Genomic DNA, 144,179 nt, shown 5'->3' on the forward strand with positions numbered 1-144,179 from the left:
CCTGTGAAGGACAGATGCTTCTTTCAGAACCTCAAAGGGTTCTATAGGTGTAGGAATTGTCAGGTGTGCTCCTACAATAAGAACAAAAACTCTAAAATCCTTGAATTCGTCTCCACCAGCACCCAGAGAAGGTATATAGTGGAGCCGTTCATCACATGCTCGTCAGAAGCAGTGGTTTATCTCATCCAATGTCCTTGTGGGCTTCAGTACGTGGGGAGAACTAAGAGAGCCCTCAAGGTCAGATTGAATGAGCATATCGCCAACATTAAACGGGGTTTTGACAAACATCCCCTTTCTAGACATTATGACGAGAAACATGGAAGGGATCCGTCTAACACCTTGTACATGGGGATTGATAAGTACAAACCCCACTGGAGGGGGGGAGCTCTGGTCAGAGAGATCTCACGGCTGGAGATGTTGTGGATCCATAGACTAAAAACTTACACCCCTTACGGTATGAACACAGATACAGACGTTAATGCGTTTATTAATAATGCTTAACGTGTTGTTCCTGCCAGTGTTCTAGGCACAGACGTAAAGCATTTATGACTTTTTCCATCAGACATTGTGGGATCTGGATATTTGTGGATTTTTCTACCTCAATGTAGCGTTTGATGGTTTTTCTTGTAAGCTCCCATTCTTTCCATTTTGAGAGAGAAATATCTTTTTTCTCATCTTTTTTCTCATAATGTATTGAGTTCTACATAATACAGTTGTGTATGCCCCTTTCACTTTTTGCTGTGGGTGAACTTTGTAGCTTAGTCAATACCGCTATCTTAATATTATGAAGTGTTTAATCACATATTGAGTTAGCCATGTATTACAAAGTGCCCTGTATGTTTTATCCATTTTTGATTAAGTGTTAGTTAATAATTTTTAATTTTGTGGTTGGACTTGTCCCCTCCTCCCTTTTTAATTTAATTTTAATTTAATTTTATTTGAGGTATATATATATATAATTCTTTATTCTTCCTCCTTCGTGATATGGAGGAAGATTTATTTGCTATGGAGGTCTGGAGCCACGACTACACTGTATTGAAAGTGAGACTTGGCACCAGATGAAACGCACACACTTCCCTGCAGGGGGTGATGTGCGCCGCCCATCCGCCCGCTACGTACGGTGTGTTGTCATCCGCTCGTTACGTACATTGTATTGAAAGCGAGACTTGGCATCAGATGGAGCGCACATACTTCCTTGTAGTGGGTGATGTGCGCCGTCCATCCGCTCGCTACGTACGACGTGTTGTCATCCGCTCGTGACGTACGATGTGGCGTCATCCGCTCGTTACGTACGGCGTGTTTTCACGCCGTTGTAAGGAGAGTCGTTTTACAGTCGTAAACAGGGAGGGGCGGGTGATTGCATGGATCATTTCCGCCGCCTTGGCTCTCTGACCTTGCACTCTATTGGATATGAGAGTGAGGCCTGGTTCTTTGATCCCGGAAGTGAAATAGGCTCGCACTCTATTGGATATGAGAGTGAGGCCTGGTCCTTTGATCCCGGAAGTGAAACAAGCTCTCACTCTATTGGATATGAGAGTGAGGCCTGGTCCTTTGATCCCGGAAGTGAAACAGGCTCTCACTCTATTGGATATGAGAGTGAGGCCTGGTCCTTTGACCCCGGAAGTGAAACAGGCTCTCACACAACGGAGGAGGTGGCTTGTTCCAACATTCACTATATAATGGAGGCAATATGGCGTGTCACCCATACCCCAGACGACGTGAATTTTTCACGAAACGCGTTGGGTGGCGTGACACGCTGACTTGCCTCATGTGAACTGGTACCAGAAGGGATATCGATTGGTGTTCGCGATCGGCCGACGCTTGCCCAGTTTGATGATATGCCCGATGTTCTTTCATGTTTGTAAGTGCATCTCTTGTTTTATATTTTTGTTTTAATAAATGATTTTACACTATTTGGAGCATCTTTTCCTCCCTATGGTGAACCTTCCTTGATCCTACAATGCTACACATCTGAGTCCCGCTTCAAACAGCGTTTTCCCCTGCTGGATGGTTTATGACTGGCGTATCTCCTAACCCGCCTTACGTAAAAGTGTTCCATTTGGAGGGCTCAAGTTTGATCCATCTTCAGACCCATTTTGTGATTAAGCGCTCCCTACCGGGACGTCTGGTAAGGGGCTATTATTACTTGTCTGGTGGAGGTGCACCTGGTTTTACTTCACGTTGATTGAAAAGTTTTACGATTGAATAGATCCCTTCTACACAGGGTGTTTCTCCAGTTGGACTTTTAATGGACTTTATGTTATCACATACATTTTCAGTACTGTTTGATTCTACTTTATATGTTTCTTGTTTTTGAATCGCTGACTTAGAATTGTACATTTTTTCCTTCTATCCTCATACCTTCTTTCATCATCATATCTTCTTAATTGATCAAACCTATTGTAAACCAGTACTGTATAATAATCTTTCTGGGGGGATCTTTCCCTTCTTCTGTTATTCTGATGATGGTAGTTGTAGGGGGATCTTTCTCTTCTATCATTATAATGGTAATGCCTATCTGATTTTTCTTCTCTCCTTCTTTGATCTGTATAATGAAATCTTCCATTCTTCTCCTCATTGTATCTTCTCTGAGGTGTAGGAGATCTTGTATCATATTGAGGTTGTCTATATGGTTGACCTTTAAAATTATTATTATACCTATTCTTTTTCCAGATGGGTTTTTTCCAGTTGTTATTATTACCATTCTACCTCGGTTTTTGATTCGGCGTATTCTGCATATTTTGATTAGATTGTATAATGGGAACTTCTCCTGTTTTTACTCCTTTTAAATTCAAATTAGTAGCCTCTTCCTTTACTGGGGAGCTACTATTTGAATTAATGACAGGATCTTCTATCTTTTTTCTGCCATTTGAACACCAGATCATCTTCGTAATCCTTTACATCTCTTTGGTATTTCTTCCTTTTTCTTGCAGCAGTTTCATTATCCTTCTGTTCCATATCCTTCGTCAATTGTTTTGATAATGATATAAATTCAGGAAGGTCTTTTGATGACTCCAGGGAAGTTTTCATTTCTCCCACCATTTTATCAATTATTCTAATCTTTTTTTGTTTACGTTTTACTAAAAAATCAAGTAACTCAAGGCCCTTCTCATTAAAAAAATGAAACCACTCATCTGTGGATTCTTTATCCAATAATCCATCATTGACAGGCACATCCCATCGTAATCTTCTTGGTACTAATTTATCTTTTATATATTTTTCATGTGTTATCATGTCCCACCATGCATTAATTCTTTTCTCCATTAGATGGCCAATTTTTCTAAATGAGTTTTCAATTGTTCCTATATTGTTAACTTCCGGATCCGGCTTCCATGGCGTGCAGCACTAGGAAACGAGATAAAAAACGAAATGTAAACAGAAATACTAATGCGCACAACCCTTACTAATATCCCTAATCTCACGCTTAAAGAAAGGTTTTAATAAAAAGTACTGAATATAGGAAGCTGCCAACATATACAGTGATCTCTACACTATCAGAAATCATTGTTTATAGTTATTATGTGGCGCTACCTAGGTAGAAACTATTAAAAAATTATGAAAAATTATATAAAGCTCTATCAATATCAATTATGTGCAATATAAGCAAATTCACAATGTGCAATAACCAACCTTACAATAAAGGTGCAACATTCATCAATAGTGCAAAGAAAAAAAAGAATAAAATCTCATAAGTGCAATAAACCACTCGATTAAACAACCAGCTGTGCAATAATCATAACTGTGAAAACCACTCAAAATAAATATAATAAAAAATTAGTAATAAAAAATGAATGTGTCCCAATAAATATCTGAATAAAAAAATGTGCAATCCAAAAAATAAATATACATAAACGTTCAAGTGATGAAAATTCAATCGATCTCCGTGCAGTGTGATTCAGGGTGTACAAGGCACCCAAAACTGTGACAGTCCACCAATATTCCACACTTCAGTGCTCAGTGCACCCCTTATTTTCCCCAGCCTCTCACCTCTGAATCAGACCACTAAAGGCCATACAGCGCTGAAGATATACTGATGTCAAACTTAGTCCTCCTTATTTTCTCCCATAATCAGCTCGCCATAATGGTCAGCATATATAAGATGAGAAAAGAGGAGAGGGGGCTCCGATAGTGTAGTATTTTTTAAAACCACTTTAATAAAAATAATAACCACACTTACAATGTAAATTCCAATCACGGGTATACAAACAAATGGAACTTCCTGTCTCGGCCGCGACTGGAAGTGACAATCGGGACACCTGGCTCCTCCCTGACGCGTTGCGTCACATCCACGTGACTTTATCAAAGGGTCAAGGAGTCAGGTGTCGGCAGAGTTTTTATACGATAAGCGCCTTTGTCATAGCAGCGGTAATCAACAGCGCAACTTTCTATCGAGAAAACATCTTCATATAACCACACATAAAAGGTCATTACAAATAATTAAAACTTATTCTAATAAAATGCCATCATGAGCCCCTATTAAGTATATTTATTACTGGAGTCCAATAAAGATTATGGCATTCTCTAATATATCCACTAGATGGCTATATGGAGTGTTTGTCTTTATCTAGTATAATTAGGGGTTATTGGTGGTCATAGGGATATAAGTATTTCAACCACTAGATGTCCCCAGTGATTAGTCTTCTAGTATGGATATGGATTAGATTGTTTATTTTGTTTTATTTTATTTATATATGAGTTGTAATTCACTATATGACCACCAGATGTCTCTATCCCCACAGGTGTTCATATTCATATATACATATATATAAAAATAAGTTAAATCTTTATAATCATGGTAATAAATATACTTAATAGGGGCTCATGATGGCATTTTATTAGAATAAGTTTTAATTATTTGTAATGACCCTTTATGTGTGGTTATATGAAGATGTTTTCTCGATAGAAAGTTGCGCTGTTGATTACCGCTGCTATGACAAAGGCGCTTATCGTACATACCTTCCCTGCCCGTGTTTGCTAGACCCCGTGGTCAGATGTATTTTGCCACCGACACTGTGTGCCAGAGATACATTCACTTGCCGCTGAACATGGCCATATAGCTCTGGGATGTCCTTCTGTGAGAAATCCCTTCCTGGAACCTTCCATTGTGGTGTTTCAATGGCCACAAATTTTCGAAAGGCCTCCGAGTCCACCAGTTTATATGGCAGTAGTTGGCGGGCTAACAGTTCTGACAAGCCAGCGGTCAACCGTTGGGCAAGAGGGTTATCCGGCATCATCATTTTGTTACGCTCGAACATTTGGCCCACGGAAGCCTGCCTTTTTCCAGAAAAACTTGAGGACGGCATGATGGAAGGTGGAGTGGAGGACAATTGTGAGGAGAGAGGAGAAGGAGAAGTAGAAGAGGCTGGACGGTGAGAGCCTGGAGTGTGGCTTTGTGGGTTCCGTTGCTCCCACTCGGCTCAGTGATGGCAGCTCATGTGCCTTCTTAAGGCGGTCGTCCCTAGGTGAGTGTTGGGCTTACCGTGACTTATGCGTTGACTGCAAAGGCTGCAGATGGCAACACTATTGTCAGCAGTGGACACGTTAAAAAAGCCCACACTGTGGAGCCATGTGCCATCGTCCTGTGAGCGACAGATGTGACCTACATGGTCGATGACTCGCTCCTGATACATTAGCAGTCTGGTTTGTCCCTCCTGTGAAATGTAAATTCCGCCTGCTTCTCCTCCCTATCTGCTGGTCCATATCTCCCTCTGAACTCCTCTCCTCTTCCTCTCTTGTGGGCACCCACCTGATATCACTAGACACATCATCATCGACGTCACCTTCCCCACCGCTATAATTAGAGATCTCGGAGTAGGCAGCAACACTGGGGACCAACTTCCTTGGGCTGATCTGGGTACTGTCATCAGACTGCTGAGTGGGGGTTGTTGCTACCTCCTCTTCCTGATCCAATGCCAAGAATGGCTGCGCATTGGCAATGTCTTGTGATGGATCGGAAAATAATTCCTGTGACTCAAGCGGAGGGTATATGGTGTTGGTGGTAGTGTCTTTGGGGGTGCACACAGCAGAGAGTGAAGAGGGTGCAGATCAAGAGGATGAGGAGGGTGCAGAAGAGTAAGGCTGAGTGAGCCACTTAACCAAGTCTGGTGCGTCCTTTGACGTAATCGAATGCACCTTCTGCAATTTCCCACTTTGGCTCAAGCCTGTTGCTCCTGCCCTACCCCTACCACCCCTGCAGAAGGGCCTGCCTCTTCCTCGCCTGTCATTTTTTAAATGACCCTGTGACAAAAGTCTCTAGAGAAGTGCAGTATATGTGGAAGAAGGTATATAACACCCCGCTTCAATCTGTCATTTTGGGGGGCCACTGGTCTATCACACCAGTTATAATACTTTTTTCTAATGACGTTTGTCACTCTTTGTAGTATTGCGGCAGAACCACTCAGCATTCACAATGCTGCACAGTAGAAATGCACTATACTATGCTTTCTATATTTGCAAGTATTTTATACGTGTATTACACCCCTATATACTGCACACCAAATAGTACACCTATACCAGTCCTTAAAAGGACCTTTGTGGACCTAATAGTAGCTAGCTAGTAGCTAGTGAATTGCAGACTGTCCCTGCTCCAAACACCAAACTGTCCCTCTATCAGGGCCGTCTTTAAGGCAGGGCAAAAGGGGCAGCTGCCCTGGGCCCTGTCATTGTTGTGGGGCCCAAAGCAGCTGCCTTATACTTACCAACTATCCCAGTTTAAATTCCCCTGTCCTTTGAAGTTTTAGTCCTGTGCTGGGTCCTGATATCTCAGTGGGAAGTGCTGGAATTAATGCTGCCCAGCTCTGCCTTATTATTGTGCACCGATGACTGAGCTGCTGACCTTGTGTTTACATGTAAATAACTGGCATTCATGTGTAAATAGCGGTGGCCAGTGGCATTGATATGTAAATAAAGGTGACATTCATATGTGTATTATGCCCCCCTGCAGTGAGGAGATGATGTGCTGTAACCTCTAGCAACCAATACTGTACAGTAATCTCTAGCAACCAATTAAAAAGCAGAAATCCTTTGCTGTAACCTCTAGTAACTAATCAGTGAACCGTAATGTGTGCTGTTACCACTAGCAACCAGTCAGTAAGCAGTAATGGTATGCTGTAACCGCTGGCAACCAATCGCAATTGCTGCCTGATCTGAAATAGTAAACTGATTTTAAGTCTAGCTGCTATTTATTGTATGTCTCAAAGCAGGCGGAGAGTGAAATTGAATGGGGGGGCCCCAAGAAAATTTTTGAACAGGGTCCAATCAATTTTAAAGACGGCCCTGCCCTCCCTACACTGAGAAACGACAGTTGCAGAATCGGTTACGGTCAGCACTGCAGTGCACTATAATATGCTTTCTATATTTGAAAGAAAATATATTATACGTGTATTACAACCCTATATACTGTACACCTATACCAGTCCTTAAAATGACCTTTGTGGACCTAATAATAGCTATCTGGTAGCTAGTGAATTGCAGACTGTCCCTGCTCCAAACACCAAACTGTCCCTCCCTACACTGAGAAACGACAGCTGCAGAATCAGTTAGCAGCACTGCAGTGCACTATAATATGCTTTCTATATTTGAAATAAAGTTTATTATAAGTGTATTACAACCCTATATACTGTACACCTATACCAGTCCTTAAAAGGACTTTTGTGGACCTAATAGTAATAGCTAGTGATTTATATATAAAAAGGTGCATACAAAAATAGTAGTAAACTTCCAAAAAACTAATAAGTTGCACGTGGCGCTATAACCTGTGTACCTTTCAGTGCACAAATCCTCACCTCCTCAGTGATCCTATCTCAAATCATAAATTGTCTAATCAATAACAAAATATATAAATATTAATCACTCAGTGAATACCCAAATTTACATTTAAATTACACATATAGTGAAAAATATATAATCAAATGTGAATATAGTCCATCCACCACACAATATTCGAAAAAGCATCCAGATTACAGAAAGTCTTTCTATAAATGCATAAGAAGTATATCCAGTGCTCAGATTCCTTTCTACAAGTGACTCCTTCACCACACCATCCGTGATTTATGCTCCCCCCTTCGTGAAAACACTCACCGACTGCTAAGCCTTACACTCTCGTGTGAGGCTCAAGGGCTTTCAAATGATCTCTCAAGATGAAATTCAGACCCCAGCACATCCGATTGGAACTTCTCCACTTACGCACTTCATTGTATAAATATATACCTCAAAGAGAAATCACAGAGGGAGACCCCAATAGTGTAATACTGCAAACACTCTTTAATGTATAAAAAATCTCACTCCTTATGCACTCACATGAACTTAAAAACGCAGAATCACTTCAAGAGAGTAAAAAGACTCGCTTCACAACTTCACTCCACAATATTATTCTGAATACGTCGGGGCATTGGTGGTCACGGCGGACTCATAAGATACGGTACTGTATCGCTTGATCTCACCCCTCCTCGTGCGTCCCGCCTGGTCCCACACAGCAGGTCTATTCGAAAAAGGGCGCCTTCAAGTCAGATGGAACAGTCCTCTTAGTCCTGTGCCTCCTTCCCAGCTCCGTGTATGTCAGCTCAATAGTCACCAGATAGCCACGCCCCCGACATGTTTCGTCACATCAGACTTAATCATGGGATTGGCTATCTGGTCCAGCATCCCTCCTTATATTCCCCCATCGTCGAATCAACGTCCTTAATTTTTCTTCTGTCACTCCCATATTAATGGAGTGTATACTAACGTCCATAACACGCGCCGACGCCAAATGCCCGATTTGCGCATGCCCAAATCACAGCATTCGATTTCTCCATTTCGAAAACTGGTGTATCATACCAGACATTCGATCTGAGAGTTCGCTACAGTTTCCTGCCCGTACGTCGATATTTGTCACGTGTGTCGAAACATTCGATCTTAGATATTGCATTCGATGCTTTATAGGTTCCGCTCCGGTCTCAATGCTTAACAAACTCTGCATGCTAATAGATCTCGCATGCGCCGGGATCGAGACTAAGTGTCCCCATCTCCACAATAATCAAGTATTGAGTTCCATGTCCCCACATTCCATCATTGAGAAAATGTGGAACCCTTAAAGTGCTACCTTTAGTGATGTTAATAACCATCAGTAGTATCTCTCCATATACGTGAACGGTGTCCCTCTGTATGACGCATTGTATTAAGTCAACTAGCACTGAGTAGCCATACCCCCACACAGCGTGCAAACCAGTGTATATAAACCTATAGACTGGTGCCATACTCTGTCGCCGTGTCATCAATGCGCCAACGTTTACAATAATGGTTACAATAATGGATATCATACATCTTTAACTGGCTGATAGGTACATATATTGCGGTATTACACATGCAGATCTAATTCAATTCAAGCGGAAATGAATATATCTCAAAGATACCATCTATATTGCGGGTGCACTTGACATATAAATACAACTCCAAATACAAAACATTCTTAAAAATCTAAAATCGCATAGAAGGAGATCCCAATGCTAATACCCTAAACAGAGATAAAATTGGCACTATCATAATAATTTCAGGGCTTCCCCATCAATAACTTATGTGAAGACTTATTTTAGAGATCAATGGTTGGTAACCTCCTATACATTTCCCTCTCGGGGTTGCAACCTTAGATGGTCGACATCATGTGCATTTCCATATCGGAACTGCTATCTACTGTCTGTAACACTTGAGAAATCACTGAACCCCATCATCTCATACAGGATGTTTCCACTAAGGGGACTAATTCCCCCTATTAGGACCACACTGTTGCTGTCCATACTTGCTTGCCTATAAATCACTAATGTAGCAATTAAGGTCCAGCTCTATGTTCATCCCTCTTGGGTAGAGACTCCTCAGCAAGAAGATCCACTTGGTCTCCCTCTGCGACAGATCCCTTACCCGATTTGAACCCCTCCAAGAGGGATGAACATGATCTATTCCACAAAACTGTAATAAATCGGGATTTTGTTGATGGTGTTCCTTGAAATGTAGTGACACGCTATGGTACTGGTAACCTTTTCGGATGTTGGTCAAATGTTCTGAGATACGTACTCTCAATAATCTCTTTGTACGTCCTACATATAGTAATTTACAGGGACACCATAGCAAATATACAATATAAGACATATTGCATGTCATGAATTCCTTGATTTCAAATGATTCACCCTCGCTGTTGGTTATTGAGGTGATCCCCCTGTTTATCTGGTGAACAGTTCTACAACATATACACCTCCTACAAGCATAGAAACCTTTCAGGTCACCCGAGATGGTAATTCGTTTAGGGGGGTCCAGAACCTTTTTTACAACCCTATCCCCTATATTGGGTGCCCGTCTGTAGATAAATCCCGGGGTTTTGGGTATCACCCCTCCCAAATATTTATCCCTACCCAGGATATGCCAGTGTGTTCTAAAAATTTGTTCTACCTCTCTAAATTGATGATGGAAATTAGACAAAAATCTTAGTTGATGTTGTGACCCCTCCCCTTCCTTTCTCCTCCCCTCCAGGCAGGTTTCCCTTGGAATATTTGCAACCGTCCCAATAGTTTCATCCAAGATGGTTTCTGAGTACCCTTTCTGTATAAACCTTTCCTTCAAGATTTGGGACTGGGCTGCGAAATCCTCTTTAGTTGAACAGTTCCTACGGACCCTTAGAAATTGCCCCTTAGGGATGTTTCTAATCCAGGATGGGTATAGATGGTATCTTTGAGATATATTCATTTCCGCTTGAATTGAATTAGATCTGCATGTGTAATACCGCAATATATGTACCTATCAGCCAGTTAAAGATGTATGATATCCATTATTGTAACCATTATTGTAAACGTTGGCGCATTGATGACACGGCGACAGAGTATGGCACCAGTCTATAGGTTTATATACACTGGTTTGCACGCTGTGTGGGGGTATGGCTACTCAGTGCTAGTTGACTTAATACAATGCGTCATACAGAGGGACACCGTTCACGTATATGGAGAGATACTACTGATGGTTATTAACATCACTAAAGGTAGCACTTTAAGGGTTCCACATTTTCTCAATGATGGAATGTGGGGACATGGAACTCAATACTTGATTATTGTGGAGATGGGGACACTTAGTCTCGATCCCGGCGCATGCGAGATCTATTAGCATGCAGAGTTTGTTAAGCATTGAGACCGGAGCGGAACCTATAAAGCATCGAATGCAATATCTAAGATCGAATGTTTCGACACACGTGACAAATATCGACGTACGGGCAGGAAACTGTAGCGAACTCTCAGATCGAATGTCTGGTATGATACACCAGTTTTCGAAATGGAGAAATCGAATGCTGTGATTTGGGCATGCGCAAATCGGGCATTTGGCGTCGGCGCGTGTTATGGACGTTAGTATACACTCCATTAATATGGGAGTGACAGAAGAAAAATTAAGGACGTTGATTCGACGATGGGGGAATATAAGGAGGGATGCTGGACCAGATAGCCAATCCCATGATTAAGTCTGATGTGACGAAACATGTCGGGGGCGTGGCTATCTGGTGACTATTGAGCTGACATACACGGAGCTGGGAAGGAGGCACAGGACTAAGAGGACTGTTCCATCTGACTTGAAGGCGCCCTTTTTCGAATAGACCTGCTGTGTGGGACCAGGCGGGACGCACGAGGAGGGGTGAGATCAAGCGATATAGTACCGTATCTTATGAGTCCGCCGTGACCACCAATGCCCCGACGTATTCAGAATAATATTGTGGAGTGAAGTTGTGAAGCGAGTCTTTTTACTCTCTTGAAGTGATTCTGCGTTTTTAAGTTCATGTGAGTGCATAAGGAGTGAGATTTTTTATACATTAAAGAGTGTTTGCAGTATTACACTATTGGGGTCTCCCTCTGTGATTTCTCTTTGAGGTATATATTTATACAATGAAGTGCGTAAGTGGAGAAGTTCCAATCGGATGTGCTGGGGTCTGAATTTCATCTTGAGAGATCATTTGAAAGCCCTTGAGCCTCACACGAGAGTGTAAGGCTTAGCAGTCGGTGAGTGTTTTCACGAAGGGGGGAGCATAAATCACGGATGGTGTGGTGAAGGAGTCACTTGTAGAAAGGAATCTGAGCACTGGATATTCTTCTTATGCATTTATAGAAAGACTTTCTGTAATCTGGATGCTTTTTCGAATATTGTGTGGTGGATGGACTATATTCACATTTGATTATATATTTTTCACTATATGTGTAATTTAAATGTAAATTTGGGTATTCACTGAGTGATTAATATTTATATATTTTGTTATTGATTAGACAATTTATGATTTGAGATAGGATCACTGAGGAGGTGAGGATTTGTGCACTGAAAGGTACACAGGTTATAGCGCCACGTGCAACTTATTAGTTTTTTGGAAGTTTACTACTATTTTTGTATGCACCTTTTTATATGTGACATTTTATGGTAAGTGGCAGCTAAGATATAAAATATTGAGTTATCCACAGCGCTGTGATGATACACTAGGTAAAGGGTTTGTGGAGTGTGTATCTTTAAATTAACATAACATTTAGATAATCACGAGCAGCTTGAGGTGGGCTATTGCCTTTTACACTCACGGGTGGAGGAATGGAGGCTATAAATTATCTAGCCTCACGACAGATTAATCCAGCTAATATTTTCTCCAACAACCATGTAATGATGGAGGAGGAGGAAGACATCACAGGTCTTTTGAAAACTTTAGATCATTTATTAGAGAAACAGGTTAAAACCTGGTGGGATGTACTCACATTTGAACAATACTTAAAAGAGGGTCTCATTTTCAGGAGTCTGAGATGGGAAGTATGCCCACAAGACGGTCTAAACGACCAATCTTTTATGGATGAATGGCTCACTTTTTTTAATAAAATGGGTATGGAGCTACAAGTTCTAGTTTTAAAAAGGAAAGAGATAAAATTGGCTAAATTAAAGGAACAGATTGAACAAATGAAAATTAAATTAGAACCTTTAGGAGACAGCAACCAAATGAGGGAGTTCAATGAGACAATGAAGAAGAAACTTGAGAAATGGGATAAAGATATTCAAAAAAAGAAAGTTAAGAAATATAATAGAGATGCGACTGATTTTAGAAACAATAAGATCTACGCCTGGCAGTCGAATGAAGGGCAGGCCATAAAGAACCAAGCATCTACTGGCACTAATGAACCTCCAATTAAAGAAAATAACAACTCCAAGCTGGGGAATAAAGGAGGGGTAGGGAAGGTGAAGACTAACAACAATAAAGCCCCCCTAATCCAGACACCCAATCGAGGGTATAATAACACTCAACAGGGTAGAGCTAGTTCCTATGGTAATTATCACTCACCTACACCATATTCGAGGGGAAGGGGAGACGATTATCACATGAACTATTACGATTATCCATCACCCTATGGGGAGAGGAGCCTTTACCCAGCACACTATGCACCCCAAAGTAACCAAAGATGGGGACAGGAATATGGGTATGATGGTAATCGAGGAAGGGGCAATTCGATACCATTACAGAATAGGTTTATGCCTTTGGCATACGATGATGGAAATGGAAGGATGAATGAACCTGGACTCCCACCTCGTACTCTTCCCCCTCCCCCTTTTTTAAATCAGAGGGGGAGAGGGGGAAGAGGGGGAGGGACAACCCCAAGGGGGCATATTCCAACCATGCCCAATGGACAGAGAAATGCACCTATCCAACAAGGAGGTCCAATGGGGAGAGGAGGAGGGGATGCAGGGCAGGATGGAGGAAACAATCCAAGAAAAAGACTGAGGGACACTTAGACAATGGCATCTTCAATTTGAGCAAGGTGACATTGGATAAGAAGGAAATGAATATTCTGAACATGGGACTTAAATGTGCTCCACGACAGAGTATGAATAAGTTTGATGTATACATAGATATACACAAATATATTCGCACTTTAAACATCAAGAAACATTTTTTGATGCACCCTAATACTCCGAAAGTAGGGATTAATAACCCTAATAGCCAAATGGATAGTGGACTGAGGAATCGGTCACTATTCAATCCGCAGCTGACTGCCAATCACTTTGTAGAGGTTTTTAAAAACTTGGTATTAAATGATTTAGAAAAACTCCCTGTAAGTAAGGGTGTGAACCCTAGATATATAAAGGAGGGGATTACATCCCTAGAAGAAAAGAATGATATCATTATACGCCCGGCAGATAAGGGAGGGGGGGTGGTAATCCTCGATAGATCATTCTATCACAACCAGTTGGAGGAGCTGTTAGGGGACACCACCACCTACAAAAAACTAAACGTAGACCCTACAGATGAATATAAGAGCCAATTAGAGATGTTGGTGGAGTGGGGGTATGGGAAGGGAGTACTTAATTTAAAAGAAAATAAATACTTGGTCCCTAGCTCCTGCAGGATACCGGTAATTTATACTTTGCCCAAAATTCATAAGGATGTGGCGGCTCCTCCACCTCGCCCTATTGTAAACGGGATAGGATCAGTCACGTCGAGACTGGGCGAATACTTAGATAGAGCACTCCAACCCAGTGTTAAAAACACAAGAGCGTATTTGAGGGATACAACAGATTTGTTAAAATCCCTCAACGAGATCTCTATCCCCTCGACCATGGAAGTGTATTTGGTTACGGCGGACGTGGCTAGCCTCTATACCATTATTCAACATCAAGATGCCCTACTGGCACTCAATTGGGCCATGAGCAGGAGGGAGGATATTCCACATTCCCGGAAGGTGTTTGTGGGCCAGGCATTAGATTTTTGCATGACCCACAGCTACTTCTGGTTTGATGGATCCTTCTTTGCCCAGAAGGTTGGCGTGGCAATGGGGGCTAAATATGCCCCCAGCCTCGCCAACTTATTCATGGCTGAGTGGGAGGATAGATATGTGTTTGGTATTGACTGTCCGCAATTAATCTTTTATCGTAGATTCATAGATGACCTGTTTTTTATATGGGGGGGAACAGAGGCTTCAGTTTTACATTTCTTGGAAAGATTGAACTCCAACACGAATGATATTAGGTTGGAGTTCAATATTAGTTCCACTACGGTAAACTTCCTTGATCTCCTGATAGAGAGAAAGGATGATAGATTGAGCACGACAGTGTATTTTAAGAACACAGATCGAAATAGCTATTTATCAACTAAGAGCGGACACCACCCATCCTGGATTAGAAACATCCCTAAGGGGCAATTTCTAAGGGTCCGTAGGAACTGTTCAACTAAAGAGGATTTCGCAGCCCAGTCCCAAATCTTGAAGGAAAGGTTTATACAGAAAGGGTACTCAGAAACCATCTTGGATGAAACTATTGGGACGGTTGCAAATATTCCAAGGGAAACCTGCCTGGAGGGGAGGAGAAAGGAAGGGGAGGGGTCACAACATCAACTAAGATTTTTGTCTAATTTCCATCATCAATTTAGAGAGGTAGAACAAATTTTTAGAACACACTGGCATATCCTGGGTAGGGATAAATATTTGGGAGGGGTGATACCCAAAACCCCGGGATTTATCTACAGACGGGCACCCAATATAGGGGATAGGGTTGTAAAAAAGGTTCTGGACCCCCCTAAACGAATTACCATCTCGGGTGACCTGAAAGGTTTCTATGCTTGTAGGAGGTGTATATGTTGTAGAACTGTTCACCAGATAAACAGGGGGATCACCTCAATAACCAACAGCGAGGGTGAATCATTTGAAATCAAGGAATTCATGACATGCAATATGTCTTATATTGTATATTTGCTATGGTGTCCCTGTAAATTACTATATGTAGGACGTACAAAGAGATTATTGAGAGTACGTATCTCAGAACATTTGACCAACATCCGAAAAGGTTACCAGTACCATAGCGTGTCACTACATTTCAAGGAACACCATCAACAAAATCCCGATTTATTACAGTTTTGTGGAATAGATCATGTTCATCCCTCTTGGAGGGGTTCAAATCGGGTAAGGGATCTGTCGCAGAGGGAGACCAAGTGGATCTTCTTGCTGAGGAGTCTCTACCCAAGAGGGATGAACATAGAGCTGGACCTTAATTGCTACATTAGTGATTTATAGGCAAGCAAGTATGGACAGCAACAGTGTGGTCCTAATAGGGGGAATTAGTCCCCTTAGTGGAAACATCCTGTATGAGATGATGGGGTTCAGTGATTTCTCAAGTGTTACAGACAGTAGATAGCAGTTCCGATATGGAAATGCACATGATGTCGACCATCTAAGGTTGCAACCCCGAGAGGGAAATGTATAGGAGGTTACCAACCATTGATCTCTAAAATAAGTCTTCACATAAGTTATTGATGGGGAAGCCCTGAAATTATTATGATAGTGCCAATTTTATCTCTGTTTAGGGTATTAGCATTGGGATCTCCTTCTATGCGATTTTAGATTTTTAAGAATGTTTTGTATTTGGAGTTGTATTTATATGTCAAGTGCACCCGCAATATAGATGGTATCTTTGAGATATATTCATTTCCGCTTGAATTGAATTAGATCTGCATGTGTAATACCGCAATATATGTACCTATCAGCCAGTTAAAGATGTATGATATCCATTATTGTAACCATTATTGTGAACGGTGGCGCATTGATGACACGGCGACAGAGTATGGCACCAGTCTATAGGTTTATATACACTGGTTTGCACGCTGTGTGGGGGTATGGCTACTCAGTGCTAGTTGACTTAATACAATGCGTCATACAGAGGGACACCGTTCACGTATATGGAGAGATACTACTGATGGTTATTAACATCACTAAAGGTAGCACTTTAAGGGTTCCACATTTTCTCAATGATGGAATGTGGGGACATGGAACTCAATACTTGATTATTGTGGAGATGGGGACACTTAGTCTCGATCCCGGCGCATGCGAGATCTATTAGCATGCAGAGTTTGTTAAGCATTGAGACCGGAGCGGAACCTATAAAGCATCGAATGCAATATCTAAGATCGAATGTTTCGACACACGTGACAAATATCGACGTACGGGCAGGAAACTGTAGCGAACTCTCAGATCGAATGTCTGGTATGATACACCAGTTTTCGAAATGGAGAAATCGAATGCTGTGATTTGGGCATGCGCAAATCGGGCATTTGGCGTCGGCGCGTGTTATGGACGTTAGTATACACTCCATTAATATGGGAGTGACAGAAGAAAAATTAAGGACGTTGATTCGACGATGGGGGAATATAAGGAGGGATGCTGGACCAGATAGCCAATCCCATGATTAAGTCTGATGTGACGAAACATGTCGGGGGCGTGGCTATCTGGTGACTATTGAGCTGACATACACGGAGCTGGGAAGGAGGCACAGGACTAAGAGGACTGTTCCATCTGACTTGAAGGCGCCCTTTTTCGAATAGACCTGCTGTGTGGGACCAGGCGGGACGCACGAGGAGGGGTGAGATCAAGCGATACAGTACCGTATCTTATGAGTCCGCCGTGACCACCAATGCCCCGACGTATTCAGAATAATATTGTGGAGTGAAGTTGTGAAGCGAGTCTTTTTACTCTCTTGAAGTGATTCTGCGTTTTTAAGTTCATGTGAGTGCATAAGGAGTGAGATTTTTTATACATTAAAGAGTGTTTGCAGTATTACACTATTGGGGTCTCCCTCTGTGATTTCTCTTTGAGGTATATATTTATACAATGAAGTGCGTAAGTGGAGAAGTTCCAATCGGATGTGCTGGGGTCTGAATTTCATCTTGAGAGATCATTTGAAAGCCCTTGAGCCTCACACGAGAGTGTAAGGCTTAGCAGTCGGTGAGTGTTTTCACGAAGGGGGGAGCATAAATCACGGATGGTGTGGTGAAGGAGTCACTTGTAGAAAGGAATCTGAGCACTGGATATTCTTCTTATGCATTTATAGAAAGACTTTCTGTAATCTGGATGCTTTTTCGAATATTGTGTGGTGGATGGACTATATTCACATTTGATTATATATTTTTCACTATATGTGTAATTTAAATGTAAATTTGGGTATTCACTGAGTGATTAATATTTATATATTTTGTTATTGATTAGACAATTTATGATTTGAGATAGGATCACTGAGGAGGTGAGGATTTGTGCACTGAAAGGTACACAGGTTATAGCGCCACGTGCAACTTATTAGTTTTTTGGAAGTTTACTACTATTTTTGTATGCACCTTTTTATATGTGACATTTTATGGTAAGTGGCAGCTAAGATATAAAATATTGAGTTATCCACAGCGCTGTGATGATACACTAGGTAAAGGGTTTGTGGAGTGTGTATCTTTAAATTAAAATAGCTAGTGATTACAGACAGACTGTCCCTGCTCCAAACAGCGTCCTTTGCCTACACTGAGAACAGACAGGCAGTTGCAGAATCGGTCTGTCAGCACTGCAGTGCACTATAATATGCTTTCTATATTTGAAAGAAAGTATATTATAAGTGTATACAACCCTATATACTGTACACCTATACCAGTCCTTAAAAGGACTTTTGTGGACCACCTAATAGTAATAGCTAGTGATTAGACTGACTGTCCCTGCTCCACACAGCGTCCTTTCCCTACACTGACAAAAGAGAATGTAAAATGGCCACCAGATTAGGTCTATTTAAAAGGTAGGGGGTATGTCCATGTGCTGAAATGTCTCAATTGGCTGTCCTGTACCCCATGATGGATGTGTCATGGGTCAAAGTTCTTCACAATGTAACCACTTCAGCCCCGGACCAATTTTCAGCCTAAGGACCAGAGGTCTTTTTACAATTTCGCACTGCACTGCTTTAACTGGTACCGTATATACTCGAGTATAGGCCGACCCGAATATAAGCCGAGGCCCCCAATTTACCCCCAAAAAAACTGGCAAACTTATTGACTCGTGTATAAGCCGAGGGTGAGACATGCCTGTCCATCCCTGTGTGTGTGTCCGTCCATCCCTGTGTGTCCGTCCATCCCTGTGTGTCCGTCCATCCCTGTGTGTCCGTCCATCCATCCCTGTGTGTGTGTGTGTCCATCCATCCATCCATCCCTGTGTGTGTGTGTCTCCATCCATCCATCCATCCATCCCTGTGTGTGTGTGTCTCCATCCATCCATCCCTGTGTGTGTGTGTCTCCATCCATCCATCCATCCCTGTGTGTGTGTGTATGTGTGTGTGTGTGTGTGTGTGTGTGTGTGTGTGTGTGTGTCCAGCCTACCTGTGTCCCGAGCCTTTGTCCCGAGCCTCCGTCCCGTGCCTTGCCTCCTTGCCTCCGTCCCGTGCCGTGCCTTGCCGCCGTGCCTTGCCTCCGTCCCGTCCCGTCCCGTCCCGTGCCGTGCCTTGCCTTGCCTCCGTCCCGTGCCCTCTTCGTCGGCGCCTCGGCGGCCATTGTAAAATTCAAAAGCTGCGCCGCCGCCTTCGCCTGTGATAGGCGGAACACTGAATTTCCCAGCAGCCTGTGTTCCGCCTATCACGGACATCGTATCATCCTCGTCCGTAGTACGAGGATGATACGATGTCCGTGATAGGCGGAACACAGGCTGCTGGGAAATTCAGTGTTCCGCCTATCACAGGCGGAGGCGGAGCCGGAGGCGCGGCTTTTGAAAGGTAGAATGGCCGCTGTCTGTCTGCTCGACACGCTGTTCGGGCAGTCAGACAGCGGTGACTCGAGTATAAGCCGAGGGGGGCACTTTCAGCCTCAAAAAAGAGGCTGAAAATCTCGGCTTATACTCGAGTATATACGGTAATTGCACGGTCATGCAATGTTGTACCCAAACTAAATTTGCGTACTTTTCTTCCCACAAATAGAGCTTTCTTTTGATGGTATTTGATTGCCTCTGCGATTTTTATTTTTTGCGATATAAATGGAAAAAAGACCGAAATTTTTGAGAAAAAAATATATTTTCTACTTTTTGTTATAAGAAAAATCGAATAAACTCAATTTTAGTCATACATTTAGGGCAAAATTTATTCAGCCACATGTCTTTAGTAAAAAAAATGTCAATAAGCATATATTTATTGGTTTGCGCAAAAGTTATAGCGTCTACAAACTAGAGTTCATTTTCTGGAATTTACACAGCTTTTAATTTACGACTGCCTATCTCATTTCTTGAGGTGCTAAAATGGCAGGGCAGTACAAACCCCCCCCCCCAATGACTCCATTTTGGAAAGTAGACACCCCAAGGAAATTGCTGAGGGGCATGTTGAACCCATTGAATATTTTTTTTTTCCCTAGTGATTGAATAATGACACAAAAAAAAAAGTTTACAAAAAGTTGTCACTAAATGATATATTGCTCACACATGCCATAGTTATATGTGGAATTGCACCCCAAAATATATTCTGCTGCTTCTCCTGAGTACGGGGATACCACATATGTGGGACTTTTTGGGAGTCTAGCCACGTACGGCACCCCGAAAACCAATCACTGCCTTCAGGATTTCTAAGGGTGCAAATTTTTGATTTCACTCCTCACTACCTATCACAGTTTCGAAGGCCATAAAATGCCAAAATAGCACAAAACCCCCCCAAATGACCCCATTTTGGAAAGTAGACACCCCAAGGAAATTTCTGAGGGGCATGTTGAGCCCATTGAATATTTTTTTTTGTCCCAAGTGATTGAATAATGACACAAAAAAAAAAAGTTTACAAAAAGTTGTCACTAAATGATATATTGCTCACACATGCCATAGTTATATGTGGAATTGCACCCCAAAATATATTCTGCTGCTTCTCCTGAGTACAGGGATACCACATATGTGGGACTTTTTGGGAGTCTAGCTGCGTACGGCACCCCGAAAACCAATCACTGCCTTCAGGATTTCTAAGGGTGCAAATTTTTGATTTCACTCCTCACTACCTATCACAGTTTGGAAGGCCATAAAATGCCAAAATAGCACAAACCCCCCCCCCCCCAAATGACCCCATTTTGGAAAGTAGACACCCCAAGCTATTTACTGAGAGGCATGTTGAGTCCATAAAATATTTTATATTTTGCCACAAGTTGCAGGAATATTACAATTTTTTATTTTTTTTGCACAAAGTTGTCACTAAATGATATATTGCTCACACATGCTATGGGCATAAGCCAAATTACACCCCAAAATAAATTCTGCTGCTTCTCCTGAGTACAGGGATACCACATGTGGGGGACTTTTTGGGAGCCTAGCCACGTACGGGACCCCGAAAACCAAGCACTGCCTTCCGGATTTAAATATAAAACGCTACCAAAAAAACTGTTAGCGATCGCAGGGATCAGGCCTGACTCTGCGATCGCTGCAGTTATGTGTTTAGTGTTTTGTAAGTGACAGTGATCGATCGATACTGCACTTGGGTGGGCTGGGCGGGGGGGCAAAACGCAGGTGCCAGCAGGTATCTGGTCTGATCCCGCTAACAATGCGTTTTTTTGGAACCCTAAACTGCTGGGGACGCTAGTATAGATCTGATCAGATCAGATATTGATCTGTTCAGATTCTATACCACTACGGGAGGTTTATGCTTTGCGCGTGGGTGTTAGCGATACTGGCACTAACCTAGCGCTGTCTGGGGCGACGCAGACCCTGACCCTAAAACCTAATTGATATCACCCGCTGGGTGATCAGGGGGTTAAACCTTTATTGGGTAATAAATGGTGGGTGCCCTGATGCTATAAAAAGCAAACTAACCAGAGTCACCCGTAACACTTATACGGTGATCAGTGGTGAAAGGGTTAACTATGGGCAATCAGGGGGTTCAAATTTTTATTAGGTAGTATATGGGGGTCCCTGGCGCTATATAAAAACCTGACGGGGAACCTAAATAACTAACTGGCTAACCAGCGTCACCAGTGACACTTATACTGTGATCGCTGGTGAAAGGGTTAACTAGGGGCAATCAGGGGGTTAAAACCATTATTGGGTAGTATATGGGGGTACCTAGCGCTATAAAAACCTGGCGGTGAACCTAAAAAAATAACTAGCTGCCTAGCGACACTAGTGACACTAATGCAGCGATCAGAAAAATGATCGCTTAGTGACACTGGCAAAAGGGGGTGAAAGAGTTAACTAGGGGCAATCAGGGGGTTAAAACCATTATTGGGTAGTATATCGGGGTACTTAGCGCTATAAAAACCTGGCGGTGAACCTAAAAAAATAACTAGCTACCTAGCGGCATCAGTGACACTAATGCAGCGATCAGAAAAACGATTGCTTAGTGATACTGGCAAAAGGGGGTGAAAGGGTTAACTAGGGGCAATCAGGGGGTTAAAACCATTATTGGGTAGTATATGGGGGTACCTAGCGCTATAAAAACCTGGCGGTGAACCTAAAAAAATAACTAGCTACTTAGCGGCACCAGTGACACTAATGCAGCGATCAGAAAAACGATCGCTTAGTGACACTGGCAAAAGGGGGTGAAAGGGTTAACTAGGGGCAATCAGGGGGTTAAAACCATTATTGGGTAGTATATTGGGGTACCTAGCGCTATAAAAACCTGCCGGTGAACCTAAAAAAAGAACTAGCTACCTAGCGACACTAGAGACACTAATGCAGCGATCAGAAAAACGATTGCTTAGTGACACTGGCAAAAGGGGGTGAAAGGGTTAACTAGGGGCAATCAGGGGGTTAAAACCATTATTGGGTAGTATATCAGGGTACCTAGCGCTATAAAAACCTGGCGGTGAACCTAAAAAAATAACTAGATACCTAGCGACACTAGCGACACTAATGCAGCGATCAGAAAACGATCGCTTAGTGACACTGGCAAAAGGGGGTGAAAGGGTTAACTAGGGGTAATCAGTGGGTTAAAACCATCATTGGTTAGTATATCAGGGTACCTAGCGCTATAAAAACCTGGCGGTGAACCTAAAAAATAACTAGCTACCTAGCGACACTAATGCAGCGATCAGAAAAATTATCGCTTAAGCCCCATACACACTATCAGTTTGTCTGCTGATTTTTTCCATCAGATTTACCAAAACCATATAATATGAGGTCAAACCTTAGGGGTTTCAATGTGTATGCAATCAGGCAGGCCCTTGCACTACATGGTTTTGGTAAACCTGAAGGAAAAAATCAGCAGACAATCTGATCGTGTGTATGGGGCTTTCGTGACACTGGCAAAAGGGTTAACTCTAGGGGCAATCAGGGGGTTAAACCTTTATTGGGGGGTGGTAGGGGGCTACCCTGGGCCTAACACTAACTGCCCTGGCAGTTTTTACTGTCACAACTCAGTAAATAAATGATCACTGCAATCAGTGACACTGTGACTGGGGGGGGGCGATCGGGGGGGGTTTTGTACCTATGTGTGCCTACATTTTAGTGTAGTGTTGGTGCACACTTACTATCACTTCTCCTCGTAGTCCGGTCAAAAAGACCGCCCCGAGGAGAATGACATCGCTTCCTCCCTGCCTGTGTTTACTATACACAGTGGGAGGAAGTTTCTCATTCGCCAGGAGCGTTCAAGAGGGGGTGGCCAGAAACCAACGGCCATCCCCTCATCCCGGATCACTCCTGCAGCGAAACAGACCGCCGCACCCAGCGGGAGGGGGTCCGATCGGACCCCCCACCCGCTGGAAGGCAAGCACATACATGTACGTGCTTGTGCCTGTACATGCCATTGTGATGATGTACATTGGCATGCGGCGGTCCTTAAGTGGTTAAACGAATATGTCAGCCGCGAACAGCGACAGAAGTCCACCGGTTTGGCGAATCGCGAACTAGCAAAGTTTGCCGTGAGCCGGGCGAACCGCAAGGCCATCTCTATTGTTAACTAAGTTTTAGCAAATAAAAATCCCTTTAAGCAGATCTGTCGTCATTCTCTAAAGTTTATGGGCCATCTACCACGGGAAACCCCTAGACGCAAATCGAGGTGAAGAAGGTAACAGTAAGCCCATTAAAACCAGCCGCTCCTTCGGGAGTCACTGCTACATATAATATCTCAAATGACATCCTAATCTCCTAGTGACAATATTAATAGACACATGCAGTAGAGTCTTCTTGTTCTCACTAGCAGCAGACTTGATGAACTACATTAGCTTCAGGACACTCTCTAGCATCCTCTTTACTGACACCGGTCCACTGACTCTTCTAGCAGAAGAGGACGACCCTCACTCAAAAGGACCCAAAGACATAGATCTGTAGGCAGAATCAAATCCTTCATGGTGTCTCCCTTCTAGTCAGCTCTAAAGGGCCTTTGGGTTCAGCTTCAGGATATAGGTTTGAGGCAGTGCTGTGCTAGTGATTGTTGCAGCAGCCTGAGTGTCTTTTGTCAGTGTAGAGAAAGGGACAGGACGCTGTGTGCTGCAGGGACAGTCAGTGTAATCATTAGCTGTTACTATTAGGTCCACAAAAGTGCAATTCAAGTTATTGTTCCAGCAGCCTCTATTTTGTCAGTTTATATAGGGACAGGCAGGAAGCTGTGTATGAGGCAGTGAGGGACAGTCAGTTTAATCAGTAGCTGTTACTATTAGGTCCACAAAGGTTCTTTTCAGGACTGGTATGGTAATAGGCTTGTACACGTATAATATTCTTTCTTCCAAATATAGAAAGAATATTATACTTGACTGCTGCCCTTCTGCTGCAGTAGTCCTTTATCAGTATAGGGACTGAGGTACAGTCTGCTAATCATTCACAACCTACTTGTTCCACAAAGGTCCTTATAAGGACTGGTAAGGTCTAGGGTGCTACAGTACATAGGGTTGAGTGAGGTACAGTCTGCTATTCCATAAGGACTGGTATAGGTCCACAATACATAGGGTTGAGGTGCACTACTGCTGACCGCTGCCCTATACTGCAGCAGTCCTTCATCAGTATTGGGACTGACGTACAGTCTGCTAATCATTCACAACCTACTTGTTCCATAAAGGTCCTTATAAGGACTGGTAAGGTCTAGGGTGCTACAGTACATAGGGTTGAGTGAGGTACAGTCTGCTATTCCATAAGGACTGGTATAGGTCCACAATACATAGGGTTGAGGTGCACTACTGTTGACCGCTGCCCTATACTACAGCAGTCCTTCATTAGTATTGGGACTGACGTACAGTCTGCTAATCATTCACAACCTACTTGTTCCATAAAGGTCCTTATAAGGACTGGTAAGGTCTAGGGTGCTACAGTACATAGGGTTGAGTGAGGTACAGTCTGCTATTCCTTAAGGACTGGTATAGGTCCACAATACATAGGGTTGAGGTGCACTACTGCTGACCGCTGCCCTATACTGCAGCAGTCCTTCATCAGTATAGGGACTGAGGTGCAGTCTGCTAATCATTCACAGCCTACTTGTTCCACAAAGGTCCTTATAAGGACTGGTAAGGTCTAGGGTGCTACAGTACATAGGGTTGAGTGAGGTACAGTCTGCTATTCCTTAAGTACTGGTATAGGTCCACAATATATAGGGTTGAGGTGCACTACTGCTGACTGCTGCCCTTCTGCTGCAGTAGTCCTTTATCAGTATAAGGACTGAGGTACAGTCTGCTAATCATTCACAACCTACTAGTTCCACAAAGGTCCTTATAAGGACTGGTAAGGTCTAGGATACTACAGTACATAGGGTTGAGTGAGGTGCAGTCTACTATTCCTTAAGGACTGGTATAGGTCCACAATACATAGGGTTGAGGTGCACTACTGCTGACTGCTGCCCTTCTGCTGCAGTAGTCCTTTATCAGTATAGGGACTGAGGTACAGTCTGCTAATCATTCACAACCTACTAGTTCCACAAAGGTCCTTATAAAGACTGGTAAGGTCTAGGGTACTACAGTACATAGGGTTGAGTGAGGTACAGTCTGCTATTCCTTAAGGACTGGTATAGGTCCACAATACATAGGGTTGAGGTGCACTACTGCTGACTGCTGCCCTTCTGCTGCAGTAGTCCTTTATCAGTATAAGGACTGAGGTACAGTCTGCTAATCATTCACAACCTACTAGTTCCACAAAGGTCCTTATAAAGACTGGTAAGGTCTAGGGTACTACAGTACATAGGGTTGAGTGAGGTACAGTCTGCTATTCCTTAAGGACTGGTATAGGTCCACAATACATAGGGTTGAGGTGCACTACTGCAGACTGCTGCCCTTCTGCTGCAGTAGTCCTTTATCAGTATAGGGACTGAGGTACAGTCTGCTAATCAGTCACAACCTACTTGTTCCACAAAGGTCCTTATAAGGACTGGTAAGGTCTAGGGTACTACAGTACATAGGGTTGAGTGAGGTACAGTCTGCTATTCCTTAAGGACTGGTATAGGTCCACAATACATAGGGTTGAGGTGCACTACTGCTGACTGCTGCCCTTCTGCTGCAGTAGTCCTTTATCAGTATAGGGACTGAGGTACAGTCTGCTAATCATTCACAACCTACTAGTTCCACAAAGGTCCTTATAAGGACTGGTAAGATCTAGGGTACTACGGTATATAGGGTTGAGTGAGGTACAGTCTGCTAATCCTTAAGGACTGGTATATCACGGTGCTGGTGTCAGTGCTTTATGTCACGCTGCTGATGTCAGTGCTCTCTATCATGGTGCTGGTGTCAGATCACTCTATCACGGTGCAGGTGTCAGTGCTCTATATCATGGTGCTGGTGATCATCTCCTGCACCCTCTTCTTTGCCTACCCTGACCTTCCCTCGCCTCCATTGTCTCAAGAGTCCTGAATTGTCAGAATTTCACATATAATAAAAGAATGCTTGTAGTTGTCGATCCCAGATTCACCTCATTCATGTGTTATGTCATTGGCCATGTGGTGGGACTATGTGTGCACAGCTAGTAATTATTTTGTGGCTGCAAATATGACCTGTAGGTTTGTAAAGTTCACCATCCCTGTTCTGAGCTGACTTCCTCCTGGGGCTGCTTATTATGAGGGGCTCCCGCCATCCCTGTGCTATGCTGACTTCCTCCTGGGGCTGCTTATTATGAGGGGCTCCCACCATCCCTGTGCTGTGCTGACTTCCTCCTGGGGCTGCTTATTATGAGGGGCTCCCACCATCCCTGTGCTGTGCTGACTTCCTCCTGGGGTTGTACCTCTGCTGTGCATATTATGAAGGGCTCCCACCATCCCTGTGCTATGCTCATTATGAGGGTCTCCCACCATCCCTGTGCTATGCTGACTTCCTCCTGGGGCTGCTTACGGTGCAGGTGTCAGTGCTGTATATCACGGTGCTGGTGTCAGTGCTGTATATCACAGTGCTGGTGTCAGTGCTTTATGTCACGCTGCTGATGTCAGTGCTCTCTATCACGGTGCTGGTGTCAGATCACTCTATCACGGTGCAGGTGTCATTGCTGTATGTCACGCTGCTGATGTCAGTGCTCTCTATCACGGTGCTGGTGTCAGATCACTCTATCACGGTGCAGGTGTCATTGCTGTATGTCACGCTGCTGATGTCAGTGCTGTATACCACGGTGCTGGTGTCAGTGCTGTATATCACGGTGCTGGTGTCAGTGCTTTATGTCACGCTGCTGATATCAGTGCTCTCTATCACGGTGCTGGTGTCAGATCACTCTATCACGGTGCAGGTGTCATTGCTGTATGTCACGCTACTGATGTCAGTGCTCTCTATCACGGTGCTGGTGTCAGATCACTCTATCACGGTGCAGGGGTCATTGCTGTATGTCACGCTGCTGATGTCAGTGCTGTATACCACGGTGCTGGTTTCAGTGCTCTCTATCACGGTGCTGGTGTCAGTGTTTTATGTCACGCTGCTGATGTCAGTGCTCTCTATCACGGTGCTGGTGTCAGATCACTCTATCACGGTGCAGGTGTCATTGCTGTATGTCACGCTGCTGATGTCAGTGCTGTATATCACGGTGCTGGTGTCAGTGCTGTATATCACGGTGCTGGTGTCAGTGCTTTATGTCACGCTGCTGATGTCAGTGCTCTCTATCATGGTCTTGGTGTCAGATCACTCTATCACGGTGCAGGTGTCATTGCTGTATGTCACACTGCTGATGTCAGTGCTCTCTATCACGGTGCTGCTGTCAGTGCTGTATATCACGGTGCTGGTGTCAGTGCTTTATGTCACGCTGCTGATGTCAGTGCTCTCTATCACAGTGCTGGTGTCAGATCACTCTATCACGGTGCAGGTGTCATTGCTGTATGTCACACTGCTGATGTCAGTGCTCTCTATCACGGTGCTGGTGTCAGATCACTCTATCACGGTGCAGGTGTCATTACTGTATGTCACGCTGCTGATGTCAGTGCTCTCTATCACGGTGCTGCTATCAGTGCTGTATATCACGGTGCTGGTGTCAGTGCCTTATGTCACGCTGCTGATGTCAGTGCTCTCTATCAGGGTGCTGGTGTCAGATCACTCTATCACGGTGCAGGTGTCATTACTGTATGTCACGCTGCTGATGTCAGTGCTCTCTATCACGGTGCTGGTGTCAGATGACTCTATCACGGTGCAGGTGTCATTGCTGTATGTCACACGGCTGGTGATCATCTCCTGCACCCTCTTCTTTGCCTACCCTGACCTTCCCTCTCCTCCATTGTCTTCATGCGCTCCACAGTCCTGAATTGTCACAACAATTTCACATATAAAAAAATAATGCTTGTAGTTGTCGATCCCAGATTCACCTCATACATGTGTTATGTCATTGGCCATGTGGTGGGACAATGTTTGCACAGCTAGTAATTTTTTTGTGGCTGCAAATTTGACCTGTAGGTTTGCAAAGTTCGCCTCCCATTGAAGTCAATGGGGCCCACCGTTACGGTTACGGTTCGCAAACTATCGGCCGCGTTCGCGGTCCGCGTTCGCGAAACGTCCCGTCGGAAGTTCGTCCATCACTAAAGCTGATAACAATGTGACTGAGAAGTTCCCACCCCTCTTCTGTGACATAAGAAACCGGAAACGATGAGGATTTTGTCATTTATAGTTTCAGTTTGTTTGTTGACAAGCCTTCACTAGCTTGGACAGCATCTGATCAAACCAATCTTGAGTTGAACTGATGCTTTGGCAGCCAGAGGAGAGATAGGCAATGTCTCTATACAGAGGACCTGTTGAGGCCTGTTGAGGCCCATGCTATCACAAGGGATGTTGTTCATCCCTTCTGATGGCAGATATGTGCTATTGAAGAGACAATATATACAGGAGAGGATTTAATTGAGAGATACAAAGAGACCTGGGGGAAATGATTTAACAAACTTGGGAAGTATATGAAAATGTTGGGCATAGTAGAATGACAACGGACTGTGGCACAAATTCTATGAATACGTAGAGGACTGGTTACTTGGGAAAGATTAAGGAAGGAAAATATGGGATTCTAGAGAGGAGAGAGGGAAGGTTAGGGGTTTTTCTTTTTTTGGAGGGGAAGGGGGACGGAAAGAGGAAAGGGTGGGAGGAAAGATTACAGTTGGGGGGGGAAAAGGAAGGGATTTTAACAAACGTGTTATTTTGAATAAAGTTTTAATGTAATGATTAAGAAAATTAATAAAAGAAAGAATACATCCCTTCTAAAGGCGATGATGTTGAGCCAAAAAAAAAAAAAAATAAAGATTCAGTGTTAAAAAATAAATGTAAATTAAAAAAATAAAAATAAAATGCAAAAGCCCACATAGGTCCCACATATGTAAAGGGCGATCACCAGGGGCGTTGGTAGGTCTACTAAAGATCTGGGGCTAGAGCCCATAACAGCATTGTAAAGAAAGTCATATGTGGGCATACATATGTAATATACGTGTGTGTGTGTGTGTGTGTGTGTGTGTGTGTGTGTGTGTGTTTATATGTGTGTTTATATATACCCAGAGAGCCTCCCACTTACATCAGGGTCCCCAGAGAGCCCCCCACTTACATAAGGGTCCCCAGAGAGCCAACCACTTACATTAGGGCCCCAGAGAGCCTCCTCCTTAAAATCAGGGTCCCCAGAGAGCCTCCCCTCCCCTTGGGGACCCCTGCAGAGACTCAGGGCTATGGGCCCCAGATTCGGGGCTGTAGCCCCAAAAGCTACCCCCTAGTAACGCCACTGGCGATCACATTATATATGTGAGGTATCGCCACAAACGTCAGAACGGGAGCAATAATTCTAGTGCCAGACCTTTTGTTTAACTCTAAACTGGTAACCTATAAAGGCTTTTAAAATGTCACCTATGGATAATTAACTACTTCGCAACCAAAGACGTCATATGACATCTTTGGCTTTCAGCGGGAATATCTGAATGATGCCTGCGGCTACACGCATCATTCAAATATTCTTTTTTTCAGCCAGCGATTCTTTGCATCATAAGAATGATCATATCGGCGATACCGCTGCTTGATCTTTCTTACAGGCGACTGGAGGGAACATCTTCTCCAGGCTCTCCTGTGCCATCGGGGACCCGGAGAAAGAATTGGCCACCACCGGATGATGACCAGATGGTCACCATTCATTTCTATGATCGTCGGAGGCCCGGCGTCATGCCAGGCTGCGGATGTTAGCAAAGCTGCGATCATGGCCAGTAAGCATGAAATCATGGATTTTTTTCCCGATCTCATGCTTTCCAGCCTGGAGCAGAGATGTGGGGTCTTATTGACCCCATATCTGGCCATAAAGAGGGCCTGTCACAAACGATTCCTATGTTTACAATTCCATGTAATAGGAATAAAAGTGATAAAAAAAATGTAAAAGAAAGTGTAAAAATAAAAAAAGTCAAAAATATATATATATATATATATATATATATATTTGAAACACCCCTGTCCCCAGTAACTCACGCTCAGAAGTGAACGCACACGTAAGTCCCACCCACAGGGGCGGACTGACCAGTCAGTCACTCGGACGCCACCCGAGGGCCCGAGGCCATTAGGGGCCCGGACTCGGCCACATGAGAGGCCACTTGCAGCAGCTGTATTACATACCGTGATGCCGATAATAATACTGCGCGCTGCTCCCCGCCAGCCCTTTCTTCCCTCCCGTCCGTCCCAGGTGCTTGTACTGTATGCGTCGTGACATCACCTGGGACGGACGAAAATAGTGGAGGGGCCGGCAGGGAGCAGTGTGCCTTTAGAAGTATTATTATTGGCATCTGGTGACTCAGTGAGTGAAGCTGAGACACCAGGGCCGCCACATGTGATGGAGGGTACAGATGTATGGGCCCCGGGTCCCCCCTTCCCACAGTGTCCTCCTAGCTGCGTGTGTGTCCTTCTATGTGTGTGTCCCCCTGTGTGAGTGTCCCCCTGTGTGAGTGTCCTCCTGTGTGCGTGTCCTCCTGTGCGCGTGTTCTCCTGTGCTCGTGTCCTCCTGTGTGAGAGATCTCCTGTGTGTATATCCCCCTTTGTGCGGGCCCCCCTGTGTGCGTGTCCTCCTGTGTGAGTGTCAGCCTGTGCGTGTGTCCTCCTGTGTGCGTGTCAGCCTGTGTGTGTGTCCTCCTGTGTGAGTGTCCCCCTGTGTGTGTTCCCTTGTGTGTGTGTCCCCCTGTGTGCACATTCTCCCTCATGTGTCCCCCTGTGTGTGTGTAATCTCCCTCCAGTGTCCCCCTATGTGTGTGTAATCTCCCTCCAGTGTCCCCCTGTGTGTGCGTTCTCCTTCCAGTGTCCCCCTGTGTGTGCGCGTTCTCCCTCCAATGTCCCCCTCTGTGTGTGTTCGTTCTCCCTCCAGTGTCCCCCTGTGTGTGCGTTCTCCCTCCAGTGTCCCCCTGTGTGTGTGTTCTCCCTCCAGCATCCCTCTGTGTGTGCGTTCTCTCTCCAGTGTCCCCCTGTGTGTGTGCATACTCCCTCCAGTGTCCCCCTGTGTGTGTGCATACTCCCTCCAGTGTCCCCCTATGTGCACATTCTTCCTCAAGTGTCCCCCTGTGTGTGTGTAATCTCCCTCCAGTGTCCCCCTGTGTGTGTGTAATCTCCCTCCAGCATCCCTCTGTGTGTGCGTTCTCCCTCCAGTGTCCCCCTGTGTGTGTGCATACTCCCTCCAGTGTCCCCCTGTGTGTGTGCATACTCCCTCCAGTCTCCTCCTGTGTGTGCATTCTCCCTCCAGTGCCCCCCTATGTGTGTTCTCCCTCCAGTGTCCCCCTGTGTGTGCATTCTCCCTTCAGTGTCCCCCTGTATGTGTGCGTTCTCCCTTCAGTGTCCCCATGTGTGTGTGTGCGTTCTCCCTCCTGTGTCCCCCTGTGTGTGCGTTCTCCCTCCAGTGTCCCTCTGTGTGTGCGTTCTCCCTCCAGTGTCCCTCTGTGTATGCCTTCTCCCTACAGTGTCCCCCTGTGTGTGCTCTCCTTCTAGTGTCCTTCTGTGTGTGCGTTCTCCCTCCAGTGTCCCCCTGTGTGTGCCTTCTCCCTCCAGTGTCCCCCTGTGTGTGTGCATACTCCCTCCAGTGTCCCCCTGTGTGTGTGCATACTCCCTCCAGTCTCCTCCTGTGTGTGCATTCTCCCTCCAGTGCCCCCCTATGTGTGTTCTCCCTCCAGTGTCCCCCTGTGTGTGCATTCTCCCTTCAGTGTCCCCCTGTATGTGTGCGTTCTCCCTTCAGTGTCCCCCTGTGTGTGTGTGCGTTCTCCCTCCTGTGTCCCCCTGTGTGTGCGTTCTCCCTCCAGTGTCCCTCTGTGTGTGCGTTCTCCCTCCAGTGTCCCTCTGTGTATGCGTTCTCCCTACAGTGTCCCCCTGTGTGTGCTCTCCTTCTAGTGTCCTTCTGTGTGTGCGTTCTCCCTCCAGTGTCCCCCTGTGTGTGCCTTCTCCCTCCAGTGTCCCCCTGTATGTGCATTCTCCCTCCAGTGCCCCCCTGTCTTTGTGTGTTCTCCCTCCAGTGTCCCCCTGTGTGTGTTTTCCCTCCAGTGTCCCCTTGTGTGTGTGCGTTCTCCCTCCAGTGTCCCCCTGTGTGTGTTCTCCTTCCAGTGTCCCCCTGTGTATGCGTTCTCCCTCCAGTGTCCCCCTGTGTGTGTGCGTTCTTCCTCTAGTGTCCCCCTGTGTGTGCGTTCTCCCTCCAGTGTCCCCCTGTGTGTGCGTTCTCCCTCCAGTGTCCCTCTGTGTGTGTGCGTTCTCCCGCCAGTGTCACTCTGTGTGTACGTTGTGAAAAAAGGGGGGGAGTGGTGTTGCACTCCTTACAATATATTTTTCTTGTAATGTGTTACCAAAATTTTGCCAAAATATCAATTATGTATCCGACTGTTCTTTATCAAGGTTATCAGTAAAGTGCATGAGTGCAAAATGGATAAATAATCTAAATTACTTGGCAAATATATTAAAAAAGCATAGTAGTTTTTCAATTGTGCAGAACAGCAAAAAACAAAATAAACAATATCTATCAAAACTATGAAATGATACAAATATAAAAAAATAAAAAGTGTAACTATAGGTGGTTATACTGCTGTGCAATATATATAAAACAAAGGTGAATGGTTCATACAGTGACAGATATAGGCAAAAAACAATAAAGTAAAAAATAATTAAAAATATATAAATGGCGTATAAGTAAAAATATTTTAAATCGTCTGACTAAACAGATATTCAGTGCGGTATTGGACGTCGTTCCTTAGTCCAATGTGCAATATTAGTGCAAACGTGCAGAGTGTTTCACTGGAACACTGTGTGTAGCTGTCTTGCCATTAAAGTGACACTGTGCCTTTAAGTGCAGAAAATAAGATAAATCTTCAGTGTCACTGACACCCGTGGTAGAAGTAAATAATACCTTACTGCTGTAAGGTAAACAGCATGTAGCAGAATAATTATAGGAGGAGGGGGGTCCCTTCAACTCGATCTTTTCCTAGGCATTCATTCACTTTTAAGTGGAGCCAGGGAAATGGGGGGGGGGGGGGAGAGGTAGAGACGATCCTTTTCTTCCTCTCTTTCCACTGGGTGCTTCAGATCATAGGGCTCTCAATGTACATTAAAAGAGATAAAAGAGGCCCACCATAGTGTAGTATTTTTAAATGGAAATATATACTTTTATTTGCATATGTTAAAAACACTCACATTATGTGGGGTTACAATGGCGATGTAAAAACGAGCGCCGAGCTCGTGTCTAAGCGTCTGAGCGTCTGTTCCGGTATCTGATTAGCCTCGGGTCCTATGCGTTACGTCACCACACGTGACTCCCTCCAGTGTCCCCCTGTGTGTGCTCTCCCTCCAATGTCCCCCTGTGTGTGTGCTCTCCCTCCAGTGTCCCCCTGTGTGTGTGCGCTCTCCCTCCAGTGTCCCCCTGTGTGTGTGCTCTCCATCCAGTGTCCCCCTGTGTGTGTGTTCTCCCTCCAGTGTCCCCCCTGCGTGTGTGCTCTCCCTCCAATGTCCCCCTGTGTGTGCTCTCCCTCCAGTGTCCACCTGTGTGTGTGTTCTCCCTCCATTGTCCCCCTGTGTGTGTGCATTCTACCTCCAGTGTCCCCCTGTGTGTGTGTTCTCCCTCCAGTGTCCCGTTGTGTATGTGTGTGTATGTTCTCCCTCCAGTGTCCCCGTTTGTGCTCCCCCCCACAGTGTCCCCCATTGTGCTCTCCCTCCCCAGTGTCCCCCTGTGTGTGTGCTTCCCCCTCCAGTGTCCCCCTGTGTGCTCCCCCCGTGTCCCCCTCCCCCCAGTGTCCCCCTGTGTGCTCTCCCCCCAGTGTCCCCCTGTATGCTCTCCCCCCAGTGTCCCCCTGTATGCTCCCCCCCACTGTCCCCCTGTGTGCTCCCCCCAGTGTCCCCCTGTGTGCCCCCCCAGTGTCCCTCTGCATACTCTCCCCCCTGTTTCCCCATGTGTGCCCCCCCCCTTAGTGTCCCCCTGTGTGCTCTCCCCCCCAGTGTTCCACCTTGGTGCTCTCCCCCCTAGTGTCCACCTGTGTGCTCCCCCCCCCCACACACACAGTGTCCCTCTGTGTGCTCTCCCTCTCCCTGTGCAGGTGTGGCTTGAGTTTGGGGACCAAGGGGGCCTCATGGTCTTCTATTGCCCGGGGGCCCCATGAGTTGTCAGTCCGCCCCTGCCCGCCCACATATGTAAACGCTGTTCAAACCACACATGTGAGGTATCGCCACGTGCGTTAGAGCATGAGCAGTAATTCTAGCACTAGACCTCCTCTGTAACTCTAAGCATGTAACCTGTAAAAAAATATAAAGCGTCGCCTATGGATATTTTTAAGTACCGAAGTTTGGCATTATTGCATGAGTGTGCGCAATTTTAAAGCATGACATGTTTGGTATCTATTTACTCGGCATAACATCATCTTTCACGTTATATAAAAAAATTGGTCTAAATTTATTGTTTTGTCATTTTTTAAATCATGAAACTGTTTTTGTTCCAAATAAAAACGGGTTTGAAAAACTTGTTGCGCAAATAACGTGTGAGATAAAAAGTAGCAACAACCGCCATTTTCTAGCAAAAAATTATTTTTACATGTAGGAGAGGAGTGCCAGAATAGGCCCGGTATGGAAGCGGTTAATGTACGGTAGTTTGTCGCCATTCCACAGGCGTGTGTTAAAACACGATATGTTAGGTATGTATTTACTCGGCATAAGAATATCTTTTAGATTTTACCACAAATTGGATACTATATTGTGTTTGCGTGCACTAAAATACATCAAAATGTATAAAAAAAAAAATAATAGGTTTGAAAAATCGCTGACACAAAAAAATTGCAATACCCACCATTTTATTATTTTTTTATTTAAAAAGTAATATTCTAGCAAAAAAAAATAGCAAATTTTTACATTCATGAGAGAAGAGTTAGAATTTGCCCGGGGTTCAAGTGGTTAAACATAACATAAAAGTACATTGAGGGGTGTGAGCTGCACTGTACGACTATGAAAGTCCATAAAATGAGGCACGCAATCTCTTTGCAGAAGTAATCCGAGAAAGGAATTTCATTTAATTCCTCCTTTCCATACTCCACAATTGCATTTCCCTTATCAGGCTAGGTGAGTCTGCAATAACTCTGTTCTCTCTCGTTGCCTAGATCTTTCCTTTTTATGTCTTTTTTTGTTTCTTTTGTTATTAAACTACATTAGTTTATTGTTAATTAAGGCCTGAAAGGCTGAAGAAGTAGGTTCTGTCTCTAGGATCTACTGTTATGGACCCAGAAAGGCTGACCCTTGGCATTCATGATCCCAGGGCTTGAGAAGTGAGTGCAAACAAAGGGTTAGGATTATATACGTTAATGTTAAGGTTATGGAAAGCATCAACACGGAGGTTAGCATGAGGGTTAATGTTGGTACTGAAGGTTGGTGCTAAGTTTACGGGTTGATACGTTTAGTTTAGGGATTAAAGAGAGGTTAAGTATTGTGGTTACAGGAAGGTTTATTATGGAACTAAGTTTGAAGGCTACCATGGTAGACCCCATCATGCTGAAACAGAAAAGGACCTTCCCCATACTATTATCCCAAGGTTGGAAGAGTACAATTGTCTACAATACCTTTTGTATACTGTAGCATTTACAGTACTATCCACAAGAGACATCTGAACTCAATCATTCGGAGTTCCCAAACCTTTGGCCATAATTTGACTTGCATTACCTCCAAGGGTTCATGGAGGGCCAGACAAGCAGACACAAAATAAAAAATAAAAAGGAGCTATAGTGTCTCCAGTGTTTGTCTTCTTTACTTGTTTCGATGTTTAGTGAAAAACTGAGCTTTTTTTTATGTTTTATTGCAGAGCTTAGACTTGGATAGGTTAAAGCTGGTTACACATTATTCAATTTTCTTGTACAATTGTCCTTTGAACCCAAACACTTTCAAATTGTATGCAATCAGGCAGGCCCTTGCACTACGTAGTTGAAGGTAATGCTGAAGAAAATGAAACAAGAACATTTTATAATGCTAGCTTAAAGCGGGAGTCCGCCGGGAGTTCCGCCGTTTTTTTTTTTTTTAAAAGCCAGCAGCTACAAATACTGCAGCTGCTGACTTTTAAAATAAGGACACTTACCCACCCAGCGCGCCCGCGATGTCGGCACCCGAAGCCAATCTCTCGATCGTCTCTCGGGTGCTGCCGCCTCCATCTTGGGTATGGGAATCAGGAAGTGGAGCCTTTCGGCTTCATTTCCCGGTTCCCTACTGCGCATGCGCGAGTCGCGCTGCGCAATAAGGATGGACCCGCTGCCTCTGGGATCTGTGTGTTTCCCAGCAGGCAGCGGGGGACTTTCGGAAAGAGGCGTAATCTACGCCCCTTTCCGCAGAGAGCTATCCCGGAAGTGGGTGCAGATACCTGTACTGTATAGGTACCTGCACCCCCCTCCCCCCTGAAAGGTGCCAATTGTGGCGCCGGAGGGGGGGAGGATTCCAATGAGCGGAAGGTCCACTTTAGGGTGGACCTCCGCTTTAAAGTGATATTAAAGTCTTGTTTTTTTTTTTCATTTAACGAACATATTATACTTACTTGCTCTATACAGTGGTTTTGCACACAGCAGCCCAGATCCTCCTCTTCTCGGGCCCCTCGCCAGCACTCCTGGAGCCTCCTTCTTGCAGAGTGCCCCCACAGCAAGCAACTTTCTATGGGGGTGCCTGAGTCGAGCCTGAGCTTTGTGTCCATTGAGACACAGAGCTGTGCTTCGGCCTGCCTCCTCTCTCTCCTTATTGACTCACTGACTTTGACAGCAGCGGGAGCCAATAGCACCCACCGTGCGCCTCAGCCAATCAGGATGGAGAGTGCTGGACAGCCGAGCCTCTAATGCAACATCACTGGATCAAGCTGGGGCCCAGGTAAGTATTAGGGGTACTGAGGGGGACTGCTACACACAGAAGTTTTTTTTTATCTTAATACATAAAATCACGCATCGCCGGTGGCCTGCTCCTACCGTGATTGGACACAGTGGGAGCCAATCAGCGCAGCTGCAATGGCCGCTAGACACCCTCGATTGTTCGGAGGAGAGACAGAATGCTGTAAACAAGGCAGACCGTCATTCTGTCAGACAGGAAGAGAGAGATCTTGTGTTCCTGCTAATCAGGAACACAGATCTCTCTCTTCCTCAAGTCAGTCAATCCCCCACACTGTTAGAAAGCATTCGCAAGGAGCACACTTAATCCTTTGATTGCCCCTGATGTTAACCCCTTCCTTGCCAGTGTCATTTATACAGTGACAGTGCATTTTTTTAGCACTGATCACTGTATTGGTGTCACTGGTCCCCAAAAAGTGTCAGATTTGTCCAACGCAATGTCGCAGTCCCAATAAAAATCACTGATTTACTTTACTAGTAAAAACAAAGATGCCATAAAAAATCCCATATTTTATAGATGCTATAACAATCAATAGTTATAGCCAGCGTCAGAGTCAGTACACACGTTGAGAGATCCGCCCCCCGTTGCGAGTGACGTCATCCAGAGCCGGCAGGTCCGTGCGTGTGAGGCGTGGAGAGAGAGTGTACCTGCAGCCAGCAAGCGAACCGAGTACTTAACCATCCGTATTGCTAGCTACTGCAGGGAGCCTAAAATCGGGGAAGGAGGCAACAGTGGAGGCTGTAAATACCAATGCTACTACTCAACGGATGTTTGTGAGTGACATACCTGGCTTTTTTAACCTTTTACTGAGTTAAATAAACTTTAATGCACTAGGGCTGGTGTGCGCTCTGTTTCTCTGTGCTTTTTAGGTTTGTCTGCCACCCAGTGGACTTTAATAAGAGCAGCAACACCCAGAGTGGATGTAACAAGCAATATATATTGTGCAGAGGTATTCTGGAGGAACTGGATAGGATGTGACAGCGCCGTACTTGATTTATTTGTTTCCTGCTATAACAATCAATACATGCCTATTGGGGTTTTTTTTTACCAAAAATATGTAGCAGAATACATATTGGCCTAAATTGATGAAGAAATTTGATCTTTTACATATTTTTATTGGGTATGTTTTATAGCAGAAAGTAAAACAATATTGTTCTTTTCCAAATTGTCATCCTTTTTTGTTTATAGCGCAAAAAAATAAAAACCCTAGAGGTGATCAAATACCACTAAAAGAAAGCTCTATTTGTGGGGAAAACAAAACATCAATTTTGTTTGGGCACAACTTGGCACAACCGCACAATTGTCAGTTAAAATAACGCAGTGCCATATTACTAAAATGGCTGGTCATTTTAAGGGGGTAAAACCTTCCTGGGCTGAATTGGTTAATTTTATAGTCTGGGGTTTGTTTTCTGATGTTTTATTACAGAGCTTGAACTTGGATAGGTTAAAGCTGGCTACACGTTATACAATGTTCTTGTACAATTTTCCTTTAGATTTATCAAAACCATATAATATAAGGTCAAACCTAAACACTTTCAGATTTTATGCAATCAGGCAGGCCCTTGTACTACATACAGTAGTTGAAGGCAATTCTAAAGAAAATAGAACAAGAACATTGTATAATGTGTAGCCATCTTAACCACTTCAATATCGGGCACTTAAACACCTTCCTGCCCAGACCAATTTTGAGCTTTCAGCGCTGTCGCACTTTGAATGACAATTGTGCGGTCATGCTACACGGTACCCAAATTAAATTTTTATAATTTTTTTGCCACAAATAGAGCTTTCTTTTGGTGGTATTTGATCACCTCTACGGTTTTTATTTTTTGCGCTACAAATAAAAAAAAAAACTGAATTTTTTTTTTTAAATATGTTTTTTTTGTTTCAGTTTCAAAACTTTGTAAATAAGTAAGTTTTCTCCTTCACTGGTGGGCACTGATGGGGCTACACTGATGGGCACTGATGGACACCAATGATGTGGCACCAATGAAGTGGCACTGATGAGGTGGCATTGATGGACACTGATATGTGGCACTGATAGGTGGCACTGATGGGCGACACGGATGGGCACTGATAGGTGGCACAAATTGGCACTGATAGCTGGCACAGATTGGCATGGATGGGCGGCACAGATGGGCATGGATAGGTGGCACAGATGGGCATGGATAGGCGGCACAGATGGGCATGTGTGGGCACTGATAGGTGGCACGGATGGGCACTGATAGGTGGCACAGGTGGGCACTGATAGGCAGCACAGGTGGGCACTGATAGGCGGCACAGGTGGGCACTCATAGGCGGCATTGTATTGTTATACTGTACTAATGGATGCCAATCAGTGCCAAAAAATAATGCATGCCAATCAGTGATGCCCATTGTGGGCACTGATTGGCATCCATTATGGGCACTGATTGGCATCCATTGTGGCACTGACTGGCATCCCTGGTGGTCTAGGGAGGATTACCTTTTGCTGGGCATCCCTGGTGGTCTGGTGGCATCCCTGGTGGTCCAGTGTGGGCATCCTCGGGGGGCTGTGCTGATAATCGATCAGCACAGACCCCCCCTGTCAGAGGAGCAGCCAATCGGCTCTCCTCTACTCGCGTCTGACAGACGCGAGTGAGGAAAAGCCGATCACCGGCTCTTCCTATTTACACTGTGATCAGCCGTGATTGGACACGGCTGATCACGTGGTAAAGAGTCTCCATCGGAGACTCTTTACCGAGATCGTAGTTGCCGGCTGTCAGACTGACACCCCGCAACAACGATCGCCGCGATGCGCGCCCCCGGGGGCGCGCAGCGGCTCATAATCCTGATCACGTCATATGACATCCGATCAGGATTATGCAACCACTTTGCCACCGTCAATTGCATTTAGGGCGGGCGACAAGTGGTTAAGGATAATTATGGGATACTACAGTAACTTTCTCTTCGTAAGGTGAACAAGGATCCTTGCTTGCAGCAAATATTGGACCCAGTTTTTCAGGAACACCTTAGGAGTGAATTTGCTTTAAGTAGAACTAACTCTATTGCAAAAAGATTTAGCAGCAGCAATATTGTGAGCAAAAAGTCTGAGCAGAGTCCCTGTACTTGCAGTGAATAGCCTGAGCTTTTGAGAACACCACATGATGTCCCCTTTGGACAAAACTGGCTCTAGCACAAGAGGGATGGCACTAGCATGCAGTCTTAAGAATCTCCCATATCAGCCTGTGCTCACTAATATCAATGGACATTTGATTGCCTCCTTCTAATATTTTCCAGATACTTTTCCAGTGATAACTGTCTAGATCTCCAGATGACAAGTCCCCCAGTCAGCTTCAGCAACTTTCAGTAGTATAGCTCCCCCCCTCCCAGATAGCCTAGCTGGGACCTCATTCAACAGCAGACATGTAGAAAGCTTGCAAAGAGGGGAAAGAGCTGTTACGGAAATAAATTACCGTCTAAGACAGTCCTCGAGGCAAGATAATATTTTATTTGCATATGCAAGAGAAATGAGTTGCATTACATGTTCAAGTAGGCATTCGTCATTTATGGTTTAACATTACAGCGTATTCTTCTTTTATCTGCCACGAACACCCCCCTTTCCTGTTACAGAAGTGTCCAGTCATATGTATTTTCAACTTTATTCTGAACAATGGAAGGAAAGGTGGAAATATCCGTTACAGTCTTTCACATTCACAATTGTTATAAAGGATACTGACTAGAAACTCCCTAAGCCTTTTGCAAACATCATGAGTTTCCAAATTATGCAAGTCTAAGCATTTTGTTATAACTAAGCTTATATCAAATATAACTATATTAATATCAAATAACGGTGTTCATAGATCCTCTGGGACTGTGACATCATAATGGGCGGGGACATCATCCGGTGATGTCCCTATATAAGTTGCTGCGCGCCGCGTCCCTGTCATTGTGAGCAGAGAAAGCGACGAGACAACATCTGAAGAGAAGAAGAGAAGAACAGAAGACGGCGACAGCGGCGACAGAAGACTGGGCCACCGCTTGTAAAAGAGCTAGAAGAAGGCGTGGTGGCCCGGCAAGAAGAACCGAAGAGGGGGACAAAACCCCCGAAGAGGAGGACAAGACCCCCGAAGTCGGAAGAAGAGGGCGGCGGTGAAGAAGAAAGCCGGGCTCCTTCGCTAGTGAAAGAGCTAGCAAAAGAGCAGAAGATAGCAGAGGAGTCCGGCAAGAAGACCCCCGAAGATGGACAGAAGACCCCCGGAGCTGTGCAATAAACTATTTTAACCCTTGTGTGTTGTGTTTTTTTTTTTACAGGTGAATGGGTAGGGGTACATTGTACCCCATACTTATTCACATAGGGTTATTAAAGGGGGCTCCCGGATTCCGATAAGCCCCCCGCCCGCAGACCCCGACAACCAACAGCCAGGGTTTTCGGGAAGAGGCCCTTGTCCTCATCAACATGGGGACAAGGTGCTTTGGGGTGGGGGGGGCCGCGTGCCCCCCCCTTCCCCAAGGCATCCCCCTATGTTGAGGGCACGCGGCCTGGCACTGCTCAGGAGGGGGGGTGCTCGCTCGTCACTATATTTAATTAACCTTTTAAATTTTTTAATATATTACATATTTTATTTTTTATTTATTTTTTATTTTTTATTTCTGTCAATTGTTTGGATTTTTGGATTTAGATTTTTTCTGGATTGATCTGTATAAAAGTTTTTTTAATAATAAAAAAATTTTTTGCTGACAAACGTACTGCACTGTGGAACTGTTTTTCATCCTTCTGAGGACCCACTGGCCCGCCTTTAACCTTTTTAAAGAGGAATCATCCGAAATATAAAAGAGTCAAGGAAGGTGAAGGATTTAGCTGACAAACGGCTGGAGACTGAGACACTACACGCACGTAACCCCCTGGGGGTACAAGGATTCGGTGAGTGGGGACCCGAGGGGGCGAGCACAGAAGAATAGAATTTCAGAATACTCTCATATACTACGGGTGTAACTCATGAAAAATCCTATTGAGGTAGCGCCCAGGGCCCTATTATTATCTTATAAATTAGTTGTACATACACATTATTACCTTCACCTATCATAAACACCTTCCCTTTCTTTACTTTCTTTTTTGTTTGGACATGCCCCTCAGCATGCCTTGCATACTGGATCAGTTCCTAGGGTCTGTAGAACCTATGGTTAATCATGTGTTCGGAAACAAAACTTGTGTTACAGAAGTGTACAGTCATATGTATTTTCAATTTTATTCTGAACAATGGAAGGAAAGGTGGAAATATCCGTTACAGTCTTTCACATTCACAATTATTATACAGGATACTGACTAGAAACTCCCTAAGCCTTTTGCAAACATCATGAGTTTCCTAATTATGCAAGTCTAAGCATTTTGTTATAACTAAGCTTATATCAAATATAACTATATTAATATCAAATAACGGTGTCCATAGATGACATAAAAAGTATAATTTCTCTGACAACAGCCTGTGATCTCCTCCTCATGGACAAGACTCCTCTATTCCAGGTCTCAGAGTATTTATACACACTTCCAGCCACCATCTGGGCACACTGGATTGGCCAGGGCTGCATAAATATGCTGTTGTTGATTATGGCCACCAATAAAACAACAGCTGAACAGCTGTAAACCCCCCCCCCCCGTAAAGGTCTGTGGCAGTCTCACAGGCTTTTGAACAGTCCACTTGAATTCTACCATCATGAACTTCAATTGTGTTGGATTTTTGTTCAGGTTTTTGAACATCTTTCGCCTGTTGGGCCAAACCGCTGAATAATTGAACATAGACATGTTCAAGCAATGCTACTCCAGCATTGAGATTTTCCTTCTCTACTTTCAAGTTGATTTCTACTTTTCACTTTGACCCTGGAATTGGCCTTTAAAAATCCAAAAGGAGTCAAATCCCCTTGCTTATGTCAATGGCAGAAGAGTGGACTTGGGAGCACAACCTCAGAGATCTCACATTTAAAGACACATTAATCATTAGGTATTCAGCTAACAAATACTGATTACACTGTACATTGTAAGATGAACCTAACCCCCTTTAACGGCTCACAGGCCAGCCTGTATCCTCCTTGATTCCCTACAACCAGCTGGGTGCCACGGCCATGGAGTCTTCTTTTTTTCCACTGTAGTTCACCTTCCAAATAACAGGCTGCACACAGAAAATGTAATACTGACATATAATCACACACATAGGTTGGACTTGATGGACTTCTTTTTGGTCTTTTTTCAACCTCACCTACTATGTAACTATGTAAGAGACTTTTAACTCCAGCCAAGGTTTATTCGTGACTGCACACTCCCACCCAAAGCCATACCCCTGACATGTTTCATATAAAGCAGGGCTTAATCATGGGACTTAATCATATTTTAACCATTAATATTTAAACTTTTTAATTTTTATTCATACTATTTGTTTTTTTGTCACATTAGGAAAAACACAAAATTTAAGAAAAAAGAATTTATTTCACTTGAAAATACATACATTTTCAATACTTTCCAAGAAAATCAAATTTTAGAATTTTAAACAGAATACATTACGGAATAGAATACCATATTTTTCGCTGAATAAGACACATTATTTTTCCCAAAAATATGGGGGAAAATGTCTCTGCGTGCCACCATGTTAGTATCGGAAGAGAGGCAGGAGAGCGGAGGACCACCGGCCGATTTCCCAGCTGGGCCTGACACTGTTGCTGCACTGTTGCTGAGACAGAATACAGAGCAGCCCGATCGGCCGAATGGAGTACAATCATGGCGGCCACTCTGGCTCCTCTGCCTTCTGTCAGGCGGATGTGATGATGTCTGATAAAGCTGCATTTATGGCACTGAACATGATGCATTTATGGCACCAGAAAGGCTGCATTTAAGGCACTGGTAAGGCTGCATTTATGGCACTGGTAAGGCTGCATTTATGGAACTGGTAAGGCTGAATTTGTGGCACTGATAATGCTGCATTTATGGAACTGGTAAGGCTGCATTTATGGCACTTGTGGCTGCAATTATGGCACTGGAAAGGCTGCATTATTTTGGCACAGGTCAGGCTGCATTTCATGGGCACTAGTAAATATTTTAGTAAACCATTTGGTTCAGAATATTTTTATTCTTGTTTTCCTCCTCTAAAACCTAGGTGCGTCCTTTGGTCAGGTGCATCTTATGGAGATATACGGTGTACTTTTTATCCACAGAAAAACTTTATTTTTTTAAATTGTTGTGAATTCATTAAGAAAAAAATAATAATAATACATTCATATTTACTGTCAAAGAGGTGAGATTGTTTAGGCCTTAGGAACAGATGATCTACAATGTTGCTATCATTGAACTATTACCCTCTTGAAGAACACAAAATACATGATCACTACATTAACTATTGAAAACTTTTACAAGCATGCATTGGGACAGAAACTCGCTGAAACAATGGTATCTTCTGTCACCAAATAAAAAGCTGTTTACTTATTTTGTTGGTTAGAGTGAGAAGGCCAAACTTGCATAAGTATTTATCACATGGAAATAACCCTTAACTAGAGAACCCCATTGTATGTAAGTAAAAGACTATTTGGACAATATACAACCGTGCAAATAGCTGACGCCTCATCCAAAAACATATTGAAGGGCACAGCTAACCCATTTAATCATTTATTGGAAGCTCAGAGTTCATCCCAAAACATGCTGTAAGATTCATCTACCAGTATCATCTATATTTTTCTAAGCCATTCAATTTATACATAGGTCACAACTGAGATTATAAATTTAGTATCTAATGATCTAAAGAACTTTGTCATAAAGAGATTATATATGAAAGTGTGATCATAAGTAGAAGTGTTTTAGCAACAAATTAGTATTATAAAAAACATATAATCATGATTAGAATTGTATAAGAATTTAACCTATGTTTAGATAAACAAATATTGATTGGATACCCAAATTATACATGGATCCATATAGATAATAATTGTATGTGATATTGTTTGTGATATATCTAACCTGTGTCCTTTCTAAACGGACTAAAGATTAACAGATATACATTGATATACATATATATCAACAATTTATGCAAGTGATTATTGAACTTTATGTTAAGGAGTATTTTATATTATGCCATAATTCGTGAACACTCAAAATATATTCGTTAGAACATATATAAATAACGAGCGCACATTACAGAAATAGAAAATATTAACTTAAAGAAATAAAACACCAAACACAGGTGAAGACACCTGGTGGTGGAAGGTGCTATTACCTTAAAATCACGAGACTCCCGGGAAAGCTAACCATTAAGTCTGTCGGCCAATTAGGAGGGAACACATACCCTCTGGGCAGAACTTAGTATAATTTTATGATCCTTTTGTTTAAAAGGATATTTAAGAAACTAGAAGAGGGAGGAAGAAAAAAAGAAGAAAGCTCGGAGGAGAGCTGGGGGGAGAGAGTCAGGGGGAAGCTTAGGGACCCCCCTGAGAAGGGACACTGGAAGACATGCATGAATACACATTTTACATTCATGAAGATCCCTGCTCCTTGGAATGTTGAAGCCACGGCAGCCATCTTAAAATTCCTGGTAACTAATACTCCACACTAATAGCCATATTGGAAATGGGTAAATATATGTTTATCATCTATTTTATGTTCTCTTAAATATTGATGTTTTTGAATATTCTATTATTGAAATACTTCTCCCGAATCAATAACCGCCTTTTAGATTTTTCTCTAAATTAAATTTTTCATACATTTCTTTTTGCATAGATGCCAATTTTATTGACAAACAAATGTCTAATTTATTTCACATTGTTAACCACTTACTTACCTGCAGTATAGTAACGGTTGGATGTGTGAAATACAGACATTCTGTTTAATTGTCAAATATCAAAAGGTTATTGATTCTACCGAGAAATGATAATGGTGATAATTATGTCCAAGGTACTACTACGCCCAGTTGGAGGGTGTTTCCAGTAATTGTCAAAATGATAAAGTAATGCAATCTGTATTTTAATATTTCATGTAATTATTTGTTTTCTGTCAACCAATAAATGTAGCTATTTTGTATGATCACTCGTCTCCGTGAATACGTTTCACATATATAGACTGTGTCATATAGACTGATTCGGTATCTTAAAAATATCTTCGTTAAAAATTAATTAGGAAATATTGTGCGGGAAAATTCCTTAAAAAGCACAACATATATAAATGGAGGCACTGCTGAGATAACGTTGATATTTTGTATAGGATCAGTCATAGTTACGGTGGTGACAGAAATAATATTTTGCATGAAATTATTAATTATTAACTTTAAAAAAAAGAATATTTTGCCAAAAGAAAAATGTCTGGTCAAAGTGAATTTTATGTTGATAGGGATTATCAAGAGTCAGCCCTTAGTGGTAATATGAGTACTCAGACAAAATGGATACAAGAACAGGAAATGTTTGATATAATGTCAAAAAGTAACATGATAAATCATGCCGAAAAAAGTTTGTCTAATGAGAATGGTCTAGAAGCACTCATTGAAGACCTTATAAACCACACCCGTCAATCAATAAAAGACGTATGGAACGTGGAAGGTCAAAGCGTTGAACTCACAGACAGCTCATCTGAGACAAAGGAAATAGAAAGGCCTGATCACATGCATTTTGAATTAAGCACTAACCTGATGTATCTTTATAGTGAGTTTAAACGTCAATATACCCAACCAGAGAGTGATATCTTAGAATCCCAGTCCCAGTTAATAGAGGGGGAATGTGAGCTCACAAAAAAGCTAAAGGAGATTAAAGACGAGGCAGATTATTTTGATGAGTCTATAGTGACAATGGTGAAATATGAAACAGAACAGTTACAAAATGATGTAATAATGCTGGACGAATATCACCAATTAAATAAAAAGTATAAACAATCAAGAGAGAAGGAGAGGTTCTTACAGGAAACCCTAATTAAAGCAGAACAGATGCACAATAATACAATAATAATGCTGTACAAATGTTATCAATTAAATAAAGAAATAATAAACAATACAAGAGAGGAGAAGGAAAATTTTCTGCAGGAAAACGAGTCTCCTGACGAAAGTTGCCGAGTAATATGCAGTGGAAATTTAAAAGAAGAAACAAATCAGCTTAGGTCAGGACAGGAATCCCTAATTAAGCAACCAGAAGAATTAAAAGAACAAGGGGAGTTTATGCCTCAGGATAATGCTCAGATGCTTAACCCTGAAAGTATAGAGTCTGACAATACTCCAAAATCTGACTCTCAACCTAAAATTTGGGAGTTACATAATGAAAAAGAATTAGAAAAAGAAACTATATTCTACCCCAAGCCATCTGTAGAGCAAAGGGGGGTAAAAATTGAACCACCACATGAAGGTATGCCTAATCAGTTTTCTTTGGGATCAGAGAAAAATACAGGCACCCCTAAACAGGACGCCTCAGAAATAATAAAATTTTTAAAAGATGCTGTCCCGGTGTTTAAGGAAGAGGGATCCATGCACATTATTGACCACATTGAAAAATATGAAAATGCTTTATCAGTTTTAGGCCTAAATGATGACCAATCTAGGATTAATTTCTTACCGTGGGTATTTGAACCCAAACTACGTCCATTCTGCGAAGCTGTAATAAGTCTGTGGGGTACTGCCTGGCAAACAATTAAAAACATCTGTCATCTAGGATTTGTCCCACATAAAAATCTTAACGCAGCTAGAGTGGATATACACAATATCACACGCACCAGTGATCAAAGCCCCACCGAAGTTATGGCTGTGTTCAAGGGTGCTGTCCACTTAGCAGAAAAGGAGCCAAGTTATAATGAACTTGAGTTTGAACCCATGTTCTTCGAGGCCCCGCCTACCCACATAAAAGTGAATTTGGCGAAAGACTACAAAGGGGGGTGTTCACTGGAGTCTTTGGTAAAAGAGAGTAACAATTTGTACTCTATCCAACAAACTGGTGAAAACAATGGAAGGCCTGAAAGCCCTATAATGAAATTTGTGGATGAATTTTATGTATCTCCTCAATCATTACAGTCCAAAACCAAGAAAAAGAGATACGCTGATATAGTCAGAGGAAAGATGCTACCGAGTTTCCCCAGCGGGAAACCAATGTCCCCACCCATCAGAAGGGGGGAGCAGAGACCACCCTTTAGAGGGGGAGTTAAAAGACCACCTCAGGAGTCTCATCCAAAGGATCCAGACCCGAGGTTTAGGAGAAACTATAGGGTATATCTCCAACGGGTCAGATTTAAAACTAAGGGTAGACACCCTCACCTTTACCGGTGTAATGGACTTCGGGGGCCTACACGGGTAAATAGGGAGAAATTACAGGGTAAGACACCCCCAAAATCCCCAGAACAATAGGGAACAACTAAGGCCCAGACAACTATCCCAGAATCAAGACAATGTTTCTGATGTGGATATGTCTGATAAAACTGAGCCAGTAATCCCCAGAAAGTACAGAAACCGGGTCCCACGAACCAATTCTGATCAGCCTGTAAGCAATACGGAAACCAAAATAGACAAAATTATGGATATGTTACATGATTTCATTGCTATACGGAACGTGAAGAACACTTCTTCAAGGGGCAAATCCTGTGGCCAGCCCAAGGGCCACAGAGCCTTTTAAGCGCCTATGTTAAAATAAATCAGAGGAATGCACTGAATAAAGATATAGGAAGCAGAGGTTCTAACACCATGTTTTTCCCCAGGTTACAGTAATGAGGATCCTGAAATCCCTACCGAGGGATTGTGGTTGTTAGATATTAACTATTCTCCTATTTTTCAGTGGTCACTTCATTCCTCTGACATAAACAGGTCGCTCCAAACAGCCCAATTTCAAGAAGTCCCGAAGACGGTAATTCCAGAGGAAGACCGAATCCTAAAGACATAAATATCAGGAGGCCTAAGTGGTTTGATATTTTGGTAAAAGATGAGGAGTCACCCGTATAAGGTAGTTTGATTGCCTCAAATGAGTTGTATTGACACCCCAAAGGGGGAAGATTTTATCTGTTTTATTCCTCCCAAGTAGAAGGTTGACTATGATGTCAAATATGTTGTTACTGACAGTAAGTGTCACATGTCAAACTGAAATGTTGTTAATTGTTATTATTCCAGAATCGCTACAATTAAGCTAAAAAAAAAATGGTTCTGAAGAACATAAGTCAGTCAGAATTGTCTGGTATCCACAGATATTAATAAGTGGCCTCATGATCATGAGCCCTGGAGCTTGGTCTCCCATAGCAAATGTGTCATACATTATCTTGATTTCCAGAGTGTTTAGTTAAAGGACTGATAACATAATGGGAAAGAGGAGGGCTCGGAGAAAGCCCAGGATACCAGCTTGACACTGAGATCTCAAACACAGATCATGTTAAAAAAAACTTATATATCTTTTCTCATGGAATCCATTTTCCTTTACAGGACTAAGATGTCCATGAGCCGGTCAACCGAACCGAGAGTCCAACATGTGTGAACATCCAGAGAATGAACCGTATGGGGGATCCAAGGACACCACTGATGGCCAGTCTACATGGACGGAACCCACCAGGACGGCCAGGACTAAAGGTGCCCGAAATGGTCCATTTCCTGCCAATCAACGGATGACGGTCCTGAGATGCACACATCGATCACAAACCCATTTTGTTTTTCAAAGAGTTACACTCATCTGCAAGTGTCTATACCTCTTAATTATATATATCCATAATCCGGATCCATCGTCACAACTCAACTTACAAGGCCCGAGCGAAGCCATATTTCTTCAAACTGTTGCATTGGTGAAGTCTTTCAAACGACTTCCGGCATTTGAACACTTCACAAGGGGGGCTTTGTTGTGAATTCATTAAGAAAAAAATAATAATAATACATTCATATTTACTGTCAAAGAGGTGAGATTGTTTAGGCCTTAGGAACAGATGATCTACAATGTTGCTATCATTGAACTATTACCCTCTTGAAGAACACAAAATACATGATCACTACATTAACTATTGAAAACTTTTACAAGCATGCATTGGGACAGAAACTCGCTGAAACAATGGTATCTTCTGTCACCAAATAAAAAGCTGTTTACTTATTTTGTTGGTTAGAGTGAGAAGGCCAAACTTGCATAAGTATTTATCACATGGAAATAACCCTTAACTAGAGAACCCCATTGTATGTAAGTAAAAGACTATTTGGACAATATACAACCGTGCAAATAGCTGACGCCTCATCCAAAAACATATTGAAGGGCACAGCTAACCCATTTAATCATTTATTGGAAGCTCAGAGTTCATCCCAAAACATGCTGTAAGATTCATCTACCAGTATCATCTATATTTTTCTAAGCCATTCAATTTATACATAGGTCACAACTGAGATTATAAATTTAGTATCTAATGATCTAAAGAACTTTGTCATAAAGAGATTATATATGAAAGTGTGATCATAAGTAGAAGTGTTTTAGCAACAAATTAGTATTATAAAAAACATATAATCATGATTAGAATTGTATAAGAATTTAACCTATGTTTAGATAAACAAATATTGATTGGATACCCAAATTATACATGGATCCATATAGATAATAATTGTATGTGATATTGTTTGTGATATATCTAACCTGTGTCCTTTCTAAACGGACTAAAGATTAACAGATATACATTGATATACATATATATCAACAATTTATGCAAGTGATTATTGAACTTTATGTTAAGGAGTATTTTATATTATGCCATAATTCGTGAACACTCAAAATATATTCGTTAGAACATATATAAATAACGAGCGCACATTACAGAAATAGAAAATATTAACTTAAAGAAATAAAACACCAAACACAGGTGAAGACACCTGGTGGTGGAAGGTGCTATTACCTTAAAATCACGAGACTCCCGGGAAAGCTAACCATTAAGTCTGTCGGCCAATGAGGAGGGAACACATACCCTCTGGGCAGAACTTAGTATAATTTTATGATCCTTTTGTTTAAAAGGATATTTAAGAAACTAGAAGAGGGAGGAAGAAAAAAAGAAGAAAGCTCGGAGGAGAGCTGGGGGGAGAGAGTCAGGGGGAAGCTTAGGGACCCCCCTGAGAAGGGACACTGGAAGACATGCATGAATACACATTTTACATTCATGAAGATCCCTGCTCCTTGGAATGTTGAAGCCACGGCAGCCATCTTAAAATTCCTGGTAACTAATACTCCACACTAATAGCCATATTGGAAATGGGTAAATATATGTTTATCATCTATTTTATGTTCTCTTAAATATTGATGTTTTTGAATATTCTATTATTGAAATACTTCTCCCGAATCAATAACCGCCTTTTAGATTTTTCTCTAAATTAAATTTTTCATACATTTCTTTTTGCATAGATGCCAATTTTATTGACAAACAAATGTCTAATTTATTTCACATTGTTAACCACTTACTTACCTGCAGTATAGTAACGGTTGGATGTGTGAAATACAGACATTCTGTTTAATTGTCAAATATCAAAAGGTTATTGATTCTACCGAGAAATGATAATGGTGATAATTATGTCCAAGGTACTACTACGCCCAGTTGGAGGGTGTTTCCAGTAATTGTCAAAATGATAAAGTAATGCAATCTGTATTTTAATATTTCATGTAATTATTTGTTTTCTGTCAACCAATAAATGTAGCTATTTTGTATGATCACTTGTCTCCGTGAATACGTTTCACATATATAGACTGTGTCATATAGACTGATTCGGTATCTTAAAAATATCTTCGTTAAAAATTAATTAGGAAATATTGTGCGGGAAAATTCCTTAAAAAGCACAACAAAATGAACACTGATCAAAATAGAAAAAAAGGTTGGATAGATGGATATAGACGGCATAAACATTTTTGTATGACAAAATCCCCAAAAAAGTGCTTGTACTAAAAAAAATATATATACAATACTACCTCAGATTGCGTGTAACGCGGTTATTGAGTGTTTCGCAATACGAGCTATTGCTTTAAGAAAATCCTGACTAGGTTTGTGAGTGTTGTCTCGCAAAACAAGCAGGATTCAAGCCTCTGCGATGTGCAGTACCGCATTTGGCCAGAGGTGCGGTGGAGCCGATGACACTCGGAGCCGTTCGGATGCACTCGGAAACACTCGGATATGCTCGAAAACACTTGCAAATACTCCTTTCCTGAGTGTTTCCGAACCCCTCCGAGGATTTCCGAGTGAATCTGAACGGCTCCGAGTGGTCTCAGAGTATTTCCGAGTCTCACCGGTGCCCCCCCCCCACATCTGGCCAAATGTGGTACTGCATACAATAAAAGTCAATGTGGAATGGATTATCTTTGTTTCCATTGACTTCTAAGAGAAAACCTGCTTTGATATGCGAGTGTTTTGGATTTCACGCATTCTCCTGGAGCGGATTATGCTTGTAATCCAAGATTCCACTGAACCTGCGAACGAACCGAAAATTTGCATGAACTTTAGAACCCCATTAAAGTCTGTGGGACGCGAACGTTCGAAATGAAAAATACTCATTTTAAAAGACTAATCAATGCAAAAAAAAGTTTTAAAAACTGCAGTTTTTTCAGGAGCACTGGTTTTAATGACGCTTAAAGTGGAAAAAAAGTGTCCATAGTATGCCTGTGAAGTGGCACGTGTTTCCCGTGTTTAGAAAAGTCCCTGCACAAAATTACATTTCTAACAGAAAAAAAGTAATTTAAAACTGCTTGCGGTTTTAATGTAATGTCTGGTTCCAGCAATATGGATGAAAATCATTGAGAAAAATGGCATGGATAGCCCCTTTGGGTCTTGTACAGATATTAAGGGGAACCCCATACCCAAATTTAAAAAAGGAATGCCCTGCTGTGAACTATTACATCAAGAATTGTGATTACATGCCATTGTTGAACAGTGGTAGAAAAAGTGGGCCTTTGGTGGTGGTGGTGCTGGTGCCATAACACTGTAAGTCCTCACAGTTACTCTTGGTGGGCACTGGAACGGGCCCTGCTGTGAAATATTTTATCAAGAATTGTAATTACATACACTTTTTGAACAGGGGCAGAAAAATTGGGCCTTAGGCACTGGTGTCACAAAACTGCAACACCTCACAAACTCTAGTTGGAGAGCAGGAATGAGCCCTGCTGCAAACTATTGCATCAAAAATTGTAATTACACTCCCCTGTTAAACAGGGGCTGAAAAATTGGGCCTTAGGCACTGGTGCTGGTGCCACAACACTGCAACCCCTTACAGATACTCTAGTTGGAGCGCAGGAGTGAGCCCTGCTGCAAACTATTGCATCAAAAATTGTAATTACATGCCCCTGTTTAACAGGGGCTGAAAAATTGGGCTTTAGGCACTGGTGCTGGTGCCACAACACTGCAACCCCTCACAGATACTCTAGTTGGATGGCAGAAATGAGCTCTGCTGCAAAGGATTGCATCACAAATTGTAATTACATGCCCCTGTTAAACAAGGCCTAAAAATTGGGCCTTAGGCACTGGTGCTGGTGCCACGACACTGCAACCCCTCATAGATACTCTAGCTGGAGTGCAAGAATGAGCTCTGCTGCAAAGTATTACATCAAAAATTTTAATTACACGCCTCTATTAAACAGGGGCCTATAAATTGGGCTTTAGGCACTGGTGCTGGTGCCATGATGTTTTGGATTAGAATCGAACCGTCTGATGAATTAATATCTGCCCCCTGGCCAAATTAGTCTTTGATGTATGCACACATGGCAGCAGTACAAATCACTGAGACAGACACGAGTCAGTGTATCAGTCACTTCTGCTTTTATTTCCTGGTACTACAATTTATATACTAGATAGCCGGATATTTCGCAATATCGACAAACGGATTTTGACGAAATATGACAAGATATAAGCTTTAGTTAGATTATGTCTATATAGGGAAAAGCAGCTGTTCATGGCTATGTAGGGAAATTCTTGTTTCTGAAACGTTGCTGTTATCTCTTGCAGGTAGAAACAAGTGCAGGCCTTTTTTCAATTGTTGGGTTTCGGTTTCACAGTAAGGTGGGTTGAGCTTACAGACATAACAGTAAACTGATAAGATGTCATAAAACCTCACGGTCTCCTGAACAACTACATAGTGTTGTTCCATAGTGTTGCTCCTGAACCATATATAGTGTAATTCCCTCAAACATCAATTAATTTTATTGCAATAAAACAGCAAAATATAAACTCACAAACGCAATTCTTCAGTAGGCATAAAATCAAAGACACAGTAGGATCATCAGGTTCTCTGCGGCTCACTACATTGCTCACCCGTCCCCTGGAATCTGCGTAATCCACACAAATTGTACACCTCTGGTCTTTTCCACTGTAGTTCACCAAATCTCATGTCATACACTGTTACATTGACGCATTTCGTCTTTAAAAGACATCAGATGATGGTTCCATTGTATATATGGTTCCATTTTTTCCCGTATAACAAACATTGGGGAGTACTGAAGCTGTTGTGACAACAAGATTAAGCGGGAGAAGACAAATAGCCAAAAACTAGTGCCGATTAGTTCAACGTGTGTATGATATGCTGATTTCACCGGTACATTTCGGTGAGAAAATTACCAAAAGGGGGTCTTCACTTATCACAAGCCTCCTATGTGTGGAACTCACGTGTGAAGGTGGTGTGGAAAATACGGTGGTGGTGAAGAATCTCCAGCATAAAGAGCCTACGCCGTAGAACTCTTTCTTGGACTATTTGCACACACAGTTATACCGATGTGTTGTGATTGATCTATTTTTTTAATTGGTCCATGCAGTACATTTGCACATTATTTGCATCTTGTAATTGAGAGTCAGTGAGTATCTACTCACAAATGAGAGTATTGATTGTTTTAATTAGCGCTGCTGTTCAGTATAATAGTAGTTGTTCAGGAGACCATGAGGTTTTATGACATCTTATCAGTTTACTGGACATTTGTGTGTTTTATTACATATATGTATAAGTTTGTGTTTATCACCTTTGTATTTTGTTGTATTCCTCTATTGATGACACAATTATTGGGGAATTTTTCACGATTTAATTATTTTGTGACATGGGTTTAGCACTGTGACAGACCTAGCTGGGGCCGAGGCTCTTGGAGGGGACAGAATGTGAACCTCTTGCCTTGTGATTATGGGCCCTCGCATTTGGGGGAACGGTGCTCTTTGTGAGCTGTATGCCTGGGGACCCCTGAGGTGGTGTTACTTGGATTCAGGTCCGTGCCCCCCCCCCAAGACACACAGACTCTGGATATGTAAATGCCATGTTAGCAATAGACTAAATCACACTATTGGGACACAAACTCTTAGATGCTAATATCATCACCTCCAGCCATCCTGGCTGTCTTGTATAATGTTGTGTAAATGAGTCTAGTCTGAGTATTGAGTATTCACACATAGTTGTTTGTGCTAATTAACCCTGTGTTTATGTTTATAGTAATGTTTATTGAATTGTGAGCAAGGAGCCGAAAAGTCTTATCCCTTCAGTCAAACTAGTCTGAGTGTTGATTAGATAATTAGCTCATGCTAATTAGGTTAGGTTTTAGTCACCCCGCTGTATATATATTTTGTGTGAGATCTAAAATAAAGGTCATTCCTGATGTCCTCCAAGACTGGTTTCATCTAGTGCTTGGGGGTTCCTCTAGCCAGATCCATTGGACTTGTGTTCCAGGACTTAGGAAGCGGTATACTGACGGATACACTCAATTGGAGTGTGGGATCAGTTCCGTCACAAGCACAATTCTTTATATTTTCGTTTACGTTTACTGTAGATTATGTTACACAGCAGAGTTGCAGCTTCCCATAGATATCCATAGGAGACCTATCTTCTTAGATAATTTTACACCTTGGTGCAATTTTTCCATAGCGCAGTTTCTTTTTTTTCTTTATAATTTTTATCAAAATCCATTACTCTATATTCTGGGCGTGATATGATAAGACCCTTTGGGATTGGTTCTTTAACCACCTCAATACAGTGCAGTTACACCCCCTTCCTGACCAGACCAATTTTCAGCTTTCAGCGCTCTCACAGTTTGAATGACAATTACTCAGTCATCCAACACTGTATCCATATAAAACTTGCGTCCTTTTTTCCACACAAATAGAGCTTTCTTTTAGTGGTATTTAATCACTAGTGGGTTTTTTATTTTTTGTGCTATAAATAAAATAAAACGTAAATTTTGTGAAAAAAATGCATTTTTCTTGGTTTCTGTCATAAATTTTTGCTAATCATAAATTTTTCTTCATAAATTTTGGCTAAAATTTATACTGCTACATATCTTTGGTAAAAATAACCCACATTAGTATATATTATTTGGTCTTTGTGAAAGTTATAGAGTCTACAAACTATGGTGCCAATCACTGAAAATTGATCACTTCTGATGAGGCCTTCAGTACATCAGGTGTATCTCATTTCTTGAGACACTAACAAGTCAGGAAAGTACAAATACCTCCCAAATTACCCATTTTTACAAAGTAGACATTCCAAGGTATTAAGTAAGTAGCATGGTGAGTTTTTTTAAGTTGTCATTTTTTCCCACAATTCTTTGCAAAATGAAGATTTTTTTTTTTTTTTTTTTACTAAATTGTCATATTATCAGGTTATTTCTCACACACAGCATATGCATACAACAAATTACACCCCAAAATACATTCTGCTACTTATCCCAAGTACGGCGATACCACATGTGTGAGACTTTTACACAGCCTGGCCACATACAGAGCACCAACATTGATGTAGTACCTTCAGACGTTCTACGAGCAAAAATGACGCATCTCATTTCTCAACCACCTATTACACTTTTGAAGTCCCTGGAGTACCAGGACAATGGAATTTCCCATAAAATGACCCCATTTTGGAAAGCAGACACCCCAACGTATAATCTGTGAGGCATAATGAGTCTTTTGAATGGTTAATTTTTTTCCAGAAGTTTTTGGAATATGTGGAAAAAAATTAAAACACATTTTTTTTTTACACAAAATTGTCAATTTATAAGATATTTCTAACACATAGCATGTATATAGCAAAAATTACACCCCAAAATACATTCTGCTACTCTTCCCGAGTATGGCGATACCACATGTGTGAGACTTTTACACAGCCTGGCCACATACAGAGCACTAACATTGATGTAGTACCTTCAGACGTTCTAGGAGCATAAATGACACATCTCATTTCATTCCTACCCATCACACTTTTGAAGGTCCTGGACCACCAGGACAGTGAAATTACCCACAAAATGACCCCATTTTGGAAAGCAAACACCCCAACGTATATTCTATGAGACATGGGCTGCAAATAGGTACTCGGGTACTCTGATGGCCTGGTGACAGGTACTCGGGTACTCTGATGGCCTGGTGACAGGTACTCGGGTACTCTGATGGCCTGGTGACAGGTACTCGGGTACTCTGATGGCCTGGTGACAGGTACTCGGGTACTCTGATGGCCTGGTGACAAGTACTCAGGTACTCTGATGGCCTGGTGACAGGTACTCTGATGGTTTGGTGACTGGTATTTGGGTACTCTGAAGGGCGGTGACAGGTACTCATATGGACTTTGACAGGTACTCGGGTACTCAGATGAACTGTGACAGGTACTCGGGTACTCAGATGGACTGTGACAAGTACTCGGGTACCCTGATGGACTGTGACAGGTACTCGGGTACCCTGATGGACTGTGACAGGTACTCGGGTACCCTGATGGACTGTGACAGGTACTCGGTACTCTAATGGACTGTGACAGGTACTCGGTACTCTAATGGACTGTGACAGGTACTCGGTACTCTAATGGATTGTGACAGGTACTCGGGTACTCTAATGGACTGTGACAGGTACTCGGGTACTCTGATGGACGGTGACAGGTACTCGGGTACTCTGATGGCCCGGTGACAAGTACTCAGGTACTCTGATGGCCTGGTGACAGGTACTCTGATGGTTTGGTGACTGGTATTTGGGTACTCTGAAGGGCGGTGACAGGTACTCATATGGACTTTGACAGGTACTCGGGTACTCAGATGAACTGTGACAGGTACTCGGGTACTCAGATGGACTGTGACAGGTACTCGGGTACCCTGATGGACTGTGACAGGAACTCGGGTACCCTGATGGACTGTGACAGGTACTCGGGTACCCTGATGGACTGTGACAGGTACTCGGTACTCTAATGGACTGTGACAGGTACTCGGTACTCTAATGGACTGTGACAGGTACTCGGTACTCTAATGGATTGTGACAGGTACTCGGGTACTTTAATGGACTGTGACAGGTACTCGGGTACTCTGATGGACGGTGACAGGTACTTGGGTACTCTGATGGCCTGGTGACAAGTACTCAGGTACTCTGATGGCCTGGTGACAAGTACTCAGGTACTCTGATGGCCTGGTGACAGGTACTCTGATGGTTTGGTGACTGGTATTTGGGTACTCTGAAGGGCGGTGACAGGTACTCATATGGACTGTGACAGGTACTCGGGTACTCAGATGGACTGTGACAGGTACTCGGGTACTCAGATGGGCTGTGACAGGTACTCGGGTACCCTGATGTGCCGTGACAGGTACTCGGGTACCCTGATGTGCCGTGACAGGTACTCGGGTACCCTGATGTGCCGTGACTGGTACTCGGGTATCCTGATGTCCCGCGACAGGTACTCGGGTACTCTGATCTGCCGTGACAGGTACTCGGGTACTCAGATGGGCCGGGACAGGTACTCGGGTACTCAGATGGGCTGGGACCGGTACTCGGGTACTCAGATGGGCCAGGACAGGTACTCAGGTACTCAGATGGGCCGGGACAGGTACTCGGGTACTCAGATGGGCCGGGACAGGTACTCGGGTACTCAGATGGGCCGGGACAGGTACTCGGGTACTCAGATGGGCCGGGACAGGTACTCAGGTACTCCGATGGGCTGGGACAGGTACTCGGGTACTCTGATGGGCTGGGACAGGTACTCGGGTACTCTGATGGGCTGGGACAGGTACTCGGGTACTCTGATGGGCTGGGACAGGTACTCGGGTACTCAGATGGGCTGGGACAGGTACTCGGGTACTCAGATGGGCTGGGACAGGTACTCAAATACTCTGATGGACTGTGACAGGTACTCTGATGGACTGTGATTGACAGGTACTATGAGGGGTGGTGACAGGTCCTCTTTATTGGGGGGGGCAATCAGTGTGATTGGTGTACACTGTATGTGGTAACGAGATGTTACCGCAATCTCCTCCTCACACACGATCGGTGTGTGAGGAGGAGAACCCGGTAACATCCCGTTACCGCGGTTTGTTTACATTTTAGTGATCGGCTGTGAAAGGATCACAGCCGATCACGTGGGTAAACAGCCGGCCAATGGCTGTTTACCAGCGTCGGTGACGAGCAGTGTTCCCGGGGAACACGCCGCCACCGACGTGCACACGCAGCGCGCTCGCGATCGCGCGCATGCGCCGTGCACGTTCGGGGTGTGACCATCTGTGATCGGCTGTGACTTCATCACGGCCGATCACGTGGTAAACAGCCATAACGAATGGCTGTTCACCCCCTTCGGTGGCGAGCGGTGTCTCCGTGACACGCCGCCACCGAAGAAACAGGGATGCGCACGCACGATCGCGCGCATTCCCTGTTTAAACAATAGGTGCGCCGCCTGGCCGTCATTTGACGGCCGGCGGTCGGCAACCAGTTAAGACCTGAAACAGATGCAGCAGCCAACATGTGTTTATGTGCCTTGGTTAACACACTAAAACCCAAATCAGTAAACACTTGTGTTATCCTACTATGATATTTTTCAACAGATTCGCTTTTATCTTGTGTAATCTCTTGTATACTCATGACTTGGTCTGCCAAGAGATTTTGAGCCCAAGCTTTTAGTTGATTTATGAACTCACATCCTGAGGCATAACTGATATCATCCAGACTATTTTCATCAAAACATCTTTGCATTGCTGGCCAGTAAGCATCCCCAGCCCTTATTTGGCACAGGCTCGCCAAATCCCACCATGTAGAAGAATCTTTTTTTGGATTTGGCTGACCTTTCTGTAGAACGGCATGGGGTGTTTCGCTGGATCCGGTAAGCTGGCAACAAGGGTTGCCGCTTGGGATGGGTTGAAATATACATATACTTGGGGGGCTCCTGGTGGTATAGTCCATTTCCCTGTGTCCCCTGTCTCTCCCCCCAGTCTGCATTGTGTGTTTGTAAGACTGGCGGTCTCTTAAGTTCTTTTCGAGTAGGAATTTTTGACAACTGTTGAGCTATCGTGTCAAGTCATGAGGGATGTTGTGTGCCGTCAGTCAGCGACCAAGTTGAGTCGTCTAGTCACCAGTTGTCGGGTTCACTGTGTTTTGAACCCGAATCGAACATGGGAAGGGGTCCCATGTGGGGTGTGCCTTTGAATGCCACTATCGGGATTGCACACCGTCCACACCCAGACGTGTTCCCAGTGTTGGTGAGACCAAATGGGAGAAAGTGACTTTGGTCGGGACTTGTGAGGGGGATTATTAGGATTAGGGAGGGGATTAGCTTGAGCTTGGTCTCCCAGTCTTTGGTCTAGTGGTCTAGGACTTTGGGTTTGGGTCTCCACCTGGACTCCCTTGCCTTCAGTGTCTTCATCGATAGTTTCATGAGTGTCATCAATACCTGTCATTAATGGAGTGATAGGTTGGGGTGGTTTGTAATATGACCCAGTGGATTGATCGTTCACTGGATATATTTGGGTAGGTTCTGGTGTGGGCGGAGGTGCAGGTGGCTCAAGTGGGTTTGGGTACACCCCACATCGGACCTCTTCCCATGTTTGATTTGGGTTAAAGACTATCAAGAAATCTAGTATATAAATTGTAGTACCAGGAAATAAAAGCAGAAGTGACTTATACACTGACTCGTGTCTGTCTCAGTGATTTGTACTGCTTCCATGTGTGTACTCATGAAAGACTAATTTGGCCATGTTATCAGACAGTTCGGTTCTGATCCAAAACAATTGGCGCCCAACGTGGGGCCAAATTAGTCTTTGATGTGTGCAGACATGGAAGTAGTACAAATCACTGAGACAAACATGAGTCAGTGTATAAGTCACTTCTGCTTTTATTTCCTGGTACTACACTGTATATACTAGATAGCCGGATATTTCGCTTCCTAATGAGGCAGGCATAGATAAACCACAAAGAAGGTTTAAGGATGGTAAGCAAGATATTAAAACATATGAAATAGACATTTTATCAATTAACTCTATAATCACCTCCATTGCATCCATTACAACGACACTGCAACCCCTCACAGATACTATACACCCCCTGGTTCGGTTCGCAGCAGAACCTGCGAACAGACCTAAACTTCGTGTGAGCTTTAGAACCCTATTAAAGTCTATGTGACTTGAACATTCAAAATCAAAAGTGCAAATTTTAAAGGCTAATATGCAAGTTATTGTCATAAAAAGTGTTTGGGGACCTGGGTCCTGCCCCAGGGGACATGTATCAATGCAAAAAAAGTTTTAAAAATGGCCGTTTTTTCCAGGCGCAGTGATTTTAATAATGCTTCATGTGAATCAACAAAGTGTAATATTGCTTTAAATTTCATACCCGGGGGTGTGTATAGTATGCCTGTGAAGGGGCGCATGTTTCCCGTGCTTAGAACTGTCCCTGCACAAAGTGTCATTTCTGCAGGAAAAAAAGTCATTTAAAATCACTCGCGGCTATATTGAATTGTTGGCTCCCCGTAATACAGAGAACAGTTATTGAAAGTCATTGATAAAAAAAAAAAGCATGGAGTTCCACCTAAAAATCAATATCCGGCAGCCTGACACTTCTTATCTGAGGAGGGCGGGGCCACCCGTCACCTGACCCCCCCTCCTCTGACGCAAGGGAAAAGCCAGGTTTCCCAGTGATGTATGGGTGACCCCGCCCCCCTCTGATGTAACTCAGGTTTCCTGTTACATCAGAGGGGGGCGGGGTCACCTGTATGTCACTGGGCATGCCTGGCTTTCCCCTTGTGTCAGAGGGTGGCGGGGTCAGGTGATGGGTGGCCCCACCCTCCTCAGATAAAAAGTGTCAGGCTGCCGGGATTCCTGCAGTGTCTCCGGAGACAGAGGATAGATGAGCTGCGCTGGAGGGAGAGATCACCCATTGCTGGATCAGATCACCCATCGCTGGACCCCGGAGAGATGATCATCCGTCACTGGAGAGCAAGAGTGGATTACCACCGCTGGAATCTTTTTTTTATTTTTAATAAAGGACTTTTGCAACGGTGTGTGTGTGTCTTTTTTAACTATTTTTTACACTTTCTTTGTGAAATGGTAGGGGTACTTTTGTAGCCCCTTACCATTTCAAACAGGGGGGGGCAGGATCTGGGGGTCCCCTTGTTAAAGGGGGCTTCCAGATTCTGATAAGCCCCCGCCGCAAACCCCCACAACCATCGGCCAGGGTTGTGGGGAAGAGGCCTTTGTCCTCATCAACAAAGGTCAAGGTGCTTTGGGGGGGACCCCAAAGAATCCTCCAAATGTTGAGGGCATGTGGCCTGGTATGGTTCAGGAGGGGGGTGCAGCTCTCTTGTCCTCCTTCTTTTCCTGTGGCCTGCCAGGTTGCATGCTCGGATAAGGGGTCTGGTATGAATTTTTAGGGGGAACTCCACTCCATTTTTTTTTTTTAAATTGGCGTGGAGTTCCCCTTAAAATCCATACAGGTCTGGTATGGATATTTGGGGGGGACCCCACATAATTTTGTTTAAAAATTTGATGCGGGGTTCCCCTTAATATCCATACCAGACCTGAAGGGCCCTGTAATTGAATTTGGGGGAACCCCACGTTTTTTTTTATCAATGACTTTAAATGACTGTTCTCTGTATTCCGGGAGCCGACAATTCATTATAGCCGCGAGTGATTTTAACCACTTACAGACCGGACCATTTTGCTGGTCAAAGACCAGACCACTTTTTGCGATTCGGCACTGCGTCGCTTTAACTGACAATTGCGCGGTCGTGCGACGTGACTCTCAAACAAAATTGACGTCCTTTTTTCCCACAAATAGAGCTTTCTTTTGGTGGTATTTGATCACCCCTGCGGTTTTTATTTTTTGCGCTATAAACAAAAATAGAGCAACAATTTTGAAAAAAACACATTATTTTTTACTTTTTGTTATAATAAATATCCCCCACAAATATATAAAAAAAAAAAATTTTCCCTCAGTTTAGGCCGATACGTATTCTTCTACATATTTTTGGTAAAAAAAATCACAATAAGCGATTATTGATTGGTTTGCGCAAAAGTTATAGCGTTTACAAAATAGGGATAGTTTTATAGTATTTTTAATAATAATTTTTTATTATTATTTTTTTTACTAGTAATGGCGGCGATCAGCGATTTTTATTATGACTGCGACATTGTGGGGGACCCATCGGACATTTTTGACACATTTTTGGGACCATTGTCATTTATACAGTAATCACTGCTATATAAATGCAGTGATTCCTGTGTAAATGACACTGGCAGTGAAGGGGTTAACCAGTGGGTGGCAGTGTAGGGGTTAAGTGTTCCTAGGGGTGTGTTACTAACTGTGGGGGGGTTGGGCTTTCATTTAGTGAACACTGATCTCTGCTCCAATCACATGGAGCAGAGATCAGCGTCACTAGTTGCTAGGCAGAATGGAGAAATGCTGTTTACACGGCAGTTCCTCCATTCAGCCGTCCCGTGAGACGATCGCGGGGATGCCCGCGGCGATCGAGTCCGTGGGTCCCGCGACCGGACTCACGGGGGTCCCAACCAGCGCGGGAGCCCGCCGGCGGCGGCGCGCTCCCGATGGCAGGGCGGCATTGAATATTGGACGTACCTGTACGCCAATATGCCTGGCCGTGCCATTCTGTCGACGTACATCGTCGTGCGCTGGTCAGGAACAGGTTAAATTACTTTTTTTCCTGCAGAAATGACACTTTGTGCAGGGACAGTTCTAAGCACGGGAAACATGCGCCCCTTCACAGGCATACTATACACAACCCCCAGGTACGACATTTAAAGGAATATTACACTTTTATTGTTTCACTTTAAGCATTATTAAAATCACTGCTCCCAAAAAAATGTCAGTTTTTAAAACTTTTTTTTGCATTGATATATGTCCCCTGGGGCAAGACCCAGGTCCCCAAACACTTTTTATGACAATAACTTGCATATAAGCCTTTAAAACTAGCACTTTAGATTTCTCCCATAGACTTGTACAGGGTGTTCCGTGGCTTTTCCGATTTTCTGCAAACACTCCAAATTGTTCGCTGTTTGGTAAACAGGCGAAAATGCAATGTTCAAGTCAAACATGAGTTTGACTCGAACTCGAAGCTCATCCCTACTCAGCTCATTGCTAGTGCCCATACATGGATCAAAATCTGGGCAGCCCCTGCTGAAGGGGATGAACTTTGATCCATGTATGGCCAACTTTAGACTTTTGGGATCAGTTTACTAAAACTTGAAAGCGCAAAATCTGGTGCAACTGTGCATGGTAGCTAATCCACTTCTAACTTCAGCTTGTTAAATTAAGCTTTGACAATACGACATTGAAGCTGATTGGTTTCTATGCAGAGCTGCACCAGATTTTGCCCTCTGCAGTTTTATTAAGTCAACCCCATTGTGATTCAGCAGGTAGCTCACCCTCCCACAGTGTATTCTGAAATTGGAGGAGTTCCCACTGGCAGAATACAATAGCGCAGCGGGGATGATTCCTTTATCTACCTTGAATGTGTGGATTAGGAAATCCATTCATTTTTTGTCTTTGATCAACCGGCTGGACAAAAAACAAAACCATCCATGGTCAGCTTTAAACTTCTTGTTTGCTCAGGTAACTCTCCCTCCCATCTATTAGACTTCTTGTTTCAGCATGTAGCTCTCCCTCCGATCTTGCTCCTCTCCCTCTGTCCCATGCCACTTCCCAAGCCTAACAAATGTCTCAAATTTCAGAGATGGAACCAAAAAGAACAACTGGCTTCCAAAAGACATGGCAGGGATACTGATTAGCCAGTTTCTCTTGTCAAGGTCGGGAGAGTTCCCAGTTATGTCAATGGAGGAGTAATTTTGGCACCCTTGGACAGCGAGTGGGTTAGGACTGAAGAACACATCGCCCCTCACCCCCACTACACAGGAGGACGTTGCTGAAAGAAGGGAGAATTGGCTGAATGATTGGATGATCAGAGAGAGACTTCTTGTTTCAGAAGGTAGCTCTCTCCGCCCTCCCCCACAACTCCTAGACTTCTCATTTCAGCGGGTAACTCTCCGTCCCAGCTCTTAACCTTCTTGTTTTAGCAGTCTGCTCTTTTTCCCAGCTTTTAGACTTCTTATTTCCACGGGGAGGTCTCCCTCTCAACATTTAGACTTCTAAACTAGTGATGGACGAACTTCCGACGGGACGTTTCGCGAACGCGAAACGCGAACGGACACAAACGTTCGCGAAAACGACCGTTCGCCGCGGGCTCCATTGACTTCAATGGGAGGCGAATTTCGCAAACCTTTAGGTCGAATTTGCGGCCACGGGGTAATTATTAGGGGGTAGCACGTAGTCCCACCACCTGGACAATAGCATAATACATGTATGAGGTGAATTTGGGATCGATAACTACAAGCATTTTTTTTTTATTTGGGAAATTGTTCTGACAATTCAGGACTATGGAGCTAATGAAGGCAATGGAGGAGAGGGAAGGTCAGGGACCAGGGTAGGCAAACAAGAGGGTGCAGGAGATACAGAGCACTGACAGCAGCACCGTAATACAGAGCACTGACATCAGCACCGTGACATACAGCGCTGACAGCAGCTCCGTGACATACAGCGCTGACAGCAGCTCCGTGACATACAGCGCTGACAGCAGCTCCGTGACATACAGCGCTGACAGCAGCTCCGTGACATACAGCGCTGACAGCAGCTCCGTGACATACAGCGCTGACAGCAGCACCGTGACATACAGCGCTGACAGCAGCTCCGTGACATACAGCGCTGACAGCAGCTCCGTGACATACAGCGCTGACAGCAGCTCCGTGACATACAGCGCTGACAGCAGCACCGTAAGCAGCCCCAGGAGGAAGTCAGCACAGCACAGGGATGGTGTGATCCCCTCATAATAAGAACCCCCAGGAGGAAGTCAGCACAGCACAGGGATGGTGGGAGCCCCTCATAATAAGAACACCCAGGAGGAAGTCAGCACAGCACAGGGATGGTGGGAACCCCTCATAATAAGCAGCCCCAGTAGAAATATGACACCGCTCAACCTCTTCAAAGAGGAGGGTAGGGGCATATAGTACGGTGTGCTTTTTTGGGTCAGGGAAGTGAGCCAAATGAATTAAGAAGGTCTGTGTGCTTGATTCCAAAAATTGTTTATAGACATATACATGGTCTACTGATCACATGTGTTGAATTCCTCCGAGATCCATGCCTCATTCATTTTTAGAAATGTGAGGTAGTTAACACTGTGGTGAGCTAGGCGAGTACGCTTATCGGTCACAATCCCCCCTGCTGCGCTGAACGTCCTTTCGGACAGGACACTGGATGAGGGGCAAGCCAACAGTTCGATTGCAAATTGGGCAAGCTCTGGCCAGAGGTCAAGCCTGCCCACCCAGTAGTCTAGGGGTTCATCACTCCTCAGAGCGTCCACATCGGCCGTTAACCCAATGTAGTCGGACACCTGACGGTCTAGGCGTTCCCTGATGCTGGATCCGGATGACACCTGTCGATGGGTCGGCTGAAAGAATGACCTCATATCCGAAGTCACCAACACATCTTCAAACCGGCCTCTTCTTGCAGGCGCTGTTGGATTGGTACCCGCAAATCCTTCTCTGGGAGTGGGAATTGCTCCTCTGCCAGCGCACGCAAAAGCAGAATGCAGCATTTCTCGAAGCAAGGCCTGGAAGTGCTGCATTCTGACAGCCCTCTGCGACGGCGGTAACATTTCCGCCATTTTGTGTTTGTACCGGGGGTCTAAGTACGTTGCCACCCAGTACTGGTCCTTGACCCTCATGCTTTTTATACGGGGGTCCCTATTAAAACACTGGAGCATGAAGGCCCCCATTTGCACTAAAGTGGAAGCGGTGTGGTGGCCTGGCTCCTGCTCATCATCCAGGATAATGTCGTCCTCTTCATTCTCCTCTCCCCATCCTCGCACAACAGGGATCCCAGAAAGGTTTAAAGCATGCTCTTCTTGCTCCTGCTCATCCGCCCCGGCACCATCCTCCTCTGACTCCTCATCAGACTCCTGTTGTTGACTTGTCTCAGATAGAGTAGCCCCCCCTGGGAATTCATCCAGCATTGCGACTTCCTCATCTTCCCGCTCCTGCTCCTCCACAGCCTGATCAATGACACGACGCAATGCACGCTCCAGAAAGAAGGCATAAGGTACCATGTCACTGATGGCGCCATGGCTGCGACTGACCAGTTTGGTGATCTCCTCAAATGGCCGCAGAAGTCTGCATGTGTCGCGCATGAGCAGCCACTGGCGCGGTGAAAAAAAACCCAGCTCCCCAGAACCGTTTCTTTCGCAGAGTTCATACAGGTAGACGTTAACTGCACGTTTCTGCTGGAGCAGCCTATCAAGCATATAGAAGGTTGAGTTCCATCGCGTCGGGCAATCGCAAATAAGACGTCTGACCGGCAGATGGTGTCGCCGCTGAATGTCAGCAAGGCGAGCCATGGCCGTGTAAGATCTTCTGAAATGGGCCGAGATTTTCCTTGCCTGCCGCAAGATGTCCTGGACCCCAGGGTATTTGACAAGGAATCGCTGCACGACCAAGTTTAAGACGTGTGCCATGCACGGCACGTGCGTGATTTTGCCCTGTTTCAATGCGCTAAGCAGATTGGCACCGTTGTCACACACCACTTTACCAACTGTCAAATTGAGCGGTGTTAGCCACTCATCTGCCTGTGAACGCAAAGCTGAAAGGAGTGCCGGGCCAGTGTGGCTCTTTGCTTCCAGGCACAACAGACGCAGCACGGCATGGCAACGTCTCACCTGGCATGTGGAATAGGTTCTGGGGAGCTTGGGCGGTGCAGTGGAAGAGACGCTAGCAGCGGAAAAGGAGGAGGCAGCTGAGGAGGAGAGGGAGGAGGATGGAGTAGGAGGAGGAGAAGAAGAGTCAGGCCTGCATGCAATCCGTGGCGGTAAAACCAAATCTACACGGGTGCCACGGGTTACATGCTTGACGGCCGTCAGAAGGTTCACCCAGTGGGCAGTAAAACTGATATACCTTCCCTGCCCGTGTTTGCTAGACCACGTGTCTGTGGTCAGATGTATCTTGGCACCGACACTGTGTGCCAGAGATACATTCACTTGCCGCTGAACATGGCCATATAGCTCTGGGATGCCCTTCTCTGAGAAATACTTCCTTCCTGGGACCTTCCATTGTGGTGTTCCAATGGCCACAAATTTGCGAAAGGCCTCCGAGTCCACCAGTTTATATGGCAGTAGTTGGCGGGCTATGAGTTCTGACAAGCCAGCCGCCAACCGTTGGGCAAGAGGGTTATCCGGCGTCATCATTTTTTTACGCTCAAACATTAGGCCCACGGAAGCCTGCCTTTTTGCAGAAAAATGTGAGCTTGGCGTGATGGAAGGTGGAGTGGAGGACAATTGTGAGGAGAGAGGAGAAGGAGAAGTAGAAGACGAGGCTGGACGGTGAGAGCCTGCAGTGTGGCTTTGTGTGTTCCGTTGCTCCCACTGGGCTCGGTGATGGCTGCTCATGTGCCTTCTTAAGGCGGTCGTCCCTAGGTGAGTATTGGGCTTACCGCGACTAACGCGTTGACTGCAAAGATTGCAGATGGCAACGCTATTGTCAGCAGCGGACACGTTAAAAAAAGCCCACACTGCGGAGCCATGTGCCGGTGTCCTGGGAGCGCCAGATGTGACCGTACATGGTCGATGACTCGCTCCTGATACATTTGCAGTCTGCTTTGTCCCTGCTGTGCAATGTAAGTCATTGCTGCTTCTCCTCCCTATCTGCTGGTCCATATCTCCCTCTGAACTCCCCTCCTCTTCCTCTCTTGTGGGCACCCACGTGACATCACTAGACACGTCATCATCAACGTCACCTTCCCCACCGCTATAAGTAGAGTAGGCAGCAACACCGGGGACCAACCTCCTCCTTGGGCTGATCTGGGTACTGGCGTCAGACTGCTGAGTAGCGCTTGTTGCTACCTCCTCTTCCTGATCCAATACCAAGAGTGGCTGCGCATCAGAAATGTCCTCTTGATATGGATCGGAAAATAATTCCAGTGACTCAAGCGGAAGGTATGTGGTGGTGGTGGTGGTGGTCGTGTTGTTGGTGGTAGTGTCTTTGGGGGTGCACATAGCAGAGAGTGAAGAAAAGGGTGCAGATCGAGAGGATGAGGAGGGTGCAGAAGAGTAAGGCTGAGCGAGCCACTCAACCAAGTCTGGTGCATCCTTTAAAGTAATTGAACGCACCTTCTGCAACTTCCCACTTTGGCTCAAGCCTGTTGCTCCTGCCCTACCCCTACCACCCCTGCGGAAGGGCCTGCCTCTTCCTCTGCATGTCATTTTTTAAATGACCCTGTGACAAAACTCTTAGTCCCTATACCGCTGAAGGACTGCTGCAGTATAGGTGAGCGGTCAGCAGTGGTGCACGTCAACCCTATCTATTGTGGACCTATAGCGGTCCTTACAGAACAGCAGACTGTACCGCACTCAAGCCTATGTACCGTAGCACCCTATACCAAGTTACCAGTCCTTATAAGAACTTTTGTGGACCAAGCAGGTTGTGTATTAGTGTTTAGCAGACTGTACGTCAGTCCCTATACCGCTGAAGGACTGCTGCAGTATAGGGCAGCGGTCAGCAGTAGTGCACGGCAACCCTATGTATTGTGGACCGATAGCGGTCCTTACAGAACAGCAGACTGTAACGCACTCAGGCCTATGTACCGTAGCACCCTATACCAAGTTACCAGTCCTTATAAGAACTTTTGTGGACCAAGCAGGTTGTGTGTTAGTGATTAGCAGACTGTACGTCAGTCCCTATACCAATGAAGGACTGCTGCAGTATAGGGCAGCGGTCAGCAGTAGTGCACGGCAACCCTATGTATTGTGGACCGATAGCGGTCCTTACAGAACAGCAGACTGTACTGCACTCAGGCCTATGTACCGTAGCACCCTATACCAAGTTACCAGTCCTTATAAAAACTTTTGTGGACCAAGCAGGTTGTGTGTTAGTGTTTAGCAGACTGTGCGTCAGTCCCTATACCGCTGAAGGACTGCTGCAGTATAGGGCAGCGGTCAGCAGTAGTGCACGGCAACCCTATGTATTGTGGACCGATAGCGGTCCTTACAGAACAGCAGACTGTAACGCACTCAGGCCTATGTACCGTAGCACCCTATACCAAGTTACCAGTCCTTATAAGAACTTTTGTGGACCAAGCAGGTTGTGTGTTAGTGATTAGCAGACTGTACGTCAGTCCCTATACCAATGAAGGACTGCTGCAGTATAGGGCAGCGGTCAGCAGTAGTGCACGGCAACCCTATGTATTGTGGACCGATAGCGGTCCTTACAGAACAGCAGACTGTACTGCACTCAGGCCTATGTACCGTAGCACCCTATACCAAGTTACCAGTCCTTATAAGAACTTTTGTGGACCAAGCAGGTTGTGTGTTAGTGATTAGCAGACTGTACGTCAGTCCCTATACCAATGAAGGACTGCTGCAGTATAGGGCAGCGGTCAGCAGTAGTGCACGGCAACCCTATGTATTGTGGACCGATAGCGGTCCTTACAGAACAGCAGACTGTAACGCACTCAGGCCTATGTACCGTAGCACCCTATACCAAGTTACCAGTCCTTATAAGAACTTTTGTGGACCAAGCAGGTTGTGTGTTAGTGATTAGCAGACTGTACGTCAGTCCCTATACCAATGAAGGACTGCTGCAGTATAGGGCAGCGGTCAGCAGTAGTGCACGGCAACCCTATGTATTGTGGACCGATAGCGGTCCTTACAGAACAGCAGACTGTAACGCACTCAGGCCTATGTACCGTAGCACCCTATACCAAGTTACCAGTCCTTATAAGAACTTTTGTGGAACAAGCAGGTTGTGTGTTAGTGATTAGCAGACTGTACGTCAGTCCCTATACCGCTGAAGGACTGCTGCAGTATAGGTGAGCGGTCAGCAGTGGTGCACGTCAACCCTATCTATTGTGGACCGATAGCGGTCCTTACAGAACAGCAGACTGTACCGCACTCAAGCCTATGTACCGTAGCACCCTATACCAAGTTACCAGTCCTTATAAGAACTTTTGTGGACCAAGCAGGTTGTGTATTAGTGTTTAGCAGACTGTACGTCAGTCCCTATACCGCTGAAGGACTGCTGCAGTATAGGGCAGCGGTCAGCAGTAGTGCACGGCAACCCTATGTATTGTGGACCGATAGCGGTCCTTACAGAACAGCAGACTGTACTGCACTCAGGCCTATGTACCGTAGCACCCTATACCAAGTTACCAGTCCTTATAAGAACTTTTGTGGACCAAGCAGGTTGTGTGTTAGTGATTAGCAGACTGTACGTCAGTCCCTATACCAATGAAGGACTGCTGCAGTATAGGGCAGCGGTCAGCAGTAGTGCACGGCAACCCTATGTATTGTGGACCGATAGCGGTCCTTACAGAACAGCAGACTGTAACGCACTCAGGCCTATGTACCGTAGCACCCTATACCAAGTTACCAGTCCTTATAAGAACTTTTGTGGACCAAGCAGGTTGTGTGTTAGTGATTAGCAGACTGTACGTCAGTCCCTATACCAATGAAGGACTGCTGCAGTATAGGGCAGCGGTCAGCAGTAGTGCACGGCAACCCTATGTATTGTGGACCGATAGCGGTCCTTACAGAACAGCAGACTGTAACGCACTCAGGCCTATGTACCGTAGCACCCTATACCAAGTTACCAGTCCTTATAAGAACTTTTGTGGAACAAGCAGGTTGTGTGTTAGTGATTAGCAGACTGTACGTCAGTCCCTATACCGCTGAAGGACTGCTGCAGTATAGGTGAGCGGTCAGCAGTGGTGCACGTCAACCCTATCTATTGTGGACCGATAGCGGTCCTTACAGAACAGCAGACTGTACCGCACTCAAGCCTATGTACCGTAGCACCCTATACCAAGTTACCAGTCCTTATAAGAACTTTTGTGGACCAAGCAGGTTGTGTATTAGTGTTTAGCAGACTGTACGTCAGTCCCTATACCGCTGAAGGACTGCTGCAGTATAGGGCAGCGGTCAGCAGTAGTGCACGGCAACCCTATGTATTGTGGACCGATAGCGGTCCTTACAGAACAGCAGACTGTAACGCACTCAGGCCTATGTACCGTAGCACCCTATACCAAGTTACCAGTCCTTATAAGAACTTTTGTGGACCAAGCAGGTTGTGTGTTAGTGATTAGCAGACTGTACGTCAGTCCCTATACCAATGAAGGACTGCTGCAGTATAGGGCAGCGGTCAGCAGTAGTGCACGGCAACCCTATGTATTGTGGACCGATAGCGGTCCTTACAGAACAGCAGACTGTACTGCACTCAGGCCTATGTACCGTAGCACCCTATACCAAGTTACCAGTCCTTATAAAAACTTTTGTGGACCAAGCAGGTTGTGTGTTAGTGTTTAGCAGACTGTGCGTCAGTCCCTATACCGCTGAAGGACTGCTGCAGTATAGGGCAGCGGTCAGCAGTAGTGCACGGCAACCCTATGTATTGTGGACCGATAGCGGTCCTTACAGAACAGCAGACTGTAACGCACTCAGGCCTATGTACCGTAGCACCCTATACCAAGTTACCAGTCCTTATAAGAACTTTTGTGGACCAAGCAGGTTGTGTGTTAGTGATTAGCAGACTGTACGTCAGTCCCTATACCAATGAAGGACTGCTGCAGTATAGGGCAGCGGTCAGCAGTAGTGCACGGCAACCCTATGTATTGTGGACCGATAGCGGTCCTTACAGAACAGCAGACTGTAACGCACTCAGGCCTATGTACCGTAGCACCCTATACCAAGTTACCAGTCCTTATAAGAACTTTTGTGGACCAAGCAGGTTGTGTGTTAGTGATTAGCAGACTGTACGTCAGTCCCTATACCAATGAAGGACTGCTGCAGTATAGGGCAGCGGTCAGCAGTAGTGCACGGCAACCCTATGTATTGTGGACCGATAGCGGTCCTTACAGAACAGCAGACTGTACTGCACTCAGGCCTATGTACCGTAGCACCCTATACCAAGTTACCAGTCCTTATAAAAACTTTTGTGGACCAAGCAGGTTGTGTGTTAGTGTTTAGCAGACTGTGCGTCAGTCCCTATACCGCTGAAGGACTGCTGCAGTATAGGGCAGCGGTCAGCAGTAGTGCACGGCAACCCTATGTATTGTGGACCGATAGCGGTCCTTACAGAACAGCAGACTGTAACGCACTCAGGCCTATGTACCGTAGCACCCTATACCAAGTTACCAGTCCTTATAAGAACTTTTGTGGACCAAGCAGGTTGTGTGTTAGTGATTAGCAGACTGTACGTCAGTCCCTATACCAATGAAGGACTGCTGCAGTATAGGGCAGCGGTCAGCAGTAGTGCACGGCAACCCTATGTATTGTGGACCGATAGCGGTCCTTACAGAACAGCAGACTGTACTGCACTCAGGCCTATGTACCGTAGCACCCTATACCAAGTTACCAGTCCTTATAAGAACTTTTGTGGACCAAGCAGGTTGTGTATTAGTGTTTAGCAGACTGTGCGTCAGTCCCTATACCGCTGAAGGACTGCTGCAGTATAGGGCAGCGGTCAGCAGTAGTGCACGGCAACCCTATGTATTGTGGACCGATAGCGGTCCTTACAGAACAGCAGACTGTACCGCACCCAAGCCTATGTACCGTAGCACCCTAGACAGACCAAGTTACCAGTCCTGATAAAGAGCTTTGTGGAACAAGTGAGTTGTGAATGATTAGCAGACTGCAGCAGAAGGGCAGCAGTCAAGTATAATATTCTTTCTATATTTGGAAGAAAGAATATTATACGTGTACAAGCCTATTACCGTACCACTGATACCAGTCCTGAAAAGAACCTTTGTGGAACTAATAGTAACAGCAAGTCTTTAAAATTATCCTCACTGCCTGACACACTGCTTCCTGCCTGTCCCTATACAAATTGGCAAAAAAGAGTAGGCTGGAACGATTAGCTGGAACAGCTCTTTTGTGGACCTGATAGTAACAGCTAATGATGATGATGATGATGATGATGAAGAAAGACTAATCTGGCTGAGCTGTCCCTAAAATAGCAGCATACAGCGCTCTGTCCCTTTATCTAAACTGACAAAAGAAACTCAGGCTGCTGACCTAACACCTATACCAGTCCTGAAAAGAACTTTTGTGTACCAAATAGCTAGCGTTTTCTCTGTCCCTACTCCACACAGGATCCTTTCCCTACAGTGACAGAAGAAAGAATGTAAAATGGCCACCGGATCGGGTGTATTTATAGGTTAGGGGGAATGTCCAAGTGTCCATGAGCTGTCATGTCTCAATTGGTTGTCCTGTAACACATGATAAACGTGTCACGAAAGGTTAAAGTTCTTGTATACATTAAACACGTAAGTCCGCCGGGGCGAACGACGGAAAAAGGCGTTCGAACCCGCGGACGGCGAAAGTCGGAAATTCGCCGCGAAACGACCGCCGGGCGAACCGTTCGGCCATCACTATTCTAAACGTCTCATTTCTGCATGTAGCTCTTCTCCCAACACTTAAACTACTTGTTGGAGCAGGCAGCTCCGACTCCTAGCTTCTAAATTCTCATTTCAGCAGGTAGCTCTACAACCAAGCCCCCCATCCCCCCCCCCCCACCCAGCTTTTAGATTTCTCCTTCTCAGCTCTTAGATGTCCTGTTTCAGCCGGTAGCTCTTCTCCTAGCTCCTAGACTTCTCATTTCAGTTTTATCCCAGCTTTTGGACTTATCTTTTTCAGAGGAAGCTTTCCCCCCCAACTTTTAGACTTCTTTTTTTTTTTTTTGCTACATCAGCGAATTTATCTGCGAGGCTCCAATCAACTTAACGTTCATTTTGTTTTCCTCGTCTTCCCATCATTGTAGCTCATCTTTTAGGTTAACATTACCAACAATAATCTTTATTCATTCATATATATAAGCTAAAAAAAGATAGAGCCACGTTATCCTATACTATCCCTAGTATTTAGCCCGTACCAACCCTCGCACTGCTTCTTCACGTTATTTTACCCCCCCCCCCCAATCCCCCCCCCTCTTTTATTTCCTATGCTGGTAGAAGAAGGGAAAAGGAAACCCAGAGCACGCAACAAATCGCACATTTCCTTTCCCATTGTTACTATTGTGTTATTTCCTCTACGTATCGCCATGATTTTTTGAATTTTTCCCAGAGATCCCATTTCCTATCCCTCTCCTCCTTTATGGCTAATTCCTCTTCTCCTCCCTCCCCACCTTCCAGATGTTGAATTTCGGTTACCCGAAAAATCCATTCCTGGATTTTAGGGCTCTCTTTCTCTCGCCATTTTCTCGGATAGAGGCTTTTTGCGGTATCAAGTAATATGGGGACTAATGATGATTTATATTGTTTTATTGGCTCCTCTGTCCCGTGGAATAACACCATCCATGGGTCTTCTCTAACTTCTTTTCCTGTAACCACCTTTATTATATCAATTATCCTCTTCCAGTATTCTTTAATTGTGGGGCAATCCCACCATATGTGGCCCATGCTCCCAGTTGTCTTACACCCTCGCCAGCACTCCGGTGATTGATCGTTTCTGAACCTACTAAGTTTATCAGGGGTGGCGTACCATCTTGCTATGCATTTGTAGTTTGTTTCTATCAATTTATTCCCTCCCCCCGCGTAATGAATTAATTTAAATATTTTCTTTCTATTTTGGGAATTACATTGTACCCCCAGTTCTTTTTCCCATTTTTTGATAAACACCGGTTCGTCCAGCTCGTCCCCCTCTGAGAGTATTTTATATATCAAACCAATGTTTTTCCTTTTTTTTTTGGTTTATCCTTCTGACATATCTGTTCAAAAGGTCTAAGCTCTTCTTTACTCCGTAATGGATGGGGTAACTTTATGACAAACTGACGTAGCTGGAGGTACCGCCATTCATCAATCCTCATCAACTCTGTGTCTTCTCTTAGTGCTTGGTAAGTGCTTAAATTATCTTTTACTAAAATGTCTTTTAATTGTGCATTATCTTTTGTTATCCAATTTCCCCCTATTTCTTGTTGTCCTGGTGGAAAATATTCGTTATCTTTCAAAAAAATTAAAGGTGAATTGTATCCCCATTTATTTTGTGTGTGTATTCGATCCCATAGTTTAAATACTTGTCGTGTTATCTCATGTGTATTTGGGCCCAGTGTCCTATATTGTGGCGGATTCCATATTATTCTCCCTAATTGTGTTTGAGAAAGCGTGTTTTCTATACCTACCCATCTCTTTTCATTTGCCTCTTTCGCCCACTCTACCACCCGTGAAAGAACCACTGCATTATAGTATCTTTTTACATCCGGAGCTGCCACCCCCCCTTGTTTTTTCCCCCTCCTTAGTACCGCAAACGAGATTCTCGGTTTTTTGTTTTGCCAAATAAATTTCGCTATTATTTTCCTTAAAACTGCAAAATAGGTCGCAGGGAGTGCAATGGGTATCATTTGAAATTTATATATTATCTTCGGAACTGAAATCATTTTTACCACATTTATCCGACCTAACCACGAGAGGGGACTGGATGAGATTTTATTTATCTCACTCTTAATTTCCTCTAATAAAGGGATATAATTTTTCAGGTATATTTTTCTTAAGGTATTCGATAGAAGAATTCCCAAATATTTAATTTCTTTACGCCAGGGGAAATAGAATTGTGCTCGTAATCTCTCCTCTTCCTGAGTACTAATGTTTATATTTAAGATTTCTGATTTTCCGAGGTTAATTTTCAGATTTGATATTTGTCCAAATTCTTCGAGTATCTTTAGCAGGTTCGGGATCGTTGTCCTGGGGTTTGTAATAAAGAAGAGCACATCGTCCGCATATGCGGCTAATTTGTGCTCCTCTTCTCCCATCCTAATCCCTTTGATGTCTGAGTTGTTTCGAATTGCAGCCAGCAAAGGTTCAAGGGAAATCGCAAACAGCAGGGGCGACAATGGGCACCCCTGTCTGGTGCCATTTCCCATTTGTAACAGTGTGGAAGATTCTCCATTAACCCTTACCGTCGCTTGTGGGTTCTTATATAGTTCCTTGATCCAGTATAACATCCTCGGGCCCACCCCCATCTCTTTTAATGTTTATAGCATGAGTCCCCAGTCTACCCTGTCAAAGGCTTTTTCAGCATCCATCGACAGGAATAGCCCTGGGGACCCATTATCTTTTAATGCTTGTATGATTAGCAATGCCCTTATTCCATTGTCCCTGCCTTCTCTCTCGGGAATAAATCCGACTTGATCCGGATGTATCGAATCTGTCATATTTCTTTTTAGTCTTGCTGCCAATACTTTGGCGTATAGCTTTACGTCCGTGTTTAGCAGAGCTATCGGCCTATAATTGCCACATAGTGTTTGGTCTTTCTCCTCTTTCGGGATCAACGTGATCGCGGCTCGCAATGTTTCTCTCCCCATATCATATTCTGTACCTATTCCATTTATATATTTGCATAATTGGGGGACTAAGATTTCCTTAAATTTTTTATAATACGAGGTCACAAACCCATCTGGGCCCGGGCTTTTCCCTGAAGCTGTCTCTTTTAAAGCCTTATAAATTTCATCTTCAGTAATGGGACTCTCCATATCCTCCCTATCCCCCTCTTTTATTCGGGGTACTTTCGCTTTCTGCAAGAATTCTTTAATTTTCTCCTTTTTCCCTTTACCCTGTTCCCCTTTCTGTTCCACGTTATACAGTGCTTCATAGTAGTGTTTGAATACTTCCGCTATTTCCCTAGAGGTATATGCCATTTTACCTTTTTTATCCTTTATTTTATCTATGAAATTGACCCCTCTCTTACTTTTCACCTGTCTCGCTAGGCTTTTTCCTATCTTGTTTTCCCCGTAATACCTTTCTCTAACTCTCCCTATTAATGCCCTTCTGGTTTCCTCGTCGTAAATATCTTTCAGTTCCTCTCTCTTATTAATCAGTCGGTGGAAGATCTCTTGTTGTCGGCCCCCTTGCTTTTTATGCTCCTGTTCCAGTCTGTGGACCTCTCTCATCAGCTTCTCCTTTTCTTCTTTTCTTTCCTTTTTTTTTCTAGTCCCCATGGAGATAAGGATACCCCTGACATACGCCTTATGGCCCTCCCAGAGGGCGGCACCCGACACCTCCCCTGTACCATTTGTCATAAAGTAAAATTCTATTTCTTTCTGTATCGTTTCCGCCGTTTTCTTATCCCAAAGGAGATCCTCATTTAGCCTCCATGTAAACGGGCGTCTCTGTATCCCGGGTATCCTCATCTTCATTGCCACCGGACAATGGTCTGAAAAGGTTGCTATTTCTATTTTTGTTTCCATAACAGACTCTAATAATCTGTGTTCGACCAATATATAGTCCAGCCTGGAGTACGTCCCGTGCACTGGGGAAAAAAATGTGTAGTCTTTTATTTTTTCATACTGAATCCTCCAAACATCTATCAGTTGGCTTCGCCTCAACCGGAGCCTAATATTTTTCAAACTCCTTCCACTCTTCCCCTTTGCACCGGACGTACTATCATATGCCGGGTCCATACAGAAATTAATATCCCCTGCCATTATTACATCTCCTTTTTTAAACTCCGCGAGTCTCCCCAGTATTTGTATTATATATCTCTCTGGGTTTTTATTTGGGCAATATATATTAGCTAGGGTGATATTTCTATCCCCTATATTCCCATTCAAGAACAAATATCGCCCCTCTGGGTCAGTCAGCCTATCGGACACCTTAAATTTTATACCTTTCTCAAACCCAATTGCCACTCCCTTAGCCCTCCTAATTGGCGAATCTCCGTAAATCCAATTTGGGTAGTTTTCGGAGTACAGTTTCACATTTGTGTCTTGCGTTAAGTGCGTCTCTTGTAGAAATACTACTTCTGCTTTATATTGTTGTAATTCTTTTAAAAGTTTGAATCTCTTATCTGGAGAATTCAAACCCTTAACATTATATGTCACAAACTTTATCTCTGTCATCCGATCCTACCCTGGGAAAGTTTATTCTGCACCTTATGACATACCTTTGAACCCCCTCTCTCTTCTTCCTTTTTTCCTTTACATTCCCTCTTCCCCTCTCCTACCAGGAACATTTCCCCCCCCCCTCCCCCCCCACCTCTCCCCCCATCCCTTCCTCCCCTCCTACCCCCCCCCCCCCCCCCCCGGCCCTGTCCAGGCCTCTGCTTTGCATAGTAAGTTTTACTCCTTCTGCAAGCCCTTTCTCCCGGGGTTTGACCTTGACTGCGGCCCTTCTTCTTACCCCCACAGGGGTCCCGATCCCCCTCTTTTCCCTCCAACCATTCCTCCCCTCCCCCGCCTCCCTCCTCCCCCCCCCCCCAACCCCACAGAAAAGGGAAAGCAAAGAAGAACAGTTACACATCAGCTAAGTTTCATACTTTCCCTCTTCCTACCCCTCTGCTATCCCTACACCTCCCATGGATCTAACGGGATCAGGGGGGTTGGAATTCCTATTTTATTACAAAAGTCCTCTATTTCATCTAGGAGTTTGAGCTTAACCGTCCTTCCCTCCTTCTGCACTAGGAGAGCTGCCGGAAAACCCCAACTATACTTTATATTTGCACTTCTCAGTTGGTCCAATAGGGGTTTTAATCTTCTTCTCTGCGCCAGAGTTCCCGGTGCCAGATCTGGGAAGACCTGTAGCATTGATCCTTCATATTGGATTGGAGGTATACCTCTGAGCTTACTCCAGATCTTAGCTTTGTCTTCATATAACTGAAACTTTATTATTGCGTCTCTCGGGACCTCTTCCCTCAGCCCCTGAGGTTTCCTCACTCTGACCGCACGCTCTAGTTTTAGCTCTGTCCCTTCTTCTTTTCCCAGTAAGGGATTGAATAATTTTCCCATTTTTATGCCCAGATCTTCTCCCTGTTGTTCTGGTAATGATCTAATCCTCAGATTTTGTCTTCGATTTTGATTCTCCTGTTCCTCCATCTTATATCGGATCTCTCTATATGCTTCCTGCGATTTCTTTACTTGTGTTTTTAGGTCTAATATTTCCCTGGCCTGTCTTCCTGTTTGTTCCTCCATTTCCTCCACTCGCCTCAGCAAATGCCCCATGTCCTTCCTTACTGTTAGAATCTCAGCTTTAATTATGTTTTCTAGTTTCAGGAACATTTCCTGCATTTCTCCTTTTGTGGGTATCTGAGGGGCATCCCCTTCCTGCCTTCTTCCACTCTCCTGATCCGAATCCTCTCCAGAGGAGTCTCCCCTTGCCCCCTCTGGTTTTCCAACCTCCTTCTTCCGCTCTCTCGCCCCCCTTTGATTTCTCTTGAGACCCGGGCTTTTTTGACTTGTTTCTTTTAAATATTTTTGAATCGAACTGGTGTTTAAACTCTCCCTTGAGTTTTTGGGCTCGTTTGTTTTGGGGTTTTTTCCCCTCATGTTCTCCTTTAACTTTCTTTTCCCCAGGGTTCTCCTTTAATTTTAAGAAATTCCTAGACTGGGGGTTTCTCTTATGCTGTCACCACCCGTCCTCTGATTTGCAGTCTTTTTAAGCCGTAGTTAAAGCAGTTTAAATAAAATATAAAACTGTCCCTTTAATTACCTTCGCTCGTCCACCACGGGAAGGTTAAACAACCATAACGGGGAAAGGGATTGCAAAGACCTAGACCCAATGTGCTTTTATCACAGCTTCCTGGGTCCTGACTTTCAATTGCAGACAATACCACTTTCTCCCTTCCGGTCCTCTGCGTTATTATTTTTTATTTTAAGCGGTCCCTGGGCTGGGGGTTTCTCTTATGCTGTCCCCACCGCTCCTCAGTTTTAGCAGGCTTTTTATACCATACTTACAACAACTCACTTGAAATGTGGTACTGTCCCCTTAAATAACTTCAGCAGTCCTTGGGGAAATAAAACAGCCATACATAGAAAAAGCAAAATGAAAAAGAAGATCAGGGGAGTGCGAGTACCTAGTCCCTCTATGCTTTAAACATTGCCTCCTGGGTCCGGGCTCTGAATTACCAGGATTACCGCTTTCTCCCTTCCAGACCTCAGCAGTATTGCTTATCCTCTCTCATCACACTGTCCGTCCCATTACTGTGTTTGTCTATAAGTGCATTCAATCACATTAAGACAGTTGCCAAATGAAAAAGATCTGACCTTATCTTCCCTCCTCTGAGTCCTCACCGGAGAGGAGGTGCTCCTCCTCGGGGGTCCGGGGTGGGTTCGTGGGGGGGTCCGGGAGAGGCTCCGCTGTCTCCGAAAGAGTCTCCTCCTTTCCGTCCGCCTTAGTGTTATTCTTAGTTCATGCCATTCGTGCCGCTGTTCCCTCCAGTCGCTCCCGCCCTGCTACTGAGTAGCCAGCGGGTAAACGAACGGGCCGGCCAGCAACCCACGAGTCACTGTTGGCGGTTACTCGATCGGGGAGGACGGAGTTGGGGGTCAGCACGGATGATCGGTCTTCACGCCGGAGCAGAGCGCTCTCTCACTGCGCTCATCTCCGGCTTACGACTCGGGACCTCTTCCATCTCCCACGAGGACGCCGCAGTCAAGCCCCTCCCCCCTCCTCTCCTCTCTCACATCCGCATCATGGATGGTTGGGATTTGTCATGTAAGGAATATTATTGAATTATTGACTTCTTATTTTTTCAGGTAGCTCTATTCCAGCTCTTAGATTTCCAATATAATCAGGTAGCAGTGGTGGATAACGAAGTTTTAGGATGGGGGCGCCAAAACATCCTTTTTGACTCCTCCCACTTGGCAAAAATGGCCGTGGTTTCAGTGAAATAGTGGGAGCAACTTAAATGGGTGTGGCTCTAATGGGGTGTGGTTAGCATCTCAGATGAATGCGGGAAGGAAGGAGAGGGAGAGAGGGAGGGAGGGATGGAGGAACAGCAGGCCCAGATCCTACACAACAATAGAAATATGCGTATTCCAGAAAGTTTAACAATCAGCAGATAAAGATACTCCAAGCAACTGGTGTTAGCGATTTAATCATCCTGGCACCATGGTTGTTAAGGTGTTAGGATGATTGAAGCGCATTATTTCTATTATTACATTGTAAAAAAAAAAATATTCAACTCATCATAATGCAGAATCAGTGTGTCCCCGGCAGCACAGCACTCCTTCATGCTGTGTCCGTCTCTGTCCCCTTCAGCGGCAGCTAGTTTCCGGCTTTCTCCGTGTATTCAATGGAGAGGAGAGGGGCCTCCCCTCTCCACTGAACACAAGGTGATTAGTTCTCTTGGTGGCAGCCATCTTTTTGTAGCCCGCCGGAAGTGACATTGTTCTCGCACTGAGAGAAAACCACCTGGCCTTGGTGATACACTATAGGCGCCGGGAGGAAGCTGTTCAGCCCGATGGACTGCACCTCAAAGCAGCTCTAACCCCCACCAATGAAGTGTCTCGTCTTCGTGATTGCATAGACGTGGCACTTCCCATAGTGCACTTTGGCTGGTGCCCAAACACAGTGTACTTAACGACTTTTTTTTTTAAAGGGCCATGTTTAAAAAAAAAATTTTTGTTTTTTTTTGTGACTGCCTGGAGGGGGGGGGGGGGGGGGACTGGGGCAGTGCCCGGGCACCCCCTGTGGATGGTCCACCACTGTAAGGTAGCCCTTCTTCCAGGTCTTAGACTTCTCGTTTCAGCAGGTAACTCTTCTTTCTGCACTTAAAGTGATAGTAAACCGCAAAAAAAAAAAACTTCTTCCTGAAAATGAATGTCATAATGTGCTAGTATGCATTCTATTCTTGCACATTATGAAAGACTTACCGCTGATAGGGCTTGCATCTTCAACTGGTTTTCCTTAGTATTTGCAGAAAGCCTCCATTTGACTGGTAGAGCTACAATGACATCACTCCCGTGCATGCACGCAGGATTCATGGCCGTGGCACGGCTCTCTCTATGGTCGACAAAACGTCCATTGAGAGCACAGTGCACATGCGCCGGTGATATCGCAGGTGCTGCTAAAGTAAATATCTCCTATACAGTTCACGTTTAGGAGATATTAGCTGTACCTACAGGTAAGCCTTATTGTAGGTATAAATTAAAAATAATCCTTTACTACAACTTTAAACCTCTTGTTGTAGCAGGCAGCTCCATCTCCCAGCTTTGAGGCTGGGTTTACATATGAGCTGCATGCAGTTCACAGCAGGGGTCTAGCGCATCCCGGTTCACCGTTTCAGGTACAATTTCAGCCCAAATTTGGCTGAATTCGGACCTGAAACTTACCAAAAGACACACAGTTTTTGTGCAAATCGCACTGGACCCACTGCGGGGAGATATGTGAACCCGGCTCCATAGAGAGCCGGTCAAAATCTCCTGCTATTGGAGAACCCACATCCAATTCGTAATGGTGTGAACCCAGTTATAGACTTTCATTTAAGCAAGTAGACACCCCTCTCCAGCTCTTATGCCCTGTACACATGACCGGTTTTCCCATCGGAATAAACTCTGAACGTTTTTCCAACAGAATTCTGACGGAATTCCGCTCAAGCTGTCTTGAATACACACAGTCACACCAAAGTCCGACCGTCAAGAACACGGTGACATAAAACAGTTACGATGGGACTAGAAAACGGAAGTTCAATAGCCTCCGTCTAGTACTTGCTTCAGAGCATGCGCCGTTTTTGGTACGTCGGAACAGCATACAGACGAGCGATTTTCCCGATAGGAATTGGCTCAGTTGGAAAAATATAGAACATGGTTTTTTTCTAGGTCCATCAGAATTTGCGACGTAAAAAGTCAGATGGGGCATTCACACGGTTGGAATGTAAGATGAAAAGCACTTTTTCTGTCGGAAATTCCACTCGTGTGTACAGGGTATTAGAGTTCTCATTTCTACAGGTAGCTCACCTTCAAAGCTTTTCAAGTAGATCTTCTCCCAGCAATTAGATTTCTTCCAGTTTTTTTAATTCCTATCTCCACAGGTAGCTCTCCCTTTTACCTTTTAGGCCCTCATTTTATCAGGTAGCTCTCCCCCCAGCATTTAGAGTTCAAATTTCTGAAGGGTAGCTCTTCTTCACAGTTTTAGGTTTTTTGTTACATCAGGAAGCTCCTCTCCCAGCTTTCAGACATTATGTTTCCACAGGTAGCTCTACCGCCCATGTTTTTCTCATTTATCCACGTAGCTACCCAACAGATCTGCTCCCCTCCCACCCATGCCTAAGATGGGTACACAGCTGTAGAAGGGGGTGAAATCGTGAGTAGTTTAGTAGCACCGCAGTGTGTATCATTCTGTGCATTCGGGACGGTGCAGTGCAATGCGGCGGCAGCGTGATGTGGCAGTCCAGGTGCAATAACACGAGTACTGTAAATTGTAGCAGAAGTTCAGCAAAAACAAACAGGCCCCACAGGAAGAGCCAACTTGACCAGGAGCAATCACAGTTGCAACAGTGAAACAGCAGTAGAGTGGTGGACCAAAGGTGCCAACAGCATCTGTCCAGCAGCAGAATGCAGCCTGGCCAATCTGCACCCAAACGGAAAGACTTTAAAAAAGGATGGCATGTCACTTTCCTTACTCCGCCAGATTCTTTCCCTGATGCTAAGCACTGTCCCTGTTAGACAGGTGACCTATCCCTACTACAGCCACTCACAAAATGCGTGCCAAATCTTGGAGCCAGGGTTTCAAATATACTCTGCCTGACCCAACATAGCTACCAAAGTCACATGTGGTGACAGAATCCAATTGGATATCTGTCAACCTGTAACTGAGGAAACCATAGAGGAGCAAGGTGCCTCTGGACTTCCTCATCCACAATGAATTGCTGCTGCGGATGAGCGCCATCTGCAGTGGGTAGAGTAGACTGCACTTGCCTACGTGCAAGAAGAAAAGCTGTGTCTTGACCTCTGAACAAATGAAATGCCTCAAATTTCAGTGACAGAACCGCAGGAAACTCACAACTTCTGAGAGACCTAGAAGGGACACTGGTTAGCTGGAGTATCTAGGCAAGACCCAATGAGTTCCCAGCTATGTCAATGAAGGATAGCTTTGTAACAACAAGACAGGAAGTGGGTTAAGACTGCTTGACACTTCCCCCTCTCCTCATCTCCATTATACAGAGGGAAGGTGTTTTGTAATTCACAGAATTAAACTTGGAAGGCAGAGTACTTTGTTAGAGATTTTAGTGTACAGGAAGTTTCAAGGCCTTTAGATTTCAGGCAGGATCAGTGGGCATTTTTCTGTACTTGCCTTTAAAAGAAAATGAACGCAGCTGCCACATCCACCATAAGGACCGATAAGCTGCAATATATTTCATTTTTGTTCTTGGGTTACCTAGGAACAAACATACTGCTGTGATGCCACATCTTCTTGCCCTGATGCAATAGGCATTGACCCAAACATTTCTTTAATAAATGTGCACTTTTTGATTTTATATAACATAATTCTTTTCTTCTTGTAGCTCAACCATTGCACTCCACAGCCATGCTGAAAGAACTAAGAATATTTACCATATTTGTGCTGATATTAGCAACAGGCTATATTAGCAGGGCATCTTTTAAATATAAAGACAATTTCATTTTCCATTTCCTTATCTCCAAATACTTCACAAACTCGGACAACACTAAAGGAACATTCAACCTGTTAGAAAATAAAACTTTCAATCCTTTCAATGCAAACACCATTCTAAGAGAAGGAAATGGAATCTTATTTATGGAGACCACGGACAGAATGGATCCACCATCCCTGGTACTGTGTGCCATTGAATCAGCCGCACGAGTCTACCCTGACCGACCGGTGGTCTTCTTCATGAAAGGACTTGAGGATATTACCACAGAAGAAGATGAGAAGAGAGCAAAACAACAATTTCCAACCCTGTCATCTTATAGCAATGTTTACCTCTTCCCTCTCAGAATGGATCAGTTATTTAATAACACGCCACTTAAGCCGTGGTTTGATAAGGTACGTTAGAAACTAATTGGGGGACCTTTGGGGAAAGTAAACCCAGTAAAAAAGTTGGTTACATGCAGATAGCAAGCTCAATTACACAGGGCGACTGTTGCAAATGATAAAATTCTTAGCTGTATTAAAAAGGTCAGGAAAGGGGGTGGGGACAAGCGAGTGCCCCCCTCCCTCCTGAACCATACCAGGCTAAATGCCCTCAACATGGGGGGATGGGGGCTTTAGGTGGAACTCCACGCACAATGTTTAAAAAAAAAACAGCATGGGTTCCCCCTCCAAGAGCATACCAGGCACTTTGGTCTGGTATGGATTTTAAGGGAGCCCCCAAGCTGAAAAAACTGCATGGGGGTCCCCCCGAAATCCATACCAGACCCTTATCTGAGCACACAGCCAGGCAGGTCAGATAAGGGGGTGGGGACGAGCGCCCCTGAACCGTACCAGGTTGCATGCCTTCAACATGGGGAGGTGGGTGCTTTGGGGCAGGAGGGACCCTGCGCCCCCCCTACCCCAAAGCACCTTGTCCCCATGTTGATGAGGACAAGGGCCTCTTCTTGAAAATCTTTGCTGTTGGTTGTTGGGGACTGTGGGCAGGAAGCTTATAGGAATCTGGAAGCCCCCTTTAACAAGGGGGCACCCAGATCCCGGCCCCGCCACCCTATGTGAATGAGTATTGGGTACATTGTACCCCTACTCATTCACCTAAAAAAAAGTGTCAAAAATAAAACAGAGTACACAGGTTTTTAAATGAATTTATTAAGGCAGCTCCGGCGTTGCTTCCGATTTCTTCTCCCCTCTCTGAGTCTTCTCCGCTGATGTCTTCTAGCCTTCTCTGGTTTTTCTTCCTCTGTCTGCTGTCTTCTGCCTCTGGCTGGTCTTCTCTGTTGTCTTCTCGCTCTTTTGCCGGGTCTTCTCCACTGTCTTCTCCCTCTGTTCTTCTTCCGATGTTGACTCAATGCACTCTCCCGCTCCCCATCCCCCTTCCTGACCTATAATAAAATAGAATAGAAAATAAAGGAATAGAATAGAAAAAGATATAATAGAAAATAATAGAATATAATAAAAAAAGAATAGAATAACATAGAAATAATAGATTACAATAGGAAGATGGTTATATTCTTTCTAGCCTATCCTATTGTTTTGTTCTATACTATTTTGTTATTTTCTGTTCTATTCTAATCTATTCTTTTCTATTATATTCAAATTAGAATTGATTATTTTAGAATTTTGGGAAATCGTTATATTCTTTCTATTCTATTTTATTTTTTATTTTTATTAAAATTGTATTAAGTTTAACATTATACAAAATATTCATACTTTACTCATAATCTCATTCATAAAATACCAATTCCGGTCTTTCTATTTTATTCTTTTTCGAATTGTATTCTTTTTATTATATTCTTTTCTATTCAAATTTCAGAAGATGGTTGTATTCTTTCTATTTTATTCTATTTTTTTTCTGTTCTATTCTATTTGTTTCTATTCTATTATGTCTATTATGTTCTTTTATTTTCTATTCTATTTTGTTCTGTTTTATTCTATTATATTCCATTCTTTTATTTCCTGTTATATTTTATGTTATATTCTTTTCTATTCTATTTGTTTTCTATTCTATTCCTTTATCTTCTTTTCTATTCTCTTTGGACATTGGAAAACAAATTGAAAAGTGTTTCAATTTGAAAAATTTTTGAACATTTCTTGAATTTGGAAACTTTTTCAAATTAGAAAAATATTCGAATTAGGAAAATTTGAATCAATTTGAACACAAATAAACAAAACAAAGTCAACGGATTAAATGGATTAAATGAATTTAACAAAACAAAGTTATGAAAATAATGAATCAAAACGAGACAAAACTAAACATTTTTTTTTTTTCATTTTGCACATATCTACAAATTTTGAGAAGGTGCCAATCATTGTGTGGAATGTGTCAGATTTGACTTTTTGTGTCTCTACATTTTTGGGTCATACCAATACAAACAAAATAAATAAACATGAGAATGCCTAAACATTTGTAATTGCAACAATTTTCTGGGCAAGATAATAATTTTGGCCATAACTGTATATATATACATACAGTATCTCAAAAAAATTGAGGACACCCCTCACATTTTTGTAAATATTTTATTCTATCTTTTCATGTGACAACACTGAAGAAATGACACTTTGCTACAATGTAAAGTAGTGTACAGCTTGTATAACAGTGTAATTTTGCTGCCCCGTAAAAAATAACCCAACACTCAGCAATTAATGTCTAAACTGTTGGCAACAAATGTGAATACACTCCTAAGTGAAAATGTCCAAATTGGACCCAAAGTGTCAATATTTTGTGTGGCCACCATTATTTTCCAGCACTGCCTTAACCCTCTTGGGCATGGAGTTCACCAGAACTTCACAGGTTGCCACTGAAGTCCTTTTCCACTCCATGACGACATCATGGAGCTGGTGGATGTTAGAGACCTTGTGCTCCGCCACCATCCATTTGAGAATGCCCCACATATACTCAAAAGGGGTTTAGGTCTGGAGACATGCTTGGCCATTCCATCACCTTTACCGTCAGTTTCTTTAGTAAGGCAGTGGTTTATTCTCATGACCCAGTAAGTCAGTGGATCGTCAGGTGGAAAGCTCTCCATCTCTGTTTTGGCCCCGAGGTAATCGTTCACCGTGTGTTCACCATCCTTGTGGCCTCCTGAAATGGTTACAAGTACTGGCACAGGTACTCGCTGACGGCCCTGTGCACCTGCTGCAGCATTGACAAAGTTACACTTGGTGGGCATGTCACAAATCAGGCGGTTTACAGGCAGGTGGAATTCCCGCTGAATTTCAGCCAACCGAGCACTGACTGTGTATGACCACCTGAAATGGCTACATACTCTTCTGGTCTGCTTTAGTACATCTTGAAACCGTGGGTACGTACTTAGGAAACCTGCACCACCAAACTGAGGACATTTGCCAGGCATGGCACATGTGTCAACTTTCCCTGTCTAAGGGCAGACAGGAGGTTTGAGCCATTATAGGACACCATTCCTGGCTCCAGCTGGCGTGGTGTGATCCACCTCTGGACCTGTCCCTGCAGAGCTGCAAGAATCTCTGCTCTGGTGTGGTTCCTGTCCCCTAAACACACCAGCTGAAGCACTGTATGGCACCTTTTAGCCTGACTCTGGGAATAGCCCTTTGAACACTTAGGGGGCACCTGATGTTCATAGCACATTTCTGCAGAGGAGGGCATGGAGGTGGCGGAGGATGAGGATGGGGTAGAGCTCCCAAGTCTGACATCCTCGCCACCAGTTGCATGGAGATGTGGGAGCAGGGCAGGACTTAGGGTGGTGGGGGCCCCTGGGCTGGAATCACTTTCGGCCCTTCCTTCTATACATTATCGGATTTATCAGCGTATAACGAGCACCGGTGTATAACATGCACCCGAAGTTTAGGAGGAGATTTTAAGGAAAAAAAACTTACATTTAAATGCCCATCAATGCACCCTTATCAGTGTCCATCTGCAGCCTTGCCCATCCATCTGCAGCCTTGTTCAGTGTCATTTGCAGCCTTGTCATTGCAGTCTTGAAGTTTAAAAATGGCGCCGCTGAGATACAAAGTCCTGTGTATCTCGGCAGCTCTCGGGTCCTGACTAGGGATGAGCTTCGAGTCGAACTCATGTTCCACTCGAACATTGCCTGTTCGCCTGTTCAGCGAACAGTGAACAATTTTGGCTGTTCGCGGCAAATTTGAAAAGCCAGAACACCCTGTACAAGTCTATGGGAGAAATCGAAAGCGCTAATTTTAAAGGCTAATATGCAAGTTACTGTTCTAAAAAGTGTTTGGGGACCTGGGTCCTGCCCCAGGGGACATGGATCAATGCAAATAAAAGTTTTAAAAACGCCTGTTTTTTCAGAAACAGTGATTTTAATAATGAATAAAGTGAAACAATAAAAGTGTAATATTCCTTTAAATTTCGTACCTGGGGGGTGTCTATAGTATGCCTGTGAAGGGGCGCACGTTTCCCGTGCTTAGAACTGTTCCTGCACAAAGTGTCATTTTTGCAGGAAAAAAAGTCTTTTAAAATCACTCGTGGCTACAATGAAGTGTCGGCTCCCATAATACAGAGAACACTCAATGAGGTTCTCTGTATTACGGGAGCTGACAATTCATTCATTGATAAAAAAAAAAAAAGCGTGGGGTTCCCCTAAATTCAATTACCAGGCCCTACAGGTCTGGTATGGATATTAAGGGGAACCCCGCGTCAAATAAAAAAAAAATTGCCGTGGGGGTCCCCCTAAAAATCCATACCAGACCCTTTATCCAAGCACGCAACCTGGCAGGCCTCAGGAAAAGAGGGAGGGACGACGAGAGAGCGCCACCCCTCCTGAACCGTACCAGGCCACATGCCCTCAACATTGGGAGGATGCTTTGTGGGTCTGTGACCCCTCAAAGCACCATGTCCCCATGTTGATGGGGACAAGGGCGTCATCCCCACAACCCTGGCCGGTGGTTGTGGGGGTCCGCGGGGGGCTTATCAGAATCTGGAAGCCCCCTTTAACAAGGGGACCCCCAGATCCCGCCCCCCCTGTTTGAAATGGTAAGGGGGTACAAAAGTACCCCTACCATTTCACAAAGAAAGTGTAAAAAATGGTTAAATAAGAAAAAAAACATTTTTTTGAAAAATTCCTTTATTAAAAATAAAAAAAAGATTCCAGCGGTGGTAATCCACTCTTGCTATCCAGCGATGGATGATCATCTCTCTGGGGTCCAGCGATGGCTGATCTGATCCAGCGATGGGTGATTTTCAGTCCAGCGCAGTTCATCCATGCATCCATCTTCTGTCTCCACTGTCGGAGACACTGCGGGATCCCAGTGCTTGACGTTTCTTATATTAGGAGGGCGGGGCCACCTGTCACCCGCTGGACCCCGGAGAGATGATCATCCGTCACTGGATAGCAAGAGTGGATTACCACCGCTGCAATCTTTTTTTTTTTTTTTTTTTTTTTAATAAAGGAATTTTTCAAAAGTGTGTTTGTCTTATTTAACCATTTTTTACACTTTCTTTGTGAAATGGTAGGGGTACTTTTGTACCCTCTTACCATTTAAAACAGGGGGGGCCAGGATCTGGGGATCCCCTTGTTAAAGGGGGCTTCCAGATTCTGATAAGCCCCCAGCCTGCAGACCCCCACAACCACCGGCCAGGGTTGTGGGGATGGGGCAGTTGTCCCCATCAACATGGGGACTTGGTGCTTTGAGGGGTCACAGACCCCCAAAGCATCCTCCCAATGTTGAGGGCACGTGGCCTGGTACGGTTCAGGAGGGGGGGGCGCTCTCTCGTCGCCCCCCCTCTTTTTTCCTGTGGCCTGCCAGGTTGCGTGTCCGGATAAAGGATCTGGTATGGATATTTAGGGGGAACCCCACATCAATTTTTTTTTATTTGACCGGGGTTCCCCTTAATATCCATACCAGACCTGAAGGGCCTGGTAATTGAATTTAGGGGAACCCCACGCTTTTATTTTTTTTATCAATGAATGAATTGTCGACTCCCGTATAGCCGTGAGTGATTTTAAAAGACTTTTTTTCCTGTAGAAATTACACTTTGTGCAGGGACAGTTCTAAGCATGGGAAACATGCGCCCCTTCACAGGCATACTATAGACGCCCCCCAGGTATGAAATTTATAGGAATATTACACTTTTATTGTTTCACTTTAATCATTATTAAAATCACTGCTCCTGAAAAAAAACTGCAGTTTTTAAAACTTTTTTTTACATTCACCCATGTCCCCTGGGGCAGGACCCAGGTCTCCAAACACTTTTTAGGACAGTAACTTGCATATTAGCCTTTAAAATGAGCACTTTAGATTTTGAACGTAGACTATAATAGGAATCTAAAGTTCACACGAAGTTTAGGTCTGTTCGCAGGTTCTGGTGCGAACCGAACAGGGGGGTGTTTGGCTCATCCTTAGTCCTGACGAGTGTACTCGGCTTGGCTCACGGTCACGCCAAGTCCCTGTGTTATGTCCATCATAGGGCGGGACCGGGCGTGACTGTGAGCGAAGCCGAGTGGAGTACACTCGGCTATGTATCTCGGTGGGGCCCGCTATTTGGCGGGGCCCATGGGCTTGAGCCCAGTCAAGCCCAATGGTAAGTCCTGCCCTGACCACTGGAGACAACTTGGCAATACGCTGTGGTTTGGGGAACATGAATGCCAATTTTTCTACCTCTGTTCTCCCCTCTCTCTAGGCCCATGTTCCTGTCATCCTCAACCTCAGAACCAACATTTGCATCCAGTAATGGCTGGGCATCATCAAGGAACATGTGGCTGACGCTGTGGTCAAATAACTCAGCTGACTCCTCAATGGCTGATGTTGGGGCTATGGCAGGAATAGATGTGTACAAGGAGGCTGGTTTATCCACCCTGGCAACTGCAGGGGACTCCACACTTGTCTCTGCTTGCATGACAGAGGATGAGGAGGATGGGGAAGGTTTAGTAAGCCAGTCCACCACCTCCTCTGCATGCTGTGGGCAAACTCACTAAACAGAGGAAATGATGCCCTGCCTGAGGACTGACCACCACGTCCACCTTTGCCTGTGGACACATTTGTTGCTGGCCCCTTACAGTGGCAAGGGAATGTCTGCCTCTCCTTGTTGTCCTCCCAGACATTATTGGGAGGGAGGGGGCGGTGTTTTTAAGCAAATGTAAAGAAGAAGTTAAAATCTGTACGTAGATGCACTTTAATCAATTTAAAGGGGTGTTTGGTGCACTTTAATTTGAGTACTCACACTACACAGACACACTCCATGGATACACTATAGCAGGGATGTCCAAACTTTTTTCAAAGAGGGCCAGATTTGATGAACTGAAAATGCACGAGGGCCAACCATTTTTCCTGACATTCTTTGAACCATTAAAATTCGGTCTAAGTGTGTTCGTCCAAGCACTAATACACGGCCCAACAAGAATTCTCTTGCCTTTGTGGCTGTGTGTGGTGAAGAGATGAACTCAAGTGTATTATTTGGATACAGCGTATTTATTGGCATATAACACGCACCTTCACTTTAAGAGGGAAGCTTCAGGAAAAAAAAAAATTTAAAATTTAAAATAAAGAACTGTGAAGAAAAATAAGGGTCAGTGCCCATCTGCAGACCCACAATTGCCAGGAACGCAGCACCCACCATTGCCAGGAATGTACTCACCATTGCCAGGAATGCAGCCCCACCATTGCTAGAAATTCACTCACCATTGCCAGGAATGCACCCACCATTGCTAGAAATTCACTCACCATTGCCAGGAATGCAGCCGGGAATGCAGCCCCACCATTGCCGGGAATGCAGCCCCACCATTGCCGGGAATGCAGCCCCACCATTGCCGGGAATGCAGCCCCACCATTGCCGGGAATGCAGCCCCACCATTGCCGGGAATGCAGCCCCACCATTGCCGGGAATGCAGCCCCATCATTGCCGGGAATGCAGCCCCACCATTGCCAGGAATGCAGCCACTATTGCCAGGAATGCAGCCCCACCATTGCCGGGAATGCACCCACTATTGCTAGGAATGCAGCCCCACCATTGCCGGGAATGCAGCCCCACCATTGCCGGGAATGCAGCCCCACCATTGCCGGGAATGCAGCCCCACCATTGCCGGGAATGCAGCCCCACCATTGCCGGGAATGCAGCCCCACCATTGCCGGGAATACAGCCCCACCATTGCCGGGAATGCACCCACTATTGCCAGGAATGCAACCCCACCATTGCTGGGAATGCGCCCACTATTGCTAGGAATGCAGCCCCATCATTGCCAGGAATGCAGCCACCATTGCCAGAAATGCAGCCACCATTGCCAGAAATGCACCCACCATTGCCAGGAATGCACCCACCATTGCCAGGAATGCAGCCCCACCATTGCCGGGAATGCAGCCCCACCATTGCCAGGAATGCAGCCCCACTATTGCCAGGAATGCACCCACTATTGCCAGGAATGCACCCACTATTGCCAGGAATGCACCCACTATTGCCAGGAATGCAGCCCCACCATTGCCAGGAATGCACCCACTATTGCTAGGAATGCAGCCCCACCATTGCCAGGAATTCACCCACCATTGCTAGGAATGCAGCCACCAGTGCCAGGAATTCACTCACCATTGCCAGGAATGCAGCCTCACAATTGCAGTTGCCAGGAATGCAGCCACCATTGCCATCAGTGCAGCCATGGAGGGCAGGACGAGCGCCAAAGACATCCTACAGGAGAATTTCCTGTTTACACAACGGCCCCTTTAAGAGAAAGTCAGACCTCCTCTGATGGACAGAACAGTCGCCCAATGACAGAGATGGGACTTCCTATTACAACTGCCGTGTAAACAGGAAATTATCCTCCTGTGTGCACGGCATTAGTCCTGCCTCCTCCCTCCAAGGCAGCCGGACTATATATCTTTTGTGACCCCGGCGCTGGGAGATCGCCGGGGGCCACAAAAGATGTATATGTTTAAATAACCAGGCGGGCCGTTCAAAACCGGACTGCGGGCCGTGATTGGCCCGCGGGCCGGACTTTGGACATGCCTGCACTATAGTATACTGCAATATAATGTGGCAAACATACAGTGATGCACAGAATTATATGGCGTTAAACTGGCAGTAAAGCACACAGAAGTAAACGGCGTTAAACTGGCAGTAACACAAGGTTGAATGAAAAAAACTGACAGCTCCGGGTCGGAGCCACTGTACTAACAATCCAACATTAGTACAGTGATCTTCCCTGCTGTGCTATTGTGTTCTGGCAGGAGGATGGACCCCCCATTGGCTGAGAATGCTGATCCAGAGCCGGTTGGCTGCTGGTTGGTTTTCCAACATGCTCGTCCAACAGAAGCTAACCGAACAGCCAGCTTCTGTCGGACTGGCTGCCATACACATAGGCTGAATGTCGGACTTTTTTTATTGAACCGTCCGATGTCGCCTGACATTCGGCTTTTGTGTACTAGCATTATGAACCCAAGAGCCAGATAAATTCATTTTTGCTTAAAGTAGAAGTCCAGCCTAATAATTAGAAAGCTTAAAACCCCTTCTAAACCCTATTCTATCTACCTTGTGAAAAAAATATGTGTATACTGTACATACCTATTCTGAGAGAGATCTGGTCCAGTTATGTGATCTCCCCAATGGCAGGCATCCGTAAAAAGGAAGAGATTGCTGACAACACCTGCAGAGCCTGGACAATGATGTCACCCATAGGATTAGAATGGGGCATCCATTGTCGGCTGTACCTCCTCTACACTGAAACCACTGCTGACAGCCAATTTTGTGACCTATTTGGATCACTCTCAGAATAGGTAAGTATACACATCTTCCTTTCATAGGGTAGATAGAATAGAAGGTTTAGAATGGAGGTAGGAGGAGATTTAAGCTTAGTTATAAATAGGCTGGACACTTTAAGTGGCTGTGGCAAGCTTTGCTGTATTCAGCCATTATTTTGATTTTATAAGGGGCAGTTCTTTTTTCACACATGCCTAGATGACATTGTCCATTATGTAAATAATACCACATTAATTACCTCCTACACGCCGTATAGTAAAATGATAGCGGGTTTGATCCCCTCTCATTCTGGGGCAATGCCACATGATGTTGTCACAGTGTCATTGCTCTCACGCACCCACGGGGTGCATATCACACCGAGAGCAATCACGCCATGTTCCTAGGACACAGCATGGCCCCCAATCTGAGTAAAGGGCAGAAGTCTCTGCTATTTAACTATGTGATCAGCTGTGTGCATGTAAACAGGGAAGTGCAATTATCTGCTCTCCTTGCTTCACACTCTGTCAGTGCAAGGTGAGGAGAGCCAATCAGTGGCATCTCTTTGCAGCAGAGTGTGTAGAGGTAAATTTAGGGCACTGATAATCAGTGCCCTGGTTATCAATGTAGCCCCAGCAGTGCCACCAATCATGGCCATTAGTACCACCAATCAGTGGCCATAATTTCCACCAATCAGTGGCCAGCAATGCCACTAATCAGTGCTCATCAGTGATGCCAGTCAGTGCTATCTATAAGTGCCCATCAGTGTCACCCATCAGCGCCCATCAATGCCACCTATCTGTGCTGCCTATCATTGCCCACAAGTGCCGCCTATCAGTGCCAATCAGTGCCCATCAGTGCCACCTATCAGTGCCCATAAGTGCAGCATATTAGTGCCTCTTTATCAGTGCCCTTTCAGTACCCATAAGTGCCACCTCATCAGTGTCCATTAGTACAGCCTATCAGTGCCCATCAGTGCAGCCTCATCAGCGCACATCAGTGAAGGATAAAAATTGCTTGTTTACAAAATTTACGGACAGAAACAAAGAAAAACATTTATTTACCAAGCCTTTTTTAATTTTTTATGGAAACATTTAAAAACCTAGCAGTGATTAGATACCACCAAAATAAAGCTCTATTTCTGGGAAGAAAATGTGAAAAATTTAATTTGGGTACAGTGTTGCATGACAGCGCAATTGTCATTCAAAGTGTGACAGCGCTGAAAGCTGAAAATTGGCCTGGGAAGGAAGGGGGTGAAATTGTCCATATTGAAACGGTTCAATAAGTTATATTTTTCATTTATATATTCATTTTCTACTACCGGTTGAAACATGCAAGAAAAATTCAAAAATATTCAATAACTGGGAAAATCAGACTTGGGGCAAATACTTTTACAAGCAATGTATATTAAACAGCTCAGCCAAGCCAAAACAATTCCCTTTTTATGATTAGTTCTGTATGTGTTTTTAAAGCGGAGTTCCACCCAAAAAGGTAGGCTCCGCTTGTTTGTCTCCTCCACCCCTCTGCTGCAACATTTGGCACCTTTCGGGGGAGGGAGGAGGGGGGAGCGGGTACCTGGTCTTGACTGGTATCCACTCTCACTTCTGGCTGAGCCGGCTGCTGCAAACTCAGATGGAATTTTGTCCCTCTTCCTTCCCCTGCTGCCAGTCCATTCACAAAGCACACCGCGCTTTGCACATGTGCAGTAGGGAGCTGGTGGAGGCAGCACCCAGAGAGCCAATTGAAAAATCAGCTCAGATGAAGACACCACTGGTATCGTGGACAGGTAAGTATTCTTATATTAAAAGTCAGCAGCTAAAGCTCTGCGATTAAGGCTTTATTCATACTATAGCATACACATTGGTGTTTTCCTGCACAAGTGTTCCATGCACCACCATGCAGGGAATTTAATTGATGCCAATTAGGATGCAGCAGCTGCATGGACACAGACACTGCTCCCAATTTGACAGCTATGTTGGTGTGTGAAGGTGCTTGTTCCTGAAGTATACATACAAAAGTCAAATTGGGAGAAGTGGCTGTGTCTGTACTGACATGAATGGGACTGCCTGCACAAGGAGGAATATAACATCTGTGCATCCCTCACAAGGGTGTATTCTGTAATACGTCCATGTGAACAAGGCATTGATGTGGAACTCTTCGTAAGCAGACAAATATACAGATGCAGCACATCATACATGGCTACTGTTTTACCCGTTAAGAAAATTATTTGGCTAGCCATTCTTGTGATATACGTACAGGGGAATCCAACAAGTTACCATAGAAAAGGCATGCACTATTGGACATAGTGCCAGACCAAAGGATAAAAGAGTCCAAATTTGTTTACTGGTTTGCACTGAAAAAACAGCCAATGCATTTCGGGGATCAGAACCCCACCCCCCATCAGGGCTTCAGTTAAAATAAGAACCTTGAATGGACACAAATAGAGCTGAATCTTTGTAGGGAAGCTAATTGGTGGATTAGGGGAGTTAAGATGAGTATAAACATACTGAAATGGACAGTGAAGGAACATCTGCAGAATGCTCTCTTTCTTTTAATGAGGTTCCTTCTCAGTTTAATCACATGTAGCACACCTGATTGGTTATTAGTTATGCCACTCCCTCCCCCTTTAGCTTAAGCTCTACTGTACAGGGTATTATAAGAATAAGAGGCAGATAAAAGGTCAAATACATTTAAGAGTGAATGCAGAGCAGAAGACAGAAGGTGGAAAGGCCGCACAACCGGAGGTTCTCTATGACTAAGTCCAATGGGTGGAGCGAAACATGTCAGAGGAGTGCACTCAGGAGGAGCTTAGGCTAAAGCCATATATTCACCTTTCTGTATAGTGGCAGGGTTCTGGTGTGCAGCATTTCCACCTTCTGTCTTCTGATTGGCTTCTACTAGCCTGCATGAGCTTGTTTGAACTCCAACATCCGTTTTGTACTTTGGACTGCAGGGAAAGGTGTTGTAGTGCTTGGGTTGTCACTACAAGTGCATTTATCTGTTTGGAAATAGCTCAACATTAAAGGGTAGTTGTTTCCTATATGGAAGGATGAGCGCTACATGTTGTAGCCTGAGCTTGAGGTCTACAGCCACTGACCGTGCATTCCAAATAGGTGACTATGAGTTGAGCCTTGGTGAAGCAGACAAGAGCTCTTGTTTGCTTTATAATGGCTCATAAAGCATAATGATTAGCATGAGGCTGGAGCATACAGAGATTACCTTACTGGGGCACACAGGTACTTCCTTCTATCTAGTTTTACAGCCCGGAGCTGATACATGTTGAGTTTTTTTTGTAAGTTACCCTTTAAATTGTTAATTAACAAGCTAAGACATATTTAAAATTTTCAAAAATTTTCTTATGTTATGATCTAATGAAATGTTCTTTTCTTGACTACCAGGTAAACCCTAAAAAAGAAATCTACTGGATCCATGTTAGCTCAGATGCCTGTAGGTTTGCCATGATGTGGAAATATGGAGGAATTTATATGGATACTGATGTCATCTCACTTCGTCGAATACCCCAGGACCATTTTCTAGCAGCTGAATCTTTTATAGTTACTAGCAGCAGTGTTTTTGGCCTCTCATCACATTACCAGTTGGCGTGGCAGTTTATGGAGAACTTTGTTGAGAATTACAGGGGAGAAAAATGGGGACACCAAGGGCCGGGGGTTTTCACTCGTGTTGTGAAGAAATTGTGTGGCATGCCGGTATTTACCTCTACGGATGATGTCATGTGTGCAAACATCAGTTATTTTCATATTCAACGTTTCTACCCTATCCTGCATCCAGAATGGAAAAAGTACTTTGAAGTCTGGGAGAATTTGCCAACTTTTAATGATTCCTATGCCTTACATCTTTGGAATTTCAAAAATAGAGAAGGTATATCAATGGTACCTGGAAGCAACACATTGGTGGAACATCTCTACCAGAAGCAGTGTCCTACCACCTATGACTATATCTTAAGAAAGGAGAAAATTCATCTGTAACAAGGCTTGTTGGGCTTATAAAAACAGATTATGTGATTCATGTGTAAGTACACACTGGTATTTTAAATGCATTGAGGAAGACAACTTTGGAAGACAACTGAGGCATAGGGTGTCATTTACTATAGCGCCACGCTCTAATTAGTGATAATTACTGCTAATTAGCCCTCAAATTACCATGATCATAGTAATTAATTCCCAAACGAAATTGACAATCGCGCTGGGGAAAAAAATACTCCCAAAATCAAATTTACAATAGCTCCCAGACAACAGATAGCACCCAACCCCTTACTCTTGTTAGGACCTTAAGAATTGCACATGGAAATCAAGTTTAGAGCATGATATGATTGCCTAAATGATACTGAAATATGTGGTTTATTGTTTAAAGATAATCTGCTTTTAAAGTGTGTGAAAAAGTGATTTCTACACTGAAATATCTTTAAAAGTCTGAGAAGAGATACATTCCCCATCTCTTTACAACTAGGTGCCAAAACAACTGAGCATGCTCAGACATGCAAACTACTCTCATTTTAACTCCCATAGCTTTTTTACAGGGAGTTATAGTAAACTCCAAAATAAGCGCTGGATTAAAAAAGCATTTTTGGGAGTGACAATGAGAGTTATGTAGCCCAATGCAAGCTTCAGCCATTGATTCTAATGGTACAATTGTAACTTCTCCAAATAATACTTTTCATGTTGAGATGAATGTATCTTTCTCTCAAAGAAATTGTCCTTGCAACAATGTTGCTTCTTCATCATCTATTTTGTTTTTTAATAATGCTAGAAGGCTGGGGACTGGATGATCCCCTGGACCCAATATGTAGAATATGAAGCACCTCTACAGATACAGACATAGCACTATCTAATCTGGAGGCAGGATATACACACCTAGACAGAGGCTCCCCAACCATCACCCTGTTAAATACCCTATGGTCACATGTTAAATGTTTACTACAGGTACACATTTTTTTAACGCTCACTCCTATCTGGGGGAATGCTAATTATAGCGAACTTCGCAAACTTAGGGGCTTTGGCACCTGGAGAGAGAAGGGTATTCAATACCTTCCACAATTGTACAGCGGACATGTGTTGAAGTCCTTTATGGAAATACAGGTGGAGTTTGGCATATCACGCAACGATTTTTTTCAAATATCTACAACTGTGACATGCGTTACAATTGCAATCTCGGCTTATGCCACTCCGACTGACTGACCATGCCATTGTGCAATTGATCCTAATGGAGAGGGAAAAAAACACAACACACAAGGGTTAAAATAGTTTATTGCACAGCTCCAGGGGTCTTCTTCCGTCTTCGGGGGTCTTCTCGCCGGACTCCTCCGCTATCTTCTGCTAGCTCTTTTACTAGCGGAGGAGCTAGCCCTCTTCGCCGCCACCCTCTTCTTCCGACTTCGGAGGTCTTGTCCCCCTCTTCAGTTCTTCTTCCACGCGCCTTCTTCTAGCTCTTTTACAAGTGGTGGCCCGGTCTTCTGTCGCCGCTGTCGCCATCATCTGTTCTTCTCTTCTCTTCTGGAGATGTTGCCTCGTCGCTGTCTCCGGTCACTATGACAGGACACGCGGTGTGCAGTGACTTATATAGGGACATCACCGGATGATGTCCCTGCCCATTATGATGTCACAGTCCCAGTATTCTCGCTGGCCTCGGCTACCTGGAGCCATGCTCAAAATGAGCGGACTTTTCTCCAGGCGGGAAAAGTCTGTTCATTTCAAAAGTACGGCGGACTGGCACACACACAGCCGTACTGTCTGCCGAAATGCGAGTCCGGTGGACAGATTGATGTGCAAAACTCCAATCTTAGTCCGCCGGACTTTTAGGTAAAAAAAGTCCGCCGGAGTCTACACACGGGCGGATTGTCCGGCGGACTTGAGTCCATCTGACCTTTCCACCGGGTTGTTAGATCGTGTGTACGCGGCATCACTTTCATTTGTTGCTATCCATCTCACAAAATTATTTACCCAAACTCAAACAGGTGTCTTTACAAACCACAAACAATACCATTGGTGTTGCAAATTTAAAATGAGTCACAATTGTGTGTGTTTTTTATTATTTCCAAATGATCCTAATTTGAGCCCCAAAAATTTGATGTGTACCAACATCAGAAAAAATCTAATTCCCAAAAATCAGAGAGTAACATCACTATTCTACATCCACACACCAAGAACCACCAAATATCACAAAATAAATCAAGAGGAATAACTCCTGACTAATGTAATTCCACCACCTATATGTCCAAAGAAATGCAGTATATGTGTATTTATGCATACAAGGGCTCCACATGTAGCAGCACAGTGGCTCACAGGTAGGCACTTCTGCTTAGCAGTGCTGGGGTTCTGGGTTTGAATCCCAAACATGCCACTTAATGTAGGGAGACTGTCTGTTCTTCCTATGTTGCTAAACATAACTCTTGACTCAGGTCCTTACAAAAAGTATGTCTAAATGTAGTATTTATGTGTAGGAGGGTTGCACCATTGCAAATTGTGTCATATATTTTCCATGGGTAAGGACGCTAATCAGCTTTAACATTTCCACACCAGCCCTAAATTGCAGCCTCTTATCAAGTCAAAACCCACAAAATGAAAGCTGTTTAGCTCTCAGCATGTTGACAGTAATCAGCCATAACCAACCTTCAAAACAGAAGGCATATGCCACAAACAGGTTGATAGGTGTCTCTCTGGCCTTCCACAGTATATCTGCATTGATTAACTTCTTGCACCCCTGGGACTTAGGACTGTTTTACACCACAGAGGTGCCCCTAAAAACATGTAGCAGCACAGTGGCTCACAGGTTAGCACTTATGCCTAGCAGCACTGACTTTGAATTCCAATCCTGCTACCTGGCTAGAGGTTTGTATGTTGTGGTGTTAAAGTTTCTTTTACAGCAGTGCTAACATTTTTGATGGGTTTCACCTAATGGAACCCCAAGAAATCACATTACACACACACTTCTGGTGTGATGCTGCACACATATTTTAATTTTTAATTTTAAGTTTGTATGCTTATGATTAATGACAAATGCTCTTTGTCACCAATTTGTGTGAAGCACCCTTCACAAAGTTGTAATTTCCTGTTTTGGGCCCTCCACATACATGGGCTCACTGATCATGGGCAGAGCCTTTGACATGTGTTATTCCGAGCTTTACCCTGCACAGATATCAATGCTGAGACATTTTTTCATTTGGAAAGAGTGTGTATTCCTAATGAACAGGTGTGAGCACTTGAGGCCTACATGAAGAGACAGAATCAATTACACTGGTGGGTGTGTCCTTTACAGGGTGGGTGAGCAATCCTAGTTGGGTTAATTAAAGGCCTGCATTTGCCGCGGGTGTTTGGCCTAAGAACAGACCTGAATTTTTCTTTGCAGTATGTATATTGGGTTACAAATAGATATGGTTTTGGGGGGGGGGGGGTGCATAATCTCTGACCCATACCCCACTAAGACTGTTGTTTGATGATTGCTTCTAAATCTCACATGTTAGACTTACAACTGCTATGTAATTATTGAGAAGAAAAGCAAGGTTCCTGCTAATTAATTCCTGCTGTGTATGTCAATGTAGTGTAGCGCTGACATCCTTGCTTACTGATGTGATTATGCATGCTTTAATATGAGGTATATGGACATTACTGTGGTTTCGTACTAGAGCCATCTAGTGGACGAATATGGGTAACGCACCTGTTTATCATTTACCTCAGAACAACCTAAAGACTGGTACAGGAAGTGACTGTATGTTTGGATTCTGAAGGTTGAGCTCGTTACCCAGGAGTCCGCGTGTGACCTACCCATGAAAACTCTCTTACACAGTGCATGCTGGGTAGGGGATATAAGGCACAGCAGAGGCCATTTTAGGTCTCTTGGGATCACGTTACCTGCTTGTGCGGATCTGTGGAGGGGTGTCCAGAGAGGCAGCGGCTAACAGCTATTGCGGAGCGTCAGACTGCTCGCATTTGTGAGGTAATCTGACGGAACCTGAAAGAAGATAGCCGGATTGAGAAGGTCCAAGGGCACTCGGCGGAGAATCGGAGAACCGTATCGATTCAGCGGAGCGATACAGAGCATCTAGCCTAGCTGACGGCTGACAAGCTGCTGTCACGGACCAATGTGATCACACGGAACTCTGGTCCAGTTGGTGAGCAGGCTACGGCCCACCGTTTGTTAACTTTTGCACATAGTTAGACTCACTCATAGGCCTCGCTGGAATCTGTTGTTCCACGGAGGTGTAACTGAGCAACTGACATTGAGTAGGCTTGAGGCCTAGTTCACTTTAGCGCTCAAGTGTGATTACAAGTTCTTGGAACAATACCTGGAGCACTCTAAGTTAACTTTTGCCACTTACCCCTTTGGATTACAAATACCTGAGGAACCATTTAAGCTAGCGAAGAAAGAAGATAAAGGAGAAAGTACTTTGGGTGAGGCCTCACGTAGAACTTTAAGTAGCAGACAGGAAGGCGCATGTAGTCGCAGTGAAAAAAGACCATCGCACCGGTTGCACCTATGCACTGATAGAGTGGAGACAGGGTATCCCCGAAAACTTCCATGGTGCCAGTATAAAGTTGTCTGACAGAACAGAACTCCAACTGACACACCCAATCCAACAAGTTGGGGTTCATGGAAATTCACAGCCAGAGCAACAGTTGGCCGACCTGAAGAGAGAATATTGCGATATACAAGGAAAGTTTCAGGAGACCTCCAGATTAATGGCTGAGGGCATCAGTGAACCCCCCCCCCCCTTTTTCTGGAAGATCAGATGGATGAACAAGTAATGCTTAACCCTGTGAAGACACATAAAAGAGGCAACCGGGGCCGCTTGCAGGAAGTAATCATCCAGAAAGACTTCTGCATTGAGGGTCAGATAGGAGAAAAGGGACAGAAGGACAAGCTGTCCTACACCAGTCTTCTACACCAAGTAGAGTTGGGGTTACAGAAAGGATGCTTGGAGTCCGAAATCAAAGAGGCAGTAATTCATGCCATCAGCCCAGGTTCAAGTGTAAGAGACATGTTGGAAAAGAAGACTGGAATGGCCTTAAATCAGTTAATGAGAATACTGAAGAGCTACTATGAGGAGGAAGACACCGCTGAACTGTATCACAGATTGGTGAGCATAACTCAGGATGTCAAAGAGACTGCTCAGAACTTTCTATTCCGGGCTATTGAGCTTAAGGACTGCCTGCTGTCTGCAAGTCAGGAAGAGGAAGCTAGAGAACACTTTGGAGCAGAGTTAATCCAGAAGAAATTCCAGAGATCTGTGACTACAGGATTGAGGAATGATAATATAAAGATGGCTCTGAAACAGTATTTGGAAGATCTCTCCACTCCAGATGAAGTACTTATCGAGAAGATGAATGAAGCAGATAAGATGGAGAGGGACCAAAAACGGAGGAAGCTCCAATCCCTCAACGCTCCCAGGGTCAAAGTGCAGCAGGTAGATGTCCCCTCGGATACTTGGGAACTCAGTGTATTGACAGCAGGCACCGAACAAGGGTCATGCCTGTCGCCCTCTCTACCCATCTTTGGGCTGGAAAAGTTGCTTCAGACCCAGAAGGAGATACTGGAGATGATGGCAACGTTGATGACTTATCTAGCAAACACCCAGACAGAAGAGGCCTCCCCACAAAAAAGCTCGGGAAATCCCCAGCCGCCCCACGAAACCAATACAGAAAATCTGTTTCAAATGTGGAGGAGTAGGACATTTCAGACGAGTGTGCCCAAGCTCAGTAGCTGAGGCCAAGTTTAAAAATTCAGAGGGCCTCAGTGAAGGAGTCGACTGGGCGCCCAGTTGCTACAATTGAATCCACACTGACTCCCACGCCAAACATCTCGGAAGGTACGGAGAAACAATGGCGGAAGAGAAGGAGGCCCCCAAAACCTAGGGTGAAAGTACAAGCTGCCAAACAGGCCAAAAATACCACGTCTAGTAGGATACCTCCTAAGCTGGCAGGGCCCTCACCAATTGTTCCCATCCAAATTGAGGGGATTTATACAAAAGCTTTGCTGGACACAGGAGCTCAAGTGACCTTGCTCTACAGGGATTTGTACGACTGACATCTCAAGCACCTGCCGCTATAGAAATTGGAGAAACTAGAGATATGGGGGTTAGGCACTCAGAACTTCCCATATGATGGTTACCTGTCGGTCAGACTCACCTTTGACACAAGTACAGCAGAAGAGGCTGAGATGTTCGACACCTTGGTCGTGGTGTGCCCTCCCCCCCAGGTGCTGACAAAAGTTCCATCATTATTGGGACGAACACTGACTTGGTGAGAAAGCTTCTTACACTGCTTGTGCTCCAGAAGGGACCCCCCCTAATAAAATACATCCGATGTTGGCGCAGACATAACGAGACCCAAAGCAGGAAGAGGAGGCTCCTGAAGAGGGAGTGGGGAAAATCTGGCTCTTAGATAGGGGAGGAAATGAGTCGAGCCCAGTGAAGTTGTCAGCTTGAGGGCCTTTGTCAAGTTGAGCTGGAAAAAGCCAGGTCCCTTCCTTGTCCTCGAAGATACGAGAGGAAGACAACAGGGGGTTAGAACTCATCCCAGAAGTGTTACCCACTAGGGCTTTGAAGAGGACTCACGGCAAAGTTTCCGTCACTGTCCGGAACGTAGAAGCTGCATCAATGAGGGTGCCATCCAGATTACTGCTGGGGCAGGTTAGTCCAGCCACCCCAGTTTCAGTATGTAGCGTGAAGGAAGGATTGGCAACAGAGATCCCTCAAGAAGAGTTCTGTCTCAAGGACACGCCCCTTACTCCTGCCTGGAGGGAAAGAGCTAAGGCCCAACTTTTAAGATGGAGGGATGCTTTCTCAAAAAGTGAGTTTGATGTGGGATTAGCCATAAGTGCTACGCATCGAATTCGACTGGAGGAGGACAAGCCTTTCAGAGAAAGGGTCAGGCGAATCCCACTGGGAGATCTGGAAGACCTGCGAGAGCAACTGGCTGAGCTCAAGAGAACGGGCATTATCCGTGAGTCCAGGAGTCCTTATGCCTCCCCTATTGTGGTGGTGAGGAAGAAGAACAGGTCTCTACGCCTATGCATTGATTATAGGACCCTGAACCGGAGGACCATTCCTGACCAATACACCACACCCCGGATAGAAGATGCCCTGCAGAGCCTGTCGGGAGCGAAGTTGTTCAGTGTGCTGGACCTGAAAAGTGGGTATTATCAGATCCCCATGTGCCCTGAAGATAGAGAGAAGACTGCTTTCATCACCCCTGTGGGGTTCTTTGAGTTCAACTGGATGCCATAAGGACTGTCTGGGGCCCCAGCGACTTTCCAGAGATTGATGGAGAAAACAGTGGGAGACATGAACCTAATAGAAGCACTGGTCTACCTGGATGACATAATAGTGTTTGGAAGAATGTTGGAAGAACATGAAGAATGCCTGGAAAAGGTCCTGAAGAGACTTCATGAGGAAGGCCTGAAACTCTCTATGAGAAATGTCAATTCTACCAGCCCTCAGTGAATTATCTGGGACACATTGTGTCTGAAGAGGGAGTAGCGACTGATACCAAGAAGTTAGAAGCTGCCACTTCTTGGTCCAGGCCTACCAACGTAACTGAACTCAGGTCATTCTAAGGCCGCGTACACACGGGCGGACTATCCGTCCAACTAAGTCCGTCAGACAATCCGACAGACAGTCCATCCTACTTTTGAATGAACGCACTTGACCACACACGACGAACAGACAGTCCGCTGAAAGCTTGCGCGATGACGTGTACGGCACGTACGACGGGACTAGAAATTCGACGTCCAATACACTGCAATGCAACCTTCGGCCGTGTAAATCCTTTCTGAGCATGCGCCATACTTAGTCCGTCGAACTAGCCTACTCACGAGCGGACTGTCCGCTGAAACCAAGTTTGGACGTACAATATTACGGAAATTCCGAAACACTTAGTCCGCCAGACTGTCCGCTGAAAAAGTCCGCTGAAGCCCACACACGAGCGGATTGTCCGCTGAAACACGTTTCAGCGGACCAAGTCCGTCAGACAGTCCGCCCGTGTGTACGCGGCCTTAGGATTCTGCTCCTACTATAGAAGGTTAGTGGAAGGGTTCGCAAAGATAGCCCACCCACTCACTGAGCTTCTGAAGAATCAGGAAGAGGCTAATGAAAACCAAGACCAGTCGGCAAGGCCGAAAGAAGGGCCCAGGAAAAAAAAAGAGCATATCCAGGATCAGTGAACTCCAGAATGTGAAGAAGCCTTCAGACAGCTGAAGTGGAGCCTTACCACTGCTTCAGTCTTAGCCTATGCCGACCCTGCCAAGCCTTACGAACTACACGTAGATGCCAGCCAAGATGGCCTAGGAGGGGTGCTCTACCAGGAGCATGAAGGGCATCTGCAACCAATAGCCTATGTGAGCAGAAGTTTGATTCCAACTCATAAGCTTGAATTTCTGGCTCTGAAGTGGGCAGTGGTAGAAAAGCTGAAGGACTACCTGTACGGGGCTGAATTCGCAGTGAAGACGGACAACAACCCCCTTACTTACTTGCTCACCACTGTAAAGCTGGACGCCACTGGTCACAGGTGGCTAGCCGCTCTTTCTGCATTTACCTTCAGCCTGAAGTACAGACCAGGAGTGGGTAACCGAGATGCGGATGCCCGCCGGTCTCCCGGCGATCATGTCATGGAACCTCAGAACGAGGAAGTGCCTATGTAAACAAGGCATCTGGCTTGTGTCATGACAGATCACTGCTCCATGTTTTCGGGAGCAGTGATCGCTGTCAAGTAAATTGAAACCCATCCCCCCACAGTTAGAATGACTCCCTAGGACACACTTAACCCCTCCATCGCCCCCTAGTGGTTAACCCCTTCACTGCCAGTGCCATTTACACAGTAATCAGTGTATTTTTATAGCACTGATCGCTGTTTAAATGACAATGGTCCCAAAATATTGTCAAAAGTGTCCGATGTGTCCGCCATAATGTCGCAGTCCCAATAGAAATCACAGATCACCGCCATTACTAATAAATAGATAAATAAATAAAAATACCAAAAAACAAATCCCTATTTTGTAGACGCTATAACTTTTGTGCAAACCAATCAATATACACTTTTTCTACGATTTTTTACCAAAAATATGTAGAAGAATACATATCAGCCTAAACTGAGGAAAAAAAATGTTTTTCTATATATTTTTGGGGGATATTTATTATAGCAAAAAGTAAAAAATAATGCGTTTTTTTCAAAATTGTCACACTTTTTTGTTTATAGCACAACAAATAAAAAACACAGAGGTGATCAAATGCCACCAAAAGAAAGCTCTATTTGTGGGGAAAAAAGGACGTCAATTTTGTTTGGGTGCCATGACACACAACCGCGCAATTGTCAGTTAAAGCGAGGCAGTGCCAAATCGCAAAAAGTGCTCTGGTCAGAAAGGGGGTAAAATCTTCCCAGCCTGAAGCGGTTAATGTACCAAATGTTTATACAAATGTTGCAATAAAAGGTTGATTGTTTTTGCTTTAGGTTTGATTTTTGCAGACTATAAATAGATTATTTATGAGTGCAAATCATTCATACCCCTTCAAATCTGTATTAAATCTAGTTGCACACAAAAGTAGTTGAGCAAGTCCTTCATTAGAAAGTGTAATGGGGGAGGTGGAAGAAACCCCCCCCCCCCCCCCCCAAAAAAAAAAAAAAATCCTGCTCCAAAGCTGAAATTCAGAGCTCTACTAATTATTTTGTCAACTAGGGAAGCCATGAAATATGTCAACTAAATGTGAATTCTCTCTAAGCACCAGGTTAAGAAAAACATACCCCAAAAACTATTGTTTACAATACATTTGTTGTGGGGTTCCCCCGAAATCCATACCAGGCCCTTTGGAACACATATTGTGTTGCATGTGTTGCATAACTCTCCACATATGGTCGTGGAGAGTTATAATAGCATATATGCATTTTACCAATGGACAATTCTGCCCACTAATGGCTATCTTATAAGTGAAAAGGAAATGTAGTTTGTATTCAGATGTAGGAATTACCTTTTTTTTTTGGACGTTATTAAATGATGGTTAGTCATATTTCTGCTTTTCTGTAGCTTTAGAAGGAGGATTGGGAGAATTGTCTGTAACAGACATTTTGGTACTGATGGTTGAAGACTTTTCAGGGCAATCTCATAGGTGTGTAAGAGGATTATTTATTTTACTTTGGTTGCTCTCTTTCCTACTTCCTAATTGTCTTTGGACATTTTTATTCTCTATAGGGATACCTTGCTTGCAGGGCCGTCTTTAAGGCAGGGCAAAAGAAGCAGCTGCCATGGGCCCTGTTATTGTTGTGGGGCCCAAAGCAGCTGCCTCATATTTGCCAACTATCCTGATTTAGATTACCTCGCCCCTCAAGGGTTTTAGTCCTGTGCTGTGTCCCAGTATCTCAGTGTGAAGTGCGGCTACTAATGCTGCCTAGCTCTGCCCTATTGTGTACAGTTGACTCACGTGCCAGACCCTTTGTTTACATGTAAATTACCGTCATTCATATGTAAATAGTGGCGACATTTGTATGTAAATAGCGGCGACAGGCAGCATTGATATGTATATCATGCCCCCGAGGTCATATCCACAGTAATCTCTAGCAACCAATCAACAAGCAGAAATCATGTGCTGAAAATCTCTAACAACTAATTAGTGAGCCATAATGTGTGCTGTAACCTCTAGCAACCAGTCAGTGAGCGGTAATGATACACTGTAACCTCTAGCAACCAATCGCAATAGCTCCCTGATCTGATTCAGTAAACTGATTTCGAGTCTAGCTGCTATTTATTGTATGTCTAGGGGCATGTGGAGAGCGAAACTGCATGGGGGAGCCCCAATAAATATTTTCCCCAGGGTCCAATCGATGTTAAAGACGGCCCTGCTTGCTCGTCTCTCCCTGGATCCTTTGAAGCTTTCCCAAAGCCTAGGATAGTATACATGACTCCCCTTGCATAGTCCTATGTTAGGTAAATGTTATTGTTTGTGTACATGGTTATATTGAAAGAAAACAATATATGTAGGGTTAAGAAGGGGTTAATTGAAGAAGGCAGGTACTTCCCCTTCAGACCTGCTTATTGCCAGCTGAGTTGAAAACGTCAGAGAGGAGAAGTGTGTTTGGAGAGAGATGGCTGTTGAGCTATCAAAGCTGAGAGGAGCTTGAAGCTGTAAGGACCCCTGTTACCTATCTATGACTTGATCCTGCTAGTTGAGCTTGCCTGAACTGGGACTTTTCTATGCTATATGCTGTGGTTGGGATGCTGAGCATTATTTAACTAGTTCCCTACCACCATATTGTAAAATGATGGCGGCAGTGTCAGGGCTGGCTTCTCTGGGCTAGCTGCTCAGCTGTCGGCTAATTGCCAGCTCTAATCTCTCTCCACAGTAACCCAGCTGTTCCTGATGATGCTCATCTGACCTGCCAACTTAAAGGTGTCCAGCTCACTTCACATCTGCCTTCGCCTTGGTCACATCACAAGAAACCATCTCCTGTGTAAAGACTGGCTTGCTGACATCCCTTCTGGCTCCTTATCCTGCTTGCTGTTGCTCCACTTGGATCCCTGACTTCTGGCCTGGCTGATTACCCAATCTGGTTATTGAACTCTGGACTGGCTGACTACTCGATCCGGTTACTGGACTCCGGATATGCTTTGACTATGCTTACTCTATTTACATTTTTATTTTTTATTAATAAACAATTGTGATTCAATTGTACTTCTGTCTCGGTCTCATTCATGGATTCTGACAGGCAGGAACTGTACCTCCCTCCGGGTCATATGATGTCCTCTGCTTCCCGGCATTGTGGAGAGCGTGCGCTCGCCACATCGCCGGGGACCCGGTACGCTGGCCCGACAGCCACGACGTCCACCGGGCACCCGCGATTGCCTGGTAACAGAGCCGGGATGTGGATCTGTGTGAGTCCCCTCCCCCCACAGTTAGATTCAGCCCCTAGGACACACATTTAATCCCTGCAGCGCCCCCTAGTGTTAACCCCTTCCCTGACAGTCACATTTATACAGTAATCGGTGCATTTTTTATAGCAGCGATCGCTTTATAAATGTGAATGGTCCCAAAATAGTGTTAAACGTGTCCGATCTGTCACAGTCATGATAAAAATTGCAGCTCGCCACCATTAGTAGTAAATAAATAAATAAAAATGACAAATCTATCCCCCATTTTGTAGACGCTATAACTTTTGCGCAAACTAATCAATATACGCTTATTGGGATTTTTTTTACCAAAAATATGTAGAAGAATACATATCAGCCTAAACGGAGGAAAACATTTTTTTTTTTTTTTAAATGGGACATTTATAATAGCAAAAAGTAATAAATATTGTGTTTTTTTTTCAAAATTGATGCTTTTTTTTTGTTCATAGCACAAAAAATAAAAAACGCAGAAGTGATCAAACACCACCAAAAGAAAGCTCTATTTGTGGGGGGAAAAAATTATCAAAATTAAATCTGGGTACAACGTTGCATGGCCTTACAATTGTCATTCAAAATGTGACAGCGATGAAAGTTGAAAATTGCCCTGGGCAGGAAGGGGGTGAAAATGCCCTGTATTGAAGTGGTTAAAAAGGACTGTCTTATACTGTTAAGAGTTTTTGTGTTGCTTGAACTGCCTGTAAAAGACAAAGCTGATCAAATTTCTGTTGATTTTTGCTGAATAAAGCCTTTTAAGTTGACTTAACTGTCTGAGCCGGCTTGTCACCCCCTGATCCCTTAGAATAAATATATATACAGTGGTGTGAAAAAGTGTTTGCCCCCTTCCTCATTTCCTGTTCCTTTGCATGTTTGTCACACTTAAGTGTTTCGGAACATCAAACCAATTTAAACAATAGTCAAGGACAACACAAGTAAACACAAAATGCAATTTGTAAATGAAGGTGTTTATTATTAAAGGTGAAAAAAAATCCAAACCATCATGGCCCTGTGTGAAAAAGTGATTGCCCCCTAAACCTAATAACTGGTTGGGCCACCCTTAGCAGCAACAACTGCAACCAAGCGTTTGCGATAACGTGCAATGAGGCTTTTACAGCGTCCTGGAGGAATTTTGGCCCACTCATCTTTGCAGAATTGTCCTAATTCAGTTACATTAGAGGGTTTTCGAGCATGAACGGCCTTTTTAAGGTCATACCACAACATCTCAATAGGATTCAGGTCAGGACTTTGGCTAGGCCACTCCAAAGTCTTCATTTTGTTTTTCTTCAGCCATTCGGTGGTGGACTTGCTGGTGTGTTTAGGATCATTGTCCTGCTGCAGAACCCAAGTTCGTTTCAGCTTGAGTACACGAACAGATGGTCGGACATTCTCCTTCAGGATCTCTTGGTAGACAGCAGAATTCATAGTTCCTTTTATCACGGCAAGTCTTCCAGGTCCTGAAGCAGCAAAACAGCCCCAGACCATCACACTACCACCACCATATTTTACTGTTGGTATAATGTTCTTTTTATGAAATGCAGTGTTCCTTCTACGCCAGATATACTTGGACACACACCTTCCAAAGAGTTCCACTTTTGTCTCATCGGTCCACAGAATGTTGTCCCAAAAGTCTTGGGGATCATCAAGATGTGTTGTGGAGAAATTGAGACGAGCTTTGATGTTCTTTTTGCTCAGCAGTGGTTTTCTCCTTGGAACTCTGCCATGCAGGCCATTTTTGCCCAGTCTTTTCCTGATGGTGGAGGCATGAACGCTGACCTTAACTGAGGCAAGTGAGGCCTGCAGTTCCTTGGACGTTGTTGTGGGGTCTTTTGTGACCTCTTGGATGAGTCGTCGCTGCGCTCTTGGGGTAATTTTGGGCGGCCGGCCACTCCTGGGAAGGTTCACCACTGTTCCATGTCTTTGCCATTTGTGGATAATGGCTCTCACTGTGGTTCGCTGGATTCCCAAAGCTTTGGAAATGGCTTTATAACCCTTTCCAGACTGATAGATCTCAATTACTTTCTTTCTCAATTGTTCCTGAATTTCTTTGGGTCTCGGCATGATGTGTAGCTTTTAAGGATCTTCTGGTGGACCTTACTGTGTCAAGCAGCTCCTATTTAAGTGATGCCTTGATTGTGAACAGGTGTGGCAATAATCAGGCCTGGGTGTGGCTAGAGAAATTGAACTCAGGTGTGGACAACCACAGTTATAGTATGTTTTAACAAGGGGGGCAATCACTTTTTCACACAGGGCCATTATGGTTTGGATTTTTTTTCACTTTTAATAATAAACACCTTCATTTACAAATTGCATTTTGTGTTAACTTGTGTTGTCCTTGACTATTGTTTACATTGGTTTGATGTTCCGAAACACTTAAGTGTGACAAACATGCAAAGGAACAGGAAATGAGGAAGGGGGCAAACACTTTTTCACACCACTGTATATATATATATATATATATATATATATATATATATATATATATATATATATATATATATATATATATATAAAATTAGTATGCCTGAACCATCCTAGGAAAGCCTTTTTCACTTCATCATCAGTGCCGAAATGCTGACCCACAAGGAACTCGCGCATGCGCAGAACGGGGCGGCACTCCAGCTGATTTCCCGATCAGCTAGAGTAGCATCCTTTTTTTCAATGGGAAATACCATTTCTCTGGCACAATTTAATGGTATGCAAATAACGGAGGGACACCGTATTTGTCACTTTTTTGCCTCGCTGTGTTTACAGAGAGGCACAATCTGACATCTACGGTGTCCGTCCACTCTTTGTATAGCTTTCAACTGTGCCCGTGAAATGGTATCTCCCTTTGAAAAAACCCTCCTACAATGTGTGCATGTGCTATGGTGACGTCCCTCCAGCTGATCGGCAAATCAGCTTGAGTGCCCTTCCAGTCTGCGCATGAGCGGGCACTTTTTGACATAGGGCACAAATTGATAGAACAAGGGGTCCAAACAGGTGGAAATCACTCGGAGTGAGGTCTGGGCGGTAAGGGGGATATGCCAATACCTCCCAGTGAACATGTGTGCCATCAATAAATTAGTTTTGTTTAGTTCCATTCCGTTTCAAATTAGAATTAATTCGTATTTCGTAATTTGTGTCAGAAATTCAATTGGGATTCGTACAAAATACACATTTTCGTTAGGTTCGTTAACTTTTCGTAACAATTACGAATGTTCGTTATGATGAATTTATCTTTATGAGGGCCTCCCACCATCCCTGTGCTGACTTCCTGGGTTTTTTAACTGCATCATAACGCATAATCATAATTAACGAACATTCTTATTTTGTCCGATTCTGAATCTCCCATCAACTACCAGTACCATATTAAAAGAGGTCATCTTCCCAACCCTCACTCAGCAGCAGAAGAAAACCTCTGATTTACATTTCTGTTGTAATGGAATTTGGATACGAAATTCGTAAATGAAATTTAGTATTTCGTTCAAAACTCAGAAGCATAGAAATTCGTATTTCGGATCCTCCTGAATGTACAAATTTACGGAAATTCATACGACTTTTCGATTCATACGAAACTAATCGCACATGTCTACCTCCCAGCCTAGTTGCTGTAATGTTCACATAGTACGGTGAGCAGTATGAGCTTGTGCATTGGCTCAGGGAAACAGGACACCCTTATTGATCAAACCAGGCTGCTTTTTCCGCAGACGTGAATGCACATCACTCAGGACACGACAATAATATTCACTGTTGATAGTGGCACCATAGGGTAGAAAATCCACATAAATATAGCCATGTTTTTGGCACTTGCTATCACGCATAATCATAATTAACGAACAAAAAAAAAAAAAATTAAAAATGAAAATAAAAATAAATATAAAAACAAAAATAAAGTAAAAAACAGCTGCCAGCACTGCCCACACTTCCCCAAATGTGACAATCCAAACTGATATATCAAATGTGCGGCACTTAAATAGCTATACAACTAATAGACATGTGTAGCACAAATACAACAAATAACCAGAAAATATATCCTGTGATGCAAAGGTAATTAATAAATGTCCAAAAAAATAATGATATAATAAAGTGCTTGTGCTTGTCACCAAGAGCGTCTATCAAGCTACCGGAGAGTGGGTGGTGTAGATAGTCAGGAATTGGGTTGTGTAATATGTGACCTGCTTGTGTTAATCGTTAAGAATTTTACATTGTTCAATTTTTCTTTTGTGTGTTTCCTTTCCATTTCCCCTTCCAACCTTAAAGTTCAGGTACTTCATTTTTCTAGGACTGAAAGTGTTTTTTCTTTTCTTTCTTCCCAGACGATGAGGACATTGTCTAAATGGGAGGGGGGAGTATGTAGCGCCGGCTCCGGACGAGCATGCGCTATATGTTTTTGAAAATTAATATTCCTGAAACCACAGTTGGATTTTAGGGCTAATTTTGCTACATTATGGTTTCAGTGCCAGTCTGGCTGGATTGCACTGGGTTCTCCTTGGCAGCAGGTGTCGCTGTCACTGCTGACAAGTGGTAGAACGCAGTTTAGCTAGGCGTATTGAGTGCCACATTTTCTTGGAACCAGCCCAGTGGGAGTGTTCTCCTGCTGTGCACTCTGGAAGGTGGTATTTAAGGCACTGAGATCACATGCTTTGGGGTTCCGGTCCAGAAGATATGTTCTGTCTGTTTGGTGTTGGTGCTCCTGACCAGCCCCCATGGCCCTCCTGGCCTGGGGTGCCGATCCATGCAATTCCAAGTCTCGGGGCTGGATAGCCTGAGGCGAAGTAACTGCAGGGACAAGCCTGAATGGATACCGAGGCCTGAGGATTATAGGGTAGTCCGGTGCCGTCTCATCTAAGGAGAGGCCCAGCAACTGGAGAAGCTTCCAGGGGAGGACTCTTCGGGAGAAGGCCATGCACAAGACTGGCTTCTCGGAAGAAGCCTGGAGGCTCAGTTGAAGGACACTTCATGGATCTACACTAATACGGTATCGCCGGACCGGCTGAGAGATACTGGTACCATATGACAGTTCTCTAAATTTGTCTATGTCCCTTGGTTATGCTCAAGTCTGCGGCAGAGACTTTTCTCAAGTATTTCACATCCAAGTCTGTGGCAGAGACTTTACTTTACTTAACACCCTACCGGCTGCTAGGCCTAGTGAGAGGAGGTCTATCCGGAGGTTGTGAGAATCCAGCTGTGAAATGGTTATTCTCTGGATTTCTTCTATAAGAGACTTTCTATTTTTGCAGTCCAAAAGTACCTGAACTTCCTCCTAACCCTCTACCCTAAACTGAGAGATCTTGTTCCTATTTCAAATAAATAACCCGAAAGTAAGATCCAGTTTCAGTTTATGCATTTCTTTGAGCTATCTACCATGGGAAACCATAGACGGAGATGAGGTCAAGAAGATAACGGTAAGCCCAATAAAACCAGCAGCTCCTTCGGGGGTCAGTGCTACAAGTACAAAATGTTTAAAATATAACCATCTATTTAAAAGATGATTAAATGCTTACATTAAAGCAAAGTAAAAAGTGCATGGAATCATAAAAACAGTGGCATTTTCCACCTTTCATGTCACTTCCGGTCCGCTGTCTCCTCTGGCCATGACCTACGCATTGCGTCACGTCAAGTGACTTCCTCAGGGGAGCCCCTAAGGAAGTCACGTGAAATTTTTTGTTACACTAAGGAAGAATTCCCTTGCAAAGTGGACAGCCAATTTACCTTTAGTAAATTAAAGTGTTTGTTAACTTCCCCCAAAAAAAGATATCCTGGTACCTTAACCACTTCAGCCCCGGAGGATTTTACCCCCTTCCTTACCAGAGCACTTTTTGCGATTCGGCACTGCGTCGATTTAACTGACAATTGCGCGACCGTGAGACGTTGCACCCAAACAAAAAAAGAGCGACAAATTTGAAAAAAAAACGCAATATTTTTTACTTTTTACGATAATAAATATCCAATTAAAAAAAAAAACTAATTTTTTCCTCAGTATTCTTCTACATATTTTTGGTAAAAAAAAATTGCAATTAGCGATTATTGATTGGTTTGTGCAAAAGTTATAGCATCTACAAAATAGGGGATAGTTTTTTGGCATTTTCTTTTTTTTTTTTACTAGTAATGGCAGCAATCTGCGATTTTTTTTCGTGACTGTGACATTATGGAAGACACATCGGACACATTTTTGGGACCATTCACATTTACACAGCGATCGGTGCTATAAAATTACACTGGTTACTGTGTAAATGTGACTGGCAGGGAAGGGGTTAACACCAGGGGGCACTGCAGGGGTTAATATGTTCCCTATCAGAGTGGTTCTAACTGTAGGGGAAGGGGACTCACAAGGGGAGGAGACCGATTGGTGTTCCTCTGTACTGGGAACACACCACCGGTCTCCTCTCCACTGACAGGATGTGGATTTGTGTGTTTACATACACATATCCACGGTCCTGCTGTGTTCCCGGGCAATCGCGGTTGCAGTGGTTAAAGCAGATTAAACAGCCTAGTTCGAAATCTCCCCCCCCCCCGCTAAACTCTAAAAAAGCTGCCTGAGCCTGCCACTTCCTGTCTACCCCTCTCTGTACTGACCACAATAACCAGGGTTTCTGAGCCCTGACCACCGTGGTCAGTTTGCCTCCTTGTGTCATCCGCAGCCCTGCTCTCAGTCCTCCTCTCTTCCCCTCACCCCCTCCTCTCTGCCTGTCAGATCCTTGTTGAGTGTCTCTGTCTCCGCCCCCCCACCGCCATTAATACAAATACTAAACTTTTAAATGGTCACTGGCAGCCCCTCTATGATACTCAGGCATAGCAAACTATATATGTGTTTTCTAAAAACGAGGCTTGTAAATACGTATTTAGAGCTATCTTCAGGCCCGTCATGTGATTCACGGCCACTTTACAGCTCTGAGACAAGGCTTCTGCAGGAGAGCGTGAGCTGTCACGTGATTGCCCCGGCTGACGTCAGAGGAAGATCTTGGCCCCTCCTGCAGAAGCCATGTATCGGAGCTGAAAAGTGTCCGCGAGTCACGTGACCAGCCTGAAGATAGCTCTAAATAGCTACTTACAAGCCTCATTTTTAGAAAACATATATACAGTGTGCTATGCCTGAGTATCATGGGGGGGCTGGCATATACTTATACTTGTGCCTTAACAAACACTTTAACTCCAGAGTGTTCATACAATACTTTTACTATTCAAATAAAATATATTCAAATCTCATTTGGTTAACAGCTATAGACAGCGTGAATTTGGACATTTCAGTTTCATCATCTTTATTTGTATAAGTATAAATAGCTGAAATGTTTTGCATTGCCATTTGCCTTAATGTAGAATACTCAATGTAGGCATTACTTCCTATTCTATCTTTAAAGAGAATGGATTACATATCACTGATGGCTTCTTTCATGGAACACAATAAAGTTCAAGCTATAACCTTTATTGTTTCAGCTGCAGTTGTTTTTACAGCTGGAATAATTGTACATGTATTTTTCATAGTTGGGAACATCATTGATTTGATGAGAGGAAGACCACTAGCTTCTACTGACCAGATTATCACTTCCCTTGAGATATCAAGGGCCATCTTCTTGTTGACCTGCTTGTTGGACAGTTTTCAGAAGCTTCTATTAAAAAAGTCAGTGAAAGTCAGTATTCTTTTTCACTTTGTCCAGGTTATCTCTAACCTGTGTGTGGTTTCTGACTCTCCTCTCCATAGTCTTCTACTTAAAGATTCCAACTTTCACAATGTTTTCTTTCATATCTACAAGAGTTGTCCATCTGAACGTCGGTTCTGTGTTGATATCTACCAGTGAGGCCTCATTGAATATCTGGATCACTCACTTTGAACTTGCAAACAATGATACTCTTGATTTTACTTTTGATTTCACCCATCTAAAAGTTCAGCTGTTCTTATTGTGGAATATCATGGCATTTCTAATATACCTCTTGGTAGCTGTTTCTCTCATTGCCTATCTAGGTCTTCACATCTGAAGAATAAAATGTGAAGCAAAAATTACTCACATGGATTGCTACTACTATATCATTTACAACCATCTCCTTCTTCAGCTGTGGAGTCCACATAGGTATACATGCTAATCCAAACTATTCTTCTTCTTTTACTGATGTGGCATTGGTTTATATTATCGTAAATACTCTTCATTCTATTATCCTTATCTTTGCAGTGAACTGAAAAATCAGTTGTCCTGGATTCTCCAACAAGGGACCAAATGTTGGTGTGTTATTAGAGGTGCGGGAACCAGTTTTTGAGATCCAGTTGTTATAACCATTGAGGATTCTATTGGCTAATAGCACACAACAGTTCCTTAGATTTGATTCTAAAAATCTCTCAGATAATTGTTGTCTATTCTACTTTGGGAGAGCATTTGGGTTTTCGTTCAGTGCTTAGTCTTAAAGAAGAATTCCAGGTATGCTTATCATATACATAGGGGTTGATTTATTAAAACTGGAAAGTGCAAAATCTGGTGCAGCTCTACATAGAAACCATAGAAATCAGCTTCCAGGTTATTTTGTCAAAGCTTAATTGAAGAACCTGCAATTAGAAGTTAACTGGCTACCATGCACAACTGCATCAGATTTGGCACTCTCCAATCTTAATAAATCAACCCCGTAGTTAAATTGGTCGAGTTTGGACCAATGTAACTATGAATATGCCATGCCTGGCCAGTGCTCCTGGAAGCTGGAAATCACTGAAGTAGACAAATCTACTTCAGTGAATTCTACTTGCTTCTGGGTCCTACTCCAAGTGGCTGCTCTCCTGCTTACTGAACACAGTTAGGTGGCTTGACCATGCATTGGTCTTGTTGACTTCAGGATCTTAGATGGCTGGAGCATGGGAGTAAAGACATTTCAGAAACCATTCTAGCAGCACAGATAAGTGAAGGATCTGCTTTACCAAGTCCTTAGACCTAAACAAGCAATTAACTCCTGCAGTGCAGCCATAGTCCCGCTGCAAGGGACAATTTTTAAGTTTACTGAAGCTGGGCCCTTCCAGCCAACCTTATGCTCATATGCGGTATCACGGGAAGTTGGTCCTTATCTGTGGGGCCTCATATATGCGTATCTCTTTTCGTACTGGGAGCTCGCTGCGCACCATGCTCCCAGCACAAAGCCCAGGGTCTCATACTAATAATCGGGACCCGGGTCTCTTGTTTCCGGGTCATCTGATCATGGTGATCAGTCACTGTGAGCCCACCCTTATGTTTACTTCCTCTTCTGGATGAACCAAAAGATAAATTGTACCGTTAATTTCTTGCAGGAGAAGAATATATAAACAAACAAAAGTGTGTAAAAACAAAAACAAAATTAAAAATTAAGAATAATAAATAAATTAGAAAATAGAGAAACAAAGAGAGAAAAAAAAATAACTAGATCAAGGTTTGCCAGGGTAAATGTTAAGGTCAAGGCAAGGGTCAAAGGTCAAGGTCAGGGTAAAGGTTATGGTCAGCATATTTTGGATTTAAAAAAAAAATCTAATTAGTATCAGTTTCAGTTAGTGTATTTCGCCAGTGTGTTTTAGGTGGGATACCTCATTTTCTCCCCCCTTCTTAAAAGAGCCACCATCTGTCATATATCTTACCTTTGATTTACGTCCCTCTAGAGAATTCGCTGACGTGGCAAAAAAAAAAAAATATCTTACCTTTGTTGCAATATTAAGCTGAAACATCTATCTGGCTGTAGTACCTCCCAGCATACTATACTACAGTCACTTGCAAGGGAGATTACGCAGTAGGAGCATCAACAACTGGTCACCAGGGAAAAAATGGAGACCACAGAGGGTGCAACCTACCACGCACCCTCTCCTGCCCATGACTGCACTAAACTCTGGGCACCTGTTCTGTATCTCCCTTGTCCCTGTCCGGCACTCAGTTGGATCTGCACAGGAGATCTGACCTGTGGGGGCTACTGGGAGATAAACTATCACTTGTAAATGCAGAAGCTGGACCTCAGTGTTACCAAGTGATGGTGGTGAGCAGGTAGCAGAAGACCTGAGCCAGAGGTGGTGGAACTGAGAAAAAAAGCCCTGGCAAGAACTATACAGCTATTTTATTTTATTTTTTTAAACTATTTTGGGTCAGTTTTCCTTTGCTAATTAAACAAAAAAAATAAGGAGATATCCATTATCATTTATTACCAAAAGAATTTGTCCTTAAAAAAAAAAAAGGTATAATCCACCTGGATACACAAAGTATACATGTGTGTAGCGAGCTGCTGAGTGCCTGGGGCAGCCTCTCCCATCCCCTCCATAGCTCAGCTCTCCAGTGAGCTCGGGAGGTGGCAGAGCACAGACCCAGGGACTGACAGTCACCAGCTCTCTGGACGCTGTGAACTGAGTGATCAGCGGTGTTTGATCACTCGGTTCTCAGTGTTAGAGCTGCTGGAGGACAGATGCAACATCATACTGCGTTCACCTAGGTAAGTATGATTCTTAAAAAAAAAATCCCCAAACTTTTCTTTTAACTTCATGTATAGTGATTAGTTACACAATGCATTCTTTGATTTTCCACTGTTAACATTATTGAGCTTATTAACCACTTGCCTACTGCCCACTTTTACCCCCTTCCTGCCCAGGCCAATTTTCAGATTTTAGTGCTGTCACACTTTGAATGACAATTGCGCGGTCAAACATCAATGTACCCATATGCCATTTTTAGCTTTTTTGTTCACACAAATGGAGCTTTCTTTTGGTGGTATTTAATCACCACTGGAGTTTTTATTTTTTGCTAAACACATGAAAAGACTGATTGAGACTGATTTTTTTTTTAGAAAAAAACTGATGGTCTCAGGAATGCTCACAAAGGGGGGGACACAGTCACGCAATATGATCAATTGATATGGTAAACTTTATTGACAAAATATATACACAAATCTAGGGAAAAGTCCCACATGTGCCGCACACGGCTGCCCAGGAGGGACCTGTTCCTACACAATATCAAAAAAATATAAAACACACAGACTGTAGACACTATGAAAAACAACATTGTATGTTAAAAATAGATGCTGACAAAAACTGTTTTTTACTATTCATTACTTTTTCTCCTTCCCTGATGTGTGCTGAGGAGGGTGCACTGATGGGCACTGACAGGCTGCACTGATGGGCACTGATAGGTGGCACTGATGGACACTGATGGGCATTGATGGGGCTGCACTAATGGGCACTGATAGGTGGCACTGATGGGCACTGATGAGGCGGTACTAGTGGGCACTGATGAGGTGGCACTGATGGGCACTGATGAGGCAGTACTGGTGGGCACTGATGAGGTGGCACTGATGAGGCTGCACTGATGGGCACTGACAGGCTGCACTGATGGGCACTGATAGGTGGCACTGGTGGGCACTGATGAGGTGGCACTGATGAGGCTGCACTAATGGGCACTGATAGGTGTCACTGATGAGGCAGTACTAGTGGGCACTGATGAGGTGGCACTGATGGGCACTGATAAGTGGCGCTGATAGGTGGCACTGAAGGGCACTTAGAGGTGGCACTGATAGGCAGCAGTGATAGGAAGCACTGATAGGCACTGATAGGTGGCACTCATGGGCACTGATAGACACTGATATGGGGCTCTGATGGGCATGGATAAGCGGCACTGATATGTGACACTGATGAGGCGTTGCTGATTGACAGTACTAATGGTCACTGATAGGTGGCACTGGTGGGCACTGTTTGGCAGCACTGGTAGGCACTGATTGGCAGCACTGGTAGGCACTGGTTGGCAGCATTGGTGGGCACTGACTGGCAGCATTGGTGGGCACACATTGGCAGCTCTGTGGGCACTGTTTGGACTGCACTGATAATCAGGACACTGATTATCAGTGCACATGCCCCTAACTCTTCTTCTCTTCTCACGCTGTGAGCATCAAGGTGAGAAAATCAGATAACCACCTTGTGTTTACATCATGTGAACAGCTGTCATTGACGAATAGCTGAACATGTGGTAAAGGGCTGCTGTGATTGGCCCTTTCCCCCGATCTGTGATCAGCTGAGTCTATAGGACTCAGCGATTACAGAGCTCGCCGCCCACCCACTGCAGGGAACGTGTGGGCAGCACGATCACCGGAGTACATCCATGGAAGGCAGCTTGCGCTAGCGGAAAGTGGTAAATTAAAGTGGAAGTTCAGCCAAAAACTCCAAATCTTCTGGCAGCCACATTCTAACATTAATTTGTATACTTTTTCTCCAGTCCGGTCTCAAGTGGCGGATGCTATGTGGATGAGACAGCCGACAATGGCTGGGAAATGACTGGAAAGTGACGTCACCCATAGGCCGCGTACACACGGGCGGACTGTTCGTCCAACTTTGTCCGCTGAACAGTGTTTCAGCGGACAGTCCGCTCGTGTGTGGGCTTCAGCGGACAGTTTCAGCGGACAGTCTGACGAACAAAGTTTTTCGGAATTTCCGTAAGACTGTCTGCTGAAACTTGGTTTGAGCGAACAGTCCGCTCGTGTGTAGGCTTGTTCGGCAAACTAAGTCTCGCGCATGCTCAGAAAGAATTTACACGGCGAAGGTTGCATTGCAGTGTATCGGACGCCGAATTTCTCGTCCCGTCGTACGTGCCGTTCACGTCATCGCGCAAGTTTTCAGCGGACTGTTCGTTCGTCGTGTGTGGTCAAGTCCCCTCATGCAAATTTTGAACGGACTGTTTGTCAAACTGTTTGACGAACCTAGTTGGGCGGACAGTCCGCCCGTGTGTACGCGGCCATAGAGTTACTATGGAGCTACCATTGTCGGCTGCCCCTCCTGCACCCGCCTACCCAGAGAACCACCACTGACAGCTAAGTGTGGGAGTGCAGCTGCATAAAAGGTATGTAGGATCAATATTTGCTTTACAGGGTTGGATACTAGATTGATCTTAGAATGTGGCCCCCAATATATTGATACAGGCCATACATGGGTAGAATTCCAAACTAATTTTATTTAGAAAACCAGAAAACTTGTGTTTTTTGTGATGATGCCGCCATTGATTTTGCAATTTGACAAACCAAGCCTTCGGTTTTTCACCTCATGTTGCTACAGAAAAGAATTTTCATGGCCGGGAATCTTTTTTTCTTCCCAGGAATTTTCTTTTCTTTCCAGGAATTTTCTTTTCTTTCAGGGAATTTCCTTTTCTTGTGCTCATGCGCATTTCTTTTTATATTTTTCACATGATTCTCTTATCATTGATTATAAAATCATTCATTTTTAAAAAAATTTACAATGTGAACTATCACTTAAATTTGATGGTTGCTAGATATGTGCACTACTGAAAGATTTGTTCATTTTTGTTTCATTCATTTATTTATTTATTTTTCATTTTTTGGGTCATTCGTTATGATCAAAATTTCTTTATTTCGAATAAATTTCAACTTCAGAAAAATTTGAATTTGTTATTTTCTATTCGTTTAGATGAAGTATTCATAAATTTGTAAATCCGAAAATTCTAAAATAATAACTATTAAATATTAACTAATAACTATAATAAAATCTGAAATTTGAAAATTCTGCAATTCTGAAATTCGAAAACTCTGAAATTCGAAAATATGTTTTGTTTTTCGTTTTTTCATTCGTTATGATCGAAATTAGTTATTTCTAAAAAATTAATAACTTCAGAAAAATTTGAATTTGTTATGTTCTATTAGATACAATATTTGGAAATTAGTAAATTCGTAAATACGAAAATTTGAAAATTGGAAATAATAACTAACTAATAATAACTATTAACTAATAACTATAATACATTTTGAAATTTTGAAAATCAAAAATTCTGAAATTTGAAAATTCTGAAATGTGAAAATTGGAAAACCCAGTCTCAAGTCTTTTGCAGGCTCTAAGGCCGTGTACACACGGCCGGACTTTTCGACAGCAAAGGTCTGACGGAATAAATCCACCAGACTATTTGATCACGTGTGGGCTTCATCAGACCTTTGCTGTCGAAAAATCAGACGGACTTTAGATTTAGAAAATGTTTCAATTTTTTCCGACGATTTGTCTGTATGCTAGTCCGTGGACGAAAACCAATGCTAGGGCAGCTATTGGCTACTAGCTATGAACTTCCTTATTCTAGTCCGGTCGTACGTCATCACGTTTGAATCTGTCAGAATTTGGTGTGATTGTGTATGTCCAAGTCCGTTCGTTCCGAAAGTCAGTCGGAACTCGTCGGGAAGACCGTCGGACCTAGTCTGCCGGAAACGGAAAGTTCAGTCGTGTGTATGCGGCATAACAGGTTTTCTTCTAAAGCCCCATACACACTATCAGATTTTTCTGCTGATTTTTTATATAATATATATATATATAATATGAGGTCGGACCTTAGAAGTTTCAATTTGTATGCAATCAGACAGGCCCTTGCACTACATGGCTTTGATAAATCTGAAGACAAAAATCAGCAGAAAATCTGATGTATGGGGCTTAAGATTGCCCTGTATTTGGCCCCATCCATCTTCCCATCAACTCTGACCAGCTTCCCTGTCCCTGCTGAAGAAAAGCATCCCCACCATATGATGCTGCCATCACCATGTTTCACAGTGGGGATAGTGTGTTCAGGGTGATGTGCAGTTTTAGTCTTCCACCACACATAGCGTTTTGCTTTTATAAGCCAAAAAGTAAATTTTTGGTGGTGTCATCTGACCAGAGCACCTTCCCCCACATGGCTTCTCACAAACTGCAAACAGGACTTCTTATGTCTCTCTTTCAACAATGACTTTCTGCTTGCCATTTTTTCATAAAGACCAGATTTGGGGAGTGCACGACTAATAGTTGTCCTGTGGACAGATTCTCCCACCTGAGTTGTGGATCTCTGCAGCTCCTCCAGAGTTACCATGGGCCTCTTGGCTGCTTCTCTGATGAATGCTCCCCTTGCCCGGCCTTTCAGTTTAGGTGGATGGCCATGTCTTGGTAGGTTTGCAGTTGTGCCATACTGGAGGCCAGCTTTAGGCCCCATTAACTTTTGAGCACATGGAGTCATGGACAGAGTTGAGTGACTCTGTCCACAATTCCAGAATCGTAGCAAAACACACAACGCACTTGCGTTGACAATATTTCTTATTGGCACCCTCAAATGTTTTGTGATTTTGCCCTGATTGTAACGCGAGAGAAAGCATGAAAATTGTAGCAAATCGAGTGACGACAAACGCGTGTGGTCAGTGCCATAATTTGGTACACGAGCTTCTTTGGCGTATTTTTGGAGCAAAAGAAGGCCTATTTAAAATAGTGCCTCTCCAAAAAAATGCAGAAAAAAAAACGCAAGAAGCGTGATGTGGCAGTTCACAGGTGTGCTTCATAAAGACCATAAAGACCTCTATAAAGACCTTTGCTGTTCCATACATCAGGGCCCTTTTACACTGGTGTGCATAAAAGCGCGGTATGCATTCTGCAAAAACACATATCACGCTTTTAACGTGTTTTGAATGTGTTTTTTGGTGTGTTTTTCTGGACTTGTGTCTCCCAGCATGCACCTGAGGAACTTGGACTTGAGCAGGGCTGGATCTGGCCTATCTGATCTGGGGGTGCAGTAAAACAGTCAGTGGGCATAATGTCAACACTGTGTGTGAGTCACTGATATTTCAATGTCAACTCAATACATGGGAAACACTATTAAACAGAACCTGTGCCCCCATATATCAAATGTCCCTATCAGAGTCCCCCTTTATATCATGACTACTCATGAAGAGTGCCCCATGACATTAGGTTTCCGCATCAGACTGCTCCTATACATCAGGTGCCCCCATTAAGAGTGCCCCCTTATATCAGGTGTCCCAATCAGAGTGGCCCCCTACATCAGGTGTTCCCATCAGAGTCCCCCCTTACATTAGGTATCTTCATCAGAGTGGCCCCTTACATCATGTGTCCCCATCAGAGTCCCCCTCTTTCATCACATGTCCCCATCAGAGTGGCTCCTTACATCAGGTGCCCCCATCAAGAGTGCCCCCATACATCAGCTGTCTCCATCAGAGTCCCCCTTATATCAGGTATCCCCATCAGAGTGGCCCCTTACATCAGGTGTCTCCAGCAGAGTCTCCTTAGATCAAGTGTCCCCATCAGAGTGGACCCTTACATCAGGTGTCCCCATCAGAGTAGCCCCTTACATTAGGTGTCCCCATCAGAGTTGCCCCTTATGTCAGATGTCCACATCAGTGTTCCCCCTACATCAGCTGTCCCCATCAGAGTGCCCCTTACATCAGGTGTTCACATCAGAGTGGCCCCTTACATCAGGTGTCCCCATCAAGAGTGCCCCATACATCAGGTGTCTCCATCAGAGTCCCCCTTACATCAGGTGTCCCCATCAGAGTCCCCCTTACATCAGGTGTTTACATCAGAGTGGCCCCTTACATCAGATGTCCCCATCAGATTCCCCCTTACATCAGAGTAGCCCCTTACATCATGTGTCCCCATCAGAGTGGCACCTTACATCAGGTGTCCCTGTCAGAGTGCCCCCTTACATCAGGTGTTAAATGTACTAGCAGATTTAACCATTTCAATACCGGCCACTTGTACCCCCTTCCTGCCCAGGCCGATTTTCAGCTTTCTGCGCTGTCGTGCTTTGAACGGCAATTGCGCAGTCACGCAACAATGTACTCAAACAACGTTTTTATAATTTTTTTGAGACATTAAATTAAGTGAGTTTGTTCCCTTCCGTGGCTACTGGGCACCTAAGCCTTAGCTGTGCCACACTCTGAGGAATACACGTATTGAGATTCCAGGCGGAGACATAGTGGACTTTATAGGCACATAAGTAAAACTTAACAATTTCATGATCTATATTAAAATTTGTTTGTTTATTATTTAATGATAGAAAAAAAAAAAAAAAAAAGATTCTAAAAATACTTTTAGCCACAATGTGGATCCCCTACAGGATAAAGTGTCATAAAGTGCATGCTGCAAACATGTAGTACATCAACGTATACCAATCCTCTAAAAATATTGGGGTACCACTAGTCCTCAAATATTTCACTCTACATGTTTCGTGGCATAGTAATCGCTTCTTCAGGAGCTTTAGCAAACCTATTTAAATCATCAATGTATACCAATCATCCATGTATACTAATTCTTCAAAATATTGGGGTACCACTAGTCCTCAAATGTTTCGTGTCATAGTAGTCACTTCTTCAGGAGCTTTAGCAAATCTATTTAAATCATCAGTGTATACCAATCATCAATGTATACTAATCCTCACAATATTGGGTTACCGATAGTCCTCAAATGTTTTGTTCTACATGTTTCGCGGCATAGTAGTCGCTTCTTCAGGAGCTTTAGCAAACCTATTTAAATAAAAACATATATTTATTAAAACATATAATAATAAACCAAGATATAGTAAAACAGGTATATGCACCATAATATTGTTTTCCACATCCCAAATACTCACCTCTATGGCGAACACCATCAGTTTTCTGCACCAACCCCATGGCCAGAAGGAAACCCCCCGACAGATGGAGCTTTCTTTTGGTGACATTTAATCACCACTAGGTTTTGTATTTCTTTTTCATTTTTAGCTTAAAAAAAATAAAAAAGACCAAAAATGTTGGAAAAAAAAGTTATGCTGTTATAACATTTTGTAAATAAGTAATTTTTCTCCTTCACTGATGTGCACTGATGAGGCTGCATTGATGGCACTAATAGGCAGCACTGATGGGCACTGATATGCAGCACTGATGGGCACTGAGAGGTGGCATTGATAGGCACTGATGGGCACAGATAGGCAGCACTCATAGGCACTGATAAGAATAACTGATGGGCACTGATAGATGGCACTGATATGCCCCGTACACACAGTTGGACATTCGGACCACAAAATCTGTATGATTTTTCCGATGGATTTTGATGGAAACTTGTCTTGCATACACACGGTTGCACAAAGTTGTCGGAAAATCCGATCTTTCGGAGAGCGAGGTGATGTACAAAACGTACAACGGGACTACGTAGAGGCCAGTAACCAATAGCTTTCGTCTCCAATTTTTTTTCGGAGCATGCGTGGCACTTTGTGTGTCGGAATTATCTACACATGATTGGAAAAAGTCTGATTGGATTTTGTTGTTGGAAAATTTTACATCCAGCACTCAAACTTTCACTGGTGGGCACTGATGGGCATCACTGGTGGGCACTAACAGGCATTACAGATGGGGAAGATCTCCACTTTGAGGAAAGCCACATATCAGATCTCCTCTCCTCATGTGCTGTCAGTGTGAGGAGAGGAATGCCGATAACTGTCATTTCCTATTTACACTGTGATCAGCAGTGATTGGACACAGCTTATAACATGGTAAAGAGCCTCCGTCGTCGGCTCTTTACTGAGATCAGTGATTCGGTGTGTACAAGGGACATACCGCACCCCAGGGACTCGCTCGAGTGGCCCATTCTGAAGGACGTCATATGAAGTCCCGTCGGATTGGTAAAGCTCCCATCTGGCCACCATTCTGCCTTTAGGCTGGGCTGGAAGATGTTAATTACATTGAAGCCAAACTCCGGGTCACACTTTATAATCAGTTACAACAAACAGCTTTATTTCTCTTTTGGGATCAAGATTTTACATAAATAAAAAAAAGCTGATCATTGTAAGCACCCCTGTCAGTGTTAAATAATGTATCTCATCCCTGTAACTGCAAGAGAGCTTGTTCTGTTGAAAAAAAACTTACTGGCCAGATCAACAGGTGAAAAAAAAAAAGGAGAAATAGAATAAATGTTTTGCTTTTGTGTTTAATACTGCTTTAATATTACCGGACTTGAATTAATCTTTATTGCCTTTTTTTTTTTTTCCTGGTTAATGACACTTTAGAAACCCATGCATTTTTGTCCATGGAAATGGGACCACCCCTGCATTTGTTTTTTTGGGGGGTGGAATGCAAATTTAAAAAAATAAAAATGTAATTGGAATAACGTTTAAAACAGAAGAACATGAAATATTTCCACCGAACCGCACCATTCTAATAACATTTCAGCGATGGAAAAGTGACAGGACCGATCGGCTTTCTCAATGCTTGTATGAGTTGCGTCTTTTGCATTGTCATTTGCATCATATAGTCAAATATTCCTAAACTTAGTAAGCCAAAAAATAACTCTTTGGATCAGTCACATACTACTGTATAGTCATTTCAGCCGTTCAAATAATTGAAGAGCTGGATAATTATATAGACTGATAAAGTAACCTACAAACAAGTCTTTAATCACTTGCCTACCAGGCACTAACACCCCTTCCTGCCCAGGTTATTTTTCAGCTTTCAGAGCTGTCGTACTTTGAATGTCAATTGCACGGTCGTGCTACACTGTACCCAGACACATTTTTTATAATTTTCTTCACACAAATAGAACTTTATTGTGGTGGTATTTAACCACTTGCTTACTGGGCACTTAAACCCCCCTCCTGCCCAGACCAATTTTCAGCTTTCAGCGCTGATGCACTTTGAATGACAATTGCGCGGGCATACAACACTGTACTCTAATGAAATTTTTATAATTTTCTTTCCCACAAATAGAGCTTACTTTTGGTGGTATTTAATTACAGCTGGGAGTTTTATTTTTTGCTAAACAAACAAAAAAAGATGCAAAAAAATAAATAAAAAATCATGTTTCATAGTTTGTTATAAAATTTTGCAAACAGGTCATTTTTCTCCTTCATTGAAATGCGCTGATGAGGCGGCACTGGTGGGCACTGATAGGCGGCACTGGTGGGCACTGATAGGCTGCACTGGTGGGCACTGATAGGCACAGTTAAGGCGACACTAATAGGCACAGATAAGGTGGCACCGATAGGCACAGATAAGGCAGTACTGATTGACACAGATAAGGCAGCACTGATGGGCAAAGATGGGCACAGATAAGATGGCACTGATAGGTGGCACTGATGGGTGGCACGGATGGGTGGCATGGATGGGTGGCACTAAGGGGCACTGATAGGTACCACTGATAGATGGGACTGATGGGCACTGATAGGTGGCACTGATAGGTGGCTCTGATAGGTGGCACTGCTGGGCACTGATGGGCGGCACTGATGGGCACTGGTAGATGACACTGATGGGCACGGATATGTGGCACTGATGTGCAGCAATGTTGTTGAGGCAGATTGTGGGCACTGATAGGTGGCACTGTGGGCACTGATGTATGGCACTGTGGGCACTGATGTATGGCACTATGGGCACTGATGGGTGGCACTGCTGGGTGGCACTTTTTTAGTATCTGGGTGGTACTGGCAGGGGGCAGGTGGGCACTGATAAGCTGACCCTGATCGGGACTGATATCTCGATCTCGGCCGCCTTTGATCGGCATTTTTTTCTCTCCTAGCGCTGTCAGCGCGAGGAGGAAAAATAGCCGATTACGGCTCTGTTTTGTCACATGATCAGCTGCCATTGACTGAAGCTGATCACGTGGTAAGGGGTCGGGATCGAACCCTTGCTCGGATCCGTGATCAGACGAGTCTCATAGACTCGCCGATTACAGAGCGCGCCGCGCGTGCCCCTCAGGGTGCGCGCAGGCCACTTGTGCACGGGACGATGTCAATAGACGTAGTCCCGGCAAAGCAGGTCCCCGCTGTAGCCGTCATTCAGCTATAGCGCAGATCTCTAGTGGTTAATTATTGCTGGGTTTTTTACAAAAAAAGACCAAAATTTGGGGAAAAAAACGTTTTTCACTTTTTTTCTGTCAGTAAATTTTGTAACTAAGTAATTTATTTGCCTTCACTGATGTGCGCTGATGAGGCGGCACTGATGGGCATTGATAGGCTGAACTGATGGGCACCGATTAGGTGGCACTGATGGGGAGACACTAATATGCCACACTTATGGGCATTGATATGTGGCACCGATGAGCACCGATAAGTGGCACTGATGGGCAGTGTTAGGTGGCACTTATGGGCACTAATAGGCAGCACTGGTGGGCAGTGATAGGCGGCACGGATTGGTGGCACTGGTGGGCACTGATAGGCAGCACGGATAGGCGGTACTGATGGGCACTGATGGGAATTGAAGGATGGCACTGATGGGTGACACTAATGGGCATTGTTGATGGGCATTGATTGACAGCAGTGATGGACATTGATGGGGCACACTAATTGCCAGCACTGACTGGCATTGCTAATGGACACTGTTTGGTGGCACTTGTGGGCAGTGGTGAGTACTGATTGCTGCCACTGGTGGGCACTGATAGCTGGCATTGATGGGCAATGGTGGGCACTGATTTGTGACACTGTATGGCAATATTGTAATCAGGGCACTGATGATCAGTGCCCTGATTACATTCCTAGATGTCTCCCTGCGTGGAGATGCCGCTGATCGGCTCTCCTCGCCACACACTGTGTCAATGTGAGGCGAGGAGAGCCGATTACCACCAGTTCTTTGTTTACATGTGACCGGCTGTGATTAGACACAGCCGATCACATGGTTAAAGAGCTGCGGACGTGGCTCTTTACAGAGATCGGGGTCGTGGGGTGTCCTATCAACACGGCGTGACCGTGCCCCAGAAAGAGGGCCACACCGCTCCGCCGACCATCTGTAAATTTACAGACAGCCTGTAAATTGAATCCATTTACATCCTGTCCATAACTGTCCATTACGAATTAGTGGCTGTCTATAAGAATAAGGCCAGAGGCTGGCTTTGGAACTAGGGTTGCCACCTGTCCAGGATTCTCCCAGACAGTTTGGGTTTTGAATCATGTGTCCGGGTTTCAGTCCACCTGAAACCCAGAGAAATTATTCAGACCAGTCTATGGCTCCCCAAGTAACCGAGATAGTCATACACAAATCTGTTGCCGCTGCGGGCAGCTGTTTGGGGGCCGGTTTCACTGAAGGGTGGGGTGAATGTCAACAAGGGCAATTTGGCCACACCCACTGGCACGCTCTGTGCACTACATTACTACTCCCCTTGGGGCACCAAAATGTGTCCCAGGTCTTTTATAAGCCTATAGTGTTTACTGAAAAAAAAAAAAAAAAACCCATGCCACAAAAGTGTTCAGGTTTGGCTTGAAGAAAAGGTGGCAACCCTATTTGGATTTCTTTAATCACATGACTCCCAGTCCAATTCTGACATTTCTCTCAAAAATGTAAAAATGGGTATTTTTTTGCTAGAAATTTAATTAGAACCCACGAACGTTAGATATTTATTCTTTTAACCACTAGCGGAACGCAATACAGCCAAATGATGACACGCTCTGTGATTTTTGTGTCCTTTGGGCCAATCACAGCTCTTTGCCACCTGATCAGCTGTGTCCAAACATGGCTGATCAGTGGCGGTGTGGCCATAAGGGCGCACGGCGCCGCCCCCTCTCTCCAGCCACCCCTCTATGCCCAATGGATAGATTCATGCATTGCAATGAATCTATCCATGGCCGCCGCTGCCACCCCCTATTCAGGCATCCAGCCTCTTTTCGGGCACCAGATGCCTGAATTACAGTGGTGGGGTATTTTTTTGAAGCACCTGATTACAACCATAGGCTCTAATAGGCGTCAAAAAAGATAAACAGCAAGTGCCATGCTTGGCGCTCGCAGTTCACTCAGCTGTGTTAGGAAAGCAAATGAATATTCCCTTTCCTAACACTGAACCGCCTCTCTGCCAATCAGGTGGTCAGGTCTTTTACCCATCACCTGATTAGCTGAAATGATAGGCGCCGCTATTGGGTGCCTATCAGGAGGAGAGAGCAGGAGTTGAGGATGGCAGGAGACACATGAAGGACCCCGCTTGTCGCCGTCACCCGCTGCCCCACCAAGAGAGGGTAAGAGCTGGGCAGACAGCGAGTGGGCGTGGGCCACACTGGTGGCATTCAAGGGCACACTGGCAGCATTTGATGGGCACACAGGCAGCATTTGATGGGCACACTAGCAGCATTTGATGGCACAGTGGCAGCATTTGATGGGCACAGTGGCAGTGTTTGTTGGGCACAATGGTAGTGTTTGACACAGTGGCAGTGTTTGATGGGCACAATGGCAGTGTTTGATAGGCACAATGGCAGCATTTGATGGCACAGTGGCTACAATTGATGGGTACAGTGGCTACAATTGATGGGCACAGTGGCTACAATTGATGGGCACAGTGACAACCATTGACGGTACAGTGGCTGCGTTAGATTTTTTTTTCAAATTCTTTTGTGCACCCCCCCCCCGAAAAAAAAATTTTTGAGCACCAGTCGCCACTGCAGCTGATCATGATGTAAACACACTTGTCGGTTATCGGAATTCCTTTCCACATGCGGTCACAGCAGAGGTAATAACTGAAGAAAAGTAATGTACGGTAATGTACGGTTGTTAGGTGGAGTCAGGATAGGCTTCACTGAAGAGAAATATTTTCAGGGATAACCTAAAAGTGGATAGAGTTGAAACGGGGCTGTCTTTAATATTGATTGGACCCTGGGCAAAACCCCCATGCAGTTTCGCTCTCCACCTGCTCCTAGACATACAATAAATAACAGCTAGACTCAAAATCAGTTTACTAAATCAGATCAGGCAGCTATTGTGATTGGTTACAGTGTATCATTACCGCTCACTGACTGGTTGCTAAAGGTTACAGCACACATTATGGCTCACTGATTAGTTGTTAGAGGTTTTAGCACATGATTTTTGCTAGTTGATTGGTTGCTAGAGATTACTGTGGATTTGACCTCAGGGGGCATGATATACATATCAATGCTGCCGGCCGCCGCTATTTACATAAGGCAAAGCTGGGTAGCATTAGTAGGCGAAATTCAAATTGAGATACTGGGACACAGCACAGGACTAAAACCTTGAGGGATGAGTAAATTTAAACCAGTATAGTTGGCAAATATGAAGCAGCTGCTTTGGGCCCCACAACAATGACAGGGCCCAGGGCAGCTGCCCCTTTTGCACTGCCTTAAAGACGACCCTGAGTTGGAGATAGCCAGACATATTGGGGTAGGGAATTCGCCCATCCCTAATCGGGAGGTCAATTTTGTTGGTATTTCGAGTCTAGGTTAGTGATGTAGCTGGGGGCAGAGTTGTGGATGGCTTTGTAAGTTCTTGTTAGAATTTAGAATTTCATTTGTTGGGTGAGCAGACGCTAACTGGTTTGTAAGGTGAATGAGTCTGGCAGCAGCATTCATGATGGACTGAAGAGGAGATAACCCATTTAACCACTTGCCTACCTGGCCAATTCTGACATTTCTCTCCTACATGTAAAATCACAAACCCCCAAACATTATATGTGGGGTTTTTTTTAGTTTTTTTTTAGCAGAGACCCTAGAGAAGAAACTTTTTATCTAGCACGGCATTTGTGCAGCAATTTTTCAAATGTGTTTTTATGCATTACAAAAAAAAACCAAAAAAACATAAAGTTAGCCATTTTTTTTTTGCATAATGTGAAAGATGATGTTACGCCGAGTAAATAGATACCTAACATGTCACACTTCAAAATTGCACGTGCTCGTGGAATGGCGCCAAATTTTGGTACTTAAAAATCCCAATAGGTAACGCTGTACATTTTTTATTACTAGTTACATGTTTTACGTTACAGAGGAGGTCTGGGGCTAGAATTATTGCTCTCGCTCTAACGTTCGCAGCATCGTTTTATTGTTAATTATACACTTTCTTTTTACGACTTTTATTTTGATCACTTTTATTCCTATTACAAGGAATGTAAACATCCCTTGTAATAGATATAAGCATGACAGGTCCTCTTTACAATGAGATATGGGGTCAATAATTCCCCAGATCTCACCTCTAGGCTGGGAAGCTTGAAATGAGAAAAAAAAAACAAAAAAAAAAAACAATATCAGCGAGGAGGCGCCATTTTTTCAAATTCAAAGGCCAGGCGTGACATCATAACATCGCCCGGCCTCCGAACTATCACCATAGAAACTCCAGGAACCATCTGCTCCGCTGAAAATCTCTATCATCAGCATCCTGCGCCAGTGGTTCCTTCCTTCGACTCACCGATGGCAGGGTTGAGTCAGTAGAAGAACCAGAGGGTGGCGAGAGGGGGTGGACATCCCTTCTCGCCACCTGTAAGAATGATCCAGTGGCTGAAAAGCTGCTATGATCATTCTTATGGTGTAGGGAATTGCCGTCGCTAAAAGAAGATATCTGAATGATGTCTGTAGCTGCAAGCATCATTCAGATATCATGGCTCAAACCTGACTACGGGAGACGCATGGCAATTAATTTTAATGGAGGTAGCAAAAGAGAAAGTGACATACCCTAAAATTCTTGACAAAATGTTACCATACTGTTCCATTTGATTGCTTTAGTTTTAATTGCCTAGCATGTTGGCAGGTGGTACAGGGGGCATTATGAATGTAGCTAAAATGTTTGCTTTTGATGCATCTCTGTGAAAGAATCCGAGAAGTTGCACTTTCTGTTAAGAAATGTTTTTATTAGGAAAGAAAAGTGCAAACCAATCTGCTACCCCTGAAGTTCAATTAAACTTCTATTCAAAGATGGTGCCGGGCAGCGCAATTATGTTACTGTGCATGCACCGCCTGGCCGAGCGTATACAAGCTTTCCTGAGCCCGGCCGGCTTCAGAACGGTGCATGGTCGGCTTGCGGACATCTTTTTTAAGGGCACCAGTGCCCGTAATGGACTTTAACGGGCAGCCCGAAAAAGGGGGTAAATTTACGGGCTGCCCGTAAATATATGGGTGGTTGGCAACACTGGTACAATGGCATACATCAATCATAAAAATGGGTTAAATCCCACTCAAAATGTAAACCCTGAGGTATTCTGGTACTAAGAGAAAATATCCAGAATACTTCCGGCTTACACAGGATTTTGAACTTATCTCCTCCGCTACTTGGTGTGGTTATTTTCTCTATGCCCTGTATTTGTAGCAGGCTAGTGTCCCCACCATGGAAATGATTGAAGTGTCAGGCTTCATTAGTAGCTTGTTTCCTATCAATATTTCCAATGTGGTCATTTAAATGATCTCTCAGTCTTCTTGTAGTGCAACCCACATATTGAACCCTGCAAGTCTCACATGTGGTCAAATAGATCACATATCTCGTGTTGCAGTTGATAAAACTTTTTATATCATAAATTCTATTGCTAGATGTGGATTGAATTTTTTTCCTTTTACAACACGAGGACAGCACGGGCAATTATTAGAGCCACATTTGAAGATCCCCTTTAAAATCTGGCCAAATCCTAGCGGTGGAACCTGATCTAAACTCACTAGGTGACGGTGGCTCTTTACCACGTGATCAGCTGTGTCCAATCATGTCTGATCACGATGTAAACAGGAAAAGCCATTGATCGGCTTTTCCTCACTCGCGTCTGACAGACACGAGTAGAGGAGAGCCAATTGGCTGCTCCCCTAACAGGGGAGGGTCTGTGCTGATTGTTTATCAGCGCAGCCCCCCCTCGAATCCCACCCAGGACCACCATCATGCCTCCCAGGACCACCAGGATGACCATCCACACTGGACCACCAGGTATGCCCCCCTAGACCACCAGAGAAATGCAAATCTGTGCCAAGGCAGCTGCCAATCAATGCCCAGGCAGCTGCCAATCAATGCCCACTCACAATGCCTACCACTGCCAGTGCCACCAGGGATGCCTATCTGTGCTGCATATCAGTGCCGCGTATCAGTGCCCATCGGTGCCCACTCATTGGTGCCACCTCATCGGTGCCGCCTTATCAGTGCCCATCAGTGAAGGAGAAAACGTACTTATTTCCAAAATTTTATAACAAAAACAAAGCAAAACTTTTATTTTTTCAAAAATTTTGTATTTGTTTAGCAAAAAATAGAAACCACAGAAGTGATTAAATACCACCAAAATAAAGCTCTATTTGTGGGAACAAAATAACAAAAACTCTGTTTGGGTTTGGGCGCATGACCGCGCAATTGTCATTTAAACTTGGGCAGGAAGGGGGGTAAGTGCCTTGTACTGAAGTGGTTAAGGAAGGGGATCGCTGGGATACTGCTTTAAAACCACCTGACAAAACTTTAGCAAAAATATCATCCTCAAAGAGAATAGGTATATGGCGTTTCAAAATATTCCTGAATTTCCTAAATTCAAGACTAAAGGGGTTGAGAACACTGGAACACTAACATTACCTTGTCTAGACTTTTTGGCACACAAGAGTTTCTCCTTCTCTGTGCCCTCTGCAATATTAATAGTCCTATGAAGCATGTTCTCACCGTAGCCTCTCTTCAAAAATCTTTTACTCATACTGCTTTTTTCCTTTTGAAAATCCTCATCCTTACTGCATAGTCTACGCAGTCTTATGCCATGTACACAAGACCTGACTTTCCGGCAGACTAGGTCCGACGGTCTTCCCGACGGACTTTCTGAATGAACAGACTTGGCCACACACAATTACACCAAAGTCTGACGAATTCGACCGTGATGACGTACGACCGGACCAGAATAAGGAAGTTCATAGCCAGTAGCCAATAGCTGCCCTAGCGTCGGTTTTCGTCCATCGGACTAGCATACAGACGAATGGATTTTTCAACCGGACTAGAGTCCGTCAGAAAGATTTGAAACATGTTCTAAATATAAAGTCCATCTGATTTTTCGACAGCAAAGGTCCGATGAATCCCACACATGGTCGAAAAGTCCGGCTGTGTGTATGCGGCATTAGAAACCTTCCCACAGGAATGCCATGCTTAATATGAAAGGAATGTCCTGAGTCAGAAAAAGTAACGCATTACCAGAATTCGGTTTCCTATATATGCTTGACTGGACATGACCATCCCTACTGAAAAGCGTGACATCCATAACGAAATAGATTTACTGTTCATCTGCCCAGTAAACTGCATGTTCGGATGATTGACATTAAGATAATCCAAAAAAGGATCAAAATTACCTACAGTGCCTGAGCAAATGAACAAAAGGGGTTTCCATTCCCAAAAATGCGGTGCCTCTCCCACCAACCCATATACAGGTTGGCGAGAGATGGTGAAAGATGAGCTCCCATAGCTGCCCCGCACCTCTGGAGGTAGAAACCCCCCATCAAAAGAAAAAAAGTTATGCGTCAAAAAACAAAAACAACAAAAAAACAACAAAAAGTCTAAACATGCCAAAATGTATTCCTTGTGAGTCACTAAAAAATAACATGTTTGTTATTTAAAAAAAAAACTTTCCTTTAATATCACTTTAAAAAAGTATCACAGACAGTACTCGGTACACTGTGTTTGTGGAATACAAAAATGTAAGCTTTATATCAGTTACCTGACCTGACTTCCAGTCCACATTGTGGGAACACATAACCACAACATTTTATAAATACCAAAACACATACAACATGTAATAGTGGTTGCACAAAGCTCACATACTAATTGATTTATGACAGGAGTTGAAAAATATTAATGTTGATTAACCATTGATGGGGAAAGCTTATTGTTATTTATTTTGAATACTCAAGAGCGTGCAAAAGAAAAATAAATTAAAATGAATTCACATGATAAAATAATTAAAGTAAATACTCACTGATCTATAGTATTCATTAACCACTTAGGGACAAACATAGATCTATACTCAAACAAAAAAGTTAAAGAAAAGCCCAAAAAAAATGTAAAATAATAAACAAAAATAAGAAAACACAAAAAATGAGTCCCTTTACAGGCATTCTATAGACACCCCCAGGTATGAAATTTAAAGGAACATTTCACTTTTATTGTTTCTCTTTAAGCATTATTAACCAGTTCCTGACCGCCGGCCGTCAAATGACGGCCAGGCGGCGCAGCTATTGCGGCGGGAGGCCGTCATATGACGGCCTCCCGTTTAAACAGGGATGCGCGCGATCGTGCGCGCGCATCCCTGTTTCTTCGGTGGCGGCGTGTCACGGAGACACCGCTCGCCACCGAAGGGGGTGAACAGCCATTCGTTATGGCTGTTTACCACGTGATCGGCCGTGATGAAGTCACGGCCGATCACAGATGGTCACACCCCCTACGTGCACGGCGCATGCGCGCGATCGCGAGCGCGCTGCGCGTGCACGTCGGTGGCGGCGTGTTCCCCGGGAACACTGCTCGTCACCGACACTGGTAAACAGCCATTGGCTGGCTGTTTACCCACGTGATCGGCTGTGATCCTTTCACAGCCGATCACTAAAATGTAAACAAACCGCGGTAACGGGATGTTACCGGGTTCTCCTCCTCACACACCGATCGTGTGTGAGGAGGAGATTGCGGTAACATCTCGTTACCGCATACAGTGTACACCAAACATACTGATTGCCCCCCCCCCCCCCAATAAAGAGGACCTGTCACCACCCCTCATAGTACCTGTCAATCACAGTCCATCAGAGTACCTGTCACAGCCCATCAGAGTATTTGAGTACCTGTCCCAGCCCATCAGAGTACCCGAGTACCTGTCCCAGCCCATCAGAGTACCCGAGTACCTGTCCCAGCCCATCAGAGTACCCGAGTACCTGTCCCAGCCCATCAGAGTACCCGAGTACCTGTCCCAGCCCATCAGAGTACCCGAGTACCTGTCCCGGCCCATCAGAGTACCCGAGTACCTGTCCCGGCACATCTGAGTACCCGAGTACCTGTCCCAGCCCATCAGAGTACCTGTCCCAGCCCATCAGAGTACCCGAGTACCTGTCCCGGCCCATCAGAGTACCCGAGTACCTGTCCCGGCCCATCAGAGTACCCGAGTACCTGTCCCGGCCCATCAGAGTACCCGAGTACCTGTCCCGGCCCATCTGAGTACCCGAGTACCTGTCCCGGCCCATCAGAGTACCCGAGTACCTGTCACGGCCCATCAGAGTACCCGAGTACCTGTCACGGCCCATCAGAGTACCCGAGTACCTGTCACGGCCCATCAGAGTACCCGAGTACCTGTCACGGCCCATCAGAGTACCCGAGTACCTGTCACGGCCCATCAGAGTACCCGAGTACCTGTCACGGCCCATCAGAGTACCCGAGTACCTGTCACGGCCCATCAGGGTACCCGAGTACCTGTCACGGCCCATCAGGGTACCCGAGTACCTGTCACGGCCCATCAGGGTACCCGAGTACCTGTCACAGTCCATCAGAGTACCGAGTACCTGTCACAGTCCATTAGAGTACCGAGTACCTGTCACAGTCCATTAGAGTACCGAGTACCTGTCACAGTCCATTAGAGTACCGAGTACCTGTCACAGCCCATCTGAGTACCCGAGTACCTGTCACAGTTCATCTGAGTACCTGTCACCGCCCTTCAGAGTACCCAAATACCAGTCACCAAACCATCAGAGTACCTGTCACCAGGCCATCAGAGTACCTGAGTACTTGTCACCAGGCCATCAGAGTACCCGAGTACCTGTCACCAGGCCATCAGAGTACCCGAGTACCTGTCACCAGGCCATCAGAGTACCCGAGTACCTGTCACCAGGCCATCAGAGTACCCGAGTACCTGTCACCAGGCCATCAGAGTACTCGAGTACCTGTCACCAGGCCATCAGAGTACCCGAGTACCTGTCACCAGGCAATCAGAGTACCCGAGTACCTGTTCCAGTCCACCTGAGTACCCGAGTACCTGTCACAGTCCACCTGAGTACCCGAGTACCTATCTCCAGCCCATCAGAGTACCCGAGTACCTATTTGCAGCCCATGTCTCATAGAATATACGTTGGGGTGTTTACTTTCCAAAATGGGGTCATTTTGTGGGTAATTTCACTGTCCTGGTGGTCCAGGACCTTCAAAAGTGTGATGGGTAGGAATGAAATGAGATGTGTCATTTATGCTCCTAGAACGTACTACTTCAATGTTTGGCCCATCTATGTGGCCAGGCTGTGTAAAAGTCCTACACATGTGGTATTGCCATACTCGGGAGGAGTCGCAGAATGTATTTTGGGGTGTAATTTTTGCTATATACATGCTATGTGCTAGAAATATCTTATAAATTGACAATTTTGTGTAAAAAAAATGTGTTTTAATTTTTTTCCACATATTCCAAAAACTTCTGGAAAAAAATGAACCGTTCAAAAGACTCATTATGCCTCACAGATTATACGTTGGGGTGTTAGCTTTCCAAAATGGGGTGATTTTATGGGAAATTCCATTGTCCTGGTACTCCAGGGCCTTCAAAAGTGTAATAGGTGGTTGAGAAATGAGATGCGTCATTTTTGCTCATAGAACGTCTGAAGGTACTACATCAATGTTAGTGCTCTGTATGTGGCCAGGCTGTGTAAAAGTCTCACACACGTGGTATCGCCGTACTCGGGAAGAGTAGCAGAATGTATTTTGGGGTGTAATTTTTGCTATATACATGCTATGTGTTAGAAATATCTTATAAATTGACAATTTTGTGTAAAAAAAAATGCGTTTTAATTTTTTTCCACATATTCCAAAAACTTCTGGAAAAAAATTAACCATTCAAAAGACTCATTATGCCTCACAGATTATACGTTGGGGTGTTAGCTTTCCAAAATGGGATAATTTTATGGGAAATTCCATTGTCCTGGTACTCCAGGGCCTTCAAAAGTGTAATAGGTGGTTGAGAAATGAGATGCGTCATTTTTGCTCGTAGAACGTCTGAAGGTACTACATCAATGTTGGTGCTCTGTATGTGGCCAGGTTGTGTAAAAGTCTCACACATGTGGTATCGCCGTACTCGGGAAGAGTAGCAGAATGTATTTTGGGGGGTAATTTGTTGTATACATATGCTGTGTGAGAGAAATAACCTGATAATATGACAATTTAGGAAAAAAAAATAAAAAAAAATAAAAAATCTTCATTTTGCAAAGAATTGTGGGAAAAAATGACAACTTAAAAAAACTCACCATGCTACTTACTTAATACCTTGGGATGTCTACTTTGTAAAAAGGGGTCATTTGGGGGGTATTTGTACTTTCCTGACTAGTTAGAGTCTCAAGAAATGAGATACACCTGATGTACTGAAGGCCTGATCAGAAGTGATGAATTTTCAGTGATTGGCACCATAGATTGTAGACTCTATAACTTTCACAAAGACCAAATAATATATACTAATGTGGGTTATTTTTACCAAAGATATGTAGCAGTATAAATTTTGGCCAAAATTTATGAAGAAAAATTACTAATTAGCAAAAATTTATGACAGAAACGAAGAAAAAGGCATTTTTTTCACAAAATTTACGTTTTATTTTATTTATAGCACAAAAAATAAAAAACCCACTAGTGATTAAATACCACTAAAAGAAAGCTCTATTTGTGTGGAAAAAAGGACGCAAGTTTCATATGGATACTGTGTTGGATGACTGAGTAATTGTCATTCAAAGTGTGAGAGCGCTGAAAGCTGAAAATTGGTCTGGTCAGGAAGGGGGTGTAACTGCACTGTACTGAGGTGGTTAAAATCACTGCTCCCAAAAAATGTCCACTTAAAAAAAAAAATTTGCATTGATACCCTGGGGCAGGACCCAGGTCCCCAAACACTTTCTATGACAATAACTTGCATATTAACCCTTAAAATTAGCACTTTTGAATTTTCACGTTCGTGTCCCATAGAATTTAACGGTGTTCACGTGTTCGCACAAATTTTTTGTCTGTTGGCATGTTCTGCTGCGAACCAAACCGGGGAGTGTTCGGCTCATCCCTAATCCAAACTGGCTACCAAAAAAAAGCTATATCTGACATCCCAAAAAATGTATAACAGACACTCTAGTCGGGAAGAGGGTGGGCCCTGACCGGATGCTCTTTACATGTGCACTCCGGAGAGGAGGGGATCTCCTACTGTCTATCTGCCAGATATTAGCTATGGTTTTTCATTTTTTGCTCATGACTGGAACCCGGCGGGGTCTCCCCTTCCAGCCTGTAATATTACTCCTGTTGTCCCCTGACTCCCCCTGCAGGATGCTCGGCCATGTGGGGGTCCCCTGGCAACATTCCGCTTAGTTATCCCCTAGTTCTGA

General features: G+C 44.2%; 1 protein-coding gene and 1 pseudogene across 2 annotated transcripts; both read left to right on the forward strand.

The window, feature by feature from the left end:
* The first annotated feature begins 35,543 nt into the window (after positions 1-35,543).
* LOC143989178 (alpha-1,4-N-acetylglucosaminyltransferase-like) lies at positions 35,544-111,256 on the forward strand. 2 transcript variants are annotated; one of them, XM_077489216.1, is made up of 4 exons: positions 35,544-35,656; positions 85,828-86,327; positions 98,985-99,615; positions 110,928-111,256. In XM_077489216.1, the coding sequence occupies exons 2-3, from the start codon at positions 85,851-85,853 to the stop codon at positions 99,570-99,572; spliced, it is 1,065 nt and encodes a 354-aa protein (XP_077345342.1). In that variant the 5' UTR covers positions 35,544-35,656; positions 85,828-85,850; the 3' UTR covers positions 99,573-99,615; positions 110,928-111,256. The 2 variants fall into 2 exon arrangements, with proteins under 2 accessions (XP_077345342.1, XP_077345343.1); XM_077489217.1 differs by lacking the exon at positions 35,544-35,656 and adding an exon at positions 54,325-54,380.
* A 7,570-nt stretch (positions 111,257-118,826) lies between these two features.
* Positions 118,827-119,697, forward strand: LOC143990337 (uncharacterized; annotated as a pseudogene).
* Positions 119,698-144,179: the final 24,482 nt, after the last annotated feature.

Source organism: Lithobates pipiens, unplaced genomic scaffold (assembly GCF_037356315.1).
Source record: "Lithobates pipiens isolate NorthernLeopardFrog02 unplaced genomic scaffold, aLitPip1_a1.2 Scaffold_18, whole genome shotgun sequence".
Classification (NCBI taxonomy): Eukaryota; Metazoa; Chordata; class Amphibia; order Anura; family Ranidae; genus Lithobates; species Lithobates pipiens.

Excerpts from the sequence above, each read along its gene's own strand:
- LOC143989178 (XM_077489216.1), top strand. The coding sequence starts at position 85,851 with ATGCTGAAAGAACTAAGAATATTTACCATATTTGTGCTGATATTAGCA. Across the intron at positions 86,328-98,984 it reads TTAAGCCGTGGTTTGATAAG|GTAAACCCTAAAAAAGAAAT; the intron begins GTACGTTAGAAA and ends CTTGACTACCAG.